General features: G+C 36.6%; 16 protein-coding genes, 2 long non-coding RNA genes, 4 other non-coding genes and 3 pseudogenes across 36 annotated transcripts in view; 16 read left to right on the top strand and 9 right to left on the bottom strand.

The window, feature by feature from the left end:
• Window positions 1-642, top strand: part of LOC125223548 (methyltransferase, putative (DUF21)) — a 10,569-nt gene extending 9,927 nt beyond the window's left edge. For both annotated transcript variants that reach the window (XM_048126744.2, XM_048126745.2), the window contains exons 11-12: window positions 88-134; window positions 232-642. In XM_048126744.2, the coding sequence (XP_047982701.1) occupies window positions 88-134; window positions 232-310 (126 nt within the window). In that variant the 3' untranslated portion in view covers window positions 311-642. The remainder of the gene's footprint in view (window positions 1-87; window positions 135-231) is intronic.
• An 875-nt stretch (window positions 643-1,517) lies between these two features.
• On the top strand, window positions 1,518-6,330 carry LOC125223543 (flavodoxin family protein / radical SAM domain-containing protein). 2 transcript variants are annotated; one of them, XM_048126738.2, is made up of 9 exons: window positions 1,518-2,458; window positions 3,171-3,286; window positions 3,561-3,736; window positions 4,100-4,290; window positions 4,430-4,516; window positions 4,835-4,992; window positions 5,071-5,281; window positions 5,377-5,521; window positions 6,005-6,330. In XM_048126738.2, exons 1-8 carry the CDS (start codon window positions 1,577-1,579, stop codon window positions 5,515-5,517), a joined length of 1,962 nt encoding a protein of 653 aa, XP_047982695.1. In that variant the 5' UTR covers window positions 1,518-1,576; the 3' UTR covers window positions 5,518-5,521; window positions 6,005-6,330. The 2 variants fall into 2 exon arrangements, with proteins under 2 accessions (XP_047982695.1, XP_047982696.1); XM_048126739.2 differs by having other exon boundaries at window positions 1,519-2,458; window positions 6,049-6,330.
• Window positions 6,331-7,095: 765 nt separating this feature from the next.
• Window positions 7,096-10,426, top strand: LOC125223553 (uncharacterized protein At1g01500). 4 transcript variants are annotated; one of them, XM_048126752.2, is made up of 3 exons: window positions 7,096-7,463; window positions 8,095-8,879; window positions 9,873-10,426. In XM_048126752.2, exons 2-3 carry the CDS (start codon window positions 8,175-8,177, stop codon window positions 10,101-10,103), a joined length of 936 nt encoding a protein of 311 aa, XP_047982709.1. In that variant the 5' UTR covers window positions 7,096-7,463; window positions 8,095-8,174; the 3' UTR covers window positions 10,104-10,426. The 4 variants fall into 4 exon arrangements, with proteins under 4 accessions (XP_047982709.1, XP_047982708.1, XP_047982710.1 ...); XM_048126751.2 differs by lacking the exon at window positions 7,096-7,463 and adding an exon at window positions 7,499-7,656; XM_048126753.2 differs by lacking the exon at window positions 7,096-7,463 and adding an exon at window positions 7,687-7,870.
• Window positions 10,427-13,045: 2,619 nt separating this feature from the next.
• On the bottom strand, window positions 13,046-16,908 carry LOC125223562 (uncharacterized). 3 transcript variants are annotated; one of them, XR_016134562.1, is made up of 3 exons: window positions 16,587-16,876; window positions 14,631-16,425; window positions 13,046-13,214 (listed from the first exon to the last, which is right to left on the bottom strand). It is a non-coding gene; the product is annotated as an uncharacterized LOC125223562 (long non-coding RNA). The 3 variants fall into 3 exon arrangements; XR_016134561.1 differs by lacking the exon at window positions 13,046-13,214 and adding an exon at window positions 13,645-14,016; XR_007176740.2 differs by lacking the exon at window positions 13,046-13,214 and having other exon boundaries at window positions 14,540-16,425; window positions 16,587-16,908.
• A 4,266-nt stretch (window positions 16,909-21,174) lies between these two features.
• Window positions 21,175-24,413, bottom strand: LOC125223561 (uncharacterized). Of its 2 annotated transcripts, none has more exons than XR_016134600.1 (3): window positions 24,146-24,413; window positions 22,210-24,009; window positions 21,175-21,371 (listed from the first exon to the last, which is right to left on the bottom strand). It is a non-coding gene; the product is annotated as an uncharacterized LOC125223561 (long non-coding RNA). The 2 variants fall into 2 exon arrangements; XR_016134599.1 differs by lacking the exon at window positions 21,175-21,371 and adding an exon at window positions 21,830-21,920.
• An 11,971-nt stretch (window positions 24,414-36,384) lies between these two features.
• Window positions 36,385-36,457, top strand: TRNAK-UUU (transfer RNA lysine (anticodon UUU)). The gene has a single exon. It is a non-coding gene; the product is annotated as a tRNA-Lys (tRNA).
• A 638-nt stretch (window positions 36,458-37,095) lies between these two features.
• On the top strand, window positions 37,096-37,167 carry TRNAE-UUC (transfer RNA glutamic acid (anticodon UUC)). Its single transcript has one exon. It is a non-coding gene; the product is annotated as a tRNA-Glu (tRNA).
• A 545-nt stretch (window positions 37,168-37,712) lies between these two features.
• LOC125223544 (glucose-6-phosphate isomerase, cytosolic) lies at window positions 37,713-46,309 on the top strand. Its single transcript, XM_048126741.2, has 24 exons — window positions 37,713-37,817; window positions 38,362-38,412; window positions 38,497-38,573; window positions 38,683-38,764; window positions 38,879-38,926; window positions 39,474-39,629; window positions 39,709-39,805; window positions 39,935-39,977; window positions 40,520-40,587; window positions 40,681-40,765; window positions 41,407-41,455; window positions 41,855-41,927; window positions 41,998-42,058; window positions 42,809-42,875; window positions 43,221-43,277; window positions 43,369-43,422; window positions 43,516-43,644; window positions 44,059-44,122; window positions 44,233-44,306; window positions 44,782-44,835; window positions 44,921-44,989; window positions 45,168-45,257; window positions 45,603-45,710; window positions 46,008-46,309. Exons 2-24 carry the CDS (start codon window positions 38,362-38,364, stop codon window positions 46,056-46,058), a joined length of 1,707 nt encoding a protein of 568 aa, XP_047982698.1. The 5' UTR covers window positions 37,713-37,817; the 3' UTR covers window positions 46,059-46,309.
• Window positions 46,310-47,635: 1,326 nt separating this feature from the next.
• On the bottom strand, window positions 47,636-49,451 carry LOC125223560 (uncharacterized). Its single transcript, XM_048126761.2, has 3 exons — window positions 49,001-49,451; window positions 48,515-48,738; window positions 47,636-47,886 (listed from the first exon to the last, which is right to left on the bottom strand). The coding sequence occupies exons 1-3, from the start codon at window positions 49,262-49,264 to the stop codon at window positions 47,826-47,828; spliced, it is 549 nt and encodes a 182-aa protein (XP_047982718.1). The 5' UTR covers window positions 49,265-49,451; the 3' UTR covers window positions 47,636-47,825.
• A 2,700-nt stretch (window positions 49,452-52,151) lies between these two features.
• On the top strand, window positions 52,152-53,409 carry LOC148933627 (putative late blight resistance protein homolog R1B-23; annotated as a pseudogene).
• A 2,809-nt stretch (window positions 53,410-56,218) lies between these two features.
• On the top strand, window positions 56,219-56,947 carry LOC148933626 (uncharacterized). The gene has a single exon (XM_089060816.1). It carries the CDS (start codon window positions 56,219-56,221, stop codon window positions 56,945-56,947), a length of 729 nt encoding a protein of 242 aa, XP_088916942.1.
• An 8,361-nt stretch (window positions 56,948-65,308) lies between these two features.
• Window positions 65,309-66,256, top strand: LOC148933625 (putative late blight resistance protein homolog R1A-4). Its single transcript, XM_089060809.1, has one exon. It carries the CDS (start codon window positions 65,309-65,311, stop codon window positions 66,254-66,256), a length of 948 nt encoding a protein of 315 aa, XP_088916935.1.
• Window positions 66,257-72,882: 6,626 nt separating this feature from the next.
• On the top strand, window positions 72,883-74,496 carry LOC148933624 (uncharacterized; annotated as a pseudogene).
• On the bottom strand, window positions 73,270-73,376 carry LOC125185753 (small nucleolar RNA R71). Its single transcript, XR_007170254.1, has one exon. It is a non-coding gene; the product is annotated as a small nucleolar RNA R71 (small nucleolar RNA).
• A 3-nt stretch (window positions 74,497-74,499) lies between the features above and the next one.
• On the top strand, window positions 74,500-76,509 carry LOC125220883 (uncharacterized). The gene is made up of 2 exons (XM_048123016.2): window positions 74,500-74,894; window positions 76,305-76,509. Exons 1-2 carry the CDS (start codon window positions 74,500-74,502, stop codon window positions 76,507-76,509), a joined length of 600 nt encoding a protein of 199 aa, XP_047978973.2.
• A 5,623-nt stretch (window positions 76,510-82,132) lies between these two features.
• Window positions 82,133-88,604, top strand: LOC125220884 (putative late blight resistance protein homolog R1A-3; annotated as a pseudogene). Its single transcript, XR_016132702.1, has 4 exons — window positions 82,133-82,136; window positions 82,326-82,346; window positions 84,675-87,419; window positions 87,628-88,604. The product of XR_016132702.1 is annotated as a putative late blight resistance protein homolog R1A-3 (transcript).
• An 841-nt stretch (window positions 88,605-89,445) lies between these two features.
• On the bottom strand, window positions 89,446-89,535 carry LOC125185764 (small nucleolar RNA R16). Its single transcript, XR_007170264.1, has one exon. It is a non-coding gene; the product is annotated as a small nucleolar RNA R16 (small nucleolar RNA).
• Window positions 89,536-91,352: 1,817 nt separating this feature from the next.
• On the bottom strand, window positions 91,353-94,040 carry LOC125218136 (DUF620 family protein (DUF620)). The gene is made up of 3 exons (XM_048119739.2): window positions 93,653-94,040; window positions 92,536-92,874; window positions 91,353-91,975 (listed from the first exon to the last, which is right to left on the bottom strand). Exons 1-3 carry the CDS (start codon window positions 93,962-93,964, stop codon window positions 91,433-91,435), a joined length of 1,194 nt encoding a protein of 397 aa, XP_047975696.1. The 5' UTR covers window positions 93,965-94,040; the 3' UTR covers window positions 91,353-91,432.
• A 2,873-nt stretch (window positions 94,041-96,913) lies between these two features.
• LOC125218164 (uncharacterized) lies at window positions 96,914-97,685 on the top strand. Its single transcript, XM_048119781.2, has one exon. It carries the CDS (start codon window positions 96,960-96,962, stop codon window positions 97,602-97,604), a length of 645 nt encoding a protein of 214 aa, XP_047975738.1. The 5' UTR covers window positions 96,914-96,959; the 3' UTR covers window positions 97,605-97,685.
• Window positions 97,686-98,482: 797 nt separating this feature from the next.
• LOC125219965 (uncharacterized) lies at window positions 98,483-103,216 on the bottom strand. 3 transcript variants are annotated; one of them, XM_089068332.1, is made up of 7 exons: window positions 103,052-103,216; window positions 102,847-102,973; window positions 100,838-102,301; window positions 100,657-100,741; window positions 99,879-100,291; window positions 99,173-99,271; window positions 98,483-99,069 (listed from the first exon to the last, which is right to left on the bottom strand). In XM_089068332.1, exons 3-7 carry the CDS (start codon window positions 102,266-102,268, stop codon window positions 98,914-98,916), a joined length of 2,184 nt encoding a protein of 727 aa, XP_088924458.1. In that variant the 5' UTR covers window positions 102,269-102,301; window positions 102,847-102,973; window positions 103,052-103,216; the 3' UTR covers window positions 98,483-98,913. The 3 variants fall into 3 exon arrangements, with proteins under 3 accessions (XP_088924458.1, XP_047978023.1, XP_047978022.1); XM_048122066.2 differs by lacking the exon at window positions 102,847-102,973 and having other exon boundaries at window positions 100,838-102,305; XM_048122065.2 differs by lacking the exon at window positions 102,847-102,973.
• A 7,448-nt stretch (window positions 103,217-110,664) lies between these two features.
• LOC125223763 (outer envelope pore 24B-like protein) lies at window positions 110,665-112,257 on the top strand. The gene is given in 4 exon segments (XM_048127052.2): window positions 110,665-110,804; window positions 110,806-110,877; window positions 111,130-111,489; window positions 111,984-112,257. Coding segments are annotated over 4 exon segments (642 nt in total). The 5' UTR covers window positions 110,665-110,675; the 3' UTR covers window positions 112,065-112,257.
• A 448-nt stretch (window positions 112,258-112,705) lies between these two features.
• Window positions 112,706-117,064, top strand: LOC125218899 (DNA ligase-like protein). The gene is made up of 11 exons (XM_048120695.2): window positions 112,706-113,590; window positions 113,681-113,735; window positions 113,855-113,954; window positions 114,083-114,311; window positions 114,537-114,590; window positions 114,678-114,817; window positions 115,068-115,641; window positions 115,772-115,886; window positions 115,968-116,017; window positions 116,389-116,535; window positions 116,620-117,064. The coding sequence occupies exons 1-11, from the start codon at window positions 112,847-112,849 to the stop codon at window positions 116,866-116,868; spliced, it is 2,457 nt and encodes an 818-aa protein (XP_047976652.1). The 5' UTR covers window positions 112,706-112,846; the 3' UTR covers window positions 116,869-117,064.
• Window positions 117,065-118,587: 1,523 nt separating this feature from the next.
• Window positions 118,588-128,163, top strand: LOC125218422 (Protein kinase superfamily protein). Of its 3 annotated transcripts, none has more exons than XM_048120084.2 (17): window positions 118,588-118,914; window positions 120,087-120,178; window positions 120,269-120,472; window positions 120,678-121,898; window positions 122,507-122,679; window positions 122,753-122,996; window positions 123,619-123,711; window positions 123,882-124,022; window positions 124,094-124,186; window positions 124,580-124,769; window positions 124,924-125,009; window positions 125,858-125,946; window positions 126,297-126,348; window positions 126,443-126,499; window positions 127,056-127,199; window positions 127,315-127,389; window positions 127,843-128,163. In XM_048120084.2, exons 1-17 carry the CDS (start codon window positions 118,683-118,685, stop codon window positions 127,948-127,950), a joined length of 3,294 nt encoding a protein of 1,097 aa, XP_047976041.1. In that variant the 5' UTR covers window positions 118,588-118,682; the 3' UTR covers window positions 127,951-128,163. The 3 variants fall into 3 exon arrangements, with proteins under 3 accessions (XP_047976041.1, XP_047976040.1, XP_047976043.1); XM_048120083.2 differs by having other exon boundaries at window positions 118,589-118,914; window positions 127,312-127,389; XM_048120086.2 differs by lacking the exons at window positions 118,588-118,914; window positions 120,087-120,178 and having other exon boundaries at window positions 120,345-120,472; window positions 120,621-121,898; window positions 127,312-127,389.
• Window positions 128,164-128,513: 350 nt separating this feature from the next.
• On the bottom strand, window positions 128,514-131,321 carry SIC (hydroxyproline-rich glycoprotein family protein). 2 transcript variants are annotated; one of them, XM_048120088.2, is made up of 3 exons: window positions 131,084-131,321; window positions 130,000-130,283; window positions 128,514-129,656 (listed from the first exon to the last, which is right to left on the bottom strand). In XM_048120088.2, the coding sequence occupies exons 2-3, from the start codon at window positions 130,250-130,252 to the stop codon at window positions 128,785-128,787; spliced, it is 1,125 nt and encodes a 374-aa protein (XP_047976045.1). In that variant the 5' UTR covers window positions 130,253-130,283; window positions 131,084-131,321; the 3' UTR covers window positions 128,514-128,784. The 2 variants fall into 2 exon arrangements, with proteins under 2 accessions (XP_047976045.1, XP_047976044.1); XM_048120087.2 differs by having other exon boundaries at window positions 130,000-130,280; window positions 131,084-131,320.
• A 1,669-nt stretch (window positions 131,322-132,990) lies between these two features.
• LOC125223460 (alpha-1,6-mannosyl-glycoprotein 2-beta-N-acetylglucosaminyltransferase) lies at window positions 132,991-139,335 on the bottom strand. The gene is made up of 16 exons (XM_048126622.2): window positions 139,176-139,335; window positions 138,512-138,723; window positions 138,124-138,260; window positions 137,916-138,026; window positions 137,734-137,835; window positions 137,528-137,636; window positions 137,229-137,429; window positions 136,693-136,861; window positions 136,392-136,473; window positions 136,207-136,300; window positions 135,758-135,854; window positions 134,453-134,546; window positions 134,083-134,155; window positions 133,799-133,972; window positions 133,581-133,703; window positions 132,991-133,339 (listed from the first exon to the last, which is right to left on the bottom strand). Exons 1-16 carry the CDS (start codon window positions 139,186-139,188, stop codon window positions 133,166-133,168), a joined length of 1,965 nt encoding a protein of 654 aa, XP_047982579.1. The 5' UTR covers window positions 139,189-139,335; the 3' UTR covers window positions 132,991-133,165.
• Window positions 139,336-140,520: the final 1,185 nt, after the last annotated feature.

Here is a 140,520-nt window from a genome sequence, read left to right as displayed (position 1 = left end):
GTCTGTAAACTAGTCTATCAAACGATCATTGCAGTTTTGATGTTGCTTCTCTTGGCTTACGTTAAATCTTTAACCTTGTTCTTTCAGGAGGAGATACTTGACGAAACAGATGAGTATGTAAACATACACAATAGGTAAGTAATGCCTTATGCCATTGTTCAAATAACTGTGAAATTACACTTGAAAATTCACATGATATTATCAAATTGATTTGTTTTGTCTCTGTTGCAGGATAAAAATAAACATGAATGCTGCTTCTCAGGATAAGACTCCTGATTCGAACTTGATTCAATCTACAACTCCGGTTTGAAGCTGTTGTCCGATTCAACGGGTGCTGCGCATTAACACATTGTAGTATATAAGCTCATATAGTTGCCAAAGACAGCTTATATAAGTCTTATATGTTGAGAACAACCAGAAACATGAATCTGAATTATAGTGCATGTGGATGAATTAATTGCGTGTGAAATATGGGTTTAAAAACTTGTCTGTATCAATATACCTGCATTTTAATTCCCATTAAACTTGTATCAGTTTATGGTTTGGCACTTTGGCTAGGCTATATTTATGCATAATTGTATACTCGTTAAACCATTCTCTTTCTTGAAAGAGAAAAGTAATCGATTCCAGATTTACATGTTTTATGGTGAGTGGGGATAAACCTTTTTGTTTATAATGTTTCAATTTTCAAACGTTGAGGTATTTAATTATACTACCCTTTTTTACTTGTTTCTAAATTCTAATAAAATTCAATTAAAGTTATGAGAACATGTTTAAAATGTTAAAAATTTATAAACAGGTAAAAATAGAAATTATGATATATCCGTACTAGTTTTTTTTAACATGCAAATTCGTCAAAATACATGCTTCACAGATCACAATATACTGAACATGTACTGTATTTTATTTTATGAAAAAGTCTTATCAATAAATTCACTGTTTCACATGCTTCTTCACACACATTTGAAGGGTGTTTACTTTGGTTAATAACTTATATACATATATCAATCTAATTCACCATATAACTTGATGGATTGAACATCTCTGAGCTCGTTCATTCATACAATCCTTCAAATAATCTATGTTACCAGTACTATTATCAATTTTAACCTCTCGACTAATATACTTGTCCGTCCAAAAAAAATACATGTACCAACAACTACTAATCCAAATAAAGAAACTTGTAGGGTGGGACACAATTGAAAATATTGTTGTTGGTTCGCTAACAAAGATAATGCGATGACCAGACTTAACAATGAATGGTGATGGAAGAACGAAAGCCTCAACCCTGAAGGGTTGGAGCGAGCAGACTGCCGTAAGATCGACAACAGCTTTATGGGCCGACGATGGGATAATTCGAGCCCAAACCCAATTCACCTTTATTAAGAAGTGCATTCCTATTTCATTAACATTTCATTTAACTATTGCTATTATCACTAGGAGATGATTATACTATTGAGTTGGGCTTCAAAAAAGATTTAATTTTGGAGTAAAAGCTAATTCAGTTGCCCTTTTTCCTTAAATCTCATGTAAACCCACAAAAAATATTCGAAAACCCCAAACTTGAAACCTGCAAATGCCGCTCCCGTCGTCGCTCTCGCTCCCTCCCGCTCGCATCACCCTCCTCACTCTCCTCTCCGCCTCCGCGGCCCTCTACTTCCTCCACAAATCCCTCAATCGCCGCCGCCTCCGCGCCGTCGCAGGAACCGGCTGCGGATGCCACAACCACGCTCCTCCCAAAAGGGGCAAGCTCTTCTTCCTATCGCAGACCAACACTTCCAAAGCCCTCGCCCAGCGCCTCCACACTCTCCTCACCCTCAGCAACATCCCCTTTGATCTCGTCGATCCCAAAGACTACGAGCCTGAGGATTTATGCAAGGAAACCCTCGTCTTGGTCGTCGCCTCGACGTGGGAGAACGGTGGGCCTCCACAAGATGGGGCCTTTTTGGTGAATTGGCTCGCCGAGAGCGCTGAGGATTTTCGGGTTGGGGCGCTCGTGCTCAAGGAGTGCAGATTTGCTGTTTTTGGGGTGGGGAGTGGGAGTTATGGGGGCACGTTTAATGCCGTGGCTAGAGATGTTGCGGCGAAACTGAGGAAGCTTGGGGGTAGAGAGCTGGTGGAGTTGGGGGAAGGGGATGTGGATTTGGGGGATTTGGATGGGGTGTTTGATCTGTGGAGTCAGAAGATTGTTGGGGTTTTGAATGGTAATATAGAAGAAAATGATCAGGGTTTGGGAAATTATGTAGCTGGGAGTGAGAGTGAAGGTGAATACAGCGAGGAAGATGATGAGGAGGATGTGGAAGAGTCTGATGTTGTTGATCTTGAGGATATTGCGGGAAAGGGACCTTCAAGAAGATCAGCAGTGGAAGCTAAGGCCAATGGGAAAGTGAATGGACATGCTGCGAATGGGGAGAAAGAAATGGTGACTCCTGTAATAAGGGCAAATTTAGAGAAGCAGGTAAAAACTTGTATATGAATTGGCTAATTCGGATGAGTTAGGACTTAGGAATTCAGGTTTTTGAGTTTTTCATCGTTATGTTCATATCTGTTGAAGATTTATTCATATTTGCTTTTTTGCTGTACTTATGAATTGCTAGGGTATTCTGCTTTATGTCTCTTTCCGGACTTCAATTAGCTCTTGCCTAGTTATGTACTGTTATTCATTAATACTTTTGTTGGCCAGTGTATTCCATGATTCCAGTATATACTATATAGCCAATCAAGCTCATGTGGTGTATAACTTTTGATAGTTGATATATACCTAGTTAAAATTTACCGAGTTTGTATGATTTTTATCCCTAACTTATTGTGATTGTTTGATATTGATATGTCTATGAAGTTTCAGAAGTAAAATAGTTTTGCAATTCATACTTAAGAAGTTGCCACCATTCAGATGGAGTTTCATGTATTAGTTGATTATGAATTAGAAACCTGTCACAGACTCACAATATAGAAACAAAAAACTATTTATGTATAGGCTAACAACCTGACTCCAGGTTGATCTTCCCATCTTAAAGCCCCTTAAAAGAATACCTAACGTACCTTTAATCTTATCATTGTGTTGATTCATAATCAGTCAACATAATTTTGTGTTACATGCGCTTCAAATACTATTGTGGTCTCTTTCTATTACATGAACTACTATCTTAACTGGTTGATATTGGTGGCAGGGGTATAAAGTAATTGGCTCTCACAGTGGGGTTAAGATTTGTAGATGGACCAAGTCTCAGCTTAGAGGACGTGGTGGATGTTACAAGCACTCGTTTTATGGCATTGAGAGTCACAGGTATATTTAATAGTGTTTGTGTTGTGGGTTTTATTTAACATGGAGGTTTTGGATTATGTTTATATCATGTACTACACAAACTATCGGATCCACATATGCGATTTCAGTTATTCATTTTCTTGAGCTCTAAAGCTACTCAACTTATTTCTGAGAAAACAAAAATACTATTCTAATTGCCTCTACGAGATTAACTGTGTTCCATTTTAGTATCAATGATTTTCCTTGAATTTAGTAGAAGTTTCATTCTGTGTTATGACTTTGATTACATCTCTAGGTGCATGGAGGCTACTCCTAGTTTAGCATGTGCAAACAAATGTGTCTTTTGTTGGAGACATCACACAAATCCTGTAGGGAAAAGCTGGCAGTGGAAGATGGATGATCCATTGGTCATCGTTGACACTGCAATCGATCTACATAAAAAAATGATAAAGCAAATGAAAGGAGTTCCAGGTAAGTTAAGTTAAATGTTTTTTAATTCTGAGAACTGTATCAAGAATGCTCAGATAATATATAGATTTATTAAATGTTTGCTATGGAGAGGATTAACATTTTCTGATAAAAAATTTCATGAAGATGTTTGTTGTAAATTGTAGCACTTCTATTCGAAAAGTGGTTGGCATGCTATTTTGTAGTAAATCTTGTGCCTATCTGTTTGTTTTTTCTTTGTCTTAAGCCATCTGTTTAATTCAAGGAGATAATGTATATCATTATTTTCTTTATTCATTTTGTTATCTGCATGCAGTTGCTTTGTGTGGCTTTTAGCTGATTGGTGGTATTGCTGATAATTGACTAGATTTGTTCAAATATGCACAGGGGTAAAGGCAGAGCTTCTGGCCGAAGGTCTTTCTCCTAGACATTGTGCCTTATCTCTTGTTGGTGAACCTATCATGTATCCTGAGATCAACATTCTTGTTGATGAGCTACACAGGAGGCACATCTCTACCTTTCTTGTGACTAATGCTCAGTTTCCTGAAAAAATTATGGCATTGAAGCCTATCACACAGGTGTGCTTTTTCTGTCGTCTTTTTTATATTGGTTTTAGTGAAAAACGTGTTTTGAGAAGACCATAGAAGCCTGGATGGCAATTTTTATCCAGATTGATGACAGATGAGTTCTAACACCTTTTCTACATGGATTATACAGCTGTATGTGAGTGTAGATGCTGCAACTAAGGATAGCTTGAAGGCTATTGATAGACCACTCTTCAGCGACTTCTGGGAGAGATTTCTTGTGAGTACATTAGTACTACTAGATGGTGTATTTGAATTTATAAGTCATATTGCTGTTATGAATTATAATTGTGTTAGATACTATTTTGGCAGGAGAAATTCAGAAATCTTTATCCATCTTTTGTCCAGAAAAATAAATGCGAGCTTTAAAATCATCCAACAATTAACTTTTAAAATCACCCAACAGTAACTTTTATAACTTTTACCATTTATAATTTTATTGTAATTCTTTTACTCTATTCTGTCATATCATAATCACAAATCTGTGTTTTTTTTGTTATAACACATCTAAGTTGAGGTATTTCGAAATGAATGTCAGGACTCTTTGAAAGCACTAAAAGAGAAGCAACAGCGCACTGTCTACCGCTTGACATTAGTAAAAGGTTGGAATACAGAAGATATAGATGCTTATTCCAGCCTATTTGATGTTGGAAATCCCGATTTTATTGAAATTAAAGGGGTGACATACTGTGGATCGTAAGATTCTCTCCCATACTAATGCTCTTTTTGTCTTTTGCTTTTGTTTCTTATTTCACAAGAAGAACTCTGTTACAGGTCAGCCACATCGAAGCTAACAATGGAAAATGTCCCCTGGCATAAGGATGTAAAAGAGTTTTCAGAAGCCATTGCTCGAAAGAGCAATGGGGCATATGAGGTTGCTTGTGAGCATGTCCACTCGTGTTGTGTTCTTTTGGCGAAAGTCGACAAATTTAAAGTCAACGGCCAGTGGCATACATGGATAGACTATGAGAAGTTCCACAACCTGGTCCGTAATTCAGCATAGTTTCTACATGCCTCATAGTTTTGTTTTTTTTTAAGTTTTTTTTTTATTGATGATATTTGTCTGGTTTTGAACTGAAGGTATTAACTGGAGAGCCATTTACCAGTAACGATTACATGGCTCCTACACCATCCTGGGCTGTCTATGGAGCAGAGGAAGGTGGTTTTGATCCAAAGCAATCTCGATATAGAAAAGAGCGCCACCACAAATCTGCACGCTAAACAGGTGTGTTTTGAATTTTGTCATAGATGCTGATCCATTTCATTTCATTTCATCTGGCTAGCAGTATTCACGATTATTTGTCAAAATCACTGTTTTCTTTACGGGATGTCCCATTCAATGACACATTTCTAAAAATGAAAGCACCACTCTCTCTACTATATTCTCTTTCAACTTAACATAGGAACTAAACAACAACTCATAATATTTCATGCTGAAAAGGAAATGCTTTGTTTTGATGAATTGATTTCATCACGTTTGGTGAATTTCACCTTCCTAAACACAGGAACCATGCTTATCTGTATATACAGTAGTTTGCTTATTTGTATATATACAAAAATGCTTTTTCTATATACAATGTTTATTTTATGATACTTCTCCACAATACTACTTTTTTACTAAAACCATACATCATGCCATTATTAGCAGTTCAAATTAGTTCATATGTAGTATTTGTCTATTTGATAGTACTGTTTTCTGGTCTTTCAGATTTTTTCATAACATTTGTTGCATAAATCATCACTACTCAACAGAATACTGAAGATGTCATTTTTGTAAGCGAGGCCCGCGCAGAGTTGGTAGAAGCTACTAAACGCGTTTGGTCTTTTGACTGTCGGCCAAGCAAGTATCAAGCTTTGCCTAATCTTCTCACAGCAATAGCCGTATGGGTTGAAAATTTTGAAGCTACTCCATTTTTAGATAGGTCAAGAAGTTGAAAAAAAAGCAGCTTGCTTATAATTTTGGTATAAATTTTGTGTCGAAGCCATGCTTATTTTCATATAACATGATAATTTTGTGCTGGATTTTATTATTAATGGCAGCTTGCTATATATTATTAATAGCAGTCTAAATATTTAGGTAAGTCAAGAAGTTGAAAAAAGCATCTTGCTATATTCGTTATCGATTTTGTGCTCAATTCCATGTTTATTTTCATATAACATGATAATTTTGTGTAGGTTTTATCGTGTTAAATGGAGTAGTATTATGATACTTAATTTTAATTAATTGCAGTGTAAATTTATTCAGTAATGCATTGAACATATTCAGACGTCTAAAGAACATACAAACAACAATTACGAAGCATACGATAAACATCCGTAGAAATAGTCCATGAAAACAATTGATTTTCGAAAAGCAACACCTAATTCTTAATCCACTCCTCAAAAACATAAAATATGATGCATTAGTATAAGAATTAGGTGATTCTTTCGGATTTATTTTTCTATCTGACTTCGTTTACTAAAATTAAAAAAATGAAAAACTTTTTAATCACTGTTTCAAAATCTTTTTTGTTGTGGACGGAGGAGTAGTATTAATCATGATGCATATGTGTGTGTATATAATTCAATCGAGAATTTATAAGTCAATAATATCGGTATTGAAAATCCTAGAACCACAGAAAGGAGCAAAGTCGTTTTTCAGAAATTTAGGTAAATCCTTAAAACATCACTTTCAGTATAATGTAAGGTAAAGGCACCGACCTCGTAAACTACAAATCTTCGGATAAGAACGATTGGATTAATCCCCCATCTGCATCAACACTCCTTCTTCTTACCTCACCAAGTCACCAACAAATAAGAATATAATGTGCATTCCTTTGATTGTACCAATAAAATATTTGTAGATATTTTTAGTGTTCTGCTAATAAAACTTCCTCAGGTGTGTCCGTCCAACTCTAGGATCTTTTCATCAACTCTGCCTACTCCTCGATGAATTTTGAAATCAAGAAAAATAAGGAGTATTAAAATACCGAAGGCTATATTTGTTCTGCTTGTTGGTATAATTCCAAAGAAGGGTGTCATATTATTCCATTTTCATCCACACAAAAAAGCTATAGAGGAAAGCGATTTGAGAGATCATAAGCTGATTGTATTCCTTTTCTTGAAATTATTTTCAAGATTGTGATTTTCACCAAGCCCACAAATCCTTTCCATGTAAATTAAAGAGGGTAAGCTGCTGTCATCACTTCCGGAATTTCTGACCTTTCATTTTTCTTTTTTTGTCCCTTTCTTTTGTTGAGTTGGATGGCTGGCTTCTGTCATTCTGTGACATGTGTATTCTCTCTCTCCTTTGTTCAAAATTCCACATTAGTGTTAGGAGTCTGAGGTTTTGGTGTGACACAGAGAGATGGAGTTATAAAGGTAGGAGACTTCAGGGATACGTTTCATCATTTCATGGTGTACAATGGATAATATACTCTCTGTACAAATTTCTCCCTTTCCAACAAAAGTATTTTCTTGAATGTGGAAAACTGGTTGATGCAATTCAGTTCTATTTTTCAGGGCTTGAATCTTATTGTCTGAATTTCTTTTGAAAAAGATTAGTTTTTGAATGGTTACATAATCTCAATTTTGGGTAATATTCAGTTATATTGCAATTTGTTTGCATCAGCTCATTTTTCTATAACAGATATACTAGCTTTTAGCAAGAATTTCTCACATAGTGGAAAAAGCAATCAGTGTTCATTTTGTTGTTTCATATAATTCTTTTCAATCAGAGATGTTTGGCCTTATTACTAGCTTATTCAATCCATTTGCCTTATTTCTTTTGGATTGATTTGATTTACTGCTTTTGTTCAGATTAGGGTTCCTCAGCTCATTCATCCAAGTTCATCAATGTCTGCAAAAGAATGTGGTGAAAGTTAAGTGAGTGAGAGAGGATGGGGAGTTCTTATGAATTTCATAGCAATGGTAATGGGAGTGATCAAGGCCTGCAGATTATCAGGCACCCTTTGTACCAATCCGGTGGCCGGTTTTCATTGCATTGGTTCGATGCGAGAGTGTTCTATGTTAGAATCAGCAATTTCTTGGTTGATGATGCCACCCCGGAATGCCTAACCCTCAACCACATCCCTGCTTCCATGGACTCTGTCCTTGAGGTTAATGGAGTAAGATGCTCGATGGAATCACAAGGGATCTCATCTATTCTTAGGCGCGACAGGGTTGATAAGAAATCAGAAGAGGCCACATTTGTCAGTACAGATTGTATAAGGTTTACTGGAAGTGTGAGATTCGAGGTTTTTGATAAGGAGGATCTTGTGATCGCCGGGGTTTTGGAAATGTCGAGTAGCAATGGAGTTGTTGGGGATTCAGCGAATGCAGCTAGAAAGTGGTGTATGAATTGTGAACCTGTGATCAGTGCTGGAACTGGATTTCTGAAAGGGAAGCAAATAACGGGCTCTGAGTCTTCGTCTCCTACGATTGAAGTTTACGTGGCAGGTACCTCCTCAGGAACCCCAGTCATTTTAACCAAGAGCGTGCAGCTTAATAACCGAAAGAAACACAGAAAGGGTGTCTTGCATTCAATCCCTGAGTGTGATGCTTCTGGATCTCATGAGGATCTTGCATCCGAGCACGATCTGCAGGTAATGTATTTAAATTTTCTGTCTTGTTCCGACCTATGCAACGTATCTTATGTTCATCCTCTGATATGTTGAATCAGCTTAGTATTATTAAATAATGACATGAGTTTCTTGGTTGTCTACTTTTCCATGAGAGCCTAAAAAACCAGATTAAGGCGCTTCGACTAATAGCTACTAGTAATTACTCATCATCTAAGTTTCTGTGTATAATTTATTCAAGATTGGGATACACTTTGGTTTTGTTAATCTTATCCACACCATATCCTCCACTATGGCTGTTTGCCTGCCTCCTCTGGTGAAACATGTTTCAATCGGGACAATCGTTGGGACTGAATATAAGCTAAACATTAGAATCTTATCCTCAACATATATTAGGTATGGGCAGGCACATATATTAAAGTGATAGGGTTTGACACCCTTTTTAGCTGTCTCTCATAATATCATTTGCTGCTAAAAAGACACATGTATGGCCCTTCATCGAATGTACTAGGTAGGTCGACCTCAACTCCGGGCCCACTGTGTCTCATTTTGCAGTTGAAACTTTTGAAGGCCAATCTTCTTTGCAGGACAGGATAGTTTATTCACATGCTACTGTAGATTTGGTGGTTTGGCATGCGCTAGACGTTTCTCGTTAGGAATTTAATTATCATAAACGGAGATGCTACATCTCTAGGGATGTTTTTAGCTTCGTTTGCAATCTAATTTTCCGTGTCTGATAGAGAAGTGACACATTTGAACATGGATAGTTTCGATTTTTTTCCAAAATAAATAGTCCCCCCAATAGATGTTTAGAAATATTAAACCGTCATTATTCATTAATACGTTCAATTACATCAACAAGTGTGACATCTTAACCGGGATGGGAGGGAATAGTATATTAATGGCTCCAAACATGGTTGCTTTGGCTGCTAACATTTGCTGATATTCTCTACGTTGAGCAATAGGTTTTGATACAGTTAAGGTGCTTAAGAGAGAGTTCTTGTTTGGTCTTTTCAGCTGGCAGATTACAACCGATATAAACCAGAAAGCGACCAAGAATACGACTTGTACTGGAGACCGGCTGACTATATTGAAGGTGAAGACGGAGAGCTATCTTGGTTCAATGCAGGGGTCCGAGTAGGTGTAGGAATCGGGCTTGGGGTGTGCCTTGGAGTCGGGATTGGGGTTGGGTTACTGGTTCGTACTTACCAGACGACTGCCCGGACCTTCAAGAGGCGGCTTTTATAGTCTTGGTAAAGGACCTCTACCATTACAGTGTGCATTTTGAAGTTGAGAGTATCTTGATTTCTCTTTTTTTTTTTGTTTGTTTCATTTTCCTTTGATGGTGTTACTGAAAATACAGAAGTAAGAAAAGAAATGATATTTGAAGACTCTGTAAATTTTTTTATAGAAGTACTTATATTGTAAATAGCTTGTTTTGTCTCTTGAGAAATAGTGTGCACTTCTGTAGAGTAGCATCGGTATAAATTATCATGGTAGTCCTTGGATTAAAGTGTAATCACATTCACAAATGACATTTTTTTTATAGAATTTTATCTCTAAATTAGTTATCCACCCTGTCAAACATGTGCTAATTGGATAATGAGTCTAGCATGACTCTATTACTATGGAATGTATCAAAATGACAAAATGACTATATTATTATGGAACGGAGGGAGTAGAGTATCACAAGTCCCTAAACAGAGATTAAATTGTATTTGATGTACTTATGCATTGCTTTTAGATAATTTATCCCTTCTAACCTTTTTTTCTAGTATATAGATATTTTAGTCTTTACATTATTACTCTCTCTTCCATTTTCTCATTTTCCCTATTTCTTCACTCGTCTATTTAATTTCTCTTTCGTCTCTGTTCTCCATTTTTTTCTCAATTTCATTTATATTAAAAATAAATACTATTCAACACACATCAAATCAAATATTCTCCATCTGCATGTACTAGTACTCCTTATTTATGGCGACAATAAAAATCTTTTATTAAGTTGAGAAACGAATTGAAGCATTTGTTATGAAATATGGAGGGTGTATATAGGAAGATTTAGTAGCAAGCATAAGTGCATCCACAGGGTGTATATAGGAATGGGTGTACCATACTCATGGAAACATTTGAAAGTTACTAGTACAAGATTTCTTTGGAAATCGGCTTCACACTTGAGTTTGCAGATACCATCTCCTTCACTGTCACAATTTGCTTACCACTTATACCCACAAAAAAATTGCAAGCACCATCAATATTATTGCCCACACATTTCCCATTATTTCTCTCTATTCAATACTCTACTTAGGAGTATTATTTAGTACTACTAGCTAGTATTGTGTGTTCACTTAATTATTTTTCTCATTCTCACATCAATTTTATACCTCAGTTTTTAGTTATTTTTAACTATATAGTTGAATTACACAAAATATCAAAATAGAATGTGACATTTAATTTTGGATACATCTTTTCACAGACCAGGAGATTTTTAATTATAGTTGATCGCACTAAAACAACTTATGATAAATTGGCAAATTTACTCAAAATAGAATGTGACATTTAATTTTGGATACATCCTTTCACAAATCAGGACATTTTAATTATGGATTAATGAAATATTCTCCATTTTTTTTTCTCAATTTCATTTATATTAAAATAAACAATCAATACACATCAAGCCAAATGCACACCCTTCATCTGCATATACTTGTTTAAGCAAACTGGATCGATAATAACAATCTTTAGCAAATTAAATTTGTGAAATAACATAAAATGGAGTAGTATAATCATGAGGTAAAATGAGATCCTCTTTATTAAGTTGAGAAATGAATAAAAGCATTTGTTACATAATGGAGGAAGATTTAACAAGTATAAGCGCATCCACATTGTGGATTGACTCCACCATAGGTAACACAATAAGTATTTATAAGCCTAGAGCCATAATCAGCTTGACACTTGGGACTGCATATTTGAACTCCTTCACCATCACATGGAGCACTAAACCGAGTGCTGCAATCCTTACACGATGCCATTGACACACAAACCATTGCAATCACCATCAATATTGCCCACAACTTTGCCATTTCTCTCTATTTTTTACTCTACTATTTAGTACTACTACTAGGATTGTGTTCACTTAATTATTTTTCTCATTACTACATCACCTTTATATAGCAATATTGATATGCCTTTTCAACCATGTAGATAAGACTCGCCGTTGACATATTTGACTCATCCCTATCAATTAATGCTGGATTTCTATAATTTTAATTTGCCTCATCCATATTAATGCTAGATTTCCACGATTTAAATATTTTTCTTAGCTATAACAATTTTCGACACGAAATAAACACACATGAAATAGTACTATTATTACCCGTTAAAAGATATAGTACTATTATTATTTAAAAAATTTACTTTACTTTTATTTTTTAAGTTCGTGTAAATTAGATTTAAATCATATAAATCTGTTTTTATCTTGTAAATAAGATTTAAAAATTAGGTTTAAATCAAGGAATATCTTGTTTAATTATGTAAATCATGTATTATCGTGTAATATCAAATTTTAATAATGTAATACCAAATTAATTTTATTTAGTTGAATGATAAATAACTTACTCAAAATATCAAAATAGAATGTGACATTTAATTGTGGATACATCTTTTTACAATTCATGACATTTTTAGTTATGATGAAAGAATACATTGGGCCATATTGTTGGGGAAATGCCAACAAATGAAATTTAATTAGTAGCAAGCAAAGTATACCAAAGAATATTCCCTTTTATTTCTATTTTCCCTTTTTCTTAAGTTTAAGTATATACCAAAGTATATACTAATATACTCTATACTTATGTTTTATTTAATATTTTTTGTTTTAATTATAGTAAGTACTCCTTCCGTTCCACATAATTTTACCCAATATTCCATTTTAGTCCGTCCCATATAATTTTACCCATTTCACTTTTACCATTTTTGGTAGTGAACCTCATATTCCACTAACTCATTCCTACTCACATTTTATTATAAAACCAATACTTTAAAAGTAGGACCCACATCCCACCAACTTTTTCAACTCACTTTCTATTACATTTCTTAAAACTCGTGCCAAGTCAAACTGTGTAAAATTATGTGGGACGGAGGGAGTAATTTTTATATTTCATTAAAATCTATATTTTATTATTCGCGATGAATTTATTTAGGATTCACATTTCTATTATTCACAAATTAAATAAACATATTAATAAACATCAGATTTATATATAGAAAAAAAATTTGATGTATAGACTCTTGCACCTCTCTATCAGCAATTCAGCATCAGTTTCAGTTCACTTTATGTATGGTCCTTGTCTTCAAGAGATCCTATCAAGCAAAGATTCAAAACCATAAAAATAGTACAGAAATTAGGCATCTCAACATTTCTTTGGGGCAATTTTCTTTTTACTCCACTTCAATAGAATGACAAAAGTTTAGTATTTGTACAGATATATTTCCCTGGCGAAAGATATGATGCAATTTTATTTTATACGTACCACCCCTTCTGTTCCACAATAAGAGTCGATTTTGCCATTTTGTTCCGTCCCACAATAAGAGTCGGTATTTCACTTTTACCATAAATGTTAAGTAGACTTCACATTTTATTATATAACTAATTTATAAAAGTGAGATCCATATTCCACTAACTTATTCAACTCACTTTTTTTTACATTTCTTAAAACTCGTGTCACAGCCAAATAGAACTAACTCGTGCCTAACTCGTGTCATAACTAAATAGGACTCTTAATCCGGGACGGAAGGAGTATAAAAGTGTAATATCTTTATGTATTTATACAAAGTAAGGAATCCAGGTGGAATTGAACCACCATCCTCTCAATGCACCCTTTGGGTCATTGAGCGCTCTGCCATTTCTGAGCTCATGGATCCATCCATATATCATAACAGAACTCAAACAAAACTTAACCAGTTTACCCTATTTAAGCTCAGAGATTCAGAAATGACACCTAACGCAGACAAAACCTTTGGATTGATTTCTTCACATCGAATACTCTAGCAGTCCAGAAATGGAGCTCAGCCTTAATTTCCCATTTGTCCATATTTCACACTTCAATCTTCTTGAATGACAATTTGCATCTTCATTTCCCATTTTAAGATTCCTCTACACATCCTGTTGTATTTCGAAATGAATTATTATAGTAACTGGTTCTCACAACTGTTGGCACTATTACATCACTACCGCGCCCATAACGCATATAATCACAGCAAGCGAAAGCATAAAATAGTTCTAAACTTTATAAGAAGTAACTCAAGCTAAACGGCCCGACAATTCATGAGTCAGACGAACGAATTGAATAAGGGCCTACCGATCTAATAGGACGCGCTTAAACGAGCTTTGTAGCTATATAATGATAGATAACCTTAAAGACAGGAAAAGTAAGCTTAAAAGCCTCTTATTTCCAATCAATCAAGGGAAACGACCCGACCATGAGGAACAAATGGAATAAGGGTCTACCGTCTATGTAGCTAGGAGTTATGAGTTAAGAGCTATTTGTCATAAACACTTAATTCGGAAACAGTAACAAATATAATACAAAAACAACCAAATGGAAATAACTGCTAGCAAATTAAACCAAGCACATTTAGATACTGCAATATTGGATACTTAATGTTGAGCAAAGATGGCAATAAGATGAATAAAAAAGAACATAGAATTCATTTAACAAAATACCGATGGAAATAAGATGAATTAAAAAAGAATACAGAGTTTATTTAACACAATACCAATGGGGTGGAGCAAAGGGCATTGCAGTATTCTCAAGCCCAGCACTATCATCATCAAATGTCACACTTGGCCAGCTGAACAGTGTTTACAGACAGAAGCGGAAACCAGAGGAAAGCTTAACACCAGCTAGCTGTTTAATAGATTTAAAGAACCAGTTCAGCCAAAAGAGCTAACAATGCTATGTTCAGAACTCAATTAAGCAAGACTCGAGTTTTCAAACAGCTTCACAGTCTAGAGCTACAGTTGATGGGAGAAAAATCTTCAAACTATGTCACAATCATGACCTTGCAAAAATACAATAAGTCACAGTTGATATATCATCCATTCAATGGGCAGCACATAAACTCGAACACAAACAACCAATCACCCTTGAGATGGCTCATTCAATATCAGCAGCTCACTCAGCAGTAGCAGCATATTCCATATCCAACTATGGGATCAGCCTAGGAAACTAATTCTCATAACTTCATTTGCGCCCTTCTCTAAGAAACAGTAGCAAAACCTCAAAAGAAATATGGTTCACAATAGCTAATACATAACAAAAGTACAAAGTCGTGCCTTCACAACATAAGGAATTCCCTTACATGGGCACTAACTCGAAGCTATATACTCCATCCAAATAAAAAACTAATAGAGGTAAACCAACAGATCAAACCACAACAACAGTCTTAATATAATAAAAAAAACTAAGTAGCTTAAGATAGCCAAAACCATACTGTTCAATGTACAACCTTGTACAAAACCAAACACAACCATTCAGTCTTTGACTTTGAATGGAAGGCACAATAGCCAAAACCATACTGTTAAAAATGTAAACTTTGTAGATAAACAGATAAGACACATCGAGTCATTGATTTTGATTGGAATGCTGAAAGAGACAATAGATAGAATTTAATTGATTAACAATTATAAAGATACAAATGCCAGAATGAACTGCGGTAGCAGGCATGAGCCAGCAGTGATACCATGCACTTGTTGTGCTTATTGTTATGGTGTATAAAAGTGTCATGATTTCATGTGCGTGGGGCGCAGAAATAGATTGATAAGCGGTGGATAAAAAATTTGAAACTTAATTGCCTCAAAATTTGAAACTTAATTGCCTCTTGAGTAACTGCTTTCAGAGTCATGTTTTGTAAATCAGATAAGTTAAGGACAGTATTGATAGATATTAGATAGTAAGAGATGTTGAAGAGTGCATATTTGTACCTGAGGCCTTAGGGAGTTTTGCCGAAGTACTGAATAAATTGGATACAAGACAAGTAGAAAATTAATAACATAAAGAGGCAGAGTGCTAATTTGTACCTTAGACGTGCATTCGTCGGCCCCAGCCCTCAGGGAGTTCATTTGCGTTGATTTATATCATGTAATGTTACCATTCAAATCCATCAAATACCGAAACTGTTTACCGAGTTATGAGTGCTGAACTAGATGATGGGGAAGGGGATAGGGGTATAGAAGAAGAAGAAGAAGAAGAAAAAAAACGGAGGACGCCGCACACAAGAGGGGAGAGCCGATGAAATCACCGTACCATCTCCCCTCTAAACACAAAACAATAGCTTTTATTATGTGGTGACCTACCATGCGAGCGCACCCAACATGGTAAAGGCCGATCAGCTCACACCACTCTACTTTTCTCTATCAAACATCACTCACACACTTTTTTTTACATACGACCATAACACTAACTATAGTTTCATTTATACAAATGGCGAACCGCACCTTGGAATGGAATTCTCTCGTTTTACAAATCAAGTTTCACCGGTTTTTTAGATGATGAATGGATAAGATCGTTACCTGCAAAGAAACACGTTACAGTATAAAAGTTAGTGAAATAAATACAACTCAATCACGGAAAGGAAAATCATCGAAGGAAAAATCGAAAGCTACTCCTAACCAAATCCAACAAAATCTGAAACAAATAGAAGGAGAAATCAAAATTAAGAAAAAGGACATACCATCGGCAGATATCCCCGAACGAATTGCACCGAATCAGCTTATTGCTGAAACAGATCTCTCCGATAATCAGAAAATCAAACAAAAATCAGCCGAACTTAATTTCAAACGGGGGATCAGAAGAAAATTTATGAAATCTTCATCGATCGGCCGTAGATTCAGCCAAATAGAAAAGCAGGCAGCAGAAAATCAAAGGTGAATACAAACGCCGAATATACATAAAGAGATCGAAGATCAGCTGAAGATCAAAACCTACCTAAAAAAAGATGAAAAAGGGAGGGAGTGACAAATATTTGCAGCTGCAGGGCTATTTATATAGCAGAGGGTGGGCTGATCTACGGTTCAGATATGAGTAGGTGGATGTAAATAAACGGTCAGATGCGCGTCAGCGTGGAAAATGTGTTTATTTCTTTTCTGAATGAGGCGGTTTAGTATAAACCTAATTGTATTGAAAAGTCCGAATATAATTAGATATAGGGCAAACTAATTTTATAAATCTAATTTTTTTTAATTTTGATAAAGGAGTACTATATTTTATTTTGATATTATACTATATCGATATTAATCTTTATAATCTATAGAATATAATACTATTATCTTAATCTCATATCCTGAAATCGTGATCTGATATATCGAAACAGTACGTTATTTTTTTCTAAAAAATATTTTATATCAGAATATTAATATTGTAATTTTAATATTTTAATAATTATCTAAAATGACTAATGAAATTGATATATTTGAAAATATTATATACAGTAGTAATTGATAATTTAAGTTTAAGATTGTGATAAAATTGATAAAGGATATTTATAAATATAAAATCATTGAAGATTGGAATATATTTGATCATTAACATCTAGAAATATATAAACTCATCTAAATTAATGGAGTCAATCAGATGAATTTTAAAATCTATATTAAAAAATACTTAGTAAGTATAAATTTATAGAATTTGTTATTCAGTGAAACACAACTTATATTCGAAAAAATTCACACAAATCAGATCTGTAAAAATCATATGAAGAAAGTTGTATAACAATTATTTTATATTAACAGTTGATTCATGATTGAAATCAGTATATTCAATAAATGGATATCTGTATATTACGTACAATCTAAAATTTTGAATTCAATCAAACACGAGATTTTAGTGGCACACTAGTTAGGGTTCGTTTGATAGCCCATATATATTATATAATCGAGACAAAGACTAAGGGTGTGTTCACTTTTAGAAAAATACCAATTCTAAAATTTCTAAGATTAAAATCTTTCAAGAATGAAGGCATAATTAGACACATATATAATTATAGGTCCCATTGTTTAGTATACAAGATTTGAATTCAAATAAGAGCCAAATAATAACCCAAAACTTTGACCTAATAGAATTATGGATTGACAAATTTATCCCTCTAAGTAGAAAGGTGTGCCAAATGTGTAAAACCAAGTCCATTTCTTGGTGCACTTTTCTAAAATACCAATTCTAAAATACCAATTCTAAAATTTCTAAGATTAAAATCTTTCAAGAATTGAGGCATAATTAGTCACATATATAATTATAGGTCCTATTGTTTAGTAGACAAGATTTGAATTCAAGCAAGAGCCAAATAGTAACCCACAATGTGACTTGGACCTAATAGAATTATGGATTGACAAATGTATCCCTCTAAGTGGAAAGATGGGCCAAATGTGTAAAATCAAGTCCATTTCTTGGTGCACTTTTCAATGCACAGACAAATCTTACCTGCAAGATTTCAATTCTTCCTCAATTGGCATGAATAGTGCGGGCCGACCCTCAACTGTAAGCTCCCAACAATTAATTAGTGGAATGTGAACACGCCCTTAGTGCAGGCGGAAACTAAGGGTGTGTTCACATTCAACATAATACACATTCATATATTTCTACAAAAAGGTAAACAAATATATACTCATAAATGTAAGCACATAATACCGCATAAAATATAATACTATTATAGTCTTGACATGTATATTGATTTGTATACAAGCAAAAATATACCACGATAGTTTTATATAATCTTCAAAATCAGGAATTAAAATCTACTAATCTAACACTCATAAAAATTTAACTAATCCATCACTATAATTATGGAAATATTTTTTACAAAAGAAAACTAAGTAACAACTAATCTCTATAACTATACAAATCAAATATGTGAGTATAACACAATTACACGATTAATTGTAGGAAAGATTAGTTAACAAGTAATCTCTATAATTATGTAAATTATGATTATATCTAAAAATAAGATCGATTAATCTTGAAATAAAAAAAAATTGTCAACTAATCATTATAATTATGGAAATAAAATTTGTTACTATAAGTCTTGATTTAGGTTGATTAATTGAATTCATCAATTATGTAAAATAACTCGGTGATCTAAAAGTAGCAATGAATTAATCTTGTTTCATTGTATGCATTGATCTTTTAAAAGTTATTAAAAAAAGTGGAACAATTAAAATTTTGAAATGGCATATGGAACACATTTACTGCTACTAATTACATAAGTGAGTTGTCCTGAGCCAGGCTCGGGCCGAGCTTGGACTGGTTCTGGGCCTGGGCTTGGACCGGGCTTCAAATGGTCCTGAGCCCGAGCCGGTCTTGGATTTATAAAACAATCCAATTGGAGCTCAATTAAACCACTAAGCCCAGCCCATACCCGTTCTATTTCACTAATGGGCCAGGCCTAGGTTGGCCTACAACGAATCTGGGCTGGCCCACTTGACATCTCTAGGAGGGAGTAGTGAATAGTATATGAATTTTAAATACTTTGTATTACTATATATTAGTGAAAATGTTAACTCTTCTTAAATTGCTAACTCGCTAACTCATCAATTTAGTGTATTAAAAATGTCAACACATATTTCATATTTGTGTTGACATTTTAATAAACTATGTTGACATTTAAATATCAATGTCAACATAATGTATTAAAATATCAACTTAAGTTTATGTTGACATTTCAGTATCATCGTGTTGACATTTTTATCGATGAGTTAGCAAATTAGCAACTTAAGAAAAGTTCGAAACGAATCACACCCCTTAGTTTTGACATATTGATAAAAATGAAAATATTAGTAATAACTTTTCATTAAAAGCATTTGCAAAGGGAGAGGTAATGGAGAAATAGAGTCATATAAATACCATATTTACCTTTTTTTCCATGAAAATTTATTGTCCAAAGGAAGAGGTACTTGAGAAGTTATTATACATTTTCCCATTTTGAAGATGTATTTTTACCTCTTCATCAATGGGGGTAATCTAATCTCCAAGAAGGAAGATATTAGAGAAGATATTACACTTTATACTATTTTTGAATGCATTTTGTACAATTATTTTATTTTTTAAAAAATATTTACCTTTCTAGTTTTGTACCTTTTTTCTTTGGAAAATGTTATTTTTTAGAATGTATATTTCACTTTTGAGAAGGTATATAGATAATATAGCTTTTTCATTTACCTTTTTTATCTTGAAGATGCTCTAATGAGGATAGTATTAAGATTTTCTTTTTTTAAGCTTAATTATACGTTAAAGTATAGGAATGTAATCAAATGCAAATTCTAAATATTGTACAAACTTCAAACTATGATCTGTACCATTAAAAAATGTCAACAGATTATAAAATAATAGCAACAGAAAATATCAGATGTGTTGATATTATATTGACATTGTATTGAAATTGTGTTGACATCAAAATATTAAAATTTTACAGTGTTGACATTGTGTTGAAGTTGTGTGGACACAGTATTGAAAAGTTTGGAATTTGTACACTATATGAGTTTGCATTTTATCACTACCCCAAAAATATATATAGTAATATACTCCATCAATTTCCAAAATTATCTTGAAGATGCTCCAATAAGGATTGTATTAAGATTTTCTCTTTTTTAAGCTTAATTATACATCATAGTATATACTATAAGAATATACTCCATCCATTTCGAAAAATAGTATAATTAGTGGACGATAAGAATTTTAATACTCTATAAAATTGATAAATACGAAAAAGAAAGAGATAAAGTGAATAAAATAGTAAAGCGGAATAGAAAAAATGGATACACTGACACATGTAGGAAAGGAAAGAAAAATTGGATAAAGTAGAAACTTTTCATTTTGTATAAGACTACTTTTGATTGACATGCCGAAACAGAAAAATGAACTATTTTTCATGAATGAATGAAGTAGTACTATTTATTATATCCAATGTTTATTTATTTTTACCAATTTTAAAAGTTTCAATAAAATTCATATTTTAATTATTCGCAATGAACTTATATAGGATTAGCATTTCTTTATTCACAAATTAAGCAAACATATTACTACCTCCGTCCCCAAAATTTTGACACAGTTTACTAGTTCGGTCCATCCCTGAAAATTTGACACACTTCACTTTTATCATTTTTGGTAGTGGACCTCATATTCCACTAACTCATTCCTACTCACATTTTATTAGTATAAAACTAAGTACTTTAAAAGTAGGACCCACATCCCACCAACCTTTTCAACTCGTTCCATTACATGTCTTAAAACCCGTATTGGGTCAAAGTGTGTCAAAATTTGGGAGACGAAGGTAGTAATAAGTATTAGTATGCTTTTAGATAGATAGATACTCCATATAATTATAAAAATAATAAATTTAGACAGAGAAATGTGATTGAAAACTATAGCTGTTTGCAATTTTCACTGATTTGTCTGGTTAGACTCTTGTACTTCTCTATCGGCAATCCAGCATCACTTCATTTATGCGGTCTTTGTCTACAAGAGGCTTCTGTCATTCAAAACAATAAATTACAGAATTTAGACATCTAAACATTACTTTCGAGCAATTTTCTTTTTCTTCAATATGATTACGAAAGTTTAATATTTGTACAGATAACATTATACTGACGTATGATATATGCAATGAAGGAATCCAGGTGGAAATAGAAGATAAAATTGTGATATTTTTATGTATTTATATATATAATAATACTAGATCCAGGTGGAATTGAACCACCATCCTCCCAATGCACCCCACTGGGTGATTGAGCGCTCTACCATTTCTGAGCTCATGAATCCATCCATATATCAAAACAAAACTCCTCACCAGTTCTTACCACTTTCGAGAACATAGATCCAGAAATCATACCAAACGCAGCATAACCTTTGGATCAATTTCTTCACGAAGAGCAGCTCACTGATCAACTTCAATCGAATACACAAGTACTCCAGAAATGGAGCACAGCCTTAATTTCCAATTTGTTCATATTTCACACTTCAATCTTCTTGAATGACAATTTGCAACTTCATTTCCCACTTCAAGATTCTTTTACATATCCTGTTAGTATTTGAAATGAACTAATAACTTGTTCTCACAATTGCTGGCACTGTTACTTCACTCACACGCCCATAACATATATAATGTCAGCAAGCGATAACATGAGCTACTTTAAAAAAATAAAACTTGATCATCACTTACTAAGACAACAAGTAACAAATTCAATACAAAAACAAGTAAACAGCAGCTGCAAATTAAACCATGTATATTTAGATGAATAAAAATACAGTAACATACCAATGGAAATACGATGAATTAAAAAGAGTACAGAATTCATTTAACGAAATACCAATGGGTTGGAGAAAAGGGCATTGCTGTATTCTCAATCCCAGCAGCAGCTAGCATCACCATCACAAGTCACGCTTGGCCAGCTGAACAGTGTTTACAGACATAAGCAGAAACAAGAGGAAAGCTCAATGCCAGCTAGCAGTTGAATAGATTTAAGGAACCAGTTCAGCTATAAGAGCTAACAAGTTCCAAAGAACCTCACAGTCTAGAGCAACAGTTTATGGGAGAAAAATCTTCAAACTATGGAACATTCATAATCTTGAAAATATACAATAAGTCACTGTTGAATATCATCCATTCAATGGGCAAAACATCTTCATAAACTCACAAACAAACAACCAATCACCCTTGAGATGGTCCCTTCAATATCAGAAGCTCATGTAGCAGTACCAGCATATTCCACATCCAACTATGGAATCAGCCTAGATTACATAATATTAGTTTGGAAAATAAACTACTTTTCATTAACTTCATTAGCTCCCATCTCTAAGAAACAGCAGAACCTTGAAAGTAATATGGTTCACAACCAGGTAGCTAATATATTATAAAAGTAAAAGGCCATGCCTTCCCAGCATAAGGGATTACATGGACACTAACTAAAAGCTATAAGATCCATCCAAATAAAAAACTAATAGAGGTAAACCAACAGATCAAACCACCACAACTGTCTCAATATATTAAAAGAAATAATAGCTTAAGATTGCTGAAACCATACGGTTCAAGTGTACAACTTTGTAAACAAACAGACGTATTGAGTCATTAACTTTGAGGGAAGGCAAAAAGAGCCAAAACCATACTGTTCAAATTGTACAACCTTGACAATTGAGTCATTGAATATGATTGGAATGCAGAAAGACACAATATATAGTAGAATTTAACTGATTGACAATTATTAAGATATCAAATGTCAGAAGGAACTGTGGCATGAGCCAGCAATCATACACTTATTGTGCTTGTTGTGGTGCATGAACGTGCCATGATTTCATGTACATGGTGTAGTGGATTCCAGCAAAAGATGGATGAAATTCAGAAATTAATTGTCCTCAACAAAGAATAATTGTCTAGGTCGGCTCTGATTGAGTAACTGTTTTCAGGCTCAAGGTTTGGTAAATCAGATCATTTACAGTAGTGTAAAGACAATATTGAAGGATAGTAGAGTGCGTATTTGTACCTGATGCCTTATTGAGTCACTGGATAACTTAGAGACAAGATTAGAAGAAAATTAACAACGTAAAGAGGCAGAGTGCTAATTTGTACCTTATAGGTGAATTCATCCGCCCCAGCCCTTGTGAAGTTCATTTTCGTCGATTAATATCATGTTTTGGTCTTGAATGAATGGCTCAAAATGTTACCATTCAAAGCCAGCAAATACTGAAACTGTTTGACGGAGTTATAAGTGCTGAACTAGATGATGGCGACGGGGTTATGGGAAAGAAGAGAAGCAAAAAACGAAGAACACCGCACACAAGAGGGGAGAGCCGGACAAATCACCGTACCATCTCCCCTCTAAACACAAAAAATAGCTTTTATTATGTGGTGACCTACCATGCGAGCGCACCCAACATGGTAAAGGCCGATCAGCTCACCCACTCGTCTTCTCTCAGAAGATCAAATATATCACTCAACACTTTTTTTTACATACGACTACAACACTACCTAGAGTTCCATTTATACGAATGGCGAACCGCACCTTGGACTTCTCTCGTTGTTTAACCAATCAAGTTTCACCAGTTTTTGAGACGATGGCGATGAATGACGGAAAGCCTCTCGTGCTCGGCTAAGCATGAATAAGATCGTTTACCTACAAAAATCACCAGTCATACAACTCAATCACGGAAAGTAAAATCATCAAAGGACAAAGACTAATAGCAACTCCAACCGAAATCAACAAAATCTGAAACAAATAGGAGAAATCAAAATTAATAAAAAGGACATACCATGGGCAGATCAATGAACGAATTTCATCGACTCAGCTGATTGCTAAAACAGATCTCTCCGAGCTCCATCTAAGCAGAAAATCGAACAAAAATCAAGCCATCGTAAATTCAAACATAAAATCTTCATTGATCGGCCGTAGATTCAGCTAAATGGAAAAGCAGGCAGCAGAAAATCAAAGGTGAATACAAACGCCGAATATACATAACGAGATCGATGATCAGCTGTCGATCGAAACCTACAAAAAGTAAAAGGGAGGTAGAGACACAACCACTTTTCGTTGTAGCTGCAGGGCTATTTATATAGCAGAGGTTTAGGGGATCTACGGTTCAGATATGAGTACGTGGAGATAAATCAACGGTTAGATGCGCGTAAGCGTGGGAAAAAAAGAATTTCTATTCCGATTGAGGCGGTTTTCTTCTGATTAGGGTTAATTATTAAAATTTTATTTTATTTTGGTAATTTACTATATCTATCTCAATCTTTGTAATCTATTTAGGACTCGTTTGGTAGCTATGTCATGTTTCGACTAGACATGATACCATTATGATAGTAATCATAGTTTCGATTAGTTAATTTACATATATTGGGTGTTTGGTAGATTAAGATAATTGTGAGTTATCTTATTGTAGTGTTTGGTACAATAAATCACAAGTAAGGATTAAAATTATGATTGTCAAAATTATCCTCATTAGTTTAAGTTAATTACTAAACTATCATCATTTTACCCTAATTATTCCTATAAAATCGTTTTGTTTAAATTAACATCTTTTCAAGCTAAACTCCTTACAAAAATTAGCATCTTTATATCAAAAAACTTATATTTATTTTGGTATTCTATTTTTGTGAGCATTAATAATTTTGGACAAATTTTATGAATAATCAATTATTATTTTGGACAAATTCTATATGAAAATATTTTATCAAGTACCAAATTTTATATGTTCAATTTTTTTGAAGTTTAAAGCGTTTGTGGATTGAACAAACATCGTATATTTATGTTCAAAACAAAAGCAATTGCCTTCAAGTATTACGTAATTATAAGTATAATATAATATAATGTAAATAAAGTAATATAATGAGAATATAATATGATTTAATGTAAAGTAATATAATGAGAACATAAAGTAATATAATGAGAATATTATAATATTATATAATGTAAATAAAATAATAAAGTAATATAATTAGAACAACAAATTGACATCAACAAAATTCTTAATATGATTTAATAGGAAAATGACGTCCTTCAATACAACAACTAAGTAAAATTGATGGGTTAGAAATTTTGATGGGTAAAATTGTATTTTGCTAACTTAACTAGGCTTACATGATAAATAACATAGGATTTTGGGTAGTTACAAATATGACTAAAACATAAGATTTTCAGTGGGCTTTGTGCGGGCCGGAAATAAAACACGTGCTACTATGTTTGGTAACATAACTACCAAACACACAAATAAACCCAGATTAATCTCTTATCTAGGCGAAACATAGCTACCAAACGGCCCCTTACTTTATTATTATCTATATCGTGATATGATATATCGAAAATAAACTACTCCAACATTATTTTTTCTCAAAATAAATTATGTCAGGTTCTATTTTAATGTTATTTTTATTTAGTAATGACCTAACCGGTGAAACTGATACATTTAAAAATACTAGTATTATCACCCGTGCTATGCACTGGTCATATAATTTTTATTTATTGAATATAAATTCAAAATAATTAAACAGAACAAACTAAGAGAGAGGTAGAGTATAAAAAATAATTAAAGTATTGTCAGTGAAGAATGAGTCTCATCTCATTAGAGTGAAAAGGTTTTCTAAATTGGAAAATGCATATTCTTATGAAGAAGAATGCATATTCTTGTGGGACGAAGGGGGTACTATTTTCTAAGAAATTCGTCCTTAGTCCACGATCTACAAAGGAATTATAGATCGACAACAAAATTTGTGGCTACATTTGTTTAGCTATTTTGATTTTTCTTTTCGTAAATAATAATGTTCCTTTTTTTATATTAATTTTTTTTCTACTTTAGATCTACAAAATAACTGTAGATGGCAGCTAAACTTTGCCTTATATTTTTATAGGTTATTAATTTTGTGTTCATATGATCAAAGATAGAATTCCGCTATCATTTGATGGAACACAATACATCTTAAAAATTACTGTATTGAATATAGATGAATTCTTTTATAACAAAATTCCAACATTCCTCACTTTTTGTAGATCTACACTGCACTTATTTTGCATGTGGCACATTTTCACTATGTTTATAAATTCACGAAAATATTCGCTATACTTCATGGAAATTTTCAAAACTGTCGCGGACGATGTCATCGATTAAGTAAGTTTCTCCCGCACCCCCTTGTAATTTCTATCCATTTTTATGATTTTGTTCCGTGTTGGTCTTCATATTTTCATGCATTAACAAAATCATGTATTTGAATAAAATTTCATGAAATATATTGTATATAGAACGTCTTTAAAATTTCATGTATTTGGAATATTCTAATTATATCAAATTCATCTACATACCCTATATAATTTGTGGTACATTTTTTAAAATAATGCAAACTAAAAATAGATCTGAAAAATCAAACTTGCATGGCCTTCAACCTGCAAATATTGTAGTAATTGAATTTGATACTAATATTTTATTATTAAAAACAATTTTGATTATTGTTTCAGCATCCACATGCAAGCTCTTATCAGTGATAAATATGTTGCTTATTGAATTTATTGTTGTTCTCCTTGTTCTGTCTCTCTAGACTGATTCCCTTTATCCTCTGCCGTTTTTTCACAAATTCCTACAATTACCATGAACATGTTTTAAAAGATTAGTTCATCTATTTATGTGGCATTATATCTAAAATATATGCAGAAAAAAAAAGAAAGATAACAACCTAAATAATAATGAAAGCAAGATTAGACTCATAACTAAGAACGTGAACAACTGAGCTTATATATATAATCAAAGAGAAATCACTAATAGACATAGAAAATTAGTTCACTGTCAATTCTCTACCATTTATGTATACTGGTATATATAGAGGGTTTAACTAAGCTTCTTTTCTAAGCCATTATGTATGCACTACAAAATACAATGGTTATTGCACATAAAGTAATAATCGAAATCTAGTTTTGGAATAATTGTAAGATATTGAAAATTTATTTTATTTCAGATCCAAATGCTTCTGCATTAGTACAAAGCCAAATTATATATTCTCCAATTGATTGATATAAGTGTTAATCTAGCATTTAGATTACTTTATTACACAAATGCTTATTCATTACACCATAGAATAAATATGTTTACCATTTGGTTAATAATTAGAGCAATATAGAACCCAACGTTTTAACTATTGGGGAAATTTAATTTGTGTATAAAGCTAATTATCTTGTGTCGGAAAGTAGGCCCATAGCTCACTTTTTTATTCACGTGGGCAGTGAACACTAATCACATGCAATGAGTACATGTTCTAATGTATACATTATATTTGAGAATGATTTTTAATATTTAAAATATGATTTGAAGAAATTTTATTAAAGTGGACGCCAAAATGAGATAACTAAAAACTGTGGCTTTTTATATTTATAGATAGCTTATATTTTCTCTCTTTATCTAACACACAAAATAAAATAAGATTGTTTTTTTAGATAGATAGAGTATGAAAATATGTTAAATTGACAGAAAAGATGTAACGACCCGCCCATCTAGGGTATAATAAATGCGGCGATCGTTAACTAGGCGGACTTAAACGCATCAAAGATCATAGGCTAGGGTTCCATTTAAAAGGGAATTTTACCAAAGCATTTGATGAACAATCAAGTAGGAAAAGAATAATGCCTTAGCAATGAAATCCAACAAAAGGTTATCACCAAGTATGCTCAAAAATAGCAAAAGTTCCAAAGTAATCTCATCTGTTTTGTATCTAACATATTCCCACGAAATAAAAGAGTTTAACCCAACCAAAAGATCACAAGTTTCATAATATAGCGGAAGCGATCAAGAGAGAAGTGAGGCTATGTATGGAGACACAACGACACTTTAAGTACCAACAGATCATCTTATTATTTCCTACTCAACACCGTCGTCCGCTCGCCACCGCTCAACCTGCACATAGGGAAAACACATGCAGGGCTGAGTACTATAAACATACTCAGTGGGCTCATTGCCGAAAACAGTTTTATCAACAGTAGTAATTATCATGCCATTTTCAAGTGTCCATCGGGGTTTTAACTTTAGAAAGACCCGAGGCACCAAAATATTTCTTTATCAAATATCACGGTCGCGCAACCATTTTTCACATCGACGTTTACCATATCCTCATTCTACATGACAAGGAATGCGGCCGCAATCCAGGTCACTAGACCGGCCGACCCGTACGCCAGCACTCGGTCTAACATTGGTGTACACTAACCCAAGTAGAGTTTGCAGCTCTACAAGGATCCGAATTCGATTAAATCAATAGTGGCATAGCCACGAGGGATAGGCACGACAAAACAAATCAAGGCATGATAACACATATCTCATTCTCATCAATATCAGTTTAGGACAATGTCCTTATTTTAAAAGAAAGCCCACCTCGTCGGCTTAGCTCGAGAGTATTCTCTTCTCCTCGTTTATCACGCTGAGAGCGCGAAGTATCACCTTTAAATTAGGCGTATCACAAATCAGTTTCCATCATTGATTTCAAATCATGCATGTCTCCCATATTTCCCTTTTTCCCATCGATTATTTTCAAAATCATCAATCAAAATCAAAGTATGATTATCATATCGTTTTTATTCAAATAACAACTCCAAATTCACCATTAAATCGTGTCACGCATGAGTGTTCCACACACACAACACACGCACACGCACACCACCCATGTGCACGTCGACCGAGACGTGCACACACACACACACACACGGTCACGCACACACACACTCACACATGTATCGCAAAATTCACCGATTAATTTCCCATTCCCTCGATCTAAATGCATGTGGACTCAAGAACACCGATTGATCGGTAGAAGAAGAGGAGATCAAAATTAAAGTACCTTTTTCCAAAAGAACAATCGGTAGAAACAAATTATAGTCTTGATTCTTCAATAAACTCTTGGATTTCAACTTGAATTCTTCTCAATTGATGAAGAAATCTTGAAGAAAACTTGAAGAAAATTTGGAGAGAGTGGGGGAGAGATTTTCGAAAATTATGAAGAGTGGGGCGGCGGTTTTATGATGATTTAGGTTTAGGATCTCCCATGTATTTATAGAGTGCCAACAATAATATCTCTAATTAAATAAATTAGAGATTTGAGAAGATATGGAGAGATTTGAAGAGTAGTTGGCGTTGAAGCCGTTGAGAATTAGGAGGATTTCGAAAATTTAGGCTATTTTAATTAGCCTATACTTAAATTCAAATATTTTACGAAGTAGAATAATATATCACGGAGCAGAATAAATAATTAAATCCTCTCCCAACAAAAGGAAATAGGCGTGTATTTCAAATCTTCCAAGGGATTTGAATTTCAAATCCTATTTTAATTAGGATGTGCAATATCTTCTTAGATTTGGCAAGATATGGTAAGATATTCTAGCATATTTATATTTATTCATGGAATAGAATAAATAAGGGATCAAATAAATAAATAATTCCCTCTTCTCCAATATATGAGATTTTCGAAAATCTCATGGGAAAAATCAAAGTGGTGGTTCGAAAATTCCATGTAGGATTTATAGAGTATTTGGACTTTGGATTTAATTTGGATAATTATCCCAAACAAATAATTAAATCCAAGAATAATATTATTTCTTCTCCAATAAGCATGATGGCCGAAAATTCCACACATTTAAATAATGCTCCTATCATTTTCTCACTCATCCCTTAGGAAATATTTCACCACAATTATATTACTCCGCATCCAATATTCGCATAATCGAATTTCACTTCCACTTCACATTTTCTCACGACTTTGACCATTCCACGGCCATGTCATATTTTCCACATCTTTGACTATTCAATAGCCACGTCAACATTTCAACAAGTTGACTATTCAACTCAATCTAATTTCTCATACGCAATTAGGTCACAAAGACGCTATGCAATTAATTACTCATCAAATAATCCACATATCATAGCATTTAAGGCATTTAATGCAAAAATTTTATAACCCAAAAATTAGGGTTTGAAAAAGTGGGGCGTTACAAAAAAGGATGAAAATTGAAAATATTGGTCAATTTCCAGTTTTCCATCAACCTTTTATGCACCAGGCCATTTGATTAATGAGTAATGGACAACAAATAGTATATTTTTTTAAAAAAATTATGGAAAAATAGAACCATACCAAAACTGAAAGGATTATCAATTTATCAATTTGGGATAGTATTTTTTATGGGAAAAATAGATGTTGCATCCGGAAGGAGTACTATACATTTTAAGCCCAAAGCATAATCCTATACTTAGCATATGCATCAAAGTTTTTTTATTACAGATTTACAGGGTTATGAAAAAAGTGGCACCTCCGGCCAACCAATTTGTCGGATCTCTCGCACATTTTTATCGCACGGCTAATACACCCAGGTATGTCAACGTCACCATATCACTGTCATAATCCAGCTCCAGCGGGTACCCGTTGAGCAGGCGGTAGTCGTTCCCACGTTACACAGCCCTGCCTTCACTCGACTTCTCCCTCTCGCAGCGGAGTACATCATTGATCATTTGTCTGCGACGCTCTCAAACTCGGTCTCGCTGCTGTCGCTAGCTTAACCACGCCCTCTCGCTACCTGCATTATCATGCTATCCATATGATCAAGGTATCTATTTTAAAAATGGGATTTCGTCTATTTAATTTGAATTTTTTGTTTGATAATAGATCATTTTGAAACTGTTTATTTTATCAAATCTAAAAATTGAATCAGGTGTTGACCTGAATAGAAAAAATTATCCCCTTCTAATACCTGATATTGACGGCATCTCGTGGAGTTATTTCCATCTTCTTTGCCGGCAAATCTTGTTCGCTGCAGCTGTCGGATTTTTCATCTACTGTTGCGTGGTCTCTCAATTCTTCAGATCCTATGTAATTCAATTGTTCTAGTGTGTTGTGTATGGAAGAATGCTACTCCCTCCGTCCCGCTTAAAATGACACATTTTCCTTTTTGGTTTGTCCCAACTAAGATGACACATTTCTTTTTTTGGTAACTTTCTCTCTCCAACTAATATACTCAACCACTTTTTCTCACTCTTATTAAAATATCCATCTATCTTCATCTCTCTACTGTAATACCCAGGCTCACCTTCTCTCTCTCCAATTAAACACTTTAACCAATAACTCCTAAAATCTCGTGCCGGTTAAGCAATGTGTCATCTTAGCCGGGACGGAGGGAGTAAAAGATTTTGGCGCTATTTATAATTCCAAAAAATATCAATAGGGTTATTAATGTCAATTAACTACAAAATTAGTTATAACTAACTTTTAAAAGAAATCTCAAAACTTTAAATTCATATAACATATATCAAATTAAAGATAATTTTGTAAGGATTCCAACGATATACTATATGCATATGTTCCGACGTCGAAATTTGAAAAAAAAATCAATTTTTTTTAATTTTTTCGTACACCAGAAATGTCAATATACTATATAAAATATGTCAGTATAATACATGTAGAATGTCAATATAAGCAATGGGTTAACATTCTTAAAGCATTGTGTTGACATTCTCAAAGCATTGTGTTGATATTTTCGAAACACTATATTGACATTTTTCATCCAAAATCCTAATTTGGAGTTTTTTTTTATCTTTTTGATTTAATTAATAAAAATAAAAATTACACATGGCAAATAGTAGACCACACGTTTTCTAAAATCCTCTGGCCTTAAATTAGTTGTAGTTAGCAATTAAATGATTAGTTAGCAATTGATCATTCCCCAACATCTAGATATATATAAACCCATTCTAAGTTTAACTGAGCCAATCAAATAAACTGAAAGATGTAAACTAAAATATACTCCATCCGTTTTTTAAAAATAATAACTCTTTCTATTTTAGTCCGTCCGTTGAAAATAACAATTTTCAACCTTTTTATTTTAGAACATCTTTACACACCTATACATCAATTTATTTACCACTTATACCACTACACTTAACAACTTAAAGTGGACCTCGTGATCCACCGACATTAATTCCATTCGTTTTTTCTCCCTCTGTCTTACTTTACTAATTTGTCTCTCACTTTCTCTTGCTTTACCAAATTGTGCATTAAAACTCGTATCGTTTCAAACCTCCTTATTTTTTAAAAAACGGAGGGAGTAAATGTATACAAGATGTAAACCTAATTTATAAAAATATAGGGGAGCATTAGGGAGAGACCATGTTTAGAGTGATACCATAACACTAATCCTAGCACTTGGATCTATAAGATGAACGCCTAGAATTGAATTGATGAAATAGGGTTCGGAGTGCAGTTTATGTGTTGGATATTGCTGGCATGGGTATTTTATTCAATTCCAAAAAATTTAAATCAAGTATAATAAAGTAATATGTAAACTGCAAATATTACTTGATAACACAACAGTTTGTTAGGTAAAAAACTATTATGAATGTTGTAGGCGCGTAATACTGCAATATGCATAGAATAACACTACAATCTTGTAACAGACTAAAATTAGAGGATATCGATTTTGTCCTTCAGTGGTTTTTTATGTTTTAATTTAATTCAAGTAGGTTGTCATATGGCAGCTTGAGAATCACAAGACCTTCAAATTTAACAACCTAAAATAATGGTACGATGTCATAATAAAAAAAGATTGTTATTCAGTGAAGTACAAATTATATTTGAAACAAATTCACACAAAATCAAATCTGAAAAAAAAATCATATGAATAAAGTTACATAAGTATTTATATAATCAGGTGATTTAAAGATACTACTATAGGGGAGCACTAGGGTGCCCCCTTATTTAGAGTCACAACGTACATCCAATCTGGTGCTACTATGTGGCACAAAACATGCAATATTTTAAACACAAAAATGCAATCTAGTTGTACATGCATTTTCGCAGATTGCATTTTTGTTGTATGTAAATTGCATTTTATAGTGTTGAGTTTTGCATTTTCACATAAATTGCATTTTTTATTGTTAAGTTTTGCATTTTCACATATAAAAATGCAATCCGTCTATATATAAAATGCAATTTAAACAGTCAATATCTAAAATGCAAAACTTAACAATTAAAAATGCAATCTGCATGTAACAAAAATGCAATCTGCCGAAATTCATTTATAGCTTCTACAAATGCGTATTGCATTTTTCTGTATACAATATTGCATTTTTCGTGCCATGTTGCAGCACGTGGTTAGATGTACGTTGTAACTTTAAAATTAGTTGTTATACTAGTACACCCCTGCTACTATATGTTTAATAAATTGGCTATCCATATATTAAAATCTAAATTTATGGAGTTTTTATTAATCAAACACAAATTAGATTTTATTGATTTACGGGGTACCACATAGCTTACTTTTGATAGCTCGTATATTTTAAAATCGAGATTAAAACTAAGTAAGACAAAAATCATTAAATCTTTATAAATACAATATAGTAAAACGTTTGGTAGATAAAACAAAAAACAATATGAAAATGAAAAGTTTGGTAGGATTGTTATATATATATTAAGCTGTAAATTCATGTTTTTATAATAACTCACTTTCCACCAACGACGACGGACGCCTCATGAAAGAACAAATTCACACAAAGTTGAATCTCCAAATGCCTCGTGCATATCACTCGCAAATTAACCTCTTTGAAACTCCTAATTCCGTCCACAAAATCACCCCCTGAAATTGAGCTCTAAGGGGCGGACGATGTCGTCCGCCATTGTGGCTTCATGGACGATGGCTTAACCATCGTCCGTCGCATCGTTCGCCACTGTGGCATCGCGGACGATGCTCACGCGCTTTTTTTTTCACTCCAATTTCACATCTCTTCAATTATTCTCTCTCATCTCCTCAAAAATGTATCTCGACGACTACGATTTGAGTACATCGAAAGGCTGCAGACGGGTCTTGACTCGAGCCTTGTTCGATGCCGTTAATGAAGCCGCGGCGGAATGCTTGGCACAAATGCAGCGGGAGCAGGCAGAGGCGAAGGCGGTGGCGCGGGTATCTCGGCCGATTCGACGTCGGACGTATGTCCTCCGCGAACACGACGTAGCTCACGAACGTCTGTTCGCAGATTATTTTGTCGAGCATCCACGGTGGGGCCCGAATATTTTTCACGTCGTTTTAGAATGAGCCGAGATCTTTTTCTCCGCATTGTGCACACTTTGGAGGGACGTGATGAGTACTTCAAGTATCGGGAAGACGACATCGGCAGAGCCGGACATACGCCGTTGCAGAAGTGCACGGTTGCGATCCGGCAGTTGGCCTACGGCACAACAGTGGATATGTTCGACGAGTACCTTCACGTCGGGGAGACAACTGGCCGCGAATGTCTAATGAATTTTTGTAAGGGAGTTGTGGAGACTTTTGGCGACACATATTTGCGACGCCCAACTGCTGATGATTGCCAGATGCTGATGAGGATGCACGAGACGGTGCACGGCTTCCATGGGATGCTAGGGAGCATCGACTGTATGCACTGGCAGTGGAAGAATTGTCCGACGGCGTGGAGAGGCCAATTTACTAGTGGCTACAAGAGCAGCCACCCGACGATAATCCTCGAAGCCGTCGCTGACCACCAGCTCTGGATCTGGCATGCATACTTCGGTGTAGCCGGGTCGAACAACGACATCAACGTCCTCAACTCGTCCACCCTCTTTGCCGATCAGTGCAGGGGTCGCGGCCCGGCCATCGAGTTCACTGCCAACGGCTGCAAACATCGTATGGGGTATTACTTGGCCGATGGCATATACCCAAGGTGGCCTGTTTTTTTGAAGATGATCAGCTGCCCAATTGGTGACAGGAGAATCTTGTTTGCGACAAAGCAGGAGTCTGCGCGGAAGGATGTGGAACGGGCTTTTGGGGCGCTCCAATCACGGTGAGCAATCGTGAAAGGTCCGACACCTTTCTAGTTCAAGGAAGTCATCGCGACGTCATGTATGCGTGCATCATCATGCATAACATGATAGTCGAACAAGAAGTTGGATATGTCACCGATTGGGTGGATGATGAAGCCGGATCTAGCTCCAGCACGATGACCCCGTTTGTCGCTCGAGGATTACCGATGGGCTTCAGTGAGGTTCTACAGAGACAGACCTCAATGCGCAGCCAACAAGACCATACTCAGCTCATGAACGACATGATTGAAAAAGTTTGGAACCGCAACCACCGTTGAGAATTTGTAGTTTTTTTATTTCGTAGTGTAATGTTTTAATTTTAATAAAATGAAGTTTCTTTTTTCCAAATTTTGAAGTATTTATATATTCAAATAATAGATAAAATGCTTAAGGCAGAGCTTAGAGCGGGCTATAGTCCATCCCATTGCAGGTGGAAGGGACGGAGAATAAAATGCTGACGTGGTAGTGCATAGGGCGAGGCTTAGGGCGGGGCTTAGTCCGCCCCACTGTGGATACCCTAAAAATTCAACCAAAAAATAAAAATAAAAATAAAAATAAAAATCAACACAGTATTGCAAACTCGAATTAAGTTATCATATTGATTATAGCGGCCGTGGGAACTTGAAATTAAGTTGCCTTCTCTCACGAGAGCTCCCCTTTTCCCCACTATAGTCTATAGCATCAGGAATCTCACTAAATTTTTTCCATGTTTTGTTAATCACTTTATTTTAGGCACACACTTCCTTTATATTGAATCTTTCATACCAAAACATTGTTGGTCAAAATAATCAAAATTAATATTCCATTTGTTGTTAAAAATTACTATAAATTTTTTAATTTTTTAATAGTTAAACAGCACACTACCTTATACGTCATTTTATTTATAATTTATATCATTCCACTATTGACTATACTATTAATCACGTGAAGTTCATTTTCCACTAACACTACTTATATTGCACTTTCTCTCTTTCTCACTTTGTCAATTATACATTTAAACTCTGTTGAATCAAATGTTCATACTTTTCATGGACTAGGTAACTAAATCTAGTCTAATGGAGTACTATATCTTTTCAAACGCAACCCATGGTTAAGATGGTTACCTACTTTTAATCTAAATTCTAACGCCTTTTGGTCATTTGGAATAATTTGAAAAAATACTATATAGTGAAAAATATTCGAACTTGCCGTCTTAGCTCAGCTGGTAGAGCGCATGGCTTTTAACCATGTGGTCGTGGGTTCGATTCCCACAGACGGCGCATTTCATATTTTATTAGTTTTAATCGTTATTTTAAGCTCATTTATCAAATAAAAAAAAAATATTATTAATTACTACTGATTTGATCTGGCTATCAATTTACAAATGATTCATATTTAGAGGGTTTTTATGTTTTGAATCTCAGTTTCTTAATGATTTTTTTTAGATAAGTGGTTTACTGTCTCTTGAATAAAAGAGCCCTATAAAGTTTTTGCATTATTTGTTTATATTGCATGGAATATTTGAAAGAAAATAAATGAGCTTTACTTTGAGCAAAAAGTTTTTGTCCGGAGAGAAATTCTTTCCTTGGCACACAAAAGTTAGATGGAGATGCTTGATACTTTTGAACTAGATTGCAAAGATGAGAACCTCCTTCAACGCGCACTTTTTGATGAATAAATGATATAAATATTATCCAAAATGATCAAGTTGGTCAAGGTGTTCAAACTTTGTAGAGGTAAATTTTATTTTAAAAAATATTTTACTGTTATATTAGAAAAAACATCTTAATCCTCTTACAAAAAAAATAAAATTGAAGATAGTTGTACTAATTTTGATAACATATTCATAGATTATGACGTCAAATCATTTACGTTGAATACTGATAAATATGTAACTCCATAATTAGGCATGTATGCATCCGTTGTCGTCCAGCGGTTAGGATATCTGGCTTTCACCCAGGAGACCCGGGTTCGATTCCCGGCAACGGAATTATTTTTGTAATTTTGTTATGTTAATTTTTATTTTTTCGTTAAGCGCATTTATTGAGGCACTTTATTTTACCGTAGTATTTTTTTTGTCTGGAAATGAACAGTTATCTAAGTTTATTGAAACATATATTTAGGCAATTTTTTTGGTAAATTGGAGTTATTGAGGCATTTCTTTTTGATAAAATGGAGAGATTCTCAAGTTAATTGAGTTATTATTTTTTGATAAACTAGAGAAATTCTAAGATATGATATATAGTTGAGAAATAATGAAGTAAATGATTTTTACTGAACTTTTTGATAAAATTGATACTCCTAGTAATTATTATTATTATTATTATTATTATTATAAGATAAAATTGAACTTTTTGAACTGTATAAGGTAGAGTGGAAACAGAATAATAAGATATTTTTTATGAAATGTATTCATAAGTGAAGAGAAAATAAATTATTGCCCAAATAGAAATACTAAATCAATTACTTGGCATAGAGTACTACTCCTAGTATTTTGCTTTTCCAATAATTTCGTATTGATCAAATCTCAGCCGTCGATTCAGTGGCCTTGAAGAGGACTTCTGCTTTTTCCTCCGCATTTTTATATTCACTGCTGTTTTTGCACTTCCGCTCACTACTGATCTCACTCCAGCTAGAGAGGTATTCTCCTTCTCACAAATTCTATTATTTCTATATTTTGTAGGTTATTTGTGTTATGATTCCTTTCATTTCCGTTTCCCGTGAGTCATAATTTTGAAAAGTGAATCAGATTGCTTGTGGCATTAATGGCGGACGCAGTGAATTTATGTTTTTAGGCACATGTCTTTTTTCTCTTCAGGAGCGATGAGTGTGAAACTTAATTTATCACCAGACTGTCTGAATTTATATTATTCCTATGTTTTGTAGATTGATTTAGCTATACGATCATTTCATTTCATTTCCGGTTTATGTGACCGATAATATTTAAAAGTGCATCAGATTGATTTGGGTATTGATGGTGGACGTAGTGAATTTATGGTTTCAGGCGCCTGATTTTTATGCGATGACTGTGAAACTTAATTTTTTAACTGAACTGTCTGAATAGCAAAGATATTCTGCGTGAGATTTGCACTAGATTCTTTTGGAATTGATTGGGGTGAGAGATATATAATGCGATGTTTTAGTTTTCTGAACCTTCCAGATTTTGATTGTGGAATTTGTGTAGATGGCGTCATCCGGTCTAGTCTGCGAAACTGATGCATGGAAGGATTTAAAGGTAATACCATGTTTATGTTCGGACCATGTTCTTGAAGTGTTGCGGCGATGCACTTTGGTGTGGTAGTTAATGCATGCATTTCAGGCCCATGTTGAAGACATTAAAAAGACTCATCTGCGTGAATTGATGAGCGATGCGAAGAGATGCCAGTCCATGATGGTGTATGATGCTTGTTTTCTCTTCATGTTTTAAGTTTTTAAGTTTATGATAAAGAGGGAAGTTTTATGTAAAATGGTGTTGAATTTTGATTTTATGTCTTTGTGATGTCAGTGAGTTTGATGGGTTATTGTTGGATTACTCAAGGCAATGTGCCACTGTCGATACATTCAATAAGCTCAACAAATTAGCCGAGGTTCGTGATTCGTGAACCAACTTTAGTTATTATTGAAGGGGGGACTCATAGCATATATCTTGGTTCATACATGCATTTTGAACTCTGATTATGGTAGCTTGTCTTGTGTTACAGGCAGCTCATCTGAAAGAAAAGATTAACCTGATGTTCAGTGGAGAGCGTGTAAGTTATTGCTTGCTAACTTATTAATATATAGTCTCCGTAAGATGGTCTCTGCAAAACTTCCTTATGTTACTTGCACTTGCATATTTTCCATAGAGATGTTTCAAAAGTTATGTATCTGTTAAAATTTTCATATTGATACAAAGAATACAGCTCGACATTCCTACTTTCCTTTATCAGGCAAATGTCAGAAAAATATTCAAAGCATGAATCCACAAGAATGCTACTTTTTGAAAATTTTAGAAGGCAAAAGGAATGCCTTTGTCTTATATTAATGCAAAAAGCATGCACACAAACCATTAAGTATCTTTTATGGCATGTCTTTGACTATTGTTACCCTTAATATTAATCAATAAAGATCATGCAGTTCTCATGCATTTTCCATTACTGCATTGAGGACTAAGATTTGAAATATCCCAATAGTCATTACTTTATTTGAAACTTTTGCATTGGTTAGTGTGACAGAATAATAACTTAATTATTACAATGAGACATGCTTCTTTGACATTCTTCATCCAGTCTTTGTTTTTGAATTTTATATCATCAGATAAACAGCACAGAAAATAGATCTGTCCTTCACGTAGCTCTTCGTGCTCCAAGGGGTTCAGTTATAAACAGTGACGGGAAGAATGTGGTACCTGATGTTTGGCAAGTTCTTGATAAGATTAAGGATTTCTCTGACAGGGTCCGCAGTGATGCCTGGGTAATCCTTATTACCAAATATGTAGTAACTTTTGTTGGTTGGATCATAGATTTGTTTACCTATTTGGAAAATTTTAAAGGTTGGAGCCACTGGGAAGCCATTAACAAATGTTATTGCAATTGGGATTGGAGGAAGCTTTCTAGGCCCTCTTTTTGTTCATACAGCACTTCAAACAGGTTATCTTGATGCAAAGACATTTCCCCTTGTCTATTTGGATTTTTCTCCCCTGATGAAAAATCATCTGTCTCCAATGATGTCTACGTGGATTTTATAAAATATAGCTAATGCTTCACATGATCATGCAGACCCAGAAGCTGCTCAATTGGCTAGTGGTCGGAAACTGCATTTGTAAGAAATTATGCCCTTGGTTATTTCATCATTTCTATGTGTGTGTGTTCTCTCTTTCTAAGTTCTCTGTGTTTGTAATCTCTTTCTTAAGTTGATTACTTTGAACTTATGTAACTTAGAACAGCTTTCAAGCCTATATATCAACCTGAACATAGTCAAAGGGTCCAAGATCAATAGAGCCTCTTAGACTCGGTTAATATCTCTAAATTGAAACTCAAAACACCATGTTTTAGGTATCAGGGAAAATCAGTAGATTATCTAATACTTATTTTCTCTTTCTTCCTGTTATTTCATATTTCTCTTTCGAAGCTGTCTTTCTATGGCAAGTCTTTAGCTATTGTCACTGCTGCCTGCTTTCCTTCTCACCTTTTTGTTTGTTTTTATGGTGGGGGTTTGGGGGTGTAGGCCGTAGGGTAGTTTTTAAATTGGTAGTAGATAATAATGAGTTCTCACTTCTCTCATGTACTGAAGTACGCATCGATTAAGAGTTTCACGAGCTAAATACCGCTTTTACCTCATTGTTTTTTCTTTTCCTGTCGAAGTCTTGCAAATGTCGATCCAATTGATGTTGCAAGAAACATTACAGGGCTGAATCCTGAAACTACATTAGGTATATTTTCCTTTTTATTTAGTTATTTAGTTCCCTAGACAAAAAAATTCAAGCCACTTGATTGTTTTTACTCCCTACTTCTATGTTTTGCAGCTGTCGTGGTATCAAAAACTTTCACCACAGCAGAGACTATGCTCAATGCTCGGACTATAAGGGAGTGGATCTCAGCTGCCTTGGGGTGAGAACATTCCAAAATTAAACTTCTAGTCAATGATCTCAGAGTACACCTCAGGCCTTTGACTAATAATGTGAAACTAGCATTGGCAATATAGTTGCTGTTGATTGCTAATGGTAATTAAGATATCTGGGAATATCTTTGGTTTTGATGAAGTTGTGAGTGAAGTGTCTCATGTTAAAGTTGTTGAAAAAGGAGAAGTTAAAGGAAGTAGGTATTATGTAAAATGGGGATTCTACGACAATTTTTTGTTGCACGCTCGTTGAACTGTGTTAGATCCAATCTATGATTATTTTCTAGGGACGTAGGCAGCAAAAGTCTTTGGTGGGGGCTTGATTTTCAAATTTAAAGTTTGAGATTTTGATAAACTATTTTTTCTACGATTCAGTTTTGTGATAGGGGGTTTTACGCAACAGTTCACACAAAATGGCAACAATTTTTAGATTTTATTAGAACAAAAAGTTGAAATGTTCTGTTGATGGGAGCTTAAGCCCCTCTCTGAGCTCTCTCCTCTTCAGCGGCTCAACCACTATTAGTATCAGAGCCTGTAGTTGATTTTCATACCTTGGAGTTCTTCCTTAACATGTCAATTGTGTTTCACTTTGGCATATGATTATTTATATCTCTTCACGTGCTATTTCCAGACCTGAAGCGGTTGCAAAACACATGGTTGCTGTCAGCACTAACCTAACTGTGAGTGCCCTTTCTTTCCTCTTCCCCTGTTATATAATTCCCTGTAGCATTAAAAGCAACATACGTTCAATTATTTACTTTTGAAGTTTTCACGAGTCATTGTATTTCTTTACCCTTTTTTACTAGTAGTACATTTAAAAAAATCAGTTGTAGGAAAGACATTTTACTCAAAATTTCTTTTGATATCAGACCCACCCTAACTTTTCTTTGAATATTTGTGTCAATGCCATTAAAACATAAAGCTTTTCTTGTATAGTGTGCCTAGAGAATCATGTGTTTGTATTATCTACAAGTCAGGTTGTTCATAGGGTAATTATGGCTGTAAGTTGCACTTTTCCCGATCATGTTAAACATGGATTTGGATTTACTGATTAGACACTCTGCTACTTTTACACGCAGCTTGTAGAAAAGTTTGGCATCGATCCAAATAATGCTTTTGCTTTCTGGGACTGGGTGGGAGGACGCTACAGCGGTATGTTCTCTTTTATGTCAAATACTTGATTTAAAGGATGTCTAACTGGTTTCTGGACCACTGTTTGCAGTTTGCAGCGCGGTTGGAGTATTGCCTCTTTCTCTGCAATATGGTTTTGCAGTCGTTGAAAAGTATAGTAAAACACTGCTTTATTTTATTTAAAGCACTTACTTGTATGGTTAGTGTAGATAAGATATAACAACTGTTCACAGCCGATATGAAAGTATTTTAGTGCACTTCTTTTAAGTTTAGTTTTTCGCTGATTTGGTGACAATGATATGAAAGGTAATATAGGAAGTTCTTTTCTTTAAATGAGACAGATGTGTCATGGAACAATATTAATTTGAGGACATAATTATTGCAAGAAAACAAATTCTAAGAGTTTTTTGTCGCCAAAATGTAATTAATTCAACAACTTGAAATTTAGCCCCTAGTACAGAACACAAAATACCCTAAACAAATCTGAAATTGAAGGAATCAAAATCTAATAACTAGAACTCCTATGTCAGCCACAAAGCTACACACTTTAGTTTCTCTTAGCTGAGTACTTTGCCGCCCTATAGTTATCCTCTACATGTTCTTTCCATTCAATGCAGCCTCGTTTTTCTTTATATTATATGCCCTTTTCTTACACGATGATGTGATTTTATTGGAGCATGTCATGAACTTCTCATTTGGGCCTAATATTTTTGGGAACACTGACTTCGAAATCATTAATTGACCTTCAAATTTGGGAACCTTTTGCTTTTATTGCTTTCTTAACAGATTAAAATTTCAATATTTTTTGTTGGTTTAGATATATTATGTTTTTATTCTGAATCTCTGATATACTACTTTGCTTCACGTTGACTAATATTCTATTGTTTTTCTCTTTGGTGAAGGTTCCTCCAAGGAGCTTCAAGTATTGATCAACATTTCCATTCAGCACCTTTTGAGAAAAACTTACCTGTATGTTTATTCCTTAAAATGCTTAGTCTTAATGCTGCAATGTGTACTCCAACTGCTCGATTTATTACCTGCACACACTCTGTTGGAACAACTATTGAGTAGATTGACTTTGAAGCTAAGTCCTACACATCCAACTAAGAAGCACCAATTTTTATGAATATGTTGGTCTTTTAAGTATCATATGTCCTCTCTCTCTTCATTTGTATTTGATATTTTGATAGCCTTCTGTTCCTTGTTTCACTATTGAACTATGCTTTTGACTTGTAAAAACATCCCCTTGACAGTCTATATTGTATGTCTCTTGTAAATATCATTTATGTGTTTATGCAAAAATTATTTCTGCAGGTGCTACTGGGCTTGCTGAGTGTTTGGAATGTGTCGTTTCTTGGCTATCCTGCTAGAGTATGTTTATTAGCTGTCCAAGTTTATTTAAATATTCCCCATTAACTGATGCTTCACTTAAGCATAAAGGCACACTATTCCTTTTTTTCAGGCCATATTACCTTACTCTCAAGCACTGGAAAAACTTGCACCACATATTCAGCAGGCATGTCCTGATGACTCAGTGTTGATAGTTAATGTTTGTGTTTCTTGCATTTGAGGTTGACCTTGATATGTTATAAAAACACTATCTATTCAGGTTAGCATGGAGAGTAATGGGAAAGGTGTGTCAATTGATGGTGTTCCCCTTCCCTATGAGGCAGGTGAGATTGATTTTGGTGAACCAGGAACAAATGGACAACACAGCTTTTACCAACTAATTCACCAGGTAATGCCATAACATCTTGTATCAGTACATTCAGTTTTGTCCCAGTCATGCCGACTTAGTTGAGGTGCTCCATATCCAGGTAAACATTATATGAACTCTCATATTGATGATTAAACATAACCAGAAATATGAGAGTTTATAAGTTGTTTACATGGATATGTTGCTGGTTATATTTAATGTAGTCTCCGTCTCCTCTCTGAAAATGATCCTGTCATTTTCTGTTTTTCACTGTAGCATTTTGGTATATCGACATCCTATATTGTCTATAGATTTTGTTGGTCTCGGTAATGGATCCTACCCAACCAGTAACTTTTCACTGTGCCATTGTCGAAAGCAATCACTGCCTGGTTTTGCATATGTGATGTCGTATATTCTGGAATCATTGATTTAACCACTTGGCCGGTGAATTTCCAGGGTCGTGTTATTCCGTGTGATTTTATTGGGGTGGTGAAGAGTCAGCAACCTGTTTACCTGAAAGGTGTTACTTTTCTCCGATTTATCTGCTTTTAGGGATCCTATGATACCTTGTTTTAATTGAAACTGGGAACAATCCGAACAACATTGAACTCAGGCGGCTTGCTTATACAGGTGAATTGGTCAGCAACCACGACGAGCTCATGTCAAACTTCTTTGCCCAGCCAGATGCGCTTGCTTATGGAAAGGTGATAAACTAGTCCTATTTTACACATACGGCTTCAATTGAGGTTTACTATTTTCTTTTGTTCACTGGGAATATATGGATACTCATAGCATTGACACACTGAGCTCGTCCTTTGCTTCTTCTTTAAGTATACTCCCTCCGTCCGCGAATAAGAGTCCCGTTTCTCCATTTTAGTCCGTCCGCGAATAGGAGTCCCGGATCGCTTTTATCACAAATGGTAATAGGGTCCCACTTTCCACTAACTCATTCCACTCACATTTCGTCTAAAACTAATATATACAAGTGAGACTCTTATTCCTCTACTTTTTTCCACCCACTTTTCTTAACATTTCTTAAAACCCGTGCCGCCAAGAAATGGGACTCCTAATGGCTGACGGAGGGAGTATTATTTTTTGGTTCTACCTGTAAATATCTCGCATTATCTATCATTAAAGCTTCTGGATATCAGCATTTAACTATTGTTAGTTTTTCTCCAGACTCCCGAACAGCTGTTGAAAGAGAATGTTCCTAGTAATCTTATTACACACAAGGTAATTCCCTTACACTACCAGTTTATATGATCATCTCCTTCTGCCAAAGTTCGATACTGGGTCTGAAGATATACACTTTTTGCAGACTTTCTCTGGCAATCGGCCCTCTCTCAGTCTTCTGCTTCCTTCATTAAATGCTTACAACATTGGACAGGTGAACAATCTTGTTGTTGATGCTTGCTATACAAATCATTATTTTCTTCACGTGCTTGAACCTCGAAACCTAGTTCTTCATAATATTTGATCTTATCCTACTATATCTTGGTCCCACAGCAGAATTCTTGTTGCAAAATCTGATGTTGCCTGATTTGTACATGCCTGTTATGTTGCAGTTGTTGGCAATTTATGAGCATAGAGTTGCTGTAGAAGGATTTGTGTGGGGTATCAATTCCTTTGACCAATGGGGCGTAGAATTAGGAAAGGTACAAATTATATGATCAGACTTCACTTAACCTTACTACCTTTATGAGGGGTGCGTTATATTGCTAACTATTTAAGGTGCTAACTCCGCTAACTCATCAATACAGTGTATTAAAAATGTCAACACGGAGACATCAAAATGTCAAAATATAATATCAACACATTATATTGAAATTCAACAAAATTATGTGTTGACATTTTAATATTATCGTGTTGACATTTTTAATACACTGCATTGATGAGTCATCAAGTTAGCAACTTAAGAAAGTTAGCAATTGATCACACCCCTTATGATTCACCTATATTAACTTTTATAATCTCGTGATCTGGTCTAAATTACAAATCAGTCTCTGGCTACTCAAGTAAGAAAGCAGCTTCATGCATCTCGTAAGAACTCCGAACCTATTGAGGGCTTCAATTTCAGTACTGCAACACTCCTGACGCGATACCTAGAGGTATGACACGACCGTCTGTCAAGCAAATTCTTTTTTCTCTGTTGGACTTTATGATTATCAAACGTACACGGCTTGTTCTTGAAGTTGCATATGCACCATGGTTTTCTTAAGTAACATTAGGAATTATTCCATGTTTATAGTACACAACTTATACTGCTACGAGTACTTGTTACATTAGGCATTCTTACTAGAATGAGCAAAAAAAGATGAAAATTTGTTATGAACCCGAACAAGCTTGTAATTGGGCACTACCCACATTTTAAGAGCACTTCTGACTAGGCTTGCCATATGTGATAGGCGAGCAAGGACATTCTAAAGGAGGACTCCACAGTTTTGCCAAAGTTGTAAGCATCAACCGGACTGAAAAACGATCCGGTTAACCACAGGTTGATTTCGTTTCCCTGCAATGGAACAGCATAAAGAGTTAGCTTTGCTGCTATGACTGCTTAACTTGCAATTTTCCAAAGTTAGGTGAATACATATAACTGCCTACAACTGTACCTGTGCAGTTTCCCTTTGTATTTATCTTGTACTTGCAACATGGTGTACAAGACAAATCTTATTAAACGATCGAAATAAAAAGGGATCTTAAGAACTTATGTTTTGTAGTTGATATTTCAACACTAACATAACCAGAGTAAAACTATGTAAATATTAGCCACATTTTGTGTGTAAGGGCAAACATACCCTTATGAAAATACAATAGCAGTAAAGGTAAAACAATTAAGAAAATTCACTCTCATCGAACATACTGTCGTTAGATAGAGGATCTAAGTGGGGTTGGTCGATCAATTCCACTGCTGGCATATAGACTGGAAACTTTCATTAAATTTGGTTCTTGGGAGTGGTTGCACCGCCTCTGCCATCCGATGTCAGTAGAAGCCTTCTCCATTGCAGTGCAAAGAGTCGGCGACATTGTGTGTTGGATTAACATTGGGATTTTCTTAATTTAAAATTTTATCAAACGAGTATTTATTTTGCAATAATATAGTCTATATTTTTGAAGTTGTTTCAGTATTGGTTGTCATAATTTTTTTCCTCAATTATTGTTTTTTTGGAAATGAACATGTGATGGTGGAATGCGGCTCCCGCCAAGAAGTCTTGTTCTTTTGACTTGATGATAACAAACTTGCTTGGTCGAAATAAGCAATTCGATAAGAATCTGTTTGACGTTGAAAATAAGTGAGGTAGTCGTGTCGAGCCCAATTTGCCATCGGAGAAGACGAGGAAGGAGTGATCTAGTTTCGATACTAAAAATACGAATGATTTACATATATATTAATATGTTATCTAAGCAGACTTCATGCTCGAGCCAAATGTCCCGTCAGAGATGATAGAGCATGTGCGATCTTGTTCTATTATTAGCAAATACTCAGAAGTTATATGCGAAGTGACATATTGAAATTATTCTTCTATTATAGTGAAAATAACCTCTTAAAGAAGAGATATAGTCATGCATCTACTTTGGCAATAACTTTTTTGGCCACTTTATTTTGCAAAAGAAAAAGGCATCCCAGTTTAGCCTTTGCTGTCAAGTGCTACTCCTGGAATCCAACTTTCATGTTAGCCACTCTTTTGATAATACAAGTAAAAGCAGTAATTATTACTGAATCACCTTTAGTGTTTTAAGAATCAAATACGGAGTATATGATCAATTAAGACACTAGGGGCGGACGCAGAAAAAAATATCAGGATATGGTGAATTGTTGATTGTGTCATTGTGTGTGAGTTGGTACGATGAACCGATCGTTTATAACCGAACAACCAATCAACCACCCTTATTGTGTGTGATCGTGCACTAACACAAAAATATACCCTTCTTACCATTTTTTCATCACAGTCGATCGAATTTAGGAAGTAAACTACACTAATTATTTGATAGGATCAAGAGCTATTACAGCTATTCTCCCATTTGGAGCATGCTCTAGTGTAAAACTGTAAATATATTATACCAAGCACTGAGGCATCTCAACACCTTGCAGTAAGGATGCCCCAAGCCAGTATATATATATGGTGAAATAATTTATAAATATATGCTCCATGATTTCATATAATAATGTGATGGAGAAATCCAAAAAATTACATGATTGAGGCTGCAAACATTTGCAATTGCTCTCATTTCTGCTTTCTTGTCTTCCCCAGCTTGATTCTTAGTCGAACATCCTCCTTTGATTCTCTGCATTTACAAGAATGTACAAGATCCAAATGTAAGAGGAGATCATAAGCAAACATAATCCACTTCTTTCTAAATAATGAAACCAAGTATATGATTAAATCCCTTCACAGCAAGACTAACACAACATGATGCACCAAGGTGAATAAATTGTCTTAGTCCAAATATTAGATCTTAGCAGTTAGCACATAAGTCGATATTGAACGAATTTGAACTTAGTCCTTCGAATACTCATCATATGCATTGCAAATCGTGGAAAGTAAACACCTCCTTGAAAAGGAGAGCTTTCCCATGCCATCCTACTTGGAGTATTTCATGATCCAAATTTTTTCTAAATCAAGAAAGCCTAATGAAATCAACTATGTCCAATTGTATGATTAAGCTAGAAGACAATTTGATTTCAGAAACCTACTTTGTGAACAAATTTGGCCTTAGTCCAGGCATTAGATCTTAGCACATACTTTGATAGATTGAATGACTTTAAACTTAATCCTTAGAATACTCAAATCATATGAACTGCAAATCCCAAACCATCCTACTACCCCAATTTTGTATCAAACAAACACAATGCTCAAAAAGCATCAATATCATTTCAGGCTTAAAATTTGAGGAGCTCCATTGAGAGGCATACCTAGCAGCTGATTCAGCCGGGGGTGAGTCATAGATGTCGGCTGCACGGAACGACATCTTTGCAATCTCCCAAAAGGCAGAGTTCCTGACATTGGCAATCTCACTAGTCAAGTCTTGGTAAGCTGCCCCAAACGCATCCCTCCAAAAGCCTGGCAATTTAGCAACACTGCTGTGCTTGTACACATTCCACATTTGCTTCACCATCTTTTCCCTCTCATCCACATCCTACAACACCAAACTCAAGAAAGTAAATCATGATTGGTCTTAATTCTTCCAAAGATTCAATTTTTATTCTAGTTTCTGATCAGATCACTTGTTTATGAACTACCAAGATCCAACTTTTAGCATGTGTAACTATTCAAGATCCAATTTTTTTATACCATCTCAACTCTATATCAATAGTACTTCATCAGATCTCAAGCTAGCTAAGTAAAAATCACAGTAAATAAGATAAACCAAAAGGGAAAGAGTGATGAGAAATGAGTACCAAAACATCAAGATCAGAATGGAGAGAGGGGTCCAAGTCATTAGAGGCGTGTTTGAGGTTAACATCAGACCATTTTAGAGTGACAGTGCCAGTGAACATCGACCAGACTGCCAGCAGGGTTATGGCACCCAAAGCCCATAACTTATACTTCCCTCTCCCAAACACCCCCTCAAATCCACACCCATCTTTCTTCACACTCATATTTGCTGCTCCATTTATGCTGCTGCTGCTGCTAGGAACTGTTTGCCCTTCTTCATCTCTCATTTCTGCTTCTCAAAATCACCACCCCCTTCTCTCAGAGCTACTGAATTCCAATAATCAAAGAAAAAGTAGTGATTTTGGGTGCTTGAGAGTTGTACAGTGAGAACTGAGAGGAGATAGTGTGAAATTGTAGGTAGCTTTAATGGAAGAGACTAGAGAGAGTACAATAATCGCAGCACTTGGGAGGGTGATTTTACCTTGAATTGAAATCCCCACCGACGGTGGTGGGGCCATGGACTCATTCCCTCTTGTTTTATTTCTATTTCTAAACATGTTTTTGTCGGTCATTTTATTAGTAATTCATTGTACAGTTCAACCATATAAATTAATGTGTATCAATTCAGATCTGCATTTTATTATCCTCAGTAACTGAAAGTTGTTTTGAAACTGATCCCTCCTTTTCTACTCCTTTCTTCTTAAGAAAGTTGGATTCTTTTCTTTCATGAAAGAAGAAATATAATGTTAGATCTACGAATATCAATCGGGCCAGCCTAGCGGGATTCTTCATCTATTCATGATTATGAGTGTCCATTTGTCATTTTGGTTTCGGTTCGTCTATAATTAGGATATTTCCAATAACTTTTACTCATCAACGTCCTGCGAGTTGAGTTATAATCATGTCAACGAGTTAGAAGTCCCGATTAACTTTTGCTCCCCCGGTGTCCTGTGGCACTTGAGTCAGAAATCATTTTAGGCAATCCAAGGTAGTTGGATCTTTCTTATTAACAAAAAAATTATTCTATTTTCTACTTTATATTTTTTTATCTCCTTTATTCTCTTTCCACTTTTATTATCTATCTATTTGACTTCAAAACGTATTTTTAATTTTTATGTCAAAAAGAGTCTCAACTAAAATGAGACTGAAGGAGTATTAAAAATAGAAATAAGACATCACATTTCACTATCTCGTTTAACTTATTTTTTTAATATAAATTGATATATATATATATATATATATATATATATATATATAAATGAGATTAACATTCTTTTCCTCCCATTTTTTCCTTGTAACTTTTAAAATACACGTTGAACTCAACTGGAACTCCTAATCACGAACGAATAGAATATATTTCATGAAAAAAAAATTAGTAGTCAATTATGGGTTTTCGATTGATCAAAATTGAATTGTACATTGTCATATATTGCAATTGCCCAAGATTATCTGACATTAATATAGTCACGTAAGGATCTGTTCGATTGTAAGATTATATCTCATGATTGAATATGTATCATGTTTGATTCATAAGATTAAATTACACAACTGAATCATAAATGGATAGTCTTATGATAATTAGTCATAGCCATCTGATCTCTAATTAAAAATCCTACAACTTAATATGGATAATCATATATAATAAGCAGAAAATAATATTGATAGGAGCTAGGTTGTTTATATTTTATTTTAAAAATATAAGTTTGGATGATTTAGATGATTAACATGGACTTTGCCTAGTGATTTATACTAAATTTAGATAAATATAGAAATTTTATAGAAGAAATATTAAAAATTTAATTTTAATGAGGGCTTGAGCCCCCTTGTTGGCTTCACTTGAGTTCGCCCCTAATAATAACTTACTATTAATAAGTCATGAGAATCTACGATAAAATACATTGTTTGAAGTAGGCCAATATTATCTTACATTAATATAAAAATGTTAACACTGGCATAAACAGTAAACTCACATAGTCTAGTGGAGCACTAGTTGCGTAGAATTGAAAATACGCACACCTAATATTCTGAAAATGGGTTGAATTCATGCCGAGTTCACACTGGTTTGGTCAAATTGGGTATTAAAATGATAGTAGGCTTACTAATAATAATTAATAATAATCATCTCACATTAGTCTTCTATTTCTGATTGATATGCGCCTTAAAATGTGATCTACCCGACAAGACTTCATTAAATCTTTCTCTTAGTACTACCTATAATATTAAGACTGTTGACTTCGACTAGTGAATATCGAGTGAAGCTCTTTATATTTTTTATTAGTAGTTGAATTTAGAAACCCAACTCAATTCATATACTACTTTTATAAAAGAAAATAATATAATAATGTATAATATGAATTTTAATACTACAAAAGTAGGAAGATGGAAAAAATGAAATTGAAATATTACTAAATCTTGCCGTTTTGCATCCAAATGAGGGGAAGAATCGGTATTTCAATCCCAACCCATAATCATACACCAGACATGGCTTATGGAGATGTGGAATTCACTTCAACAATCCTTACTTCATTTCCAATCATTATACTACTAAACTTAAATTCATTTAAACTCATATTTAGTGTAAATATCACATAAAATATTAGTATTTAATCTAATAATTTATACTAAATTCAAATTTTAAAGAATATTCTCTATATTATAGTACTCCCTCCGTCCCAGAGAAGTTGGCATACTTTGAAAATGGCACGGAATTTTAGTAGGTTTTGTTTTGTGTGTTAAATGGAGAGAGAAAATATAATTTTTATATTCATGTGAGAGAGAACTTTTTCCAAAAAAGGAAATGTGACATCTTTTGTGGGACAAACTAAAAAGGAAAGTATGTCAACTTCTCTGGGACGGAGGGAGTACTTTTGTTACTCACAAAATTTGAAAAAGCTTTTGATTTTAGTTTAGTGGGTACACTAAAATCTAAAATAAGATAGGTAATTAGGTCCAATAGTACGACAAAACCAATCCTGTTTTTTATTTTTGAAAAAAAAAATACAGTACCTATTTTTAGGTTTTACACTAAACCAAAATTAATTTTTTTTCAATTTTATGAGTAAAAAAAAGCGTAATATAGAGAATATTATTTTAAGATAGAGTTTAGTATAAATTATTGGAGGAAAATCATATTTGACGTAATATTTATATTAGGGCACGTTCACTTTACAAGAAATGCCAAAAACTGCCAAGAAATGGGCTCAAATCTGTTCATTTCCATTGTTTGCTTTACAAGAAACAATTCATTAAAGTCGGAGAATTGATGGTAAGCCCACACTATTCATAAGAAATAGAGCATATTCATCCCCCTTAAATAATGAATTGACAATGCTAACCTTACTTTCCACCTCATCATTTCTTACATAGTGCTGTATTCACACAAATTGCTAAATTGGTGGAAGGTAAAATGGTCATTGTCATATTTTAGTTGGCATGATCTACATCTGAAAGACTCTACTCATAGCTCATGCACCATTTCTATTATATGCATCCCACAGAGAGGGTACAGGCCCAAAGGCTCTGTACAGAACTTTACGTCACTTAGGGTTCTTCATGTTTTACGTCACTTAGGCCCAAAGTGTTTAATTTGATTAATCTCACTTACCTTGCTACCAACATTCCTGATAGTATTGTCCCTCCAGCTATAGCAAAGCTTCAGAATCTGCAGACTGTAATTATGGATCTGATGTTCGTTTGCCGGTGGAGATTTGGAGCTTGAGGAAACTGAGACATCTTATCGCCTTCTCATTTTGCCCTTTACTCCTTCCCAAAAGAGCAACTCTTTCTCTAGAAAACTTGCAAACACTTTACATGTTAACAAACTTTGCATGTAGTGGAAGAATGGTGAGAATGATTCCCAACATTAAAAAGTTGGGAATATGCTACTCTGGAATGAAGTTTGGTGTAGGTTACCATCTTGACAATCTTATACATTTTCTTCTACTTGAGAAGTTGAAATTGGAGTGCATAGTTCATTTGTGCCACATCTTGACAATCTTGCTTTTCCTCCATCTCTGATAGTTCATTGTGTGGCGGATGGATTTCTAGGAATGATATGACGATTGTTGGTTCGTTGCCAAATCTTCATGTTTTGAAACTAAAGAACTATGCTTGCCATGGGGAACACTGGGAAACCGTTGATAAGGAATTTGGTAATTTGATATACATCTACTTATTGATGAATCAAATCTTGTGTTGGACAGCTGAATGTAGTCACTTCCCGAGGCTCCAATGCCTAACGTAACGCTCCATCGTTGTCCATACTTGGATGAGATTCCATATGATATTGGAAATATTTCATCACTGCAGCTGATTGAGATCGATGATAGTAACCAATCTCTTTTATACCCGGCAAAAAAATACAAGAGGAACACCGAGAATTTTGGGGAAAAGTTGTTGTGAAGCGTTCTTGATCCTCTTTCAAACTTGATTGTGTGTGCTTGACATAAGGTAAAGTTTTCATAAAAGTTGCAATGTTTGACATAATTTTTAGCAACCATACTTTTTACAGTAGGCTAATTGAGAGGTTATGCAAATGCACACACTTTAGTCAATAGCTAAACATCTTCCTCTCTTTTGAACATTTCTCAGTTCATAGAATGCCGGTTAATTCCTGTCATTTTTTATTTTGGTTTTTCAGATGCAAGAGCTTTGATGGGGTAGCTTATCATATATTCTACTGATTATAGAGGCAGAGAATTAAAGGTGCAATGGTTGGTGATGTTTATTTAGGTATGAATTGTTGATAAAATCCTACTTGTTTGAAAGCTGGTTTCAAATAACTGTGAATGGTAAATTTTGTGTTATAGCAATGTACTCCCTCCATCACAGAGAAGTTGGCACACTTTCCTTTTTAGTTTGTTCCACAAAAGATGCCACATTTCCCTTTTTGGAAAAAGTTCTCTCTCACATAAATATAGAAATTATATTTTCTCTCTCCATTTAACATACAAAACAAAACCTCCTAAAATCCCGTGCCATTTTCAAAGTATGCCAACTTCTCTGGGACGGAGGGAGTACTTCTCAAGTTAAATGTTTGTTTAGATTCATTTTCTTGTATTAGTCTACAAGAATAGGACTTTGTATCAAGTTAAATGGTTGAGGACTTTGTTCCATTCGGTAAATAGCTTTATTTGTAAAAAAAAAAAGGGAATCAAATTCCATTAGAACTAGAAAAGAATAAATTGTTTGTTCTTGCTTTAAACTTTTACTACATTCTTGTCAACTTTATTAGTTGAAGCTGAATGTCTGTATGCCATTCTTATTCTTAAATACTCCCTCCGTTCCATAGTAATGGAGGCTCTTTTCAGCACAGAGATTAAGAAAAATAGTGTTAGATGAGTTAAGTAAAGGGAGAATAAAATAGAAAATGAAAAAGGTAGAGAGATGGAGAGAGAAAAAAGTAAGAGAGAGTAAAGTAGGTGTGAAAAAATTGCGTTGATTTTTACTAAAAAGGGAAATGAGTCTATTACTACGAAACGTACTAAAATGACAAAATGATTATATTACTATGGAACGGAGGGAGTATGAATGATGGTTGATAAAAGCGTACTACTCACAAGTAAGCTAGTTTCAAATAATGGTGAATGATAGTAGTTAAAATTTTGTGCTTCTAGAAGTTAGATGTTTGTCCAGACAAATGAAAAATGAAAAAGGAAAATAATACATAGTTGGTGTTTGGTTTCTAAGATAAAATAATAGGAGTACCAAGATATAATCTATGATTGAGTTGTGAGATTATTTTAGTCATACGGGGTTAGCTATGACTAATTATTCATCTAGGATTGAGTTGAAGGACTAAATCTTATAAACCAAACACATCATTAATTTAATCCGGGATACAATCTTGCAGACCGAACACCCCCATAAAAAATAAAACGCCTCTACTACAGAGGGATGGAGGGAGTAATTTTTTGTGCTTCTAGAAGTTAAATATTTGTCCGCACAAATGAAAAATGAAAAAGGAAAATAATACATATAAAAAGAGTAATTTTTTGTGCTTCTAGAAGTTAAATGTTTGTTCGGACAAATGAAAAATGAAAAAGGAAAATAATACATATAAAAAGAGTAATTTTTTGTGCTTCTAGAAGTTAAATGTTTGTCCGAACAAATGAAAAATGAAAAAGGAAAATAATACATATAAAAAATTATGCAAAAGGAAAATAATACATACAAAAAATTATCAGAGCGAGGTTTCGATCCTCGGACCTGTGGGTTATGGGCCCACCACGCTTCCGCTGCGCCACTCTGATTGATGGTTAAAATAATCTATTTTATAATATATAAATAAATTGTCCATAGTCATTTATCCTTTTTAAAGCAATTATCTCCTTCTATGATTATAAATAACAGGGAAAATTACCAATTAAACTACAATTTTGGTTGACTTAGGATTTATACCACAGCTTACGATGTTAGCTAATTAAATCACTTCATAATTTATTACACTTTTGCAATTGTCTCATAACTTAAAATTTTTTGGCTGAATACGTGGCATTATTTAGTGACATGACATTCTGAAGTGGTATTATAAAACTAAAAAACCATGGAATGATCGAACCAAGAACGTTTTTCTTTTAAAAAAACCCCTCAATCTGAAAATGATGGAATGAGACAGCGTCATTTTGAGGAGTGTTGAGACGACGTCGTTTTAAATAACGACGTTTTGTCCATGTAGGAAAACACGGGCGTCCATATCATTGCATAATCGTCGAAAATTTTAAGTTACGGTACAATTGCGAAAGTGTTACTATAAGGTACTCCCTCCGTCTCACAAGAGAATGCATTTTCTAAATTTAGAAATTTTACTTACACGGGCAGCGGCTGAACGCGGGGGCTTGCCGGCGCCGGATATCCTACTACCTCGCCTTGGCCGCCCCACCCCGCCCAGAAAGTTTGAGTCTGGTTGCTGCAAAGAAATCGTGGAAGAAGACATGCCAGGGATTATTGGAAAGAAATCATGTAATTATGGTGATTGATTCCAAATTGATTGTATACCATAACTAGATAGGATCTCCAATGATCTCGTTTACCATATGTAAATTTTCTCTACCTATAAAGGTTGTAACCCTAGCACATATTGAATTAAGCAATAAAATACATCTTTCTGGTCCCAAATTATTTCTTCATGGCATCAAGAGCAGGAAGAATACTGGCTCAGAGAAATCTCATCATAGCCGTGTAATACCCAATTCTCGGCATTTACCTAAAACCAAAAACAGAACCCAACTCTCACATCCAAAATGTCAGACACAGACGAGGAGAAACCAACAACCGAATCCTCAAAATTGAGGACAAACAAGAACGTTACCGTGGCGTTCAAATTAAACAGGAAGAACTACCTGTTGTGGTCGCGCTTGATGAAAGTCGCGATAGGAAGCAAGAGGGGATATTCACATATCCAAGATGAACCGCCGGAACCAGGCAGCAAAGGATATCGGGAGTGGGAAGAAACCGATCTGGTAGTCTTTTCTTGGATCATCGATAACATCGAAAATGATATTATTGCTGATTTCGCTCACCACCAAACTTCCAAGGCGTTGTGGGATAACCTCGTAATCACATTCGAAGGCAAGGCAGATCCATATCTGATTTATGACCTGGAGGACAAAATAATATATATGAGACAGGGAAATCTTGATCTTGAGACATATTACCGGCGAATCCACGGATTGTGGGTAAATATTGATCGAACTCAGAAGCAACCAGTCACGTGCTGTGACAAGGGGATCGAGCAGTATCGGCAGCACGCAAGTGAGAAACGGCTTATCAAATTTCTCACGGGCTTGAATCAGGAGTATGACCACACCCGTCGGGAGATCCTCAAAGAACAGCCGTACCCCTCAGTCGAAGAAGCCTACGGATGGGTGAAGAAGGAGGCGGCTCGACAGAAATCATGCCACCGGCATCCGCTCCACCCACCGGAGACTCCACTGGCGTGGGAAGCGCCGATGCATCATCAGGGGAAATAGGCTACGGATTCGGGGCACAGAGGGATCGACCGAATAATCGTGGAAGCCAGCAACGACTGCCACCTGCCGGAGCCACATACCAAACCGCCGGAGGGAAGCCGGAAAAAAGCAAGCTGTGGTGCTCCCACTGCGGGAAGAATAAGCATACGAAGGGGACTTGCTTCCTCCGGGTGGGATACCCGGAATGGTGGGACGATAAACAGAAGGCACGAGCCCAAGGGAAGCTCGCTGCCGTCGGAATCGCGGAAATCAACCAATGACAGATTGCCCCAAATCAGAACAGAGAAGGGGCGATTGGAGGAGGGAATCAGTCTAATTATCCTCCCCAACCGGAAATCGGCGGCGGTAGTGGCGGCGGCGGTGGAAGTGGCATCCGGATCGGAAATCTTGTGGAACGAACCGGAGCGGCGACAGAGGGTCAAAACTGGGGAGGCGGCGCAATGACAGGAGGTAAAGGGTTTGATTCTCGATCAAACCCTAACAAATCCTTTAAATTTCATAGTCAAACCCCCTTTTATGTTAAATACCAAAATATACCCCATTCCCTTAAAAATAAACCCCCCTGATTTCTCCTATTATAATAAGCTGCCCAGATTTGTTAGAAATTGCAAGATAACCCTAAATGTTGACCAAATTGACACCCAAAACCGTTTTGCACCTTTGATGAATATTTCCGCTGCATTCAACGTGCAAAATAGTGATAAATTGGATAAAAGGGGATGGATTTTTTATTGTGGGACTACAGATACCATGACCCCAGAGAGAACAGACTTTAGTGACTTTAGTGAGATCACTAAGACTTATATTAGAACTGCAAATGGAGAATTAATTAAAGTAGCAGGGGCCGGAACCATAGAAATTTCTCCAAATCTTCGTTTGTCGAACTGTTTAATCGTGCCAAGCTTGTCCCAAAGATTGATGTCAGTAAGCCATGCCACAAGAGAACTGAATTGCACTCTCCTGATGCACCCAAATTATTGTATTTTACAGGATATTCGGACGAGGAAGATCGTTGGGCGTGGCACTGAGAACCAAGGACTCTACTATGTGGATGGGGTAGCTCAACATGGCAGTGCAATGCTAGCTCACAGATCCACAAGAGAGGAGGCTTGGCTGTGGCACAGAAGACTAGGACATCCTTCCTATGGTTATTTTCAACTTTTGTTTCCAAATTTTAAAATTCCTAGAGATTTTTCTTGTGAGACATGTGTTTTGGCCAAGAGCCACAGACAATCTTTCAAACCTTCAAATACCCGTATGAAATTTATGTTTGAACTAGTGCATGCCGATGTGTGGGGCCCTGCACCTGTTATTGGGGGAAAGGGATTTAGATATTTTGTTACTTTCATTGATGATTGCACTAGGATGACATGGGCGTATTTCTTGAAACACAAATCTGAAGTGGTCGAAAAATTTGTTCTCTTTTTCCATATGATCCAAACACAATTTCAAACTACCATAAAAATCCTTCGGTCTGATAATGGGAGGGAATTTGTCAATAGTGACATGTTTGAATTTTTTAGGAAAAAAGGTCTTGTTCACCAAACTTCTTGTGCCTACACACCCGAACAAAATGGGGTAGCTGAGAGAAAAAATAGAACAATTCTAGAAGTAACTCGTGCCATTATGATTGAATCCAAAGTCCCAACCTTTCTTTGGCCAGAAGCCGTGGCAACCTCCATCTACCTCATCAACCGATTGCCCACCAAAATCCTCAACAAAAAAACTCCCCTTGATATCCTCTCCCAACAAGCCAAAATACCTGAATCCCTCAGCATGTCACCTAAAGTGTTTGGGTGTACAGTCTATGTCCATATTCCCAAACGTGAAAGAACTAAATTTTCTCCTTGTGCTACTAAATGTGTTTTTGTGGGATACGGGATAAACCAAAAGGGTTATCGATGCTTTGACCCGAATTTCTGAGTCGGCCCTCCACCAGAGTCTCCTCAACCACCTCAAGATCAACCTCAACCGATATCCTAGGTATCCCCTGTACCAATTTCTGAAGAGAATATTGTAGTTAATGCTAACACTGCAGAAGAGGAGAAAGAGGATAACACCATTGATAGTGACACTGGGAAGTATGCTCTCCCATATCGAAATACTCGGGGCATTCCGCCAAAACGATATTCTCCCGAGAAGATTGGTGCAAAGAGCAGATCGGGCTGCAAATTTTGTGCAAAGAAATTTGAGCAAGATGGCACGTGCTTTTGAAGCGGCACTCTATGAGGAAGAAGAAATTCCGTAGACTGCCGAGGAAGCAATGAAGCACAGACACTGGAGAGAGGCCATGTTTACAGAGATGAAAGCATTGATGAAAAACAACACATGGATAAAGGGAAAACTACCAGAAGGGGTCAAAGCCGTGGGGTGTAGATGGGTATTTACTATCAAGTGAAGACCAGATGGTTCAGTCGAGAGATATAAGGCGCGACTTGTAGCAAAGGGGTACACTCAGACATACGGAGTCGACTATGCCGAGAGCTTCTCGCCTGTGGCAAAGATCAACACAGTCAGGGTACTTTTCTCAATTGCAGCCAACAAGGATTGGCCACTTTATCAGTTCGACGTGACGAATGCTTTTCTACATGGAGAACTGCCCAGACCAATTTTTATGATACCTCCTCCGGGATTCACGTATGAGTTTCAGCCAGGAGAGGTGTGCAAACTCCAGAAGACATTGTATGGGCATAAGCAGTCTCCAAGGGCTTGGTTCAGTCGATTCACTGAAGTGATGAAAAAATATGACTACAAGCAGAGCAACTCATATCACACATTGTTCATCAAAAAGAAGAATGGGAAAATCACGTGTCTTATCGTCTACGTTGACGACATGATCATCACAGGGGATGATGAAGAAGAGATTGCCGAATTGAGGAAGAACTTATTCAAAGAGTTTGAGATGAAGGATCTGGGTCTTCTCAAATATTTTTTAGGAATTTAAGTTCTTAGATCAGAAAGAGGAAGCTTCATCAATCAGAGAAAGTATATTCTTGATCTTTTAGCAGAAGTTGGCATGGTAGACTGAAAGCCGGCAGACACCCCAATGATACAAAATCACGTATTGTAGATAGTTGAAGGAGCGAAGCTCACAGACAGGGGGAGATATCGGAGGCTGGTAGGTAAGCTCATTTATCTTTCTCATACTAGACCCGGCATAGCATATGCTGTGGGAGTAGTTAGTCAGTTCATGCACTCACCACAAGAAGATCATTGGGAAGTTGTTCTACGAATTGTCCGATATTTGAAGGGTACTGCAGAGCATGGGGTACTGTTCGAAAAACATGGGCACTTAGATATTAATGGATTTACTGATGCAGATTGGGCAGGGAACCCAAATGACCGAAAATCCACGGCAGGGTACTTAACATTGGTAGGAGGAAATCTAGTCACATGGAGGAGCAAGAAGCATAAGGTAGTTGCACTTTCAAGTGTAGAAGCAGAATTCCGTGGAATCAAAAGTGGCCTCACTGAGATATTGTGGCTAAGGAGGCTCATGACAGAGCTTGATCTGTACATACCAAAACCGTGTAGACTGTTCTGCGATAACAAAGCTGCGATTAGTATCTCTGAAAATCCAGTTCAACACGATAGAACTAAACACGTGGAAGTCGACAGACACTTCATCAAGGAGAAAATTGAAGCCAAGATTGTCGAGTTTCCATATGTGAAGTCGGAAGATCAGTTGGCAGACATTCTAACCAAAGCTGTGAATTCCAAATCATTCAAGGAAGTATTGAGCAAGTTGAGTATCGGAAACCCCGTTACTTAACTTGAGGGGGAGTGTTGGAAAGAAATCATGTAATTATGGTGATTGATTCCAAATTGATTGTATACCACAACTAGATAGGATCTCCAATGATCTCGTTTACCGTATGTAAATCTTCTCTACCTATAAAGGTTGTAACCCTAGCACATATTGAATTAAACAATAAAATACATCTTTCTGGTCCCTAATTATTTCTTCAGATATGAATGGAGTTTTAAATTGTAAGCTAGGGAAAAGGCTATAAAAATAGACACCTATAAAATGTACTCCATCATCCTTTCTAGAGCCTAGCACGTTTTTCAATGTTTGTAAGCTATTTACTTCTAATAAAATTATAGAAATATGTTTGTACCCGAATATATAAAAAAGAAGATAAGGGTGATCAAACAATTAAATAAAGAGCGCAACAAATTGAAAAATTAGTCTAATTTAGTTGATCAAATTTGACAACTTAATGCTTAGAATTTCATATAATAACACTGAAATCAAGAAATTTATTGGTTTGGAACATGTATTTGCTTGTATTTATCAATCTAATGTGTTAAAATATATAATTAAATATGTCTAAATCTGCACTTTTTAAAATTGATGAGATGTTCAATAGTTTAGAGACGGTAAAATTTAATTAAATATTTGTTAATTTCCAGTTAAATCTAATATTTTTAATATTTAGTCGAGGCTCAATACTATATTTATATATTCAATTAAAATTGCACATTTAAAAGTTATGATAGTGAATTCAAATTTGTAGATTACAATTTAATATATCGATTTTGAATGAGGTAGTTAGGAATTTGGTTGAGTTTTGTGATATATGATTGTGTGAATTTGAGAATTGGGATATAAACTTGAAAAAATATTACATAAAAGATTAAATTTTACTTACTCCGTCTCTTAAAAATAGTTCACATTTATCGTTTTGGGATGTCCTTAAATATAGATCAATTCTATTTAAGGAAATTTTTTTCACTCTAATGAGATGAGATCACATTTTCTTTTTATCTCTCTCTTACTTTACTAATTATGCATTAACACTGGTTTCTTTAAAATGTTATCTATTTTTAAGGGACGGAGGAAGTATAATTTTTGTAAAAATTTTCAGCCCTGGCTTACTTAAATTTTTGGTTCCGTCACTGTACACAGGTGAAGTTTATTCTCCACTGACACTATTTTAATTATTTCTTATTTCAATATTTTTTATTTTACTAATTATGGGATAGATCAAAAACCAATTAAAATTTGTAATTTAATTGGCATCTCTTGACAAAATCAGTTCAGCCATTTTTTGCCTGCAAATTTTCGCTTTGCAAAATCAGTTCAGCCTCTTCAAATCATTCAGCTCCTAGCAATTCAGAAAGGGCTTAAAAGTGTTTTTTATAATATTAACAAATTAAGTAAAAAATTCTTGTTGGGACTCCCTCACTCATACTATGTCCTCCAAGTCCAATGCTATGAAAATTCTAGCCAAAACAAATCTTCATGTCACAGCACCATAAACATGACATTTGGAGTGTGGAAGCTTGAAAGGGATTCATGGATAATAATTGACGCAGCAAAGCTTGAAATTCAAAAAAATTTGTCGGGGAGGAGGTATCCCGTAGTAATAGACGACATTTAATTTATTTTATTCTGTTTTAACTTTTAGTAATTCTGTTTTGTTGACTGTTTGTTCTCCAAATTATTGTGGTAGAATTGAAATGGCTGCTGAAGCTCTGGATTTGCTGATACAAACCTTACTCCAAATCAATGAACGCGACGATTATCTGTTCACCCGTCATGTAAAACATCGAATTATATCCATCCACACAAAGCTGCTGCCTTGCAGTTTAATCTCAAACATTTTCCAGAAAAAGAAAGAATACAACACTAGAGATTATTCAATATCTCTTCTCCCCACAATATCCATTCATCCACTCAACTGTCAGACTTTCCGATCACTTGAGGGAATTGGCTGAGGGGCTCGACGATGTGGTTCACTGCATTTCCAATCCAGTCAACGATGTCACTGATGATTCTCCTTCTATTTCTTCTGAATTTGAAGATCCAGTGGTAAATAGTAAATACAAACAGGTTGAGGAGATTAGCGGGCAAAATAAAACTAGCAGATATTGAAGATCCCAGTGATTCACCATCAATGTTCAAACATGATATGTGTAACAGCCCGGATTTCTAGGGTACAATAAATACGGCGACTACTACCAAATCGGACTTAAAAGCACTACGAACATAGGCTAGGGTTTCATTTAAAGAGATTTGACCAAGGTATTAAACGAACTATCAAAGCAATAAGTCAACGGTTTACTCAAGAAAATCAATGAAGAATAGATACCATAGACTATGATCAAAAGTCAAGGGTTTGACATAAATTCAACAAAACACAATATGTCTCGATATTCTAATTCAAAAGGAATAAGTTCAAAACAACCAAATGATAATCATAAGTTTCTTAATTCAGCGGAAGCAACCAAGAGAAAGAGAAGCCATGTATGAAGACACGACCACACTCGAAGTTTAAAATATCCATCTTATTTAATTAAATTTGCTCAACACCCGCCAACGCTCGTCGCCATTTAACCTGCACATAAGGAAAACACATGCATGGCTGAGTATTTTGAAATACCCAGTGGACTCATGCCAAAACATTTTAATAGTTATGCCACCTTTACCATAGTAAACTCGAGTTTTTGCAGTTATCAGAAGAAATATCATCGAGTATCACAAAAATAATTTCATAGACTGGCCAGTCAAACAAATTCCCCAGTTTCCTCATCAATTTCCACAATCACAATATTTCCATGGTGCGACGAAAGTGTGGCCACACTTTTCGCCCACGAGACCGGCCGACTAGCAAGGACGACTCCCAATCCCACCGTGTACACTAGCCTGGTAGGGTTTGCGGTCCTACTCAGACCCGAATTCGTTTATACATATCCATAGCCCTATAGCCCAATGGAGCGAACTCTCAAACTAGGCATCAGGCGCACAACATCATCAAAACAATCACATGCATGACACAACAGTTTAAACCACCCTTATAACACCATAATCAATATTTTGGGAGTTTAGTGAGTAAAGCCCACCTTGACTGCTTAGGTTTAGGGTATGATTCCCTCTTTTGTTATCCGGCTTCGCAACCAAAGTTTCACCTATTAATCACATATGCACATATCACGTATTAGCTTCAACATCAACTCCTAAATCATGCATGTCCCAATGCTTCCCCTTTTTCCCACCGATCCGGTAATACATTTATCATTCAAAACCAAGACACGTTCATCATATAGTTTATACACTCAACAAATTTTAGATCTATCATCAACTTATGTCACACATGAGCGTTATTCATATGTCACAACACACACGCACGCACACACGCACGTATACATGCACACACACACGCACACACGCACATGCACTTCCTATATACCATTTATCCCACTTTCACTCAATCTAGATGCATGGAGGGTTCAAGAATACCGATTAATCGGTTAGGTGAAGAAAGATTAATATGTAGGTACCTTTTCTTGCCAAAACGAACGGTAGAAACAAAGTAGAGACTTGATTCTTCAACAATTCTTGAGGCTCAAACTCTAATTCTTCTCAAAAGATGAAGAATTATTGGAGAAAAGTAGAAGGAAATTGAGAGAGAGTGGCGTGTGATGTGGGGTGGGGGGCGAAAATTTTGTGGTCTAGGGTTAGGTTTTGCCTCTTATTTATAGGGTTCAATAAAATCTTTAGGTAATTAAATAGAATATTTGGGAAGATTTGATTCTCCACAATTAAATAAAATAAATATTGTGAAGTAGGGAGGAAGAAAAAATGGTGTGAATTAGGGTAGGAAAATAAGGAATTTTCGAAAATCTTGGCTATTTATTTAGCCAAGATTTTATTTGGTATATTTTTCGGAGTAGAATAAAATATCACGGAGCAAAATAAAATAATAATTTTCCCATCAATAATTGGAAATAGTTGTGTATATTGATTCCTCCATAAGGAATCAATTTTAAATATTAACTAAAATAAGATATGACAAGATCTCCTTGAAGTATGGTAAGATTTGCTAAAATATTTATATTTATGTATGGAAGGAATCAAATAAGGGATCAATTAAACAAATAAAATAATTCCTTCTTCCCAAAATTAGGGGATTTTTGAAAATCACCCTAGGATAAACATGGGTGTCGATTTTCTCGTGGAGGAATAGAGAATAATTGGGTTTTGGATTTAATTTGGATAAATATCCAAAGGAATAAATTAAATCCGGAAAAATAGGATTTCTCTCCAATAATATAAAGGGGTCGAAAATTTCAAATAAAAATGTGGTTATAGTATTTATGGAAATATCCTAATAATCTCGCTCACCCTTAAACAAATAATTCACCACATAATTTCACCTTTAAATCAAATATTCATAAGCCACGTCATAAACTCAACGAGTTTGACTTTTCAACCCAAATCTCAATCCTAGACGCGACTTGGTCATAAGAACTCATGAAATAAATTCATTTATCATTTAATTCACGTCTCCTACGTCATCAATAAAAAATTTTACGGCTCTAAATTTAGGGTTCGAAATTTCGGGATGTTACAATATGGTTGTTGGTTTTGAATTTGATGAAGACATACGCAAGATGATGGATCGAATAACTGGCTATTCTTCCTACCAACAAATCCTCCCTATTGTCGGAATGGGAGGCATTGGTAAGTCCACACTTGCTAAATCTATTTATCATAATCCATTCATCATGGAGCATTTTGATATTCTAGCTTGGGTCACAGTATCACAAGATTATAGTATGCCAAGTATTCTCTCACAATTACTAGCTTCGCTCAATGGAAAAGTACATCGAGTTGGAAGGGAATTATTGATAGCAATCGCAACACAGAGGCTTGAAATTTGCAAAATTTTATCAGGGAGGAGGTATCTCATAGTAATAGACGACATTTGGAGTGTGGAAGCTTGGAATCGCATACGGTGGCTATTTCCTGACAATCGTAATACAAGCCAGATTATATTAACTACAAGGCTAATGGATGTGGTGACTTATGTTGCCCCTTCGTGTAACCCTCATGTGATGCATTTCTTGGATGACAAACAAAGTTGGCGTCTGTTCAATCACAACGTCTTCGGAGATCAAGATTGTCCTCAAGAGCTACGTAGTGTTGGGGAAAAAATAGTAAAAGGATGTGGAGGACTGCCCCTCTCAATTGTTAATGTGGCAGGACTTTTATCCACGATTCCTAGAACTCCCAAGTTGTGGCACCAAATTGAAGTAAATGACGGGCAGTTGGGATCATTATTATCTATGAGTTACAACCACTTGCCTCCACACTTGAGGAAGTGTTTCTTGTATATGGCTGGCTTTCCTCAAGTGTATGACATCCGTGCCTCTGAACTCATCAAACTTTGGGTTGCTGAGGGGTTTTTGGAATGTCGAAATGAATCTAAAAGCATAGAAATGACGGCGGAGGAGTGCTTGGAGGATCTGATCAAGCAAAGTCTAGTTTTGGTACCTTCATGGGAAGAGTTCCGGGTATAGTTCCATCATCTTGTCCTCAAGCTCCCACGTGGCTTCTTCGTGCCCATGATTTCTCCATAGTATTTTCACGAAGGCAGTAGATTTGTTCCTCGAGATTTGAACCTTCCGGTCCAAGATCATCTGGGGTCGCTCCTCGTAGCTAAAATCCAGATTTACGGCAATTTCCTCGTAGCGAATCACGTGCTTCGGGTCGAACACATATTTCCGTAACTGCGATACATGAAAGACGTTGTGCACATTCCCGAGGCTGGGCGGCAGTGCTAATCGATAAGCTACGGGTCCTACTCCTTCAAGAATTTCGTAAGGTCCGATAAAACGCGGTTTCAAATTCCCTTTAACACCAAAACGCGTTATCCCTTTCGACGGGGATATCTTGAGGAAAACTTTATCGTCGGCTTGAAATTGTAAGTTTGTCCGTCGGACGTCGGCGTATGACTTTTGTCTATCCTGGGCTTCCTTCATTCTCACACGGATTTGTCGAACGATTTCGACCATCTCTTCGACTGCATCGAGTCCAAGTGCCCTTCGTTCGCCAACTTCATCCCAATAGAGCGGAGATCTACACTTTCTTCCATATAGTGCTGTAGCGGAAGCGCTCAGTGTTGTAGGGGTTGGCAGCGGAAGTGTTCACATAAATCAATTACAGATAATTCAGATCTATTTAGCGGATTATTCAGACAAATTCTATTCGCGTAATTATCTCACGTATCATGCTCATAACTCAAATAATAACATGCTTTAAATTAATTGAAACCTAAAACATGCTTTTCTAAGGTTCAGCCATTATACCTTGATGATTCTCCAAAGAATCGAAGATAGCTAGCGTCTTCTCCACGTGAAGATCTTTAGTACAAAACCACAGATCTTCTAACTGGTTCCCGGACTGTGAACTGATATCAGGGTGGTCTGATCTCACCAGTGCACTAGGACTTAAATAGAGAAGACAGAAATCCTTTCCCTCAGAGGAGAGAAAATTCGACCACCACTAGGAGTAGGGGGGCCGAAAATTTTAGAGAAAAATTAAGTGTATTTTCTGTCTCCTTTATTCTCCTATTTATAATAAGTCACATATTGGGCCCAGATAGGGATCTATGGAAGGCTTTGGATATGGGCTCCTCCAATTAGCTTTTTACTAATTAAATTAAACCCAATTTAATATAAGCTTGAAATTGGAATATTACGAGCAGCCACTACAGAAGTAATACTGCACTCCCCATCCAAATCCGAAATTATAAGTAATTCGGGTTTCCAATACTTTATATTTATTTCCCGCGCTTAAGATAGAAACATCCATTAATTAATTATTGTCTGCTATGGACTTAATTAATCAATATCTTATTTATTCCAAGAGAGAACTCAGCAAGAAATTCTTATTTATTATTCATAGAGTAATTAAACTCCAACTAGCTAGGTTCCGAATAATAAAACCTTATTTCAAGCTTCTCTTGAGGATGTTATCAAACGAGACTCACCTCGCGCACTATTCAACATAATAGCAATCCTAGCACCGCTAGATATTAATCACCACTACCCAATATACCAGGCTTATTGGGTTGCCAAAAACCCGCACCATTTGGTAAGTCAAAGTAGTGCATAATCAATACCGTATGCTCAATGCTAATGTACATTGATTGAGAAATAATTTACGAGACCTCGTCTTTCAGTAGATAGCATAAAGACTGTCTCGCTGTTAGATCCATTCAGTGCTATACCACACCAACGTCATCTTATTTCAGTAAGGCTTAGAAATAATCGGACTGACATTGCAACCTTTCACGATAGGTAGTCTAAGCCTATCTAGGTTGTGAAATTATTCTTTTTCTTTCTTTAGAACTGACCGTGTTACCTTAAAGTGAACGACGCCCACAACCGGTCTACTAAAACAAAGACTTAGACTTTGTTAAGTTACTTATACATTTAAATATGCAATAAACATCCATTAAATGTAAAATATAACAACATTATGACAAAAATCTGTTTATTCATTTGGAAAATAAAATAAGAGTTTTAACAGTATTCAATCACTCGAAAGGTGATTTCTAGTATACAAACTCTAACAAGTGCTTCATACGGCGCCATGCTGATCGTTGCTTGGAAGCTGTTGTTGTAAGCGAATTCGATCAGAGGGAGTGCGGTCTCCCAACTTCCGCCTCGGTCGAGCACCACGGTTCTTAGCATATCCTCGAGAATTTGTATCGTCCTTTCGGATTGTCCATCGGACTGTGGGTGAAATGCCGTGCTAAAATTTAAGCGTGTTCCAAGTTAGCGCTGTAGACTAATCCAAAACTTTGAAGTGAACTTCGGGTCACGATCAGACGTAATCGTCACTGGGACTCCATGTAATCTCACGATTTCTTGTATGTAGATCCGAGCTAGCCTGTGCGATCCATGGGTTATAGGAATCGGTATGAAGTGCGCACTCTTGGTAAGTCGATCTATAATCACCCAGATCGCGGTGTTCCCTTTTAGGGTCCTTGGCAATGTCGTCACGAAATCCATGGCGATGTGCTCCCATTTCCACTCGGGTATCTCTAGTGGTTGTAACTTCCCATACGGTCGTTGATGTAAGGCCTTCACCTGTTGGCAGGCTAAGCAGCGCTCCACAAATGCCGCGACATCCCTCTTCATGCCATTCCACCAAAAGAACTTCTCCAGGTCCTGGTACATCTTTGTACTCCCCGGGTGAGCAGTGTATGGGGTCTCATGAGCTTCGCTCATGATCTCGTTCTTGAGTCCCTCATCGTTTGGAACGCACAGTCTTCCTTCAAAGATGAGGGCGTTGTCGGAAGCCTCACTAAAATTTCCGGATTCACCGGTTCTCACTTCAATTCGAATTTCCTCCAATTTCGCATCCATCCGTTGTGCTGCAATGATTCTCGTCCTTAGATTAGACTTTACCACTAAGGCGGCGATTCGGCCTTCCACGGTTTCAGGTGCCCTTACCACTTCTAATCGCAACTTGCTTAACTCTCGTATCAAACTTTCCTCTTTTGTCAGAAAAGTAGCTAGTGCGAATGGTCTCTACGGCTCAAAGCATCTGCCACTACATTTGCTTTGCCAGGGTGGTAGTTGATGCCACAATCGCAGTCCTTCACTAGCTCGAGCCACCGTCGTTGTCGCATATTCAAATCCTTCTGCTCGATGAAGTACTTCAAGCTCTTATGGTCCGTAAAGATTTCACACCTAACTCCGTAGAGATGATGCCTCCAAATCTTTAGGGCATGCACTACTGCTGCTGCTAACTCCAAATCGTGGGTTAGGTAGTTCAACTCGTGTGGTTTCAATTGTCGTGACGCGTAGGCGATCACCTTGTTGTTTTGCATCAGCACGCATCCTAATCCAACCTTCGAAGCGTCGGTGTAGACTACGTAGTTCACTCCAAGCTCTGGCACAGCCAACACTGGTGCGGTGGTCAATTTCTCTTTCAAGAGTTAAAAGCTCGCTTCACACTCCGGGGTCCAATTTACTTTGACTCCTTTCTTGAGTTGTTGGGTCATTGGTCTCGCTATCTTGGAGAACCCTTCTATGAACCTTCGGTAGTATCCTGCCAAACCCAGGAAACTCTGAATCTCGTTCGGTGTCGAAGGCGACTTCCATTGTTGTACTGCCTCAACCTTGGCGGGATCCACTCGGATTCTTTTTGCCGACACAATGTGTCCTAGAAAGTTCACTTCCTTCAGCCAGAATTCACACTTGCTGAATTTGGCGTACAGCTTCTCGGTCCTCAACGTCTCCAACGCGATTTGTAAATGTTCTGCGTGCTCCTTCGCGTTCTTCGAGTAGACTAGAATGTCATCTATGAATACTAGAACGAATTTATCTAAGTATGGGTGAAATACCCGGTTTATCAAGTCCATAAATACCGCTGGGGCATTCGTTAGACCGAACGGCATCACGACGAACTCATAGTGACCATATCTTGTACGGAATGCGGTCTTCGGTATATCCTCCTTTCGAACTCTCAGCTGGTCGTATCCGGACTTTAAGTCCATCTTTGAAAACACGCCGGCTCCTCGGAGTTGATCGAACAGGTCGTCTATCCTCGGCAGTGGGTACTTGTTCTTGAGGGTCAATTTGTTCAACTCTCTATAGTCGATACACACTCTCATTGACCCGTCCTTCTTCTTAACGAAGAGCACCGGTGCACCCCACGGCAAGACACTAGGCCTAACGAAACCCAGGTCCATGAGCTCCTGTAATTGTATCTTGAGTTCTTCCAATTCCTTAGGCGCCATTCGGTACGGTGCCTTGGACACAGGTGCGGCTCCAGGTTTGAGGTCGATTGTGAATTCCAATTGTTGATCCGGCGGCGGTCCAGGTAACACTACGGGAAAAACGTCGGGAAAATTTCGCACGACAGCGACGTCTTCTATCTTCCTTTCCTCCTCTTCCTCTCCGTGGAGATAGACTAGGTAGGCAGGACGTCCTTTCTTCATCATCGTGGTGGCTTGTAGCGTGGAGATTATGGCGGTTCGCCGGTTCATCGAGATTCCGTGGTACACGATGGGTTCCTTGCCGGAGCTTGTAGGGATATTTGCCTCTCCTTACAACGGATCATCGCAAAGTTCGCGGTCAACCAGTCCATTCCTAAGATTATGTCGATATCTCCCATCGCCATAACTTGCAGGTCGTGAGCGACTAACTTAAGTTCTCCTAGTACAATCTCTACGTTCGAGCAAGTTCGGGAAATCTCTACTATCCCACCTACTGGTGAGGACACCATCATTCTATGTTCAGATTTTCTAACAGGAATGCTCAAGGTATGCACACATAATTCAGATATAAAAGAATGCGATGCGCCCGTGTCAAACAACACAACAATAGGTGTATCGAGGATTTCGCCTATACCTGCCAAGTTTCCATTCTTGTTTTTCCCTTGCTCAAATCTGGGCTGTTTCTGACTCATGGCGTACGCTCTAACTTGGGCATAAAGTCTTGGGCTAAAAGGTTGTTGCTGCCGCTGAGGTTGATACCGGTTCACTCCCGATCCCGTTGGTGGCGCCCTCGGCTGCTGACGAAATCCTTGATTGTTGTGCCTCGCCCTGGTTCCCACGTTCTTACTCGGACACTCCCTAGAGAAGTGACCGTTTCCCCCACAGTTGAAACACCTAGTCGGGTTCGGCACTCTACACTCCCCAAAATGGTACTTGGCGCATACATTGCATTGGGGTGGTGATGTGAATCAAATAATGCCTGTTCTACTCCATGATTTCTCCTATTTTGTACCTTAAAATCATCTATCAATTAATCATTAAAGCTTGATTATTATATATTAGTTGATAGATGTACATGTGGAGTGGGGTCTGATTGAAACTGTTCGTTGCCTATCAAGATGGTGTGCAAATTCTTTTATCTTACCACCATTATCTTCGTCTTTGAAATAGCTTCGCGTGGGTATATTGTACGCCTCAATCGGAGCTCGAATGAAGAAGTTATGACCATTTGACCAAGGTTGCGCGAAGCAGTCAAAACCGGCAAAAACGCCCGGGTCCAGTGGAAACGCCCGGGTTGGCATACAAAATGCCCAGATTGTCATTATTTCGCCCGGGCCAGGCATTTTTCTCGATAACTGCCGAATTTCATTGTTCAAATTGGTTTATGGGCGGTTTATGTCTCCCGCGCTTCCGCAGGAGTTTATAAACATTGAAAATTAGTTCATGGAACAAGTGTTCAGCTAACTGTGAACTATACGTCGCAAATATGTTCAGTGCAAGAGATTAGGTTGATGAATTAATCCCAAGATTTGTGCTTTTGATAGATGTAGAAATATGCAAGTCTATTGAGCAACTTGGAGTGACATGCTTTTCCGTTTGAGAAATCCATCTTTTGTTAATCTTTTATTTTTGTTTGTCTGAATCTTTCAAAACCAAAAAAAATCAAATCCTTATGTTTCATCTTTTTAACTTCATAAGTTTTAAACAATCTTCTACCTCCCTATGGATCGACACTTGAAATACTACTAACGACGCTGTAATCTTGCAGTATCGTAGTATTATTAGAGTTAATTAATTAAACTTGATATCTTGTGTGAACTGAATCGGATACTCTAAAATACGCATCAAGTTTTGGCGTCGTTGCCGGGGAGGCAATAGGTTGTTTACTACTTAGAAGTTTTATTTTAGTTTTATTTTAGTTTTATTTTGTTTGATTTTTCTCTTTGTTTTGTTTAGGAACTTACTTCGTGTTCTTGGAGGTGATAACCATCTACCACGTCTGGACTTGAAGATGAAGGAGTGTTTATATTAGGTGATATCTTTTTAATTCTTGGTTTAGTGATTAGGATTATTTAGTTTTCACTAAAGCACACACGTTTTATAGGAACTTAACCCGAAGTTGTCGAGAGGTCTCGCTTTCGGTTGTAGTGAAATATATTTTGTGTATGTGCTTGGTTTCTTTTTTGTTGTGCAGGTTTAGGTAATTAAAAAAAAAAAAAAAAGAGAAAGTTGTGAATGCACACAAGATCACAGGGTACACCATCGTTTGGATTACTCTGTTATCAAAGAAAGAGAGGGCCGAGAGGTTCAGAGATTGAGATTTATCCGGACTATCAGAGTCCAGTTAGAAGTAACCCACTCTTCGAGTCAAGTTCAGAAAGTAGTTGTGGGACAGAGTCAGACACCGAATCAATGGCTGACAACAATAACAATCCACCACCCATGGGAAGGTTTGGCGACATCCTTAGATCGGGAGTTGATCACCCGGGGGAGTTTGCCTATGCACATGACAATGTCAACATCCCACCTCACTACATTAGTTTGGTGAATGGTGGAAATCTTTTCCATGGTCGAGATGAAGAAGATCCGATGAGTCATTTGAATGCCTTTTATGAATTGACGAACTCTCATAGACCGCCAAATGTGGAGCATCATCGAATCAAGAGAGCTTTATTTCCTTTCTCATTGAGAGAGAAAGCAAGGGAATGGTATGACTCACTACCCGGCTACAACATTGCAACTTTTGAAGAGTTGAAGTCGTAGTTTCTCTTGGAGTACAATTCTCCAATGAAGATAGAAAAGTTGAGAGAGGAGATCACTTCATTCCGACAAAAGTATGATGAGTCATTTGCCGATGCTTGGAAGAGATTTATAGACTTGCTAAGGAAATGCCCAAGTCATGGACTAGCTCCGGGGCATGATCTTTCGAAGTTCTACAAGGGACTCAATCATGAAGGCACAAGCTTGGTTACTGCAGGATCAAGTGGGAACTTGGACGATTTGACCCATGATGAAGTGAGAGCACTATTTCAAAGATTAGCGAACAATCAGAGGAATTGGAATAATCCAAGGAAGGTGACCACGAGAGATACATTTGGCGCTACTAAGTAGTCGGAAAGAGTGTTAGCTATAGAAGCTCAAATGGCTGACTTTAGTACTCAAATTTCGTTGATGACGAATGCCGTCAAATCTATGCAGTTGACTCCTCAATCCCAAGCCACGCTTGTGATGAAGTGTGGAGTGTGCCAAGGAGGACATTATACAGATCAATGTCCTAGTTTGCAAGGAGCACCCGTGGAAGATGTGAATTATATTGGGGATAATCGTCAAGGCTACAATCAAGGGCCACAATACAATCAGCAGAATTGGAGACCTCAGCAACCAAATTGGAATCAAGCTGGTCTTAGCAACACTGCGGGTAATCAATGGAGGAGTAATGCCCAACCCTCGGGGTATGAGAAGAAGCCATCAAGTGATGATCAAGTTGCGCAGATATACTCCTTCATGACTAAGAGCCAAAAGGAGAATGATCAATTCAAGGAAAATGTTAATGAGAAGTTTGGCCACATTGATGCCACAATGAAGAACTTGGAGATGATGAAAGGCCAACTTGCAACGGTTGTGCAAACCAGACCCCAAGGAACTATTCCAAGCACCACGATAACGAACCCAAAGGTTAATGAGCAATGCAAAGCAGTCACATTGAGAAGTGGGAAAGAGCTAGAGAGACTTGGAGAGAAAGTGGTACATAGTGGCCCAAACATCTTGCACGCAGGGGCGGACAAGTTGTTAGGCTCGCAAACATCGCATGCAGGGGCGGGCGAGGGGAGTGAGTGGGCCACTACAGATGCTAGAGATGGTCTACAAGATAAAGAAGATGCAAGTCGGCGTGATACAAAGAAGAAGCCGTTGAGTCCGGCAATGGATCCGAAGAGTCCATTTAATTTTCCAGATTTTATACCGCCGCCTCCTTTCCCAATCGAGAAGAAGAGAAAGAAAATAATTCAAGAGAAGAGACTCGATTAGATGATGAATATTATTAGGAAAGTTAATGTAGATGTGTCCTTGGTGGATTTGTTCCTACATTTTCCAAAATTCTCCAAGTTTTTCAAGGACCTTATTGGGAAAAAGGAGAAGATACAAGATGATGGTGTGGTGATATTGAGCGCATTTTGCTCACAATTTGTGAAGGAAAAGATGCCGGCTAAGAGAAGAGACCCCGGAAGTTGTGTGATCCCGTGTGAGATGGGAGATAAGAAGTTCCCAAAATGCCTACTTGATCAAGGCTCGGGAATATCATTGATGGCTTTGAAAACTGCGAGATCAATCGGTCTTGAAGCAAGGATCGAACCAATCGACATTGATCTACAGTTGGCGGATCATTCAATTGTTAAGCCAAAAGGAATCATCGAGGATGTTGAAAGGTTGCTCTAGTCTACACGTGTTCAAATAGGAAATAGCAGGTTCCCTAGATCCAGCAAGTCCACCAGATCACTCGGTCTAGGAACTCGTGGGTCGCGAGGAATCCCGGTCGTCGGACACACAGAGCACTTTTTCTTTAAAAAAAAACCCTCAACCACTTTACTAAACCTAGTATAGGGAAGTAGGGATCGATCCCACAGAGAAGGATGCGTAATACTCATGTTCAAGGATTTGGGAGTGTTTTTGGTGTTGGCTGCTGCCACGCATTTTCTTGGGTTGAGGAAAATCAAAAATTAACTTGACTTGGGAACTTTTAAAAAAATTCTTAAACTAACAGCTAGACCTAGGAAATAAACCTACTGTGGGAACCATGTCTGAAAAAGCAAGGTACGACTGAAAAGTTGGCAGAATAACTAACTCTTGTACCGACTGACAGTGACACCGTCTTCTACAACCAAAATTGCGTAAAACTTCTTAAGAAAAACAGCATGAGCAAAATAAAAACAGAGCTACTGACTTGAAATCAAATTTATGCATAATAACAAAGAACTTAACAGATCTGCATACCCAAGACGAAGTAAAATAGAACCAAGAAGAAAAAAAAACAAGATCTATCGAACTACTATCTTTCCACACGTCGAATACAACCTCAGGCGCTAAATCCACTCCGGATCCAAGCGTCCGACATGAACTCCAAATAGCAGAAACTCTCCATCACGTCAGATTTTAAAAAAAAAGAACTCCGAATACTCAAACAACCACAAATCTGTCACCAAATTCCACATCAAACACCTCAACATCAAAATAAACAGAGATCGACATAACAATTGAAGAAATAAGCTAACAGCAGAGAGATCTATGCAAAATGACTTGAAATTTAACCACTAAACGCAGATCCACGAACGGTAAAACAATTAAGCATCATCAACATCAAGGTCGACTCCCAGAAGTGAAGTTCGACGGTGAAAACAAGCAAAACAACTGAAATTAAAGGTAATTGTATCTTCGCCCTCACTCGGACGGTGTTGCCAAACACGAGATTTTCTAGAAAGTACCCTTCCGATCACGACTACCCCAGATCCATTCCCAAGTGTGTGTAAAGTGTGTGAGCTAAGAAGAGTGAAAAAAAAAACTATCCCCCTTTGCGTTGCATGCTCTTCTATATATATAGGCGTTTGTGTGGGCCCAGCGAGGTATAGATAAGACTTTGTTGCCCTCAGCTGTAGACTCCTCTGTCACGCCAATTTTCCTTGTAAATCCTGCTCACTTCGTTCCTTTCCCTCGCTAGACCATCTCCTTCATTACTTCCTTGATCTAGCGATTTTCTTCACACCTGGCTTAGGAAACGTGTTAGACCCAGCAAATTATAACATTTTTCGCACATTACCGATGCATGAAATTAGCCTTATCAGATGTCTTGGTGAAGGTGGACAAATTTTTACTGTCATAGAGATGGAAGAGGACAAGGACATGCCTATTCTCTTTGGTAGGCCATTTTTAGCAACCGGTGATGTTGTGATTGAGACCAAGACAAATACGGTCATGTTTCGAGTTGATGGGGAGAATGTTGTGATTGAGCAGGAGAAGGCGAAGGGGCGCCTATTGGAGTTTGGATAAGAAAGCTGCAAAGAAGAAGGTCGAGCCAACGACTATAAACAAAGGCGCTGATTGGGAGGCAACCCAAGTTTTTATGTTGTTTTCTTTCTTTTTATTTTCATATGTTGGAGGTTTTGTTTGCTCAATTCTTTCCTCTAGCATTTATTTTGAATTGAGTGTTTCTTTATGGTTTGTTTTTTTGTTGTTTTGTTGTGTTTTGTAGGAGCACATTGGAGCTTATGAGGGAGCACACTTACAATTGAAGATACACCCACCCTCCCACCCATATGCTACGGATTTCATGCCAAGTTTAGGGGAGTCTTCTATCCCTTTACTTTTTATGTTCTTCTTTGCTTACATTGAGGACAATGAAACATTCAAGTTTGGGGGGGTTGTTTGAGTTTGAATGGTTTTTATGCATGATGCATGTTTTTTGGGTGTATTGTATGCTAAAGGTGTTTTGAATCAATGTAATTGACGGGTGCATGCTTTATCTTCGGCTTTCTGGTTAGAAAATCTTGCTTGATTTTACTTGATCTTTGAAGCTTAGGATGGATGGAATTCGTGCATTGATTTATTTGAAAGAGCATTTTGTGACTACAACTGATTTCTTGAGTTGAGGAGAGTATGAAAGTCATATGTCTTTTGGAAATTATCTTGGATCGCTTTGCTTTATTGAGTTGCGTGCTTGCATTCATATGTGTTAATGATAAGGGACGATAAGGCACTAGGATGAACTTCATGGCCAAATATTCACATGCCTAGTCTAACAAATGATCCCCTAGAAGCCACTTTGAGCTTAATCCCCATTGTTTTGTACAAATACTTAGCCAATCACTTAGCTACTAAAATAAGCCTCATTTTAGCCTCATCAATAATCCTTACTACTATTTGGGTGCTAAATACAAGTTTGAGCTTTGTTGATTGTGTTGTAAGTATTGGGTGGTGTTCTATAAAAGTGTAGAGATTTTGAGACTTGATGAAATGTATATTTGTTGAGAATGAAGCTCATAGTAGAAATGAAAAAGACGGCCTCCAAAATCGCAAAAGTCGAGGTCTTACGGAAGAAAAAAAACAGAAAAAGAAAAAAAAAATTATTGAAATAAAGATAGAGCTTCTATTTTTAAGATGTAATCTTGTCATGAATGATCTCAAGTTTGGGGGAGTGAATGTTTGGTTGTAAATTCTTGTTGTTTGATTCTTTGGAAGGAAGTTGTAGGAGGGAAAAATTTGACACTCAGATGTGTAGCTTTTGAGCTCACTATCCATATTTATCCTACCTCATCCCTAGCCCCATTACAACCTATAATTTAAGACCTTGGACCTTATTGTTGATATATTGTGGATGTTTTGTAAATAGCTTGGTAGAGTTAAAGAAGTTTGATTTGAAATCCGCGAGTCTATGTGATAAGTAATGCTTGACGAGTCAATGGCGACGGTTTGAGTTGTAAGATCTTGTGCTTGGACATACTTTGACGTGCACCTAGACTTGAAGTTCTAGGTTGATGAGTGATTGTTCTTGATAGTGGGAAATCTTGATTGGAAATGTTGGGGGTTTAGATTTTGTCATTCACGTCCTTACTTGATTCTTTGTGATGAAAACTTTTGAAAATTTTTGTGAGTTGGGTTTTGGAACATTGTGCTTTAAGTGGTCTTGCTCGAGGACGAGCAAGTAAATAAGTTTGGGGGTATTTGATGTGAATCAAATAATGCTTGTTCTAATCCATGGTTTCTCCTATTTTGTACCTTAAAATCATCTATCAATTAATCATTAAAGCTTGATTATTATATATTAGTTGATAGATGTACATGTGGAGTGGGGTCTGATTGAAATTGTTCGTTGCCTATCAAGATGGTGTGCAAATTCTTTTATCTTACCACCACTATCTTCTTCTTTGAAATAGCTTCGCGTGGGTATATTGTACGCCTCAATCGGAACTCGAATGAAGAAGTTATGACCATTTGACGAAGGTTGCGGGAAGCAGTCAAAACCGGCAAAAACGCCCGGGTCGAGCGTTTTCGGCATAAAAAAAGCCCGGGTCTAGTGGAAACACCCGGGTTGGCATACAAAATGCCCGGATTGTCATCATTTCGCCCGGGCCGGGCATTTTTCTCGATAACTGCCGAATTTCATTGTTCAAATTGGTTTATGGGCGGTTTTTGGAGAGAGAGAGACTTCCTGGGACGAAAAGTGAGAGGGGAAAAGAGAGAAAGAGAGGAGGAAGAAGAGAAGGAAGAAATCCGGCCAACATTCCAACTATCCGTCTCCAAATCTCAATTCCACTCAACGAGAGCATGCTTCCTATGGTTTTCATCGTGATGTTTATCATGTGTTTAGGCTAAACTCTCAATGTTGCTCCAAGTTGTGATTTAGGCTTGTGTGAATGTATCTACACCTTTGAATTCACATTTTGACATCGTTGATGTGTTTAATGTTAGATTCTATCACTTTAGAGGCCTCTATCATTATAGATGTTTAATCCTTGTTTATCATCTCTTTAACATAGGCTTGGATGGACTAATCAATTGATGTGTTGTTGAATTTGAATTGTTCAGAGGATAATTTGACAACGGATTAGGTAAGTTTATATAGTAGATGTTTATGTCTCCCGCGCTTCCCCAGGAGTTTATAAACATTGAAAATTAGTTCATGGAACAAGTGTTCAGCTGACTGTGAACTATACGTCGCAAATATGTTCAGTGCAAGCGATTAGGTTGATGAATTAATCCCAAAATTTGTGCTTTTGATAGATGTAGAAATATGCAAGTCTATTGAGCAACTTGGAGTGACATGCTTTTCCGTTTGAGAAATCCATCTTTTGTTAATCTTTTATTTTCGTTTGTCTGAATCTTTCAAAACCAAAAAAATCAAATCCTTATGTTTCATCTTTTTAACTTCATAAGTTTTAAACAATCTTCTACCTCCCTGTCGATCGACACTTGAAATACTACTAACGGCGATGTAATCTTGCAGTATCGTAGTATTATTAGAGTTAATTAATTAAACTTGATATCTTGTGTGAACTGAATCGGATACTCTGAAATACGCATCAGGTGGCCTGGCCCGGGGGTCACTCCTGTGGTTGGACGAAGTCTGCCCTCCTCCATAAGGCGGTCGGCTCTGGGTGGAGCGGTGTCGCTTGTTGTCGTAGTGGGTTCTACTCTCATCCCACTTTCTTTTATCTTGGGGGTGATGTGGCGGGGGTAGAGCCAGTGTAGTGTTCCCCGCGCTCCTCTCCTTGGGCATAGCCGCTTCAACATCCAGCGCGAGGGCCAGCGCCTCTGCGTATGTAAGTCTACCACGGACAGCCAATGCCATCTTAATCTCATGTCTTAGGCCCTCACGAAACTTATCGGCCAGCTTCTCGCCAGTATCCGTCTGTTCTGGCGCATAGCGGGTCATGTCACAAAGCGCGCGGTCGTATTCGGTCACTGACAGGCGCCCTTGAGTTAGGTTGTAAAATTCGGCTACCTTTGCCTTGCGGTAGCTTTTAGGTATGTACTTTTCATATACTTCGGCCTTGAAGTCCTCCCACGTCATCCCATCCACTCGATCCTGTGGCATGGTTTTCAGCTTGGTATCCCACCAAAAGTCGGCGGACCCGGTCAGTTGATGCGTTACGCAAATCATCTTCTCCTCATCATTGCACACCAAGGTTTTGAAGATGCGCTCCAAAGCGCATACCCAGGTTTCAGCCTTCGCCGGTTCGCCCATTCCGTCGAAGATAGGAGGCTTTTGGTCTAAGAACAACTTCACGACTTCCCTATCTACTCGTGGAGGTGGTGGTGGCGGCCTTGGTTGCGTCACACTTTCTTCTTCCGAAGCCTGGGAAGTGGGTTCCTGATTCTCACGTCCTACGTTGCATCTAGGCGGCATTCTGATTCATTTTCACCCGAGTCGTTAGCGTATTTATTCAAATCCAATAATAGTAATGTGATATGCTTGCGAAAGTATGATTCTCTCTATAAGTAGGGTCCAAGGAATGATCACACAGTAGAATTATAAGAATGCAATTGTGCAAGAAAAGACATAAGACAGTTGCACAACAAGGTGAGAGGTACTTGGAAGAAAATAGAACGGACAAGTATATTCACGCAAAGATGTAGAAAAGAGTAGAAATAGCTCATTGCAAGATAAGAAAATAAAAGGTGCGAATTCCCCATAAAATCTCAAAATATGGTCTCAAAGAGGTCTTAGTACAACGAATGAAAGGAGTAATGGCAGCTGATTTTGTGTAAGTATGAATGGTTGATAAACTTCTACTACCACACTTGTTAGAAAAAGCCAGGTTCAAGTAACTGTGGAATGCTAGTTATTGGTATTTCTCAAAGTAAAATGAATGTTCAGATTAACATCCTCGGCTAGATTTGGCATTGTTTAAGTACACTTTTGCTAAAAATGTTTATGAACATCCATTGATTAAGCAACATTTTAATCTGTGTGCTTGGGTCACCGTATCCATTTTTGTCTCCTTTTCAGTTTAGGGTGTGTTTAGATTGCCTTTTACGTCAGTTAGTATGTGCTAAATGAAGTTATCAGGTGTTTGGTTGGGCATTTTTAGTTTCTGGCAGACCCAAGTTAAAAAGAGAGCCCGCCTAAAAAGGTCTGATAGTGCCATTTATGTTTTCCAAAATTGCTCCGATGCATATCTGTGTTGCCGATTTTAAAAAGGTATTTCATGTGCATTTCTTAAATAGCCCTCCATTTTGTCCCTACATAATTTAACAGATGAATGCGACAAAGGAGATTCTAATTCTTGCTCCTATTCCAATATACTGCGAGAACAAATAACTTCATCAATTCCATCTCTGATTCCTTCAAGACTCGCTAAAAATCTTAAGGAAAGGTCGATAAGGTTAGTTTGGTTTTTCAATTTAAAGTTAAATTCCTCATTTTCTTTGCCCCAATAATTAGAGAGAGAACAATCCACATTTGTTGAGAGTGGGTAATGGATATGGTTCTAGGATTTGGGGTTAATTGTTGACTCGTGGAACAAATTCAAGAAGGAATTTTGACTTGTGGAAACCATAATATTTTGGATGTGATATAGTTTTGAATCTAAGGCGTTTTGAGACACTTTTTAGAACTATAAACAGATCAATTTGTCTATGTTACTTTAGCTGCTTCAAGAGTTTCTGAATTTTTGGTTTATATATCTAACTATGGATCATGTGATAGGATTATATTAAGATGACAATCACTTTAAAAATGACAATGTAACTGCCACGTGGCAAGCTTGCTTGCCTATGTATCGTAGATTGTTTGATTATCTTTGATTTCGTATCACATATTGCTTGGAACCATATGCTGAGTTGCTTACCTATGTATGATAGATTGCTTGCTAGGTTGTCATTTTAACTATGGTGTCACGATAGTGCTCTGGTTTCATATCTCATATTGCTTACCTATGTATCACATATTATTTACATATGTATTGCAGATTGCATGTTAGATTGCATGTTACTTGTTTTCATGTTGAGTGGTGTCATCCTATCCTAACACCTGGGATGAATTGTATCTTTGAGGGGAACCAAGCGAAATACAAATATTATGAAAAACTTTTTATGTAATTGAATATGACCTTGCGAATTTCAAAACTACAAAATCTTATTTATGATAACTTAATTCATGTAATTGGCATCTATGGGTAATTGGGAAGGTTCTAATATGATGGTTAATTTTAAGTTTTCGACCTTCCCTGTGAATTTACTGATAATAGTTGTACCATGTTGTCAACAATCTCCTACTTTGTCATATGCTTACTAAACATGACTTGAGAATTTGTTGGTCCAATTAATAGATGAATTTCTTAATTCTTGCTTTATCTTGTTTGCAGATGGCTCCAACTGCAAAGAAGGTGAAAACAGTGATGCAAAAGTTGGAGGAGATTATACTCAATTATTTAGTTGCTCGGTTTTGTATAGTACTATATTTGATTTTCTCTAAACTTGAGAAGGGTAAAAAGAGAAGGGTACCCATGCAAGTTAGTCACATGAATAGGTTGGTTGGTGTTACCGACACAAATTGCTTAGTAAAATCTTAGGATAGATAGGAATACATGAATAGGTTGGTTGGTGTTACCGACACAGATTGCTTAGTAAATCTTAGGATGGATAGGAATGTGATGCAAATGAACGAAGAAAAGTACAAGAGTGACTGAACTGGTAATAAAGAACTCAAAGAATTGAGAACTTCGGAGTATAAAAACTCAATATCAAATTATTATTCAAAGTCTGTTTTTTAAGATCAACAATGATGCCTTTATATAGGCAAAGGAAAATCCTAAACTTATGGAAAGAAAATAACTAAGAAATCATAAACTTATGGAAATGAAATATCTAAAAAGATAATAAGCAAAAATAACTAGGAAAATAATCAAAAAGGGAAAACCTAATTTGTAGAAGGAAAAACAATTAATATTTTTCCATCTACTAATTTTACTAACTAGGAAATAAATAAAACTCAAAGTATAATTTTCTTAGCCTCCAAGACTTGTCTTCTATAGCTGCATCAGAATGCACGAAACTAAAATGGCCCAGAGTTATCTAAACACTCAAAAAACTACCAGAGTCTTTCTAAACTTTGGATCAATTATCAATATTTTCAAAACACCAAATATTCTCAAGCTCATGTTTCAATATTCTCAGACTCATATTTGAAAACCATGAAATGTTTAATTATATGTTGATCATATAGCATAAAAACTGACATGAAAGTAGACCAACATAGAGCTCCCTCAGACATATAATTGTCAACAATAGAATTTCAGACAAGGCTGAAACATTATTATTATTATCTTGACATCATTGAGAGCTCTATTGATAAGAAAAAATAATCAAATAATACTAGCAAATTTAAAAATTGAAGATCCATCAATCAGATAATTGTAGTCTGGCATTTTTTGATCGGCATTCCTCACCTCGATGGATTCACAAACAAATTAAATCACACAAAAAAAAACACTAGAATTAAGAAAATGGGGAGTGGGAAAAGGTTTCTGCTCAGAACTCAGGATAAACCATCACAAACATTGTTTCATTTGTCCAGACATAAATTGGTTTGTTCATTACAACAGCAACCATTAAACTTGTTGTGACATAATAGAGCAGTTGTGTAATCGAGACAAATAGAAATGTAAAGAGACATGAAATTTACGTGGTTCACCAACGTTGTGTTGGCTACGTCCACGTGCAAGAAACGAAAAACAATTTTATTCATAGTGTTTTCAAATAATAGAGCAATTGTGTAATCGAGACAATTAGAAACGTAATGAGACACGGAATTTACGTGGTTCACCAACGTTGTGTTGGCTACGTTCACGTGCAGGAAACGAAGAACAAATTTTATTCATAGTATTTTCAGATTGTGGCTACAGATTTCAGATTAGAGAATTATATGCCCTACTCCCATATAAATAGGCACACATGAGACTAGAATGACAATCCTATCCCAATTCGGAAATATAATCAAACAGATTCAAGGCATACTAACAAAACTCTATAAGACAACGAACTGAAACATAAAATCATTTGTTCGATTAATAATGCAAAGAATTTAAAATCAAAATGTAATGAACAAAATTATACCCTCATTACAGTTGCATTATTCATTTTTAGTATTACTAAAAATGAAGAATTGAAAAGGATGAAGAGAATGAAGGAGCTGCCATGGAAGAAGAGAGAAACCATCGACAAAGAGAATAGAAAAGAAGAGTGAAATCTCATTGATGACTACATTTTGTAAGAATTGACTTAAATTTAAAATATAGTAATGGCTTATATATGGGCTTGAAAATGCTAAACTAACTAATTAAAACTAAGTAATTGTACAATTTTACTTTTGTATTCAACAGACATATATTAATACATTAATTACTAGTATCTTTTATTTATTTCACGTTTCCAAGATTATGTTAACAGTTAGTCATATTTTCAGTATTTTAGTTCGGTAGCCTAATGTAGTGGGAAGAACGTGGAGCATATTATAAGTTTCATGACAGATTTTCTTCGTTTGTTTTTTCCCAATTTGCAAAATAGAGTTGAACCAATCCTAATTATCTTATTTCCTTTTCATTTCTGAATTTCTTTCTTGGTATCGACGGGGAGAACCTGCGATTGAAGAGAGGATTACCGATCGTTGAGTAAGCAAATCACCTTGGATCACTGATAAGGATATTGGCATTTAGTGGTAGACTTGAAATGGCTGCTGAAGCACTGGATTTGCTGCTACAAAGCTTACTCCAAAGAAGTGATAAGGGAGGTAGCAAATACAGCAAAAGAGATTATTGAATATCTCTTCTCCCCGCAATATCCATCAGCTGATTGTGGATCCATCCACCCAACTGTCAGACTTTCCGATCACTTGAGGGAATTGGCTGAGGAGCTCGACTCAACCGTTGGATATGTGGTTGACTACTGCAAGATCATTTCCAACTCAGTCGACGATGTGAGTGATTCTCCTTCTATTTCTTCAACATCAAGATCTGCTGTTGAGCTGATTGTCATAAATACAAACGGGTTGAGGAGATTAGCGGAGAAAATAAAGTCATGTGGCAGAGAATTAGCAGATGAAGATCCCAGTGATTCACTATCAATCACAACCAAAGATGTAACTGATTCTACTCCTGCTACATCAAACTCATCATCAAGACCTGCATCTACAACCAAATACTTTGTGGGTGACTTTGCCAAAGATCCGAGTGATTCACCATCAATATCTCCACCCACGACCAATCATGATGTGGTTGCTGGTTTTGATGAAGATATACCAAAGTTGATGAACCGAATAACTGACTATTCATCCTCTTCCTACCTACAAGTCCTCCCAATTGTCGGAATGGGAGGCATTGGTAAGTCCACACTTGCTAAATCTATTTATCATAATCCATTCACCGTAAAGCATTTTGATATTCGAGCTTGGCTCACAATATCACAAGATTATAGTGTTGAAAGTATTCCCTCACAATTACTAGCTTCGCTCAATGGAAAAGTAGATGGAGATGGAGGGGATTTGTTGAACGGAATCGAGGCAGAGAAGCATGAAATTCACAACATCTTCTTGAGGAAGAAGTATCTCATAGTAATGGACGATGTGTGGAGTGTGGAAGCTTGGGACTGCATACGGTGTCTACTTCCCGACACTCATAATGGAAGCCGGATCATATTAACCACAAGGCTAATGGATGTGGCGACTTATGCTGCCATTTCGTGGAACATTCATATGATGCGTTTCTTGGATGACGAAGATAGTTGGCGTCTGTTCCAACACAAGGTTTTCGGTGATCAAGATTGTCCTCATGAGCTACGCAGTGTTGGGGAAAAGATTGTAAAGGATGTGGAGGACTGCCCCTCTCAATTGTTACTGTGGCAGAAATTTTATTGAGGATTCCTAGATCTCCAAAGTTGTGGCAACAATTGAAGTAAATGATGGGCAGTTGGGATCAATATTATCTTTAAGTTACAACCACTTGCCTCCACACTTGATGAAGTGTTTCTTGTATATGGCTGCCTTCCCTCAAGATTATGACATCCATGCCTCTGAACTCATCAAACTTTGGGTAGCTGAGGGTTTTATTAAACAGCAATATGCACCTAAAAGCGAAGAAATGGTGGCGGAGGAGTGCTTGGAGGAACTGATAAGGCAAAGTCTAGTTTTGATCACTAGCCGGAAAAGTGATGGCAAAACCAAAAGTTGCAGGATGCATAGTGTGGTGCGGGACTTTTGTGTGAGACAAGCCGGGCGAGAGAAGTTCCTTCTTCCTGTTATGGACTACCTCCCTACTCCTATCTTAAGAAAACATTTTCTTCCACAAGTCCTCCAAAATCATCCCCGCATGAGTGTTAGTTGGCATGACCTAAATCTTAGAGACTCTACGCATAGCTCATGTACCACTTCTATCATATGCATCCCACAAAAAGGGTATAGGCCCAAATTCTCTGTACAAAACTTTATTTCACTTAGGGTCCTTCATGTTTTACGTAGAGATGATCGTTCTTATTGGGAACTAGGTCAAGTTTTTGAATTGATTAATCTCACTTACCTTGCTTCCAACATTCCCGGAAGTATTGTCCCTCCATCTATAGCAAAGCTTCGGAATGTGCAGACTTTAATTATTTACAGATATGATGTTCGTTTGCCTGTGGAGATTTGGAGACTGGGGAAGTTGAGACATCTTATCGCCTTCTCATTTCAACCTTTACCCCTTCCAAAAAGAGCAATTCGTTCTCTACTCCTTCCGAAAAGAGCAACTCATTTTCCAAAAAACTTGCAAATGCTTTCTATGGCAATAGACTTTGTGTGGAGTGAAATGATAGTGCATATGATTCCCAACATAAAAAAGTTGGGAATATGTTACTCTCAAGAGAAGCTTGGTGCAGGGTATCATCATCTTCTCCACAATCTTATACATTTGCATCAACTTGAGAAGCTGAAACTGAAGATGCATGGTTCATTTGTGCCGAATCACTATTTATTTTTCCCCAGTCCCTGAAAAAGTTAGAACTAAATGGCGAGTGGATTTCTTGGGGAGATATGAAGATTGTTGGTTCGTTGCCTAATCTTCAAGTGTTGAAACTAAAGAACTATACCTGCTATGGTCAACAATGGGAAACCAATGAGGGGGAATTTGGTAATTTGATACATCTGCTTATTGATGAATCAAATCTGAAGCGTTGGGAAACTACATTTAGCCACTTTCCGGGGCTCAAGTGCCTAACACTTCATCGTTGTCCATACTTGGATGAGATTCCATATGGTATTCGTTTATTCGTTCACTGCAACTGATTGAGGTCGATGATCATAACCAATCTCTTTTGTACTCAGCAAATAAAATACAAAAGGAACACTGGCAGCTTTGGAAAAAAGAAGACCTAAAAGTTGTTGCGAAGCGTTCTTGATCCTCTTTCAGACTTGATTGTGTGCTTCACATCAGGTAAAGTTTTCATAAAAGTTGCAAGGTTTTATGGACTATCATTTTTAGTTGAGAGGTTATGTAAAGGCTCATACTTTGCCAACAGCTAAGCATCTTCCTCTCTTTTGAACATTTCTCAGTTCATAGAATGTCAGTTAATTCTTGTCATTTTGTATTTTGGTTTTTCAATGTCAGTTAATTCCTGTCATTTTGTATTTTGGTTTTTCAGATGCAGAGCTTTGATGGGGTAGCTTATCAGATATTCTACTAACGGAAGATGCAGAAAATGAAAGGTGCAATGGTTAGTGATGTTTATTTAAGTATGACTGGTTGATAAACTCCTAATACTTGTTTGCAAGCTGGTTTCTAATATTGTGTTATAAATGTTTGTTTGTATTCATATTCTTGTATCACTCTAATACTTTCGATATGGAAGTTCCAGCCAAAAACTATGACATCTTCTCACACTGAATATACAAACATGGAACACCCTCAGTTGCCACTCTCCACAGCTACCATCTTCGGTGGTTGTGGGAAGACCTCGCTCAACGATCTTTTCTGCGAAGATGAATGATCATTCGTCCCACTACCACGAGACCCAACTCTCTCAGCCCGCCTCAACCCTCCGATGATCTCCTTGCTCGTTTGGCTTGGCACATTGGAGCTGTCCGAGGAGCTATGATTCCAGCTCCCAAACAACGCAGCCATCCACGACTGCCTAGACGAGCACCTACTGAAGCTGAAATTCTCATCCCTGACCATCTTAAACTGATTCTCCAGCGCCCTCACCAAGTGCCTCACTGAAGGGTGCTACAAGGACGCCTTAGCCACCACTGCAACGGCCCACTCCTCCTTGGTCCATAATCTATTCACCATTTCCTCATCATAGATGCTGATGAATGGTATGTTGCTATCTAACCATTGTTGTGCATCAACATCACTCATTCTTCTGATCCAAGATTCTCAATCACCAGCTCAAGCAACACTTTCCCCAAACAATACACATTGTAGGCACACGTACTAGAGCATGAACCTGCCAAATTTTTCAATCAATAATAATTCATCAAATACGTCACATGATCCTCCTGCCACTTTTCGATGCTCAAGTGCTTAATGGTTCATAGTTGTCCATACTTGGATGAGATTCCACATGATAGTGGAAATATTCCTGCACTTGAACTCGGGATCAATGATCACAGTCAATCTCTTTTCTACTCGGCAAATAAGATACTCCTACAAGTGTCCATCAGTAAGGAACTCATATTTGAAATCTATGTAATGTTTAATTGTATATTGATGATATAGAATCAAAATTGAAACGAAATTAGACCAATATAGAGCTCCCTCAGACATATAATTGTCAACAATAGAATTTCAGACAAGGCTGAAACATTATTATTATTATTATTATCTTGACATCATCGAGAGCTCTATTAACAAATAACAAATACTAATAGGAAAATTTGAAAATTGAAGATCCATCGATCAGATAATTGTAGTCTGGCATTTTTAGATCGTCATTCAAAAGTCCGATCGGCATTCCTCACCTCGATGGATTCACAAACAAATTAAATCACACAAAAAAAAACACTAAAATTAAGAAAATGGAGAGTGGGAAAAGGTTTGTGCTCAGAACTCGGATAAACAATCACAAACATTGTTTCATTTGTCCAGACATAAATTGGTTTGTTCATCACAGCAACAACCATTAAACTCTACAAGAAAACGAATTACTAAAACATAAAACCATGTGTTCGATTAAAAATGCAAAGAATTTAAAAAGAAAATGTAATAAACAAAATTATAGTAGGATCTATGAATTCGTTCTCAGAGGCATTTCCAGAAAGAGGAATTACGAGGACATTCAACACGGCATCAGGTTCTGTCCGCCCGTCCGCTTTCTCTCATCACCGAACAATGTTCATTTTTGACACAAAAAACCATCAAAATTACGCTCAACGAGATCCAAACAATGATTCAACCACAATCAAAACAAAAATATTTTGAAAAATAATCAGGGATAAAACAATTAGGGCTCAGAAAGAGGAATGGCATCAGATAATAAGCGGAGTAAGTAATCAACACAAAATTGAATTCAGTGTGTATGATAAGAATTCAATAATCTTCATCCGCCATTGAAAAATCAAAACAATAAGAATTCAAGGATAATGAAGTACTACTAATTGGATCTCAAACGAGATGGAGAAAAAGAGGAAGGATTGATTGACGAATGAGAGGAATTTTTCATTCATTAAATAGAGAGAACGGAGCTGCGTTTGTTTATGATGACGGCGGCTCGCTCGCATAAAAGTAAATTTTCTGAAGCTAGGGTTTATGATTAAATTTAGGGCAAATTGGCTTTAAAATCATTAACTTTCATAAAAATTTGGTTTTTTCCGTAAACTACAAATGTTGCGTAAAAAATCATGAACTTTCACCGATTTCCCGTATCGGGGCTAAGATAACGATATTGACGCTGACATGGACGATTAGTTGGCTGTTGAGATGGAATTTTTTTTAATAAACAAAAGCCTTATGTATTACACTTATCCCCCAAATTACTGCATCTCTCAACTTGATTAAGAGAACATAGAAATGGCGTGATTCAATTCAAACTTCCTCCTAAATTCCTTCCAAAATTTCAACAACAGCGGAGAAATTGCCTACATTTGCTGCGAGATGGATTAATTCAGCATACTCCACCTCCTCTTATTGACGGCGGCGACGTTCCTTTTCCATTCCGCCGCGCCTGAGATCGCCTCCGACCGCGCCGCCTTAATCGTGCTCCGCTCCGCCGTCGGCGGCCGCGTCCTCCTATGGAACCTCTCCAGCCCCACCCCCTGCGCCTCGTCAGGCTTCAACTGCTCCCCGGACAATTCCTCCGTTGTCGAGCTCCATTTCCCCGGGATGGGGCTCTCCGGCGAGCTTCCGCCCAAAACCTTCTCCAACACGACAATTTTGCAGATGTGAAATCGTTGTTGTTCGGATGGAGGAATTGTAGCTGGAGGATGGGATGGAGAATTGCAGATGGAGGAGTAGGAATAGCGATGGGATGGAGGACTTGCAGCTGCAGGAGGAGGAATCGCGATGGAGGAATTGCAGATTGGATTTCACGATGGGAGGAAGAAATCTAACTCTGATTAAAATTAGTTTTTTAACAGAAACTACAAAAAACGACGTGGTTTTGTGCGTGTAAAAACGACGTCGTTTTGTGTTTTGACAGCCGCTATGCCATGTCACACTCCGGCAACCACGTAGGATAAATTTTGGCTGGAAATATACCGGGTCGGGTCTTACGGGAAATTTACACAACCCGGTAAAGTTCATGATTTTTTACGCAACATTTATAATTTACGGGAAAAACCAAACTTTTATGAAAGTTCACGATTTTTAAGCCAATTAGCTCTTAAATTTATATCTTAAAATGATTGTGTATAAAATAAAATAATGTACTCGCTCCCAACGGTATGAAATATGAACACTTTGACTAGCACCGTTTAAGATATAAAAAAATATTTGACGAAAGTAATTTGCTCTTTTTAATCAATTTACCATTAAAATGACATTCAAAAATCAAAATCTCATTTTAAAAGGCCCCTTTGACCTATAAATAGGTGGTGAAACTATTTGGAAAATTGTTTGTGTGATATAAACATTGCCAAGTATTTTGCTCTTTTTTAAAAATATTTGAGTCCAATTCTCTCTCATTTTTCTTATAGCTATTCATTCATAAATCTTGTTCACACAAACTTGGTAGTATTACTACAATATTGAAAATAGGTTACAAGATTTAGAGTCAAATCAATTAATTAATATATGAAGCCATCGACAAATTAATAAAATTCAATTAAAAACTATTTAATTTACAAGCCAAACCTAGCAATTTGTGAAAGTGGAAAATTGGGAATTTTTACATGTCCCCACTATATAAAATCACCATATGACACATAAATATTTGATACTCATCAAAACCATTAACTTCACACAAATTAAACAAACATCCATCAAAAAACAAAATTTTAAAAAAAATCATCCTAGCATGATATGCCATTTTCACAATTATGTTCATCACTGTCCTTGTGATGATCATCATCATCAGCTGGTGGCAAGAAATAATCAACAGACAAACCAGAGATGTTGAAATCAATCTCTTCAATACTCCAAGTCTCCTCCAACTTCCACCTCTTCTTGTGAGTCTTCCCATATCTGTAGATGGAGGCGGTGGTCTTCCCGGAGTGGGCGATGTTGATGCCGTCGACATGGCGGTAGTCTTCGAGGAAGGACTGGAGGCTGGTCTCGTAGAAGACGCAGTCGTCGCCCGCGGCAGAGGCTGAGGGCGCGGCGGGCTTCATCCGGATGAGCTTCGTGTCCTCGAACTGGATGAGGAGGCCGGACCTCTGGCTGAAGTAGCCCCATATGGTGTGGTGGACGAGCTCCGTGTGCGGGGTGCTCTGTGCCTTGAGCACGTCGGAGCTCGTCTCGAGTTTGAGGATGAAGCAGTCCTCGTCGTTGATGATCTTCTCCCCGATGCACACCGTGTTCGAGAAGAGGTTCGCAGTAGATCTCGGGTCTAAACCCTTTGTGTATGTATCAAGAAACCAACGACGACGTTAGTTTTATTCATTAAAGCGTATCTGATACGTATAAATATGGCCAATTGAGTTCTATTATGTTTTCATTCTAAACAGTATAGAAATAGATATTTAGTATCTAATCAACCGTTGTAGACACAAGTGGGTAGGAGAAGGGCATGAGCACATACCAAACTTATTTTCCTTTTATTTTTTCTATTGTTAATTTTGTTTGAAGTTGTTAGGAATCGTCTTTAGAATTTATTGAGATGACGACAATGAAGACAATAAAATGGAATTTGAAGAAAAATTGCTGCCAAGAAAAGAATTTGAGAGAAGAAGAAAAATTTTAGATAAATGTCAAAAAATCTTATGTTAACATGGTTTTATGTTAAGTTAATGGATTATATAGTTTTAATATTTAAATATTAAAATTAGTGTTGAATTTATGGGGATTATATATGCTCTTACCATCGAAGCATACCTAATATATAAAGGGAAGACCAGCTAAATTCTAGTGAAGTTCTGTCCTAAAATCAATTGATGATATGCGAAGAATAGTTCACCTGGAAAAATCTTCGGAGGGGTCGAGGAGGGCCTCGACTGATGTTGCAATTGGGGGCATTAGAGTGATTCCAGTTAATTTTTCCGTCGCTCCCGGCACTGATCTTGTGGCGGGCAACGACAAGCTCGAGGTACCATAACTCTGGATTCATCTGCCATATCACGAACCCACCCGCCTCACTATTCAATCTAGCATTCTCCATAGCCTTGTCGGTGTCCGACGCCGCTACCACCATCTTCACCTGCCCCACCGCGTACATGCTGCTCACGCCGTTGAGCGCCGTCACCCCTCCCGCCGCCGCTAGATATTGCTGCACTATGTACTTCGCAGTGCAAGATTCCTGTCCACGTGTACACAATTAACATAGAAAAGGGTTCATTATTAAATTATACATTCACCAATCACCAACTTAATTTGATCATATATAATCATTAATTTCACAAGTTTTATCAATTCTTGCACTCTAGTAAGATCAATTTTTATGTGTAGCAAAAAGTATACTTGTGCCATCTAGTAGAGGATTTAGGGACAGGAGGAGGCGGTCGACCCCGCAAATGACTAAGAGGTTTTAATTTTCCTTAGCGCTAATCAGAAAATATCATGTCCGCCCCGCCCCTCAAACAAACAATGTAAAATTGGTGAATTGTTAAAAATATTCACCAACTTGATCATATTTAAGCAATCCACGTGTTTTATCAATTCTTGCAATATATTAACACCATTTTTATGTGTAGCAAAATTTAGACGCCGCATGACCCGAATTTAGGGGCGGGAAGGTGCAATCGAACCACTCAAGACGCTAGGAGGGTTTAGTTTTTCCATAAGGCGGGGCGGGCCAACAAACGTTTTGGCCGCCCCTATCAAGCAATTTCTTATTGCATAAGACGTCAAGCAAACGACGTAAAAACTAGTGAATTTTTGTAAAAAATATGAAAACACCGAGGAAGAGGTGGTCGGCCCCACAGACAGCTAGGAGGGCTTAAATTTCCCTTAGGGTCAGCCAGAAACGCCGTGACCATCCCCTGACTAGTTTCTTTTTTCATAAGACGTCAAGCTAACGACGTAAAATTAGTCAGTAAATTCTCATAGAAATATTGAATATGAGATTGAATAAATACAATGGAGCCATCTTTGATGGGGGTGGTGAGAGCATGATCGAGCTGGACGCGGAAGGGGATGAAGGCGGACGAGACAAGCTTGAGGAGGAGCATGAAGTGGTCGGTGTCGGAGAGAAGAGGGTTGGCGATGGCGGCCCACTTATCGGCCGCAGACTGGTAGTGGGCCCGCATGAGATCCCGCATGTTCTGCCACCGGACGTCGGCCGTGCTCCCGCCCATCTTCTCGAACATCTCCTCCGGGATCGGGACCTCCAGCACCGTGTCTAGGCCCCCTTCCTTGTCCGAATTTGGACACAGATTCCTCATCATCATTAATCATGCACATACAATTAGGGAAGAGGATGATCAATGATGATGATGATTTTTTTTATCTCCCTTCCCTTTCTTCTTCAATTTTTTTATTTTTATTTTTCACCCCTTTTTGATGGATATGTTTGCCAAAGGTGTTCCTTGTATGTAGGGTGTTGTATGTGTGTCAAAAGAGGAATGTATTTTGGTACGAATTAACTATATGTTTTAAATTAGGAATTAAAAATTTTGAGACATAATTTTCATGTTTTTTTTGGACTTTTGTACAACAATTTACACAAAATACTCAAACTTTACAATCCGATATAAATTATAAAAAAAGAATTTTTTGCTTAGTAAAGACTTAAGCAAAAAAGATTTATTCTGCCAGTGATCACAAGAGATTGATTCTTTATCCCATAATTTTATTTTTTGTATCCCATAATATCTTATTAATGATCCACGATTTTAATAAGTAGTATAATATTTATTATAGCATAAAATAATTCATGAATAAAAATAGAATTTGTTTTGCTTAGTAGATGGAGTACTTAAATATACTACTTCACAAATCACAACGTTATACTAGTATATAAATGAAATTAGAAATTCTTTTGGGCTGTGGTTTCTGAGATTCTTGTCAAACTTTGTAATATCTTTGGGCCATTTGAAACTTTCCCTTGAAAAATTATTTACAAGGGTTGTAAATATTGTCTTAACGCTTTTATGGATGCTATTTGGTCCTATATTAGTTAATGAAAGCATATGTGAATTTGGGGTCATTTTATTCACAGTTAATTAAATATTTATGAATGTAATAATTAACCACTGAATTTAATTTTACTAAGGCTCTTTCCTTGAAGCATCATTTTTGCGATCGTCTAAGAGCCTTTTATTTTTTTAATTTTCTTTTTTCGGGTTATAGAGAGAGGAGAGACGAACTCTAAAATAGTAGTATAATTATTTCTCTCTCTTTAATGAAATGCTCCATTTCATTATTATACTTTGACCTGTCAATACTACTATATACATGCTCCTAAACTTTTGACAAATTATGATTTTGCATATGACTTTAAAGTTTATGTGTTAATTACTGAACTTTTGATTTAATTTGATTTCCAACCGACTAAGATTTTGCCAAACATATAGATTTAATTTTTCAAAAACATAGAATAAATAAATTACGATAAATTGTATTTTCAAGAATCATATTTCCTAACCAGCATTACTTTCCTATCAAACAATTGTACAAGTGATATGATATTTATGATAAGATTGTAGTAGTACATAAATGAAGTACTTGTCCTAATTAATTCATTTATGTAAGTAAAACAAGAATTGCCAGTTTCGTTCCTACCACATAAGATAACTGCAAACAATGGGACAAAATCTCATCATCCATTTCAGACTATTTTCGTTGGTGTTTGTGTTTGGAAATGAGCAAATTTGACTTCAACAAAAATAGATTAACATGACTTTCAAGAAATATATGAATTGTATATCGATTTAAGAAGAATCCTGGAAACTTGGTTTCCATTGTTTATCTACATCGAATGACTATTTTTTGTCGTGTATAATATAATTAAGCTTGTTTATTAGAATTAAATTATGATAATCGTGTGAGAAGGAAATTGTATATTGAGCAAATGTACTCGACTAAAAAGACGTTAGGTAAAATTCCAAATATTGGAAGAAAATTAAATGTAACGCAGACAGAAATGTTATTTTGAAGAGTTTTACACAACTTTTTATTCTTCTTCTCTTTATCGATTTCAGTTGAGACCCTTTTCAGTGATAACGACAAATTCTAACATTTCGCGGCTCTTAATATGGGCCAATGCACACACACAAGAATCATGATAGCAATTTAGGACAAGCAGAAAAAAGTGTTATTTTTTCCAATTGATAATAACTATTTATAGTCAATGGCGGATCCAACTTGGGTTAGAGGGTCGATCAATCCACCACTTGCCTATGGCCGGAAAACTCTATTAAATTCGGGGGCAAGGATCCCCTGTTGTGCATAGCAGGGGCTGTGCCAATATTTACACACACAACATATTATTCTATAATAAAATATATTAATATTTTAATATTATAATTTAAAATGAAAATAATGGTACGTGAGTAACAGCATCCCCTGCTGTGCAATCACCCACAGCAAGGGATCCAAATCCTAAATTCGGCTTTTGAGCTACCGTCGACCCAATGGCACAATAGCTCTATATCAACCCCAAAGGGTTGTGGTTAACTTTATTTCTTCGTCTGTCTTTCATTGCTTACGGTTGTTCTGTTCCAACTCTAGCTAATTTTGATATCAATGTCGACTTCACTGTATCTGGACCCACGAGTTCCACTACTTGGATCTGCCAGTTGAGTTATTGTGAGAATTTCCAATATGTTTACCATTAAAAAAAAAGAAAATTGAAAGATGAATCGAACGAGTTATTAATACATATTCGTGAGGTCGATCGGACATAGTGAAGAAGGTCGTTGTCAGTGAACGTTATTTGTAATAAATTACAGAAGTGAACCTTGACCCGAAGGACGTGGGAATGAGTTGCTTCACCATGAGATCAACGACAACTCTTTGAATTTAATGGAGTTTTTCGACTCTTAGGGACAAGTCCTAGTCTCCTGGATGTGCCACACGACGAGAGGAAACATCCTCTATGATTAATTATATACATCCAAGATTCATGTTGACACTTTCAAAGGGCACACCTGTACGCGGCTCGTGAAGAAGTAAACCTTGAAAATCTTACAAAATCAGCACTCAAATTCCAAGGTTGCTTTCAGGTAATAAACCTGATTGCATCACTAAGATTTGGTCATCACATTTAACTATCCAAATTACCCAAAATGCCCCTCACCACACCACCAGCCGGCCTCTCCTCTCAAAGTATCTACTATAAACAACAATAAACATCCAATTTAATCATCATCACAACACACATATATATACACATATATCTTGCTTAAACACTCCATCTTGACTACTACTCTCGACCAAGTTCAAATGGCCACATCCAAAACTCTTAAACTCCACTTCTCTCTCCAACTCTGTCGCCCCAAAAACCCTTTCTCAATGATCAAAGTCCCCAATCCCCCTCACACACCTCCATACATCCTCTCCCCTCTCAACTCCAAAACATTCGACATCTCCTTCCCCGCCACTCCCATCCCTCCACCGACCAGCTCCGATGATGACGAGCTGGACTGGTGGGTTCCATCTTCAAGAAACGACAAGACGAAGAAACACAGAAACACTAAGCAACACGAGCCAAAATCTCTCTCTTCTCAGAGTGGCCACGAGGAGGAGCGGGGGAAGCTGCATAAGCCACCACGAAGAAGATTCAAGCGTTACGGGTCGAAAGAGTGGAAGGAGGGAGAGGAGTGTAGTGAGAGGAAGCCGATGTTGGAGAGGCCAGCGGAGCAATGCATGGTGTCGGATCATGGGCGGAGCTTCATGGTGGTGGTGAAGAAGTCGGTGGATCCGTACGAGGATTTCAAGAAATCAATGTCGGAGATGATGGTGGCGGAGAAGATCCTTGAGCCAAGAGAGATGGAGCAGCTGTTGATGAGCTTCCTCTCACTCAACTCAAGAATGCATCACAAAGTTATCATACAGGCTTTCACACAGATTTTCAAGGAAATGCTCTAACTTATTGTTGTACTATTGTTATTTCATTTATTTGTGATCAGAATTATTGTTTGATTCACTTGTTTATGTATAAATTATTTTTTCATTCAAGTTATAATATACTCCCCCGGTCCTACATAAAGTGACTTGTTTCTTGTTTTTTTTTAATTATCTCACTTTAAGTGATATGTTTCTTAGAATTGAAATATCGGCATCTCTACTTTATTCTGTCCATATAACTCATAAAACATCACTACATGAAATCTTGTGATGAAAAGAAACCTTTCACTTTAAACGGGACAGGGAGAGTACATGCTCTCGTGCTAAATGCAAGTTCAACTCAAACTAGTGAATTTAATTAGTACGATGTTCTAAGGAACCATATTCTTTCTATCTTTTTAGCATTCGATTATTTAATATTTGTGCTTGTTAATTGTAATAGATGTTATTGTACTTGAATTTTTATAGGTAATGGTTAGATTGATTGATATATATTTTTATTTAAGATGAAATAAAAATGAGTCTTAGATTTTTGGATTTTTCATTTTTTCTTATATTTCATGCAATTTTGGATTCTTTGTTCAATCAGAATTTTGTACTACAAATTTCAGATTTTCAGATAATTCGATTCAGAGTAGGCAAAAATCCAATTGAAATCTGAGTATTCAACCTATAGTATCCCTATGTGGATCTCTTACTCCAACACTCACTAACACAATAAAATTATGTTATAAAATCCCACAATCATTTACACGTTTATAACATTATTTTTTTGTATTATGAGTGTTGGAGTAGATCCTTTCCATATATCCACCTTAATTGATCAAATCATTTTTGTTATAACTCAAACTTAAAATAGAAATCCTAACCAGTCCCTAATCAAGCCGTGCAGAAAATTAACAATTCATTTGACTAACAAATAAATATTCTCAGATGGAGACTCACAGCTACAACAAAAAAGCTGCTGAAATCATCTATCTAAAGAGTTTTAGTATATCTTCTATTTCAACTATTGGAAATACACGATCATAAAAGGCCGATTGTACAATACAATAAAATTTCCTAAGGCTATAATTAGGGATGTCGATTGGGCCAACCCGTTCGGATTCATGACCATTTCTCCCATATTTACCATGGTAAAATGTATGTCAGCTACAACAGAATTTGAATAAGAAAAATGGGTGTCATGAATATGACTGACCTTCAGTATGATTAGCAAGCATACTCAGGAATACACAAGCAGCAAATCTCTTTCTGTCTCTAACCGAGAATGGATGAACTCTTATCTGAACATGTGAAGCATAAGCGTACCGGAATGCATTAGATGTCCTTACTGTTCCACAGCACTAGAAGATGGAGAGGCAGGGCTGTCATCAAAAAATTTGACATGACATAGCTTCCCACCAGCTTCATCAGCAAACGTGATCTTCCTCTCCCCCTTTGGGGAACTATCTTTTGAAGAAGGTGTGATGTCCGGCATCATTTTCTAACAATAGCGACAGTGAGTTTGAACATTGTTTCTAGTTTGTAACCTACTGAAAAATCATGATTTCAGAGAATATGATGTAAGTTGTAAATATAGGACTGACCATTATTTTAGAGAACCGGTTGCAGTCTCTGGTCATCATAGACATCCACTTTTTAGCCGTTTCTTCAGCTTTAATAGCATTCTTTATGGCTGATTTTATCTGTCGAGAAGAAAAAATCATATCTAAGCTACTTGGGATTCTGGATTGATTAGTATGCTAATGTAGACAATGTATTTTCAGAAATTCAAAGCATGAATGCCAAACAGAATATCAATAAGCTATCCACATACTGGTTAAACTATCTCGGTATTGGCCTGTGCACATTTATATACTGGCATATCCAGCTAGTCAACTGCATTCATCCAGTATCGTAAAATGCATACAAAGAATTTACGTGAACACTACATCTCTAATTCTCAGCTCAAGACAAGAAAAACAGGCACCCTTTCTAGATGGATGCAGCATTTTCTGCATTGAGCAGATATGAGGGCCAGCTTAACATAGAAGTTTATTTTAAATGGAACACAAGTGATAAGACACAGTCTTAGAATTATAATCAGAAAATTGGCAGTACTTTTGCAAAGGCAACACAAGGTGGCCAGGCTTCTAATTCAGGAATATATGTGAACTTTAGAGTAATATGAAGCTAGGAGGCAAAATAAAATACTACTGTACGGTTATGGTAGTAAGAGAAGAACATCAAAGACACTAAAGAGTTAAATAGTAGTTGAGTACTAATATGTTTTAAAACATACATGTTACATACCTCATCTGCATCATTTTTTAAGGAAGCATTGCGGTATGCTTCAAAAAGCAATTTTTGTTCCACAATGTCCTTCATGGACTTCAACTCATTCATCAGTTTTAGTGCAACAGACTCCATGTCTTGCATCTGTCGCTGTGAGAATGCAACAGCACTTTCAGAGCATCCTTGAACAGAGGTACACCCAGTACTGAGATTAGGTAAAGCGCGTGAGAAACGAGGGCCTTCAAGGTTGCCTTTGGCTATCTGTGATCTCTTGCTGATGCGTCTGGGAGATATGACGAATTTCCGCTGGCTAACCTGTCCAGGCAATCTGTGATTCACAGTTTTTTCGTCATCCTGTACCTCTGATCTTAGAGATGAAGACTTCTTTCCAGTCTCGTTTTCAAAGAGCTTCTCCTCACATTTATAATCAACTGCAGACATCAAAGGGGATGGTCAAGGAATATATGGAAAATAAATAAATTAGAAGACAACATAGCTGCATGGGTGAGCAGTGGAAACATATCAGGATTAATTAAGTATTATACACAAGCTTCTAGAGGTTATCAAATTATAATTTCAACACAAAACACAACAGCAAGTCAGATTTTCTACTCTATGACAATAAATGCACTTGTGAAATTTCACATTCAGGAATCTGTTTTCTCAATGTTCTCATGGAATCAATGGAGGTGTAACATGAAAAGGATAGGGTTCTTCATGCATACAGTGATGAGAGAAGGGGGAGTGGGAAAATCCTTAATAACATGGTTAGAGAACCTCGAACTACTTTACTTACTACTTTGATCTGCATCATTAGCGATTCCAACAGAATTTGGATTCATCGCCAAACACAATCGCTCTTGAGAAGACGGAGACAAAGCCTGTTGATGAAGACCAGTTAATTTCATACTGTTGGAAAAAACATATAGAAATAAAATATCAAGCACAAAACCATAGTTACCTAAAACCATAGTTACCTTGCGGGAGGAAGAGAGTCTTTGAGGAAGTTGGTGTTGCTCTGGTTTTAAAATGGTTTCAGCATCATCACAAGTTCTGTAATCTAAAGAACACTCATTTTCGGTACAAGTCAATGGAAATTCTGATTTCTGCTTGTCCAGAGGATTCAATGACTCATCTTCAGATTGACCTTCAGAATTGAAGTCATCCCTCATCGTGGTATCAGAGGCAGATGTTGAAAGTTTTTCCACATCAGTAATAGTATCTTTCATGGAGATGGGATCATGCCTAGTACTTGAGGTGGTAATGGAACCTGGGCTGGAGCCAAAGTTCTTGCCAGGGCTACTCTGAGAGTTGCTTAGCTCAAAGAGAATATGTGCCTCAGCTTTACTGTCAAATAAGACCGTATTAGATCCCCAAGGAGGTGTGCTGCAACCATCAATTGCCATATCAAGAACCCTGCAGCTAGAACCACATTCATCAGGCATATCTTCAACAATCAAAGAACTACTAGAATGACAAGATACAATACATGAATCTGGATTCTCTTTTGGCTTCGTAATTTCTTCTAGTGCAGAACCCAGCGGCTCCTTACATTCAGATTCCTTAGTTTCCAATCTGATGTTACCTTCATCCTGAGGGGTAAGAATGGAAATAGGTTCAACATCCTCCAAATGATCATAGCACATCTCATTAGTAAGACACTCTTCATATCTGTGGACATATGATAGTGGTTCTCTGTCATGTTCAGGTAGAACTGTCATCTGAGCAGGATTGACCACCTCATTATGGCCAGTAGATGGAGCCAAAGGCATTCCATTGTGGCTTCCTATTTGCTCAGCATCTTGAACCCCAACCTTGACATGAATAAGTGGAGCTAATTCACCATCAGCTTGCTCTGAGGCTTCAGAAACCAAATTCTCTTCAGATCTGATAGCTACTTTAACGGTTGCAGAAGACACAGCACTTGGATTCAGGCATCTTCTTTTAGCTCGTGAGGCCTTTGAATGCTTTGATTTCAAATTGATAAGCGGCTCATTAAGATCAGATTCATCTTCCACGGCTTTCTCGTCAGTGGAAACAAACTTCTTTCTCTTTGTCGATAACCGGTTCTTGAGCTGTGATAATGTCATAGCGTCACCCACATCACAGTCTGACTCTGAATCCCCATCAGCACTGGGATCACTATCACTAGGTTCAGATTTTATTTTATGTACTGTCCTAGCAGCCACTGTAAAACATGAACTTCTGTGTATCACTTGTTTCTTACCAAACAGAAAACCTGAAGGAGGCTTCTGTAGTCTTTTAGCATCTTCAATGTCATATACATCCTTTAAAGTCTTGGTTCGAGTCACGGGCCTTCCATTGGAATTGGTATTACAAACTTTTATCACCAACCCTCCCCTAATAGTTTGGATAAAATGCTTAACATTGCAACTACTCAGCTCCATTATTGCAGGAAAAATCAATAAATGTTCCGTCTTCTATCTTGCATATAAATGTGAGAACCAAACTTAGTTAGACGACAAACAAATGAAGCCAACTCTCAAGAATAATAAGAAAAACAAATCAGGTATAGAATATGACAGTAGAGCAAGATGGATTGTTCTAAAGGAGATCAGAAATCTTTAGCAAACTTTCAAATCAAGCAAATATATTTTATAGTATTTGAGAATGACTTGACATCTAAATCCAACAAATAATGTAATAGCGGAAATACTTGTGCTGGCCATCACTGTGACATTGACTATACTCATATTCAATCAATCTGCCGAAGAATCACAGAAACCTGATTCAAGCAATCCAATTGGGTAAAAGCCGTGCATCTAATTGAAATCTCGTAAACACGCCCCATTTGGAAGAAAAAACAATTGAAAAAATCAACATAGCTAGCACAAAAAGGCAAAAGCTCGTTAAAACGTAATTGGTTGAATCAAAAGTTTAATAAACCATAGTCAACAAATCAATTACAAGCAACAGCAGTGCGTATATCAGCCAATGTGATATTGCTAAAACATAGTACTAGTACGTTAGGCCGCGTAGCATTTCAGATCTGGCGCAAAACAGCTCATACTCATTTCAATTCAGATTCATATCGTTCAAATATGAGATGAAATGCAAACAGCCGTCGGAAACCCTAAAATATCCGGTGAAACCTAGCGGAATGGGAATAACTTTAAAATAACAGACATAAACGAAAGAAGGATAAGCAGATCTCGTCCAAAAGAGTGTACCTGAGGTGGCCGACTTCTGAAGCTGCAGCAGTCGCAGAGAGAGAGAGAGAGGCTTCGGAAAATGAATTCGGCGGAGTATTAGTATTTGACCATTTGTAAGGATACAGAGCAATTTCGCGGTAAAGGGTTGGCGGGAAGTTATTAGGAATTCTCATTTTAGAAATTGGCCCTTGTTTCCTCAGGTGCAAATGTCAATCAAAATGTATTTCTTTTCTTTTCTTTTCTTTTATCATTGTATTGGTCAAAATAATTTAAGGGTAATTTAAAATCTTACCAACATAGAGAAAGTATAGACTATTTTTTGATTACTTGGTCATACAATGGAAAATAAAAGAATTGCCATAAATCACATATGCATAAAATAAAATTACAAATACATAAATCAAGTTACAATTAGATAGAGAAAATCATAGAAAAATAAAGATTTCTATGGATTAAAAAATTAAATATTAATATCAGCCATCAAGGCTATTGACATGTGTGTCACGATGAGTACATTGATCATTGGCATAATAATCATTTATACGTTTTGACTAAGGTTGGATCGCAAAAATCCCGGTTGGTGGATTCACCCATGGTATGTTTATGATGAGGTTGCATTTTGATCACATTAATTTTTGGTAAATTAATATATTTGTCTTTACATAGTGGTAGTCTGTTAATGTGGTTTTAATGAGGTAGAAGTTGTTACTCGTGCATACCATTTGATGAGGCTCTTGATCTTCCATCCTAATCGGACTTGTCTCTGGAGTTCTCAACATATTCAGATCTAGTGGATGAACTACATGAAACATAAGCCATAAATTGGTGATTTCGTTTTCATCATCAGTACCGACATCCATATGCACTTCATTAGTGTTGTCGGCCAAATTCATAACTCTATCATCTACCTGTGAACTCTGACGTTGTTCTATCGCAGACGTTTCAACATCATAAGTAATAGTTGGTGGAGGCTTTTGTGTGCAATCAAATTATTTCAACATATAATACAATTAAACGAGAGGTTACAGGCCTCGTCAATTATTATCAAGTTGTTGTATCGCTATATAGTTATATCTATATGTAAAATTTACATTAAGTCTGCATATATTTTTATATTTTCAACGTTATGCTCATTCATGCTTATTACTGTTACAATCCTTCCACGAACCAAATCGATAAAATTATTATAAGAAACCTTCCCAATTAAAAAATGTGTTCATTACGGTAGGGCAGATCACACAACACTTCAACCAAAACTTTGAACTATTTTCCCGCATCAATACATGTTTATGCACAAAGATCTATTATCCAATCTTCAATTGTGCTAGATTTTGTGGGATAGGTTCAATTGTGCTAGATTTTGTGGGATAGGTTCAAGTTCTAATTGTTTATCGGGCTTCAAGATACAGATTTTTAAAACCAAGCGCATGGAAATTTTCAGTTTCCAAAGTTTTTAAATAGGGATAATAGTCATTTAAATTAAGAAGTTTGTTCAATTTTTGGTTTACCTCATGAATTTTGAAATTGAAATATTAAATCACAGAATTTCAATTATTTTTAATTGTCTCATTCATGCATAACATGACAATATTTTAATAAAATAAGAAAAATATGAGAAAATAAAGGAATATGAAAGAAAGAAAATACTTATTTTAATGAAACATGTCGTTTTGAATATCGAAAATATAACATTTTGTGCATGGATGCATAAAATTGAAACTTCGTCATCCGATCGTCCAATTTTAAAATTTATGGGACATGGCAGAATTTGACCAAATTTCGTGATTTAAAGGACTATTAGAGCATCCACAATGGCTTTAGGCTAGCCATAGGGCAGCTAGAGGTGCCCACGGTTCGTAAACCGGCGGTTCCGATTTCGGGAAATGTGGAACCGGAACCGAACCGTGAGGCTATTTGACGGTTCCGGTTTTGGTTCGAAAATCGGCGGTTCCGATTCCGGTTCCGAACCATCGGTTTTCGTACTGTTCCTCGCGGTTCCGGTTCGGTTTGGCGGTTCCAACGATTTTCTTGTTTTTTTTTTTTTTGCTATGTAATTTGGAATTTTGGATTTATACAATAAATTGGGACAAGACAATGGATAATTTAAATTGAAATAAACGAATAAGGTGAAAATCATATCAATTTTATTGAATTTGAGTTGTAATGGACAACAATACATTACAATTGTCAATACATTACAATTGTCAATACATATACAACAATGTGATATAATTTACAAGTTTCGTCCGAACATAAATAAAAAAACCATGAAATCGGAGGGAAAAAAAAAAATTGAAAAGGGCTTGAGCTCAACTTAAACTTTCAAAGTTAAACTTTTCAAATTTCAAGAGTGGGGCAAATGTAAGTGAGGATGGAGGGGGAGTATTCATAGATAAAAATTGGGGGGAATTGGATAAATTTGAATTCAAATTTCGAATTTAAAAAAAAAAGGTTTTAAAACTGTCAAAAAACCGCTGGGAACCGCCGGTTTTACCACCAAAACTGCCGGTTTCACCGGAACCGTAAAACCGCCGGTTAACCGGCGGTTCGGAACCGTCCGTGCCACACCTCATCCCTTATACATATGCACTTACTATAAATAAATTCAAATTTTAAAATAAATAATCCACATGTCAACTACATAAAATCCACATATTATATCAGGTCAAAAATCAACATTTATTAGGTACATATTTCAAAACATTCTGAACAGTCGTGGGATCCTCTCACCACTCTATATATTATACATTTATCAACATGCAAAAATGATGAGGAAGAGAAGGTTGCCAAAATGCGTCAGCCGCCGACCCTGATAACATATGGAGTTCCTATGACTCACGTCAACCCAAAAGGTTCACTTATATCTTTTTCCTGAAAAATATTAGTGGTTTATATGAGCCACAACTCAGTGCATATAAATTTTCACCTTAATTTCACATCCCAAATATCAATATATTCTTTAACCAATATATATAACAATAACCAACAAATATTAGAAACAATTTCATGTACATATGCATATGCCACTCTGTTCAATTTATTATTCTGTGACTGGTCAAGCCTGGTATCTGCCCGGGATTTCCATTGTATACGAGCCGAAAGTCCCCTTTTATTATTTGACCTTTCCACGAAGGTCCCTCTTTGATTTGACCTTTCCACGAAGGCCCTTTTTTGCATTTTGATCTTTCCACGAATGCTCCTCTTTGATTTGACCTTTCCACGAAGGCCCCTCTTTGCATATTTTCTTTGACCCGTAGGTCTATTGCCATTGATATCAGATCCAAGGCAAGACTGTCACATATCCTCTTTAATTCCATGATTCAAATAATTTCATGACCATGCATCAATCATATCCATTGCACCAATTACATACCCATATATTTTATCAATGATTCCAATACATATTTATTGCACAAATCACATATCCACATCATTTACAACATCAATATCAAATAGTAACACATAATAATTTTAGGCTCACATCATATAATTCAAATATTCACTCCAATTTAACACATAGTAATCAATCACATAAAATATATAAAATTAAAAGTGTGATTTATACACATTATTATGATAAATACACATGATTATGATAAATACCCCTGATTATGATAAATGGTTTAAGTAAGCCATCGATTCCTTACTTCTGATTCATAGCTCCCGAACCATACAAACCAAATTTCAATCTTTTTTTTTCTCCTTTCCTACCCATTTATAATAAATCAGTATATCGTTTTTTTTCGATACCTCCCTCTCCTTTTCTTTCGCTTAACTCTCCCTTTATATATAATAAATTCTCCAAGTCAGTTACAATGGTGAGAAAATATATGTCGCATACTTTTGAATAATAGGGTACTAGTAAGTAGTAAATAATAATATTATTGCATGGGTGATACGTGCATACAACACACATACACCAAATTGTATACGTGTAGCTGTATCCTTTTCTTTATTATTGCTATATATACATTTTCCTCCTTTACTATTTTTATAGAATTATTTTATCTACTATTAAATTCATTGGTACTTATCTATTTATAATATTGTACTAATTTAATAATCACTATGTTCAAATACATATACACGTACCTATATATTTTCATGCACAATAATACCATGCACATACACGTATTATACACATACTTAAATTAAGTATTTAATATTTTAAGCACTATATATGCATTATACACCTTATATATTATAGTATTTACTTTTAAAAACTTTGAAGAATCAAAACTATATACTATATTGTACCATATTTAGTCAATTAACTGCATTTTCTTTTACTTAATTAAATTAATATTATTCTCTATAAAACTCTTTTAACATATATCCATTATGCAAGTGATAAAATAATATGCAATAATGTAAAATGGTGCATGTTTCGGGTTAGGGATGTCACAGTCCGGAACCGACAGTTCGGTGGCGGTTTCTGTTCTTAAAATCTAGAATCGGAACCGGCCCGTGGTTCAAATTCCGACGGTTCTGGTTCAAGAAAAAAGTCACGGTTCGGCGGTTAACCGCCGGAACCGAAAACCTTGGGCACCTCTAAGGACAGCCATATGCTAGCCACAAACTCCTCATGCCACATCATCAGCACTAAAATTCTCCTGCCACATCATCAGGACAAGCAACTGGACAAGCAATAGGCTAGCCACAACAATCAAAAATAAAAAACAACTAAATTTACGGAATTAAACAAAAAATACGGAATTAAATTTACGACACATATACAGGAAAATGCAATAATTTCATTTAAATTAAAAAAAGTGCGTCCTAAAAAAAATTACATAAATTAAAAAAAATACATAAAACAAAAAACTATCGCCGTGCAGTCCTCCGCGCCCACAACTCTTCAATTAAATCCTTTTGGAGTTGAATGTGAGCATCCACTTGGCGCATGTCGGCATGTGCCTAGAGGCGGCCAGTTTCATCGTGAGGTACCCCTCGTTGTACGTTGGCGGCGGCCACACCGTGGCTTGGACCGGCTTCATTATCGTCATTGGCCCAACTAGTCAGTTGTACACCTTCATCTTCGACAATCATGTTGTGCATGATAATACAGGCGTACATTATATCAGTAATGCAGTTGACATGCCACAAACGCGTTGGATCCTTAATTGCCGCCCATCGAGCCTGGAGCACCCCAAATGCGCGCTTCACGTCCTTGCGTGCCGAGTTCTCCCGTTCCGCAAAGTAGGCCTTCTTGTCCTCATTTGCGCATCTGATCGTCTTCACAAAGACGGGCCACCTAGGGTATATCCCATCTGCCAAGTAATAGCCCATATCATGCCGGTTGCCGTTGGCGACAAAACTGATGGCCGTACCGACGCCCTGACACTACTCGTTGAAAAGGGGCGATGAGTTGAGGTCGTTGTTCAACCCGGCTATCCCAAAATACGCATGCCAAATCCACAGCCGATAATCAACTATGGCCTCGAGGATCATCGTGGGATTCTTTCCCTTGTAGCCGGTGGTGTAGAACCCCTTCCAGGCAGAGGGACAGTTCTTCCACTCCCAATGCATACAATCTATGTTGTCTAACTTCCCCGGGAACCCATGCTTATCCCCGTGCATCTGCAACAGATCCTGACAGTCTTCGGGGGTAGGGTTTCGAAGATACTGCTCACCGAATATTTCAATGACGCCCTGACAGAAATACTTCAGACACTGCAGGGCAGTCGTCTCACCGATGTGGAGGTACTCGTCCCACATGTCTGTCGCGCCTCTGTAGGCCAACTGCCTGATTGCCGCAGTGCACTTTTGAATAGCTGAGTGGCCGAGTCTGCCAGCCGCATAAACATCTCCCTGCGCATCCTAAAACGCCGCCTGAATAGGTTGTCCCCAAACCGCGGCTGCTCTGTGAAGTAGTCGTCATATAGCCGTTGATGTGCAGCTACGTGATCCCGATCAATCATTGCTCGGCGGTGGACAACGGGTCAAGGTACCGGCGGCTGCTGCTGCAAGGCCCTTTCTTACAGCTAGGGCTGGCAATTTTTGACACGACACGATAACACGACACGAACCGGCACGAAATTAATGGGTTTGGGTCAGAGCTTATCGTGTTCGTGTCCTTATCGGGTCGACCCATTAAGGACACGAAAATTTCGTGTCGTGTTCGTGTCGGGTTCGTGTTATCCGCTAACAATGCGTGTTCGTGTCGTGTTCGTGTTATCCGTTAACACATAATATTTTAATATTATTATTCTTATTAACACATAATATTTTAATATTATTATTCTTATTATTTCATTTTTCAATACTTATTTTCGTGTCATTAATGGGTTCGTGTCGTGTTGACCCGAAACGGTTCGTGTCATTAATGGGTTCGTGTCGTGTCCGTGTCGTGTTCGTGTCTGAGGGTAGCGGGTCGTGTTCGTGTTCGTGTTTGAGGTTTTATTAACGGGTCGTGTTCATGTTTGTTGTTATCGTGTTCGTGTTCGTGTCGTTATCGTGTCGACACGATAACGACCCGACACGCACGATTTGCCACCCCTACTTACAGCCGCTCTGCCTCGCGGATCGTATAGGCCTCTAACTCTTCCAACACTTGTCATTCGAACTCCTCCTCGGCATCCCCACCACTACCACCACTACCACCCGCGTTACTCATTTAGCTTATTGCTCTTGTACAGAAATTCAGAGAAAAAGAATATTCGTTAAAACAAGCGGTGCAAATGTAAAATGACGTTAAAATCGCGTATATATAGTGTTTCGGAAATTAAATAAATAAAAAAAAGTCGCTGGCCGATCGCCAACCTATAATGGCGGCGAGCCAATCGGCGAACGCATCGGCCAGCGACCAATAATCGGCCAGCGCTCGACTATTTTTTCGCCAATTTTGCGCTCGCCGCCTACAATAGTTCGGCGAGTGGACCGGTCAGCGCCGGGAAGCGGCTAGCCGGCCCGCTCGCCACCATTGTGGATGCTCTTATTAACCATTTTTAACACTACAAGAAGTAGGGGTGGGTAGGTATGGTATACCTTACCAAAACCACCATACCGTATACCTTACCGTAAATACGGTATGCGAAAAAGTCATACCTTTACCTTACCAATGTTTTCGGTATACCGAACTTCGGTATACCTTATTTTCGGTATGACGAATTTCCATACCGATATCGTACCTGATTTTCGGTATACCGTATCGAAGTTCGGTATACCTTACTTTTGCGGTATACCTGACTTTCAACATCAATTCAAATAGAAAATTAGAGTATTTAGAATATTATTTATATTTTATAGTTTTGAAAATAAAATTTATTCATAATTATATTTATATTTGACAATAGATTTTATAATTTAAAAATATATAAAATATATTTTATATAAAATTGTGTTTATATTTTTGTGGTATATACCTTAGTTTACGGTATATACCTTAATTTACGGTATATACCGAATTTCGGTATGCAACGGTATACTGCGGTATTTGAAAATTCATACCGTTACCTTACCGGAATATTTTGGTAAGGTATCATACCGTACCGAAAGTCACGGTATACCGAAAATTCGATATTTTCGGTATTTTTTCGATACGATAAGGGCGGTATTTCGGTATTTTTCCCCTGCCCTAACAAGAAGTACTGCTACTATTTCCTATTCCACCAAATAGAAACATCACTTAACTGAGCCAGTGATGAAGGCGTCGTTCAAGGCTATATACGAGCCCGACAAAGCGGCAGCCGCTTCCACCATTTCCGTCAACACCGGCGACTTCAAGCTCCGCGCCTCCCTCACCGATGCCACCGTCGTCAATGGTCCCAGCTTCAGTGAACGACCTAGCTATCGCCGTCGAGAAACCCGGCTTCTTCATCGTAGACTACAATGTGCCCAAAAAAGTAACCTCTAATTTCCCTACCTCGTTCATTTCGATCTGCAAACTTATACTTTTTCCCTAATTTTAAAACTTCGTAGCTATCGCCTCAGAACTGAATTGACTAAGTAACAATCCGATGCAAATATTTTGGGCGTCAATTGGTTATATGTTTGCCTTGCTGTCACTCATCGTTGCTGTGAATGTTTCATATGAATTGACTCCGATGGAGATTTGCTCAATTTTTTGTTGTATTTTATATTGGTTGAATTTGTAGGATATTAGGTTTCAGTTCATGAATAGTGTTAGGGTGGCAGAGAAGCCGTTGAATTTGACTTACATTCACAGCAAAGGCGACGGGCGGACCATTTTGGATGGGGCTTTGGTGATTGATTAAGGCAATAATGTCTCTGCAAATCATGTGCTCGGAACAGGAAATACGAAGCTGAAGTATACTTATGTTCATGAAGGGCTGACAACTTTCGAGCCGAGCTATGATTCGGGGAAGAATGCGTGGGATTTTGCTGTAACGCACAAGGTTTACGGGGATGATGTATTCAGGGCTACTTATCAAACATCTGCTAAGAATTTGGGGTTGGAGTGGAGCCGAAATTCAAAGCAGAACGGGTCGTTCAAGGTAAAAAGCAATTTTTTGGTTTGTGTGTGTTGATCTTTCTGTTGAATAGGATTAGTGAGTTGATGGAGCATTAAGTCTTGTGAAGTTGCATAAATTTCTTATTTCTTAGAAAAGGAGGTGAAAACAGATTGCTGCTTTTGTTGATCATAATCTTAGCACTTATTTATGCAATCAAATGCATATGTTGCCTTCCATGTTAAAGGTGAGTTGAAACGTGCTTGCATTTGCTCACCGAGGGAGTTTATAAGGAGTCTGCCACGGAATGTCTACCTGCGTTCGGTTAAGATCTTGGTTTAATAATGTCAGGTCGAGTTCTAATAGTAAAGTCAAATTAGTTGTATTTCTGTTTAGTTCTTTTCCTAAGTTAGATGGAAAGGAAGTTGGATTTGCAAAATTCCATGGTTTGCTATTAACTCCGAACTGCACACAGCCACACACTATCATTTACACAATTACACTGGGAGCTCTAATTCACTGAATCATAATTCGTGCAGATCATAGCATCCATCAATTTGGCAGAGGAACGAAAAATACCAAAATTATGTGCCGAAACTACCTGGGACTTTGAGATGTGATCTCCTTATTTGTGCTGCAGGGGAGCAAGGATCTCATCGCTGATGGAGTATTATGTATTTTTAACCCTTCAGTTTACATGTAAAGATCAATTCTAGGTGGGCACTGAAATAGTATTTGATTTTGCTTTGCTACCTACATTAACCCACAATTATTAACTCAACGATTAACACAGTGTGTCTTTTTTCCACTCAAGTTTGTTCTTCTTCTATCCTAACTTAGGTGAGGTGTTTCTATTTTGACATATGAGTTTGGACAATGATATTTAGTGAATGAAATTGTAAATAACTAATTAGAAGAAAGAGTGTAAAGTAAAAAATGAGGAATAAAGTGAAAAAGATAAAAAAATGATAAATTAGAAGATAGAAGTAAATTATCGGTCAAAATGATAAATATCTCACTTAGATGAGGACATCCCAAACAAGAATATACAGATGGAGGAAGTATGTACTATTATAATAAAAAATCATTTAATCTACTAATATTGTTAATTTACTACTCCATGTGCACTAATGAAAACAATTCCCTTTTTGCTCCTTTTCAAAATCTTCAGTGTGGATTGCTAATTATTTCCACCCTTAGGGGGACGCCTTTATATTACACTATAACCGAAGGGGCAAATAGCAATAGGATAAAACAAATTGAATTCTTCCCGGCAAAAGTTTCCAACATTTGGCGCCTAAACCCTATATTCCCCAATTTATCTACGCTTTCCAGATCCCCATTCATTCCATCCCTAAATCTCCCCTTCAAATTCCAATCGTCGAATCTAGATTGCCGGAAAATGGACAGCGACGACGATTATCAGACATTTTCACCGCCAAAGGTGCAATCTCCGCAACTCCAATTGCGGAGGCTGAAGCGCTTGAAGAAATCCGACGACAAACCCCTAGAGGATCCGTTGTTCGACCCGAATGAGGATCCGATTTTGTTTGACCACGTCGATTTCGCCAAGCTGGAAGCACTGGAGAATGATTCGGAGCCACAAGTTGCCGACGAGTCAATTTCAACTGAAGATGCAGATTTATCTCAGGAGTCACTGTCTCAAGGCGCTGGAGAGGAAGTCCAGGATCCGATTTTGTTTTCCCACGTCGATTTCGCCAAGCTGGAAGCACTGGAGAATGACTCGGAGCCACCACTTGCCGACGAGTCTATTTCAACTGAGGAGGCAAACTTATCCCAGGAGTCACCGTCTCAAGGTGTTGGAAATGGATTAGCGATTGGTGTGGAGGCGAGGAAAACTAAGAGGGTTTTGGAGTTTGATGATGATGTGGTTGGTGGAAGTCCGATGAGAGAAGGCAGTGAGAATGAGCTGGAAAAGAAGAAGGAAATCATTGGAGAAGAGGGCCTGTTAGGGGAGAACGAAGGGAAAAAGAAAAAGAAGAGGAGAGAGAACAGCGATGAAGGTGATGAATTGAAGATCAAATCGTGGGGTTCTAAGAAAGAGAGAGATGCGTTGCCTAAAAAAAGCAAAAGGGGGGAAGAGAGAGATGAGTTGCCTAAAAAAAACAAAAGGACCGAGGAGAAGGTTTGTTACAATTTAGCATTCTCGAATCATCTTATTTTGGTGTGATATGCTTGTTGACCTATTGTTGGATACTGAATTGCTGTTTTGCAGGAGAGGAAAGAGTATCTAAAGGAACTTCATGCTGAATCTCAGAGATTGTTACGAGGTTTTTGTTTAATTTTAGTATTTTTTAGGTGGCTGATGTTTTAATTTACTATATTAGTAGTTATTACTATCTCTCAGGCATGACTGATAGTGTTTGTTGGTCATGGTTTTTCTGTCTAGAAACCAGTAATGCATCATTTAAACCTATACCAGCGGTGCACAAGCCTATATCATCAGTTCTAGAGAAAATCCGGAAGAGAAAGCTTGAAATTTCAAAAAAGTGGGTAGATATCACTTTCATCCGCATTCTATAAGAATAGAAGAGTATTTTTTTGTACCTGCATTCCCGAATATGTGATGGTTTTGATCAGGCTTTATAATTTTATGTGAACTTTTGTTTGGTGGAAGGCCTATGATTTCAAATGACAGCAATCATGGTTTCGAGCGAAACATCAGGCCTAGAGACAAACTGATGGACCTTGATGTACCGAACGAAGACAGATCGGAAGAAAATGCAACCATACCAGTAGAAAAGAAGGCGAATGATCCACTTGAAGAACAGAGTAGTTTGGCTGGTTCTAATGTGGATGAAGATGATGGTAAACCGACAATACATGAAAATGTTCAAAATGAAGTGGTAAGTCTGATTTATGATAGACTTCATTTTGATTTTTGAAATCTTTTACACTTAACAGTTCATAGGTGCTTATGTTGTGCTGTTTTATCTTTGGTGCAAGTGAGTGAAATATTGATTTAGCATGTGAAAGATGTGTTGAGAATCCTTTTGTACTTTGAAGAATTGACCAGTAGTTTGATCAGTTATTTGCTGATTAATTAATGCTTCCTACCATTTTAACTGCAGCCTGCAAATGAAGAGCCTACTCCTGCACCCCGAGCTCCAGTGGATGATACTCAGGTCATCATCATTTTTTTCACAGAAATTGCTGAATTTGGTGGTTTGTGGCTGAAAGTTCTCCAATTTACAATATTGAGATGTCTACAGGATCTTTTTGATGATTCAGAACCACTGGGTACTACAAATGTACAGAATGATGAGAAGCCAAATAATCTTTTGGATGAAGATTTTGCTCCATCTTTACAGGCTATGAACTTGAAGTTCGATTCTGTCCCCATGGATGTTAGGTTAGTTGAATTTGAGGCATTGTTTTGTTTGCTCGGTTACTTCTGGCTTTAGTAAACTATTTGGTTGCTGTAAATAGAACCTTTTTCCACAAAAAGAAAAGCCGATACACTTGGCTTCTTGGCTTTGCTGGTCCTAGTGATATTCTATTAGCATCGTCTTTAGTTCAGCTCAATGATTATAATGCTGTACTACTATTTACTCCTAACATTGTCTTAAAAAATAAAATGACCTCTTTATTTGATTTCTCAGCTCTTCAGACGAAGAGGACAACGACAAAGAAAATTCAGACCCTCATCCTCGTGTAGTTGCTGATAATTCTTCTCCAAATGGCGATCCTGTAAAAAATTTTATTGATGAGGAAGCTGAGGAAGAAGATGATAGTGACAATGATCTTAATCGTTTCCCAGAGAATGAAGGTGATGATATTGATGATTTGGAGGAACTTAATGCTATGATAGCCACTGAGTATGAAGAAAGGCTCACTGATAAAGAAAGGCGCAATGAGCTCCATCAGAAGTGGCTTGAGCAACAAGATGCAGCAGGAACTGATAATCTCATACAGAGATTGAAATGTGGACCGGTAGTAAGAGATACATTGTTGTCGGACGACGAGCCTGAAACTGATGAGGATGATGAGAAAGATGAAGACATTGATGATGAAGCTGAAGAAGGCTCTTTGCAAAAGGAATCTGGCAGAGTAAATATTAAAATGGCTAAGCAGATAATCCTAAAGTTGTATCCTGATAAAGAAGATGCTTATGTATCTGATGGTGATGAAGATGATGACATCCAGAGGAAGCGTGCACAGTGCCTCATCAGAAAGGCAAGCTTTTACAAGTTATTTGTATTCTTGTCGATGCATCTTTAGGTTCATCACAATATGTTGTATTGCATGTGTTGTTTTTTGCTCTAGTTGTTGAGTTGTTGCTAAGCTTTATACTTAACTCGAGCAGGAAGAGAGAGCTACAATAGCATCACCAACTGCTGATGCAAGTTCCAGGGAAGTATTTGGTCTTATCAAGAAACTGAATATTTCCTCTGACAACAAGAGGAAACCAAAAGCTTTTTGTAAGACATATCTTCTTGTAGTGTATTAGTACTATATATTTTTTTTGCATCTCGTCACTAATTGCTGATGATAATTTGCAGCCGTCTTTGATTCGATCATTAAAGGGGGAAGTAGTGGTCTATCTGCTAAGGTAACAACTACACATGTTATCTTTTATGTTAAAGCAACGATAGAAGTTACAGTTCTTATCTGCAAACATAGTCATCCTTTGATTGCATCTTCTTCAGAAATCTATTTGCTCGCACTGTAGCTTCATAAATCTTCTTCAAGCGGTGAATAACAAATGGTCTTGGGCAAAGAGTGATTGCTGTACTATTGTATTCTGCTTATTGTTGTCTTCTTGAGTTCAAGATGCAAAGTCATTCTTACCATTAGACAATTGTTTGAGTTTCCCTGCATCTTTCTTCTGTCATTTATCTTTTGTCTGTAATATGATGCATTACTAGAAAAGAAATGTGGAGCACGAGAAAATAAACTATCCGTTCTGATTGTTAACTGCAGTCATCTTTTGTTGGACGAGCATCAAACCATCATATGCCATCATCTCACAAGCAAGGGTCAGCAACAGTTCGACCATTCATTTTCGGAAGGGATGACAGCAATAGCCGGAGTTCCATATCAGTATCAGAGGACTCATTGAATGCAGAGGTAATATGCCATGATAGTTTAGAGAACACACAAATGCTTAAGCTACTATTTTTGGCTAAAACATCAAGTGTTTTTAACCTGCAGCTACATCAAGAAATCCGACCAACCAGGAACATAACTGCCAAATACAGCAACTCACAGACCAAAGTTAGATCTCAAACCACAGATGGTGGTGTAGAATCAATATCAACAAGCACTTCTCTGCTCGAGATTTTGAAACGATCTTCATCAAAGCCTAAAGTCTGTAACAACGAGACTCCAGTCGACTTCACAAAGAGTATCTTTGGATTTAAGGTTCCTAAAAAGACAACAAGAGTACAAGGAAGAGGCTAGCTCCTGTGGTGATACTGATTTTCTTTCTACGTGATTATATTCATTGATCACAAAATAGTTATAGCATAGTATATGATCACTTCGTTTCTTGGAGTCAGAACATCATCAGATTGCCTTTGCCATGTATACAAGTTTGAAGCATTTGTTGAATTTGTAATTTTATTTGTTATACAAAGTGAATGTTATCTTTTTTTTTTCGTAAAGAAGTTGTGGGTATTTATGGTCCTTGTATTTAGGCCCAACCTCAAAGCCCAAGTGTAATTATTCCAAAGTCCCAACTGCTCGGCCACCTCAAACCATCTGTGTGTGACACGTGTCCCACCCGACCCGCAATTCAGCCTCCCAAAACCATATCATCAATTGCGAAATATGTATATATAAATTGAAATGAAAACTAAAGTAGGAAAAAAAATTTAAAATACAATTAACTTGCCACACGTGTGTACTGTACACACGTGGATTGTGGAGTAATAATCATGCAAATTTTGCAATAATTATAGACCACCTATTTTTTTCTGGTAGGCGGCCGAGTCAAAGTTTTCATGATGTTCCCACTAATTCTTTTTCTTTTTGTTCAACATATTACCTAATTAAATTACTTACAAAAGTAAACCCTTTAGTATAATTTTCCATAGTCAAATCTCACCATTAATGGTGCAAAACCATTAATGCGTTAGTGCGCCGAGTAAAAACTCAACTGCGAAAAGGAAAAGAATGCAAAATTAATTCATTATGGTCAATTCAATAACTCATGCAGTCATGTTGTCCCAAGATTCAACCCACGCGTGAACTATGACACATTCTATTTCACACAAAAATAATAATAATAATAATAATAATAATAATAATAATAATAATTATTATTATTATTATTGTGAATTTCATAATTATATTTTCGATACGTAATTCTAATTTTGTACAAGCTCGTACTTGTAAGTGTTGTATGCTCAAATTTATCGAGATTGTGAAATTCCAATCTTAAACATTTGGCTTGAAAATACCAAATCATATTTTAGGGATACATATTAACGAATGCATCTTTACTAAATTACATGCATTTATGTACATTTGTCCTCCAATGTCCATTATGTTAACATATTGCAATTTGATGAAACATACTCCTATGTCACATTATTTAGCACATGTTCGACTCTGGCGATTAAGAGGACCCGCATCTGAATCAATAAAGCAAGTGGTGATTATGGTTTTTGTCAATATTTTTTTTTTCATTTTTTCAATGATTTTTGTTTGAGTTTTCATAGTTCATTCATATTATTAGCTAAAATTGACAATTAATTTGGAATCGGAACTTGACAAATACTCCTAGGAGACAATTACGTTTCAAAAAGTAAAATCGTCGATCTAATTCCAGTTTAACCATGCATCTCTAATTCTAGATGAATCGATCAAATTAGCAAAACATTTCATTTTCTTGGATACATGATTACATTTTATTAATTGAAAATCAATACTAGTAAATGCTGATATTTTCAGAATTAACCTAAATATCTCCCCATTTAATTAAGATCAAAATAATTAGTGGCTGGTATAATCTTGAAGCAGTCTAGGTCTCCTACTAAAATGCACATCTACTTAATTACCATTAGAAATAATAATAATACTTAATAACAATAATGACAATAATTAACTTTTGTTAATCTGTAGGATTTAATTTAATCAAATTCCAAACCACTGTAGACTTATCGTTGGTATGAACTTGTTTTGAAAGTTCAAATCAGTTGGCCCTTTCGCGCACTCCAAATCATATTTCTTCTTCTTCATCATCAATTCTCTTTCTCTCTCCTCAGTTAGACATGGCGGAACGGAGCCGAAACGACGCCGCTTCGTCGTCGCTCTCCGATGTGGGGATTCCGACCGGATTGAACCGGATCAAGACTCGAAGAGTGACCCCGAATTCGGCGGATGAGGATTCCGACCAGTTTAACGAGTCGCCGAGCAGTGGGTTTTCGACGGCGGCAGCTCATGTGAAGCAGAAGATCAAGGCTTTGAGTAAAGGACATGTCAAATTCGGTCGTTCTAGAGAAGGTATTTTGTTGCTGTTAATGGAAATTGGAAATTGGAAAATAATGGTTATGCTTTATTTAGGTTTCTCTACCTGTTCAATTGAAATGCGATTATAGGGCTTTTGGTGCTATCTAGTATATTAAGGTAAGAGTTGTTTATTGATTGATTATTGGTTCCTGAGGAGGTAAAATTTGATCAAACCAGCTAAAGAACACTAATTGTGATGAGGGCTTTGCTGTTGGATTTATGACTGTGAGTGTGCAACCAACCTCTATTGGTTGGGTGGTCATGTTAAATGTTGTATTTATTAAAACTCGGAGCACTCTGCAAATTGTGCTATTTGTTATTGAGAATTCAGATATGCTGGAAAATTTATAAAATAAATGGTCATTGTTTACCTTTTTTTGATCATGACAAACTTGCCAACTTGGAAATGAAACGTTGGTACTCTTCTTCTCCTCTCTCTTTTCTAATGAAATAGAGGTTCAACTGATTCGAAGTTATGAGCTTTTGGAGTGGGTTGGGTTGATGACGTGTCAGAACCGAGCTTAGGGGGTATAAGTATCTGAAGTAAGCCCAGTATATAAGTAATCTATGGGTGTTATTTGGCAATCATGTCTTACCCTCCCTTAGATAAGTTTTATTCAGGAGTTGAGCACTTTGCCGGCATCCTTTCGAAAAGGGAAAGTAAGAATATATGGAAAAAGAGGAGAATACATAGAATAAAGACAAAATGGAGATAACAATGGCGATAGCGTTTCTCGTGCAATGAATGACCCTCACCGCCTCTCCCAAAGTTTTCTAAACATTTATAGCAAAATTCATGTTGTATAATGGAATTTCTTGTTTCAGCTTCCCATGTAATGAGATTTTTCCTTTTGATACTTGATTGAATGCTGAAGTTTTATTAAATTATCGCTTCTGGAATCATTCAGAATTGAAGACAGTGCAACAATAAATTGGTATGAAACTCTTGCAAATAGGTCTTTCACCCCAACATATATTTGTTTCTATATACACCAATTTACAGATTTAATGACTAGTAAGAGTATCTCCATTCATCCATCGACAGATGCATGTACATCTGTACCTATGCTTTTTTATCTAATTGTTACGTTTTATTCCGATATCTTATTACTGGGTTATTCATTAAAAGTAGTGCAATTCAATTTACAAAATTGTTTACGAGGCAGGATTCCGCAAAGGAAGAAAGATAGCTCGGTGGTTTTCTTCATCCCTTTTTAAGGACTCTGATCAACCTGTGGTTGATGCCACAAGGAATAAGGTCATACTCTTTTGCATTGCATCTCATTTTTCAGTGCTTAAGTGTTTCTTTACATTTTCTATAATTTATTTTATCTAACTAACATGACAGAGTAGTAAGTTGGAGTTCAACATGCCTAGTAAGGAGGACCCTAGAAGAAAGCTGCGTAAGACATGGATAAACAAAACTGGGGATTTACCAAATGCCACAACTACTAAAGTGCCAAAATGTATAAAGAGTTTTTCTCATGAATTGGGACCGAAAGGTGGAGTTCAGTCCCCTAATCCTAGGGCTCACAGCTTTAATGATTTGAAGGTATTAATGACATTTATTGCACGATTATTTGATTTTGGTGGTTGCATAAAGACAATGTAAAAAAATATTTTTCTTAAATTAATTAATATTATTATATGTTTTCAAGTATAATATACTGAAGAATCTTCAGAAAACCAATTTTCTTTAGGAACCAGCATGAGCTTCTTTTTGTTGTTTTGTAACTTCCCTACACCATGGCATTTAGGAGCTCCTGGGATCACTTCGTTCTAGATTCGATGCTGCTAAGAAAGTCATGAATATTGAGCTTGGTTCTTTTTCACGGGAGGTGCTAGAAATTTTACAGAAAGTGGAGATCTTAACACCAGATGAATATAAAATGGCAGAAGAGCTTTTTGTTCTTGCGCAACAATGCATTGACATGACATCCTTAGACTTCCGTACAAAATGTGAAAAAATTGTTCAAGATTTGACTGCAAAAAGACAGACATGCCAATTTGAGTTGCTGAAATTGCTGTTCACTCGCATCTTGTTCATAATGACAAGGTGCACAAGGTTGCTGCACTTTGAGAAGGATAGTTGGCCTGCGAATGAGCAATCAATCGGCAAGTTCAGAGAATGTTTAGAAAGGGTCCCTTCTGTTGACATGAACTGGGTTGAAAATAAGGGATTTGCAGAGTCTGAAATGAGTGATGATTTGCGACCCAAAGATCATACCAACCAGAAGTTACCCACAAAAGAGCATACATTGGATACTACTTCTGAGATTGAGATAACAACTACGGAACCATCAGACAAGTATGATCCAGAAGTGATAAAAGATAGCATGTTAGTTCAGCAAAAAATATCTCAAAATACATGTGCTGATATATGTGACGGTGAGCATACGGATGGCATGTTTCAGATAGAATCCGTGAACATGGTGAAAGGCAATTGCTCAGATGAGTCAAATTTAGTGATTTGCCGGATATGTGAAGAACTGGTTCCTGCCACTCATTTGGAGCCACATTCTTTTATCTGTGCTTTTGCAGATAAATGCGTTTCTAAGCATTCAGATGTGAATGAACATCTCCTGAAAATCGCTGAGTTACTCGAACACCTGTTAGAGTTACGCAATTCAAGCAATCATGAAACATGTGTAAACCCTGAGATCTTGAGGGTGAGGACTACTAGTTCCGCAGTAACCACAGAAGGTTACTCACCAAAGGGAAGTGAGAGTCGAAGTAAGGGAATGGATGGACTGTTAGAGGATCTCCATGAGATGGACACTGCCTGCATTGAAGATTCTCAAATTGCAAACTTGGTAAACCTAAAGAGTCACTTGCTAAATAAGGTAAACCAGTATGGATCACCATCCTCTAATGGAAGCATGACATCTACATCATCTGCAAATAGTCCCAGGGCTGGAAATCTCGACGTCTTGTGGTTAGATCAAAACAATCTGTCAGAGCAGGAGGACATGCAACAGGTTTGTCGTTAAAGACCCATGATACATTAACAGAGTAAACATCTATTGTTGCATACTAGGCCTTTTCTTTGATACATCAGATGGACCTATGATATTTCTGTGAAATTGTTGTCATTTGTGGTATTGGGATGGTGATCTTTATTATATGTTCTCTGTCTAGAATTAGATGGTGGATTACCACAATCAAATTTGTAAAATACTCACCATCTTCTCCATGTAAAAGTACTTCATTTAAAACTGGGTAAAAATGACATTGATGGGATCTTCATCGTAGAATAAAATGTCCTATATTTGCTTGGAAATTTTGATTTCTGGATATGGGGCAGAGCCATTCCAACTTAAAGTATCACAATTTACTGAAAATTGACTTGAACTGGATTTGGTTGACCTCCCTGAAACTTTTATAATATGGTTTATGATGTAAAGCTGGCATAGTAAGCTGTCTTTGCACAGTGTTATCAGGTGATTCCTTTTTTGTTATATGTATGCAGTGTTCATTTTCAGGAGACTGTTAATCACGATATCTGCAAATCGTTCATGGATTTTCTTTTGCACTTTCTGTTGAAAACTTAGCATGTGTTGCTTAAACTCCCAAATTTTATTTGCAGATAAATGACCTTGCTGACATTGCACGCTGCGCGGCAGAGATTGATATTTCAGAAGTAGGATCCCATGAGTTTTTAATAGCTTGTATGCATGACCTGCAAGAGCTTTTGCAGCATAGCAAGTATGCTGCTCTTCTAGTGGATACATTTGGTGGCCGGATTGAAAGCCTTTTGAGGTATGAGGACAAGAAACTATAAAGAAATATGTGTATGAAGCCTTACTGAAGCTACGTAATCTCTGATATGCAGAGAGAAATGTATATTTGCTTGCAATCAAGTGGACATAACTGATGATGGTGGACGTCCAGAAAGTGCCAGATCTTTGCTTGATAGTGCATCTCAGAGTAGTACAACATCAACTCCTTCACATCCTGCGCATAAAGATCGTACAAGTATTGATGACTTTGATATTATTAAACCAATCAGCAGAGGAGCCTATGGGAAAGTCTTTCTGGCTAGGAAGCGAACAACAGGTGACCTATTTGCAATTAAGGTATGATTTTCAGTGATGAAATTTTACTATTATGCTTGAATACTTAAAAGTTAATAATACTGACTTAACACATAGTGACCCAAAAGGAAAGAGACATTGCAATTTGATTTATTCCTTTGACCCTGATTCATTGTTGGGAGAATAGTGTAACTTTTTAAGAGATTCTTACAGAATTTTTTGTTCAAACAACTAGAAAATTGTTGGATTTACAGGTTTCTGTCTGATGACGTATTCATATTGATAATGCCACACATCATGAAGATAGTATGAACATATGAAATTACTGAAATTGGCCAAATTAGATGGGTTGAACTGTTCTGAGTATGCATGTCTACATGTCTCCCTTTATGTGGTGATGGTCTTCTAGAAAATTACTAAAATAATTTAAATGATTGTAAAGCTGTGGACCATAGTCATTTGGTCCTTATATCTTTACCTCACCAAGCAAGTTTTTCAAATGTAAGTGAAATTATACATTTGAACTGTGCAGAAGATGAGCAAATATGTGTTTGTTGACAATTATATGGTGATTCATCTTGGCAGATATTATCTGGCCTTACTTTTTTGTTTTTCCTGCTAGATATTATGTTTTTGTGGTTGATTTGATTTGTTAATGATACAGGTGCTGAAGAAAATAGATATGCTGAGGAAGAATGATATTGATCGCATATTGGCCGAGCGTAACATATTAATCACAGTGCGAAACCCATTCGTGGTAATTTCTGTTGATAATTTAGTCCACCTAAATCTGCTTTATTTCGAAAATTTGAACATGATATGAAATATTAGGAGGGTTCCTCAGAAATAAAATATCATCACAAACTGGTTCATTTAAAAGTTTTATGCTTGGTGCTGTGTAACAGAACAAATGTGATTTTCTTACAGGTTAGATTTTTTTACTCATTTACCAGTAGAGATAAACTTTATTTGGTCATGGAATATCTCAACGGCGGAGATTTATATTCTATGCTGAAAAAGCTTGTTTGCCTTGAAGAAGCTGTTGCTCGTACCTACCTTGCGGAATTGGTAAATATAGAAATCCTTTACATATATAAGCTCTTTAAAATTGTATTGTAAATATGCTTTGGCATTTTCAGGTGCTAGCCTTGGAATATCTTCATTCTCTTGGGATAGTGCATCGTGATCTAAAACCAGACAACATACTAATAGCCCATGATGGGCATATCAAGGTATTGCCTACAATACTGTATATGGCTCTGTTGTCAAGAAATCAGTTGTGTACAAGTAGGGCCTGAAAGGATCACAAACTGTTTTCTGGCTACTTTTAATAATAGGGCCTGAAAGGATAAGAGTTGATAGTCTTTCTACCTACACCCATTTATATTTAAAGCATCAATTTGGTCTATATTACAGATTTTTGCTCCTATATTGAAAACGTTGGATAATGAAAGTAAAAGATTGTGTGCTTAAATGAGTTTGAGAAATTACCTTATTTTAGGCATTCACATCAAAATCTACCATTGATAGAGATTACACTTGGCAATTGGCACTCATGAGTTAAGACAATGACCATTTTTTCTCATGATGACTTATGACTACTAATCCTTACAAAATTTGATCAGCTTACCGACTTTGGATTGTCAAAAATTGGTCTCATGAATTGCACCACTGAACTACCCACGCAAGATACAGAAAAAAATGATGCTTTAGATTCAAATGGTCACATGGATGCCGACATAGTGGACAGTCACCATTCAGCTGTTGGCACCCCGGATTACTTGGCTCCTGAAATTCTTCTTGGAACAGAACATGGTTAGACAGCTATCTGATCCTTAATTTTATTGCGCACATGGTTGATATTTATCACTTTTCTGTCGTTTGTCTATATATTCTATATACACTAAAGAATTTGGGAAGAGAAAGTTGTTTCGGGTTGCTTATAGTATATCTTCTCGACACACCACAGGTTATGCTGCAGATTGGTGGTCAGTGGGAATTATATTATTTGAATTAATAACTGGAGTCCCACCCTTTAATGCTGATCACCCAGAGGTATTTGTTAAAGTTTTTTTCACAAAGATCATTTACATGCTAAGCTCTTGTATTAAATCGGCAGTCTATACATTTCATGTAGAAATGAATAAATTCCGGTGGTGATTATTGTTTTCAGCCACATTTTGATAAATGCATGTTGATTTAAACAATATTTAGAGGTTGTAATATTTTGCATAAATCTTTAATTTTTCCTAACAATTAACTACTACATTATTATTATCCCTTGGGAGAGTCAAGTTCAAAAAGGCCATGGGCGCAGTTAAATTTGGATTTTTACTGTCTGATCTCTGATGTCATCATTATTAATATTTTCAGAGTTCAGGTTTATCATCCTATTAGAAATAAATTTCAGGAGCTTTTTGTGGAGAGTAAATTTTATGATTCAAGTATTACAACTTACGTTCAGCCAATATGTCTAGCTTATAAGCAAGAATAACTCAACTGCCTGCCGGCATATGATATGCTCAACATTGATCGATCACAATCTTGTCGCATTTTTGTTGTCTATCAAACTAAAGCATACTAAAATTTTCTAAGGGAAGTATTAAAGTGTACTTACACATCCCAAGGACATAACAGTTTGTGACAATAGAAGACGACCCTAAGTTCTCTTGGTGGAAGTTACAACAAAGCATTGAGATGTGTTATATAAATATTGATTTGGTTCTGCATTGACTATCAATCTGTTTTCTTCTTTGTTTCTATTGCTGAGAACTTGTTATTTTTACTGCATTAATTGTGCTATTGCTATTCTGGTAACCTTTTTGTTGATAAGTTTATCTAAATGTTTTATTTGTTAATCAAAGAGTTACCCTTCTAATCATTTTTCTTTTTTGGCTTGACAGAATATTTTTGACAACATTCTTAGCAGAAAAATCCCCTGGCCATCAATTCCAAGTGATATGTCTTATGAGGCCCAAGATCTGATTGACAGGTTGGCAAACACGCGTAAACAGAAAAAAACATCAAATTAGTGCCTTTTCGGACGCTTAGATTGCAGACTTTGAGTATCTAGTGTTCGAATAGCAACCTGGCAAACTTCTATATAGTGTGATAATTCTATTATTACTGAAAGCGTTTGTGGAAAAATACACAGGTTGTAAATACCTGAAATAATTTTTTACTAATCACTGTTTTATGAACCATATAGAAAAAATAAGATTTTTTTTTTCACGTTTTAACTTATTATTAATTAACTCCTTCAAAGTAATAGGCCGGGCTTATACTTTCTGTTCTTTTTGGTATGCATAGCTGAATCGTGTATTTGTAAATGAACCTTCACAGGCTTCTTGTTCATGATCCAAATGAGCGACTTGGGGCAAGGGGAGCATCAGAGGTTGCTTATTTCTAATTGTATACTATGTTACTAGTAATAGAAAGATGTGCAATTCCACACTGAACTGTCAGTTATTTTTTCTATTTCAATTCAGGTGAAAGCACATTCCTTCTTTGCTGGAGTGGACTGGGATAACCTTACCTTACAAAAGGTGTGTGCAAAAAAAAAAAAAAAATCAATAACACTGTTTATGCATATTCTTGTCGTGCATATTGCATGTTCCGTTGGTTAAGGGTGAAATTCATTAATTGTCTCTAGACAGGCAAAACTTTGTCAACAAAAATGATAATACTATTTGTTTTGCTATCCAATTCCCCTATGAAAAATATAATTTTAGATTCAAGGTTCAAACATATCTACTTTATTGATTTTATATCAAGCGGCATAAAGAAACTAATGTTTGGATAGAAGAATATTTTACATGCAACTGTGCAAGACCTTGCCCCCAGATGAGCATGGCCTACCATATGGAATCCTTGCTATGTGTAGGCGGTATTCAGATTTTTTAATCCACTGTCCACTTTAGTGTAGTTCTAAATTGGCTACAAGCTTGATACAGTTGTGCAGAATAGAATAAAAAGAGATGTGTATTGGGAAAATGCAGTGTGCTACATTATTTTTACTTGACAAGAGAATACAGAGTTAATAAATACTATAGTATATAACTGTCTTTCTGATGGTGAATTTGGTGATTGATGTTTCTCAAGGCTGCATTTGTACCACAACCAGAGCGTATGGATGATACGAGTTACTTTGTATCACGATATAATTCAACTGGAATGGAGATTGATGAAACTTCTGTGGACTCTGATTCCGATTGCTCTGAAGTGCACACAAATTCCAAATTAGAGGTGGACTATATTGCTCATAATTTATTTTTAGCATCTTATCCAGATGCTGGAGGAATATATTGCCCAGCTGTCAATGTTGACGTATGAAAGATTTTGGTTTCTCTTGCTTCAGAAGATGGATGAATGCGGAGATCTAGCAGAGTTTGATTCTTCACCTCTTGATCTATCATTGATAAATTTCTCTTTCAAGGTATGTCACTTTCTATCTTGCTAAATCTGCCTCCTCTTCTGGATTTAGTATGTTCAATTTGAAGCATATTCCATTGCTAAAGTTCTGGATTAGATATAATACAAGTTTCACAGCTACCTATCACTGACTAAGGTTTGTGGTCCAGTGTGATGTTGGGTATTGATTATAATTATTGAACCTGGATTCAAATCTATACAAAGTGCTACTGATAATCAACTGATAGAAGCTCAGGTTCATAATCAATTTGTATTTTATCAATTCAATCTAGATGACTATCTGCATATTATGTACCTTGTTGGTGGGTCAAAAGAATGCAAAGTTGCAATTATTTAGCAAGAATATTCATATCATCTCAGCTATAAGTTTCAGAAAACTAGGGCGTCAAACTGCTTATTTTACCTGTATTCTGGTCTGAATGCTTTCACATTATGAGTTTTTACAACTTTATTGCAGAATTTGTCGCAGCTGGCCTCAATAAATCAGGATGTACTCCTACAGAGTGGGAAGGAGTCATCAAAGTGTTCGTCCCCATGCAGAGGTTCAAAACCGCCTCCCGCTTGATTTTTCAATATGGTTCGAGTCCAATTGGAAGTAGCAGATATATGTAGAAAAGAAAAGTTGTTGTTAGTTGAAGTAGAGAAGAGGGATGCGATGTTAGTATTTTAGCTGTATATAGTCAATCCATTTCACATCTTTTTATTTCTGCATCCTCCCGTCTCTTGTATGAAACAGAAACTTCTGTTCATAATTAATCATTTTCAACTTATTTTAGAAGATTGTCATTTTCAAGTTATAAAGTAGTAGTAGTAAGTATGTTGTGTTGCTCCACCTTTGTTGGTATTGTACTAGAAGTGCGACGGGACGAATTTTTGCTAGCTTTGAACCTTAACATTGCTTCAAATTGTACTGAAAGTAGTAGGGCATCCACAACACTAATCTTTTAATAAAAATCTGATATTTCCGAAAAAAGTAAAAAACAATGCCACATGGCAGGCTTTGAGCACACCGTTGTTCAAACTCCGCAAGCTGTGCTTTGAGAAAAATAATACAATCAGATCCAGTCATGATGAGTAATGAGCTATGGAGAACGACTTCACTTGTCGAGTGATTTTTGAAATAGAATGTAAAGAGAAGTTTGATTTTCTTGCATCATATCATTGATTTCAAACCAAATTCGGATACTACTACAAAATAATTCTCTCGTCAAAATCAGACATCAAAGATTCAACAACCAACTAAAATTACAAAAAAATAAAAATAAAAATTGAATCCAAAAAACATGGGATGGTTACATATTTATCTGTTTGTTTCCGAGGAATTTAGTTGTAAACTGATAGGCAGAATTAAGGGCTTATTACCAATTACTTTAGGACTCTGCTCCAAAAGGCCAACCCTTCATGTACTCGGCTCGCTGTGAACAGGCTCGTCAGTTGAGTCACCGAATGAGGAAGCCAGGTATTGAGCTAGGCTTTGCTGAGAAATTGATGTCTGTGGAACTTCACTAGAAACTTTAGCTTTTTTCATAGTGACGGATTTAGGCAGCCAGGACTTATTCTCTGGGGCAGGAGTATCCTTTCTTTTAACAGGATCCAACATCTTCCATGGATCTTCTACCATTTCCTTGATGTAATACAAATCTGGTCGCACTTCAGCTGAAACAGATTCACGTGACCCTCCTCTCCCGCCACTCATTCTTGAACCTGGAGTTACGCTATTACCAAATGATCGACCCCTGCCTCTACCAGACTCGAGATGCCTGCTGCCTCCACGCCCTGATGCTTGGGGACTACTGTAGTAGTTCTGACTTCTGCCTCTACCATAATAAGGATGGTCCTCCTGTCCAAAGCTAGGATTGCTGAAATGACCACCTCTTGACATGTTTGGTGGGCTCACATAGTTAAGGGCGATGCCTGGTCCACCCTGGGCATTCGGAGGATTACCCCGTGGTCTACCTGCAAATTCCATTGGTCCACCCCACGCATTTGGAGGATTACCTCGTGGTCTACCTGCAAATTCCATCGGTCCACGCCAGGCATTTGGAGGATTACCTTGTGGTCCACCTGCAAATTCCATCGGTCCACCCCTGATATTTGGAGGATTACCTTGTGGTCTGGTAGCGAATTCCATCGGTCCACCCCAGGCAGTTGGAGGATTACCTTGTGGTCCACCTCTTTGATCGGGATAGTTGACACCTGGAGTTTGATATGATTGGTTTGGAGCCGTACTTCGATATGTAGGTCCAGGAGGCATATGTTGATGTGCAGGTCCTGTTGATAACATAAACAAGCATTCAATGAAAAGAAGCATAGGCATACAAAAATCAACTCGAGCATTCAAACACCAGAACTTTCTCTTGGCAAGGATTTCATTGTAGCTACATAAAACTTACAACACAAAGCAATTTCCAATTTCCACAAATACACAAAAGAATAAATCAAACTAGTATCAACTCTACTAATTGCAATGGAGCACATCAAAGTGTTGAATAATAAACATCAAAAGCAGACATAAGCTCATCTCAAAAGACAAGATTGATATTATTATATTAATATCATTAGAAAATAAAAATAAGGAGAATATATGTAAAAATAAATCGGGAGCATGTGAGACCTGAGGAGCGTCCGTGTGAGACCTGAGGAGTAATATTATCTCTCCTACTTCCAGAGAATGCTGCCATAGGGTCAGTGTAATAATCAAATCTTGGTGAAAAATATTGAGTTGGAACAGAAGTGCTTTCTCCTTCAACAAGAGGGTTTGCAAGGCCACCAGATGCCAATGATCTATCAGTGTTTGCAACTGTTGTATCAGCAGCTTCAATTCGCATTGCCTTCAGCCTTTCCCTTCTTTTCTGAGACTCCTCCATATCACCCAACGCTTAAAGAAGAATCAATCTGCTAACGAAACGAACATATTTGTTATGATCTTTATATCACAGACTATTTTTCAAATAAGATTTATCAAAGATAAAAGTTACAAGGAACTAATTTCCAATATACACCCTACAAAGTAATATGTAGGGATTAGTTATTGGCTACTGAAAATTAGTTGCGAATTCAATTTCCTCTGCCAAAGGCCAAATGGTACAATGAGAAGGATATGATTGAAAATCCAATTCTCTAGCTGTTAACACTATCACTGTTTTCCACCAGTTTCAACACACTCGTACATTCTTTCACTCTCATATTCACTCTCAAACCTTTTGAACAAAAAAAATCTCACAACATATGCACAACTTCACGAACTCAAGATTCATCCAAGCACACTTGCTTCATAGTTTCCTGCAAGTTCCAAGCAGTTGGATTCGATACTTTTCCACATTCAAGTTTCTTCCATTGAGAAATACCCGTATTTCATTTACCAACCTCAAGAACTTCCCTTAGGAAATAAGTTCTGCATTCAAGATTTTTCCCTCACGTATGACATACAAATCAATATTTTAACAAATAAAACGAAAACCGAGTTCTTCACAAATTTTCATGCTAGGGTTGAGTGGATTTGGAGCCTAATAACAAATTTCCATGCTTCACAAACATTCACGTAGTGCACCAAAACAGTATAATTCAATTTTTGGGATTAATTCCATCCTCGAACACCTATGACATAAATCCCCCCATTTCCTACTCATAATTCCCAACACATGCTCACTTAATTTCTGAAACGATAAATAAGAAATAGAAAAAGGAATAGTGAATACAATTGTTTACGACTGAGTGAGCATGCAAGTCTGTAGAGGTGATGATTCCTGATTGAGTTAAGCCTTGTGTTAAACGGAGGCAGCGAAGGCTACTGTTGCTTCTGTCTGCTTTTAGCGAATTAAACCGCGAATTCGGCACGGCGGTGGTGCTAGGGTTTGAGTTTAGAATTGGGGATTTTCACCGTCTTCTTCTGCTGTTGTAAGATACCCATTACCCTTTTCGTATGAATAATTGTCTGATTAGTTACTTTTTTTTCATTAGTTTCATTTCAATTCGTCTAGTACAGTTTAAAATTTAAATTAAACTTTTTTTTTTAATTACTCTATTCATCATTTTTTCATTTTCTTTTCTATTTCTTTATCTTGCCAGATTCCATATTTTATCAGCTTATTTCACCCACATTTTATTAGTATAACTAATATATATATATATATATATATATATAGGGGATGTATTCAAATCCTTTTCATATCTTTTGTCCTTTTTCCTTCTTAATCCTAGCCCCACGATTTTGTCATCTGACGGTTAGATTAATGCCACGTGTCATTTAATAATGCACATTTCATTCTAATAATGCACAGCGGCTAATAATGCAACATTATAGACTAATAATGCACATTTGCATTCTAATAATGCACAACGGCTAGTAATGCAACATTATAGACTAATAATGCATTGATCACAACCATCCAATTCAAGGATCCAAGGGCTGAGATTAAGAAAGAAATAGGACACTTAGGCTGCAAAGGAGCCTAACGCACCCCTATATATATATATGTGAGATTTATTCATCTAACTTATTCAATCCAATTTATTTTTCAGAAAACACGTACCGAAACTAAATAGAACTCTTATTAGAAGACGTAGGCAGTAATTATGTAGTTGTAGAATATCAACTTAAGTATTCATAATAATTTGACAATGATAAGATCGCAATACAAGATAAAATAATCTCTCTCAGATCATCCATAAAATTTGAGAATTTAGGGACATTACAAGTTTTAGTCCAAAAACTAGTAAGTATGAGAGAGATTATAAAAAACGTGATTAAAATATTATTAATTATAGAGTAGATATCATCCCATTAGAGAAAAAAATATTTTTATAAAAGAAAATTTCTAATATAAAGGAAAACACCAAAGTAAAATGAAAAAAAGGAAAGTGTGATAGGGATATGTAAAATCCAATATTTATGCATTTCTTGATTACTATGCTGTTTGGAGCCTCCAAATGAGCATATTATCAAATGATGAATAGGAGATGAGACTTGGCCAGAACCTTTGTCTAAGCAGCAAGGAGTTTAGACATTATTGTATGAGATGTCGAGTTCGAGCAGATTTTTTTTTTAAAGAAAAAAAAGAATAGGAGATGAGACGTGGCGTTAACATATGAGAATGTAAAAGTTGCACTATGGAATATTGTAATACGGCTAAACGATTTCAGGATAGAGACAATGGCACATTCCAAGTGAGGATAAGCACTAATTCAGAATCAGCACTCGATACCAACCTCAAGAACTTCCCTTGGGAAATAACGTATGACAAACAAATCCAGATTTTAATAAATACTCCCTCCGTCCCGCTTTAGTAATCTCATTGACTTTTCTACCATCTTTTTATAAAAATGATAAAAAATAGTTAAAGTGGAGAAATAATAAAGTAAGAGAGACAATAATATAGATAAGACTCTTCTCTATATTATTCTATCTCTTAATTTACTATTTCTCCTCTTTAACTATTTTTTATCATTTTTACAAAAAGAGGACAGAAAAGTCAATGAGACTGCTAAAGCGGGACGGAGGAAGTATAACGAAAACCAAGTTCTTTATGTATTTCTTTTTTCTAGTACCATGATTTCATTAAGCTATCAAATGCGAGTGCTTGTCCAGAAACTAAAATAAGGTGACTTAATATCAAAGATCAATGTAAAATATACTCTCTCCATTCTAAAAATATGTTCAAGATTCAGAATCTAAAAAAACATAAGACTGAAACAAAAACAGTAGAGTAAGATTCATAATCTGAATGAACATAAGATGGGACCAAAAAGTATTCTCCTAGTACAGAACGATGGTACAGAATTTAGAAGTTAGAATCAGAGCGGCATGTCCTGAAAACTTCAGCCCTCATCACATCGATTGGAATGTGCTCATTGGTATACCTCTCAGGACCTATATACATGCCTGTTTTCTCCAACAGCTGAAGCCCTTCTTCTCGCCCAAATCTCGAAGAGTACAGTTTCAGATACTCAATGTCCTGGACACAACGTCGTGCCAAACAGATTTAGTTACAGAATAAGATGACTCAATAAGGAACGAACGTGCCATCAAAATCCATAAACGAAAGTGAACTACAACTGGATTAATGGAATGGAAGAATCTGAATTGTATGGTCATAAGGTACACGAAATCTTTTCATTTTTACTGATATTGAACTTCACAAAACATGCAAGCACAATGCCGAACAGGAAAATATATGGAATTCTCATTGGAGTTACCTGCAAACCACTTAAAAGCCGCTCAAGTCGCAAGGAGGCAACGGGTTCAGCTGAAGACGAGAAGACTTGACCAGGGTAATATAAGACTCCGTCACCTGGAGGGAGGCCACGCCGAAACTTAATCTGGAAAAGGGATGAAAGAAGTGTGTCAAGGTGCAACGGGTGATTAAAAGCCATGGAAGGACATCGACTTCATATCCTGTACAATATCAAGTTACCTCAGCACTAGGAACTGATGCCTTCTCATAGCAATTAGCTCCCCAGTAGAGGAAACCGGTTCCGCCTTCTTTCCATACTCGCCACATTACAGCACGATGCTGGGTGCCTCGCATCCCCAAATGCCAATTAGGATGAGGATCTGCCGGCCCCATGCATACATAAGTCCACCACTCCTGTGTAAAGGCGTAGATACATATGTTAAGAAAAGACCATAGAAGATCATAACAAACTTAGGTGTTGGGGGTAGAAGAGCATTATTTCTTAGGCGTTTAAACTGCATTACCTCGCCATTTTCAGGTTGTATTTCTGCTATGATATCCTTCGCCAGATCTTCGCGATTTCCAATCACCCATTCACTGCAAGGGAAAGAGAAAATGATGGTTCCCTAGTCTATACTATACTATTTTTGAAAAAAGATGTCAAAACCAGCAATCTCAAGTCCACTCTACCATATTTTACAATGACATATTCACATGTCTAAATTTAAACACAAAGTTGTATGGAGAAGATAAAATGCACATTTCACCATTTCGGGATTTTAGAAGATATGGAAACTTCAGATGAATGGTTCAGATTCAGTTGCAGCCACACATGCACTTAAGCTGATTTGCTTAAAACTAAACCTAGAAGAAAGAGGTTGAAAGATTTAGTACCTTGTGCAATATATTTGATTGTGAGGACGAAGAAACTCTGGAACTTTAAGAAATGATTCAAAGTTATTTGAGGCTAAGGGTGCATCACTTGGACCTGAGTTAACAAGAAACAAAAATGAGAGTGGAACATTCTGAAGAATAGCCACTGTTATCTTTTAGATTTGATTTGTTAGTAAATTTATTCAAATTCCTATTAGTAGGAGTTCAGTTTCAGTGGTAGTTGCAATCTTTAGGTTTAATTATTATTTCCAGTATAGGATATCTTTAGGTTTATCTTGCAGAATATTTATCAGTTAGGATTCTTTGTAATTTTCCATAAATACCTCCTTCAAGATTGAAGTAAGGAATCCAAGGGATCAGATTTTGTGCCGCAGCCTCGTAATAAAGCAATGTGTTACATGAAATGAAGTAATGCAGTTCTGCTGCCTTAATCACTAAGAAGGTGCTTGGTATGATGGAATGGAAGATGGGATAGAATGATCATTCCTACCTCCATTCTACTTATTTTGTTGGGTATAATATATTCTTAGGAATCACCATACGTAATATAGTAGGAATAGCCATTCATTCCTGAAGCCATGGTATTAGCCCTTCCTAGTCCTTCTACAGTTTTTTTTTTTGACAAAAGTATCAATATATATTTTATGCTTTGACAACAGCCTTAGATAATATCGAGTCATTCATCTATGAACACATACACACTCTCTCAGATTAGGCATTATATGATCTCCAGTTCCAGGTTGATATGCCCAGACATGTGATAGGTTGCCATGCAGTTCCACTGAATTATATTGTTATACAAAGATGTCAATCAATTTTACATGTAACATATCAATCCTATGATAATGCAACAATCATGATTCCATTCTTTCGTATTCCTTGTGAATACCAAGCATAGGAATCACCCAAGGTTTGTCATTCCATTCCTACCGGCGTTCCATTCCCCACCACATTCCGGTCCATTATACCAAGCACCTCTGAAGTTACTTAACTTTGTATTATAGTCAAGTAGTTCTAATAGATGTTCATGATGCAATGTCAAGAAGAAGCTATTCAATCTCCGGATTCACACGTGTGCCATTTCTGTTGTTACCTATAACTCGACAAAAAATATTTGTAGGTGGATACACGGACAATCAAATTTTTTAAACTGATTATTATGAACTCACAGGCACCCTAGGATCGAGTCAATTCCAGTTTGCTCAAATAAAAATTTCATTTTTCCAGCAAGTTTAACATCATGTTCAGATATACACACATGGAGGTCAAATATCAAATTCCTCAAGTTAAAAGGAAAATACTCACCACAATAATAAGTTGTCATAATACGGGCATCAGGTGCGTAAGCTTGGATCTCACTTGCCATGTTACGAATAGCTTCATAATGCTCGAGGTTGAGTGGCTGGAGGGATAGAAACAAGAAAGAAGGGTGTGCCATCAATCAGTTACAGGGTAATATTTATTTCAGAGGAAGAATAGTTTCTATAAGGTAGAGAAGTCGTCAGATACAAAAATATTTGAATACATATATTGCTCTTGTATGCTAGAATTTAGTAAGGTTTAATCCTGATGATTGAACAAGAGCACATTTTTCAGCTTGCCAAGTATGTTATTTCTACCCAACGAATGCGATAAGCAGAAGTCAGTTACACCCTATTTCCTTCAGCTATTGCTATCAATACACATCGTAAAAAAATCTCCTAAATTTTTTCAAGAAATATGCATGTTCAGACATATCACTCCCATGTCCTCACCTCATCCCACAGATAGAAGTAGGCCTTCCTCCAATGATTCTTTGTTCGTAATAGCTCCACTTCTCTTTGCAGAAAGTTCTTTGCTGTATCGCCACTAACGCACATTAAGAAGCAAATATGAAATAATCAAATTAAGAAACAGAAAGAGCAGGATACACTTAGCCAAGGGGCAAGTAAATATATACCAGGAGACTACTGGACTATCTGGTACAGCATATGCTGCAAGCCTGGGGTTAGACAGATACTCGTCTGATTTCGGATGATCAGCTGCATGAACATGGACATGAATCAGCACGCCAAAGTCAGAGAAATTTAATGAGTGGAACAGAGCAGGAATGTAGTAATGGATTAGTCATACTTTGATATCCTCATAAATATTTGTAAACGGTGAAATGCAGATGCAACAATTATACTCGACAGATAACTTAATTGTTGTAGAGGTACATTATCACTTTATTAGAGTGACCTAAAACTTCTTCTTGTTACCTGGCCATGGACAGGTGTAAGTCAGAACTCGCATTCCTTCACGCCATCTGCAGAAGTATGGGCTGATTTTATATTGAAGCATCCACTGAAAATGCTCATCCAGTGCCTCGTACCACTGGCTACTTCCATGCTCAACACCAAACCGGTCCTCAATCACCGTATCGGATATCTATCTATCATTAAGGAATTCACCGTCATCTACAATTTCACTTCAGTTCAGTAGACAATAAGTACAAACAGAGGCCAACTTGTATGAGATAATTTATAGAAACTATTACGAGGAAGGGTAAAAAGGGCAAGGATTGTCAAAGTGGAGAATTGCATACTATTAGTCCGGATGGAATAGTAACAACAGAACATGAGGTTGAATTTCGCACCATAGGATCCAGATCTGTTCAATAGATACTGAAACCACGGGAACGAGATTACTGAGATCAACTTTGACAAACTGTCAAATAGATAATTCAGCTACACTTGGAACAGATGATCAGCTAAACAACAATTTAGCTTTTGCAGAAAGCATAATACAAGGATACACCAATAACAGCTGGAAGAGAAGGTGTGACTGGAAGAACGAAATCCCAGACTGTTAAACTCATCTTCACTCGGATTGAAAAGTTTGAAATGGCATCCTCCTCCATCATATCACCTGAACCATTATCTAGATAAAGATCCGAAAATGATGGCATTTCAAGCACTTTTCTCAAAGAAGAAGATGCACATTTCACTCTCTCTGCCTATAATTTAATAAGAAATTGATCTATTAGCAGCCTGCAGGAACATCTATATAATTTCAAGATTAATCTCTCAGCTGACAAAAAACCAAGGAACCCACCACTTCATCCAGTGGCTTTCCATCAATTGGCTCCAGAAAATCAAGACAATTTAATAATTCTTGGTACATGTGATTCCTCTCAGCTTTGTTTGGGGACTGTACAGTAGATCTGTAACAACACAGAATCACGAAGAGAAGATAACATAAGTGAATATGCACAAATTTCACACTATATGAATTACAAAGAAATACAATCAGATGATTACTGTGTGTCAGCTCGTGTAGCAGTAATTATGAATTCCCCTTCATACTGACCAGGGGGCTGGATTTCCGGGACATCGATTGAAACATAGACTGCCGTTGTTTCTCTGCAAGGATATCAAGATGTTTTGAGGATCATAGACTTAGTTCAGACTTCAGACGGAATGAATTTCGATATGTTCAGTACCCAGGAAGAAGGTTCAGTTGAGACACGGGTACTTCAAGCGGCACAAGGGCATCGGGAACACCCAAGATTGGTACAACACGCCTCACTTTCAACGACTCACCAACTATCAATCTGCATGAATGATGTATCCAAAAACATTAGCCTCCTCAATTTTCTAATTTACAATAGTATAAGAGAACAAATTTTGTACTATATTTAAAAGACAAACCTATCACCAGAAGTGGAGCACAGATCAGTACATTGCATCTGCACGGTTCCAGCTACAGTAGATCCGGCCCAAGAAACTTTTGGACGTATAGCTATCTGGAAATTCTCCCTCTCATTTCTTGCTGCCAAAAGAGATATCTTCAACAAAAATAGTGTCAGAGAGAAGGAGATATGCTGATTTGTGCATATAATATGGAACAATACAGTATTTGCATGCACATCTTGTGGCCTTCAATCTATTCACCCACATACGTTAGATTCTCCTGAATCTACAAACTCACACTGGATACAAATCACACAACCAATCTAGAGGATATAACAACAAAAACTACAAATGGAGAACAACAGTTAACCCTTAGCTCTAAAAGGTAAAGCTCGTTTAAACTTACGGGCTCCAATGTACGAGGCATGTCTTGTGGGCCGACATTCGCTGTGCTTGGCATGCACCAGGCATGAACTAACTCGGACGAATGAACTTTCAGGGGGTCAATGGAGGTCCTCAACAAATTTGGATCTTGTATGCCACTTTCGCCCCATCCATACGCTGTTCCACCTCCTGCTACACCCTCAACTGGCGGTACCATTGCCTCCGGATGGCCCCCTACATTTACCACAACAATCACCTCACCAAATCAGTTCAATTTCGATGTCCACTACAAGAATTTAGAACCACTAGTTTTTCCTTTTTCATCTTTGGAGCACAATAAATCCTATTAATCAATCTCAATTAAGCATCTCAACGAAAAACGGAAATCCATCCTTGTCTCCTGAAGCATCACTTTACACCCCTTTTCCACCTCCATTCATCAACCTTCCGAGTACAAATAATTCGCAACAATTTAACTAAAAAATGGTAACAAAATTCAAACTCCTCGTTTAACTTAACACAATAATCCCTACAAAAACATAACTATATGAAAAATTAAACCACAGAATATATAACTCAATCATCCTCAGGCAGAGAATTAACTAAACTAATCACCAAATAACACGAATTTAATCAGCCTAAACCCACACTAAACATTCATCAAATACACACAGGATGACGCTTACCGGAGCTGTCCATTGCTACAATTCCGATTTAAATAACCACAAAACTATTACAATTTCGAAATTATATTATGTGGTTCGAGTTAGGTGATCCGAGGTAGGAAATTGCAGGGATTATAAGGGAGTTTTTGATTGAGATTATTTATATAATTGTGATGTAATGAAGAGACAAAGCACGGGAGTTTCGTGGCATTGTCCGTCACCGTCATAGTGAAATTATATTACTGCCACTCTACTTCTTGCTATTTCCACTCCCACTTCAGATTTAAACGGTTAATTATATAGAGTACCCAAATTTAATTATTTTTATTTATGGTTTATATTTACCTTGAACGACTATAGTCCACAGAAAATACTATTCGTAGTGAAGAATAAGAATTTTAATGCAAAATAGATAAAAAGAGAAAATATAATTGAAATATTTTGGTTTAAAAATGAAATTTATCAAGAAAGAAACTAGCAAGTTTATATCTAGAGATTAATTTTAGATCGTAGACGAAAATATATTTAATTTTCAAATTAGAGGTTATAATACTATCTCGTAAGTTTAGTATTAGGGTGAAGATGTTGGAATAAAAGAACGAGCAGTGATGAATGAAATTGTATATGCATAATTAAACCTTTTAATATGTTATACTGAAAATTGATTTATGAATATTAATTAATATAAAATGAATTACATAGTAATATTATTCTGCAACAATTTAGGAAAGTATTAGTAGTATAATTTTATATTTACATATTTTAATAAAAAAATTTATTAAATATCTTCTTCCATCCCATGAAAATATAGACTTAACAATGTAAATTTTAATAGTATGAAATTGATAAAATATAATATAGATTGAATGTAAATTGTTAGTGAAGAATGAGATCGCCTCAATAAGAGAGAAAAACTTATCAAAAATGAATGTGAACTAATTTTGTTGGATAGTTCAAACTTGAAAAAAAGAAGACTATTATTTGGGGATATGGAGAGTATTGTATAATTATTTCAAATCAAGTTTGAAATCATGTGAAAATTTATCAAAAAAATTTCATATTATTTCTTTTTTATTGTTGTAGAATAATATTAACTAATAACAACACTAATTTTTAATTTAGTTCAACAGAATTTAAAATAGAGGGGCATTAAGCACATATATCTTTACATGAATTTAATTTTGTAGTAGAAATATGCAGATACTATGTAATACTAATAATGTTTGGATATTATCTAACTCTAAATAATATATGTAGTAATATTTTTAGAATTGTATAGTAGAATATATAAATAATTGAGCATACGATCAAAATTGGTCCTGAACATATGCTCATTTTAGGATTTTGGTCCTAGACTTTATCTTTT

The sequence above is a fragment of the Salvia hispanica genome, chromosome 1 (genome assembly GCF_029641045.1).
Source record: "Salvia hispanica isolate PSC_SH4W2 chromosome 1, Shi_PSC_v1, whole genome shotgun sequence".
NCBI lineage: Eukaryota > Viridiplantae > Streptophyta > Magnoliopsida > Lamiales > Lamiaceae > Salvia > Salvia hispanica.
The sequence above is the reverse complement of the archived record's forward strand: the minus strand, read 5'-3'. Positions and strand labels throughout refer to the sequence as shown.

Excerpts from the sequence above, each read along its gene's own strand:
- SIC (XM_048120088.2), bottom strand. The coding sequence starts at position 130,252 with ATGGAGGAGTCTCAGAAAAGAAGGGAAAGGCTGAAGGCAATGCGAATT. Across the intron at positions 129,657-129,999 it reads CTCACACGGACGCTCCTCAG|GACCTGCACATCAACATATG; the intron begins GTCTCACATGCT and ends TGTTATCAACAG.
- LOC125218164 (XM_048119781.2), top strand. The coding sequence starts at position 96,960 with ATGGCCACATCCAAAACTCTTAAACTCCACTTCTCTCTCCAACTCTGT.
- LOC125223460 (XM_048126622.2), bottom strand. Across the intron at positions 136,862-137,228 it reads CTCTTCCAGCTGTTATTGGT|ATATCCGATACGGTGATTGA; the intron begins GTATCCTTGTAT and ends AATGATAGATAG. Across the intron at positions 133,973-134,082 it reads TACAACCTGAAAATGGCGAG|GAGTGGTGGACTTATGTATG; the intron begins GTAATGCAGTTT and ends GCCTTTACACAG.
- LOC125223553 (XM_048126752.2), top strand. The coding sequence starts at position 8,175 with ATGGGGAGTTCTTATGAATTTCATAGCAATGGTAATGGGAGTGATCAA. Across the intron at positions 8,880-9,872 it reads CATCCGAGCACGATCTGCAG|CTGGCAGATTACAACCGATA; the intron begins GTAATGTATTTA and ends TGGTCTTTTCAG.
- LOC148933626 (XM_089060816.1), top strand. The coding sequence starts at position 56,219 with ATGTCAGACACAGACGAGGAGAAACCAACAACCGAATCCTCAAAATTG.
- LOC125220883 (XM_048123016.2), top strand. The coding sequence starts at position 74,500 with ATGAATATTATTAGGAAAGTTAATGTAGATGTGTCCTTGGTGGATTTG. Across the intron at positions 74,895-76,304 it reads ATCATCGAGGATGTTGAAAG|ATGTCTTGGTGAAGGTGGAC; the intron begins GTTGCTCTAGTC and ends TAGCCTTATCAG.
- LOC125223544 (XM_048126741.2), top strand. The coding sequence starts at position 38,362 with ATGGCGTCATCCGGTCTAGTCTGCGAAACTGATGCATGGAAGGATTTA. Across the intron at positions 38,927-39,473 it reads TGATGTTCAGTGGAGAGCGT|ATAAACAGCACAGAAAATAG; the intron begins GTAAGTTATTGC and ends TTATATCATCAG. Across the intron at positions 40,588-40,680 it reads GAATCCTGAAACTACATTAG|CTGTCGTGGTATCAAAAACT; the intron begins GTATATTTTCCT and ends TATGTTTTGCAG.
- LOC125223560 (XM_048126761.2), bottom strand. The coding sequence starts at position 49,264 with ATGAGAGATGAAGAAGGGCAAACAGTTCCTAGCAGCAGCAGCAGCATA. Across the intron at positions 48,739-49,000 it reads ATTCTGATCTTGATGTTTTG|GATGTGGATGAGAGGGAAAA; the intron begins GTACTCATTTCT and ends TTGGTGTTGTAG. Across the intron at positions 47,887-48,514 it reads CCGGCTGAATCAGCTGCTAG|AGAATCAAAGGAGGATGTTC; the intron begins GTATGCCTCTCA and ends TTGTAAATGCAG.
- LOC148933625 (XM_089060809.1), top strand. The coding sequence starts at position 65,309 with ATGGTTGTTGGTTTTGAATTTGATGAAGACATACGCAAGATGATGGAT.
- LOC125218136 (XM_048119739.2), bottom strand. The coding sequence starts at position 93,964 with ATGATGATGAGGAATCTGTGTCCAAATTCGGACAAGGAAGGGGGCCTA. Across the intron at positions 92,875-93,652 it reads CCATCAAAGATGGCTCCATT|GAATCTTGCACTGCGAAGTA; the intron begins GTATTTATTCAA and ends ACACGTGGACAG. Across the intron at positions 91,976-92,535 it reads CCCTCCGAAGATTTTTCCAG|GGTTTAGACCCGAGATCTAC; the intron begins GTGAACTATTCT and ends ACATACACAAAG.
- LOC125219965 (XM_089068332.1), bottom strand. The coding sequence starts at position 102,268 with ATGGAGCTGAGTAGTTGCAATGTTAAGCATTTTATCCAAACTATTAGG. Across the intron at positions 100,292-100,656 it reads TAATGATGCAGATCAAAGTA|TTGATTATAAATGTGAGGAG; the intron begins GTAAGTAAAGTA and ends TGATGTCTGCAG. Across the intron at positions 99,070-99,172 it reads ACCGGTTCTCTAAAATAATG|AAAATGATGCCGGACATCAC; the intron begins GTCAGTCCTATA and ends CGCTATTGTTAG.
- LOC125218899 (XM_048120695.2), top strand. The coding sequence starts at position 112,847 with ATGGACAGCGACGACGATTATCAGACATTTTCACCGCCAAAGGTGCAA. Across the intron at positions 115,642-115,771 it reads CACAGTGCCTCATCAGAAAG|GAAGAGAGAGCTACAATAGC; the intron begins GCAAGCTTTTAC and ends TAACTCGAGCAG. Across the intron at positions 115,887-115,967 it reads GAGGAAACCAAAAGCTTTTT|CCGTCTTTGATTCGATCATT; the intron begins GTAAGACATATC and ends GATAATTTGCAG.
- LOC125218422 (XM_048120083.2), top strand. The coding sequence starts at position 118,683 with ATGGCGGAACGGAGCCGAAACGACGCCGCTTCGTCGTCGCTCTCCGAT. Across the intron at positions 120,473-120,677 it reads ACAGCTTTAATGATTTGAAG|GAGCTCCTGGGATCACTTCG; the intron begins GTATTAATGACA and ends CATGGCATTTAG. Across the intron at positions 127,390-127,842 it reads TGATAAATTTCTCTTTCAAG|AATTTGTCGCAGCTGGCCTC; the intron begins GTATGTCACTTT and ends ACTTTATTGCAG.
- LOC125223543 (XM_048126738.2), top strand. The coding sequence starts at position 1,577 with ATGCCGCTCCCGTCGTCGCTCTCGCTCCCTCCCGCTCGCATCACCCTC. Across the intron at positions 4,291-4,429 it reads CATTGAAGCCTATCACACAG|CTGTATGTGAGTGTAGATGC; the intron begins GTGTGCTTTTTC and ends TGGATTATACAG. Across the intron at positions 4,993-5,070 it reads GGGGTGACATACTGTGGATC|GTCAGCCACATCGAAGCTAA; the intron begins GTAAGATTCTCT and ends ACTCTGTTACAG.